Genomic DNA, 144,179 nt, shown 5'->3' with positions numbered 1-144,179 from the left:
GTACTACAAGCGCCGAACAGAGATTTGTTTCAGGGTTGGAGGCTTTGCCCGTGTGTAGATAAGTATGAATAGCATGCATTCCTGCACAATAAAAGAGAAAGGGTGTATCTGACCAGGTGCCCATTCCTCTACTTTCTCTGCGTAACAGCAGCAGAAGCGCCAGCTGCGGGATGAAAGGCATGCCCCCACCCCCTGTACCCCGCTCGCCGGAACTTGCCCAGACTTGCCGACGGGGAATGAAGAGGTCCATTCGTTTCACCTGCACTTCGTGAACCGGTTCACGGTGGCGCTGCACTCCACTCCGGCATTCGTTTCACGAGTTCAACATGGCGGCGTCGGCACCGCGGTATTCGTTTCGAAAAAGTGCAGCCATCGTGCAAGACCAGTTCACGAATTCCCTGCACTTACTCGTGAGGTAGTGCCGAGTCCGTGCAGCACAAGATGGCTGTAACCGCAGCAGACGACGCAGCCGACTGCATTCGTGGCTATTTTAACGGCGCCCAACGAATACTTCAGTGAATGTTTTCCGGTAGTTTGAAATGCCAGGCAGCGTAAGCGGCGGCCACTTTTACGAATCACAACCTCCACAATTCGCGAGACAGCCGACCGTAGCAGAGGGCTTGCACGACATCTGCACTCTCGTATTCGTTTCGGCATCTCGTTGCTGCTGCACTTTCTGAAACGTTCCCTGCACGACGACGGCACTCTGACGCCACCACCATGAACCAGTTCAGATAGTGCAGGGTGAATCGAATGGACTTAAGAATGGGGTGGGGGGTGGGGGAAGGCTACGTTAGTAGCCACTGCTCCCAGGCGTATTTTTGTTGAAAACGTGTAGCTGATGATACACTTCCAAATTCTGACTGCAACGATCCGACTGATTCATCTCTCGTGCTTCCCTCAGTGTTACCCCCATCCTCCGGGCAAATGGAAAACCGACAACTTCTCTGTAACTGTTCGGGGTATCGCTTCACCGCACGCGAGCAACTCTATGGAAATTAGTTAATTAATAAACGCTTCAATATATCCGGCGGATAAAACTTCAATATATATATATATATATATATATATATATATATATATATATATATATATATATTGAAGTTTTATCCGCTCAAGGTGGTAGAAATTAATCCGGAATGCCCTAATAGACCGTGCCTCCACAACGTGCTTTTGGCAAAGAATATCCCAGCATTATTATTATTATTATTATTATTATTATTATTATTATTATTATTATTATTATTATTATTATTATTATTATTATTATTATTATTATTATTGTTGTTGTTGTTGTTATTAGTGCTTAAGGTGCTCAATGCTTATCAGTGCTCAATATTATATCTCCTACTGAAACATGATTGAAATATTTATTGCAATACAAACTGTTTGGCGTTTGAGATTTCTCAAAGACAAAAGATGAATGTTGAGTTCTGTAAGAAATTGAATTAGATTTAGGTGCATGTTAAAGAATCCCAAGTGGTCGAAATTTTCGGAGCCTTGCACTACGGCGTGCCTCATAATCGTATCGCAAGGGCATAGGCAGAAATTGTTTTCTTTTTTTTTGGGGGGGGGGGGGGGGGGGGGGGGGGGGGGGGAGTGGCACCTCCTTGATCTGAAGTGGGGGCCGGGCAGGCAGATGTGGTCGAATGTCATTTTTGGCTCTGTATGCCATGACAAAAAAAAATTTCGAGGGGTGGGGAGGGAGGGGGCTTGGGGCACGGGCCCGATGTGCCGCCCCCTGGCTACGCCACTGTCGTATCATGGTTTTGGGACGTAAAATCCTCACAATTGTTACGATTAGCATTAGGATATAGAAATTTTAGTGGTGATGAACGCTTAATACAAATTTCTTAGCTGTAATGTGCTTTGGCATTAGGATACGCAATGGAAAATCTGCTTACTTCTGTTATCAGAAATCCTGGTGCATATTGTCATTTGAGTGTCTGATGCACACGTGATGCTAAAGGACATCAGGCTTTGCAGGTCTAATGTCAATCTAATGACACATTAGGTGTGCATTAGTTGCACATTAGACTCTCAAAGTTCATTTTCATAAGGGTTATACTACTATATATACGGCGATGTGCGTAGGAAGGAAGGGAACGCTAAAGAAAGAAACGTAATCCCTGTGTCGGCTATACGCTCATTACGGCGTGCTAAATCGCGCTTTCGCCGGCCGTGTGCGTATACTGCAGTACACACGCACACTGTTTTACGGTAGTTCTCATAGGCACACACAGGAAATACGGCTGTTATGCGGTGAGCGTATGCACTCTTTCGCCTTTCCTGTCGTAAGATGCGCGAAGGTCTTGCGGAGCTGTTAAACAACGTTGAAAAAGTGGCCGCTAGGGGGTCACGCATCTTTTCCGACTTCCCCACTGCCCCCCTTCAATTACCCCACCCTTCCGCACTATACTACGATCCCGTTTTAGTTCAGTGGTGGCGAAAAATTTCCGTGGGAAGCGCTGGTTATAGTATACGAAGTTTCGGCGGGAAATGATTATGTTTTACATTTATTATTACTACGGAATTAAGCGCGAAACGAACACAGCAGTCGCCACGTCTTGCACGGTGATGAAGTCACGGAGATTTACTATTTTTGTTTCAGCGAGGAAAACACAAAAAAATGTAAGATGTAAGAGCTCTAATATTAATGCGCGCAATGCACGTAGAATATCGTAGTGGGCACGCTTCTCCTCTTTTTAGCACATCCATGGCATATCCACACGTGTACGCATTTAAAGAAAACGTAGCAAAAAGTTAGTAACTGCAGCACTTACTGCCCCCATGTCAACTCTACGTTACACGGTTTGTGTGTCAGTATAAAAAAAATAATGCTAGAAACATTTTCGAGACAATATTGGTTAAAATATCTCCAGTGATGCAAAGTAGCACATCATATAAAACTACAATCATGACAAATATACGTTAGGATCCTACCCTCGGCAAAGAACACGAGGCTTCAGCTGGACTCAGTGGGGGCAACCTCCAAGGTGAGTAATTTCTCACGCTATAAACTGTATTCACGCAGTAAAACGACAAAAAGTACCCGAAATTCCTCGACGTAACTGATGTGCGTGACAACGAGCGCCGTTCCTTTAATCAAACAAACCCCTCCATGTTCTTTTTTTTTTTAATGTTGCACAATGCTCAGTTTCTGTAAATAAAAGGTACGCGCGTCATCAACACGCCCACAGATGAACCAGCTGGGCGGCGTGTTCGTGAACGGCCGTCCGCTGCCCAACGCGGTGCGTCTTCGCATCGTCGAACTGGCTCAGCTCGGGGTGCGGCCGTGCGACATATCGCGCCAGCTGCGCGTCTCGCACGGATGCGTCTCCAAGATCCTGGCGAGGTTCCACGAGACCGGATCCATCCTGCCCGGCGCCATCGGAGGAAGCAAGCCGAGAGTCACCACGCCAAAGGTATAAACGTAGCGGTGCCAGAGAACACGGCACTACACTCGGTTACAATCCTAGAATAAACGTAAGCTCTGCCCACAGCCCTCGCTGTTCCGCCCAGAGATCATAGGCGTGCGCACAGGAGGGGGGGGGGGACGCCCCCCCCCCCCTAATCACCTAAGAGGGGGGCGCAAAATCTGCCCCGTACATTGACCCTTCTGGTCACCTAAGAAGAGGGGGGGGGGGCGCAAAATCTACCCCATACATTGACTTAGTAGGACGGGGGGTCGCTGCGATGAACATTCCCCCCCCCCCCCTGACGGGGAACCCTGCGCACGCCTATGCCAGAGATAATTTGTATAGATGCCCCATCCAATCGCATTCTCTTATTTCCGTGGCGTCAAGCGTTTTTCGCGAGTTCAGGTATAGGTGATTCTCCCATGGAGACGCATGTCCGTGTCACTGGTTTCAAGGGATAGACTAACTAAGGATAGATACTATATAGTTCAATAAAACTTTCTGCTGGGTGAGTTGGTTCATACTTGAAAGGAAAATTGGTTGCGCACAGACTACACAACAATGCAAAAGACACGGACTATATAGCGCTACATTTTAACCAAGTTTGTATACGTAAACATTCACTGGCGTGGTAACAACGGTAATCACATTGTCCCGCTCTGCAGATTATATAACAGGCCGCGCAGGAACCTCATTTTACTATCCATTAAGGAAATTGTCGATTGACTTTTATAATGAACCAACTAGCCCAAAAATACGTCCTTACCTGTCTATAGGTTCTGTAAAGCTCGAGTACCGGGTTGTACCGAAAAAGTGGAAGGTGGCAAGTGATCGCTAATGACATGTCCTTCGCATCCAATGTGGCGATAAATAGTCACTAAAGAAGCTCTCCTTGTGAGAAAAAGCCCGGTGTAGTCTTAAGCTATGAAATTCCGCTGAAATGCGGAATGATTTATAACGGACAGGCAGGCCGCGGTGTATCAGTTATAGCAATATCAACAACATGATGTCAGATTACATCTATCGGCGCATTACCGGTCTTTTCAGCGTGAACCATTGCTTAGAGCACAAGAATTCTGGGTAAGAGTGTTTACACGCTTGCGCGCGAGATGTTGGATGTGTTTCCTAAAAGAAAGAAAGAAAGAAAGAAAGGAAGAAAGAAAGAAAGAAAGAAAGAAAGAAAGAAAGAAAGAAAGAAAGAAAGAAAGAAAGAAAGAAAGAAAGAAAGAAAGAAAGAAAGAAAGAAACAAAGAAAGAAAGAAAGAAAGTGTAGTGCCACTTCCGTTCTGCTTCCCAAGCAGTGAAAAACTGTTTTTATAAAGGTTGCTCTAATTTACTTTAGCGTGCTTTATGAGATGACTGTTGTTCTTGGACTTTGATACGTAGCTTTCTTGCGTCTTTTTATATGTGCGCTGTGTGATCAAAATACATTATTGCCGCGAGTTAACGTCTTCCTCACCGTCCATGTCCAATGTTGTGCGCTTCTCATGAGTAACGAATCTCAAGGCTATGTTTTTGTAGACTGCAAGAGCCGGATTCAGTATCGAAAGCCGGGAATACGTCATGTTCCGCAGCAGTGCCGCTTATATATCGGTTGTTTATCACGCCTTAGTTTTGGATTCGCGAAGGGTTACACTTTGATACTTTGATGTGAAACCGTTCACTGCTGCTCTAGAAACGTCTCCGAGGAAACGCTGTCCACAACCATGGGCGTCGGCAGGATTTTGTCTTGGTGGATGCAAACCCATGTTGGGGGAGGGGGGCGGGGAGGAGCAAGGGCCCCTTTTGCACCCGCCTGCCGACGCCCATGTCCACAACCGGGCTCCCACACCTTCGAAGGTGGCGGCACGACGATTAACGCTCTGGTTAGAAATGTCGTTAGTTACGATGGCGGTGAATTCCCCTTCAAGCAGCCGCGATAGGCGCTCTGAGTCACTTACAAAGTATTAGAAGAGCGCCTCTCAAATGCATATTTATTCACCATTGGAATGGCTGATAGCCCGTTATGCGACCTCTGCTGCTGCAGTGAAGCAATCGCGCACCTTCTCCGTGAGTGCACCCGCTGTAACTGCAAAAAAGCAGCCCTGAATACCAGTCGCACTAGGCCAGCTAGACAACCGCCTCCTCACAGAAAAACAAAATCCTGGGGCACATGGTGTCGTTGCGGTTTCTTCGAGAAACCGGACTTCTGCTCACAGACAACATTGTTGCGTCGATACATGGACGGTGCTGTAGTCATGACTTCGTAGTGTCGTCACAGACCCTCCATCTTCTCTTTCATTCTTTTACACTACCCCCTTTCCCCTTCCCACGGACAGGGTAGCAAACCGGAGACTAATTATCCTCCCCGTCTTTCCCTTATCTCTCTCTCTCTCTCTATCAGAAGAGCGCGACACGGCATTTCCACTTTCAGACTCCTCGGGCTACCTTCAATGCATGCGATCGCTTTTGAACACCCTGAACCGCAGACGGCCTTCTAACGGCGCCTTCTAATCGTTTCTATGTATGTCGTTTTAATATTGTTTGTCGTTAACGGTTTGTCCCTTATCGGTCTACGAGGTTTTTGCCACTTTCCTTTCTCCAATGCGCGCCAGTCTGCTACACGCTCGGTCGAGCAGAGACGAGAATGCGAGCGCACCGCAGCGGCCGGCTCGAAGAGCAAGAAAGGACGAGACAAGGCTCTCCTGTTTCCCGTCAGTTCCGCGTACAATAATGAGCTTCTTCTGCCTGCCGCCGCCGCTGCTGTTGCTTATACAGCGGAAAGCTTTAACGTACTCCCGTGGCCCGCTTCACTGCGGCAGCCGCAAACGAGTGTCAACGAGCAAGGCGGCGCGCGCGATCTGTTCCCGCTGCAGTTTCCGCGAACGCCCCCTAGCTAGACGTCGGCGAGTCGGTGCATCTCCTTGCAACCCGATATGGAACGGCGCCTTCGAGGGCTCGCCTAGAACTCGGGCGAGGAGGACTTCAGATGAGAGAGGACGAACAGCACTAAAGAGAAAAGAAGCGAGGCGAGAAAAGGAGTTCCACATAAGATGGCCGTACGAGACGAAGAACCGAGGTGGGCGAAGAGGAAATAAAACAAAAAAGAAGAACCGGCGTTCGCGGAAAGGCGTCGGCGGCGGCAGTGCAAACAAACGGTGCCGCATCAACGGTCCACCGCTTTCGCAGGATTATTTCTTTCGTTCCCGAGAAAAGAGGCCGCACGGACGCAGGTGGTGTGGGATCCAGAGTGTTCGACTTTCACCCCCTTTCCCACCGAGGAAAATAAAGATATAAGAAAAACGACGTGCGGAGATAGATTCACATCGCTCTATAGTTATGCGCCTACAACGCATGCATAGGCACTGCGGGCTGCGGGTCGTAACGCTCGTTTTCTTGGCCGCTATCATCGGTGCGAGCAACAGAGGGCGCAGTTATTCTCGCCTAAGCAGATGGAACCGGAGAAAACGAGCTTTGGTCTGAGTAACGCGCAGGTCTTCCTCGCACTGAGGGAAAGTTAGGCGGAAAAAAGCAACCGGTACATTTTATATATATATATATATATATATATATATATATATATATATATATATATATATATATATATATATATATTCATGTTACCCTACATGCCCCAGAGGAGCATTGAGTAGGGGGGGGGGTTACAGAAAAATCACTATACATAAAGCATAAAAAGAAATTATAACGAAGAAGAAAACAAAAAAAATTGTACAATGGAAGGGAGAAGAACAAACATTATAAGCAAATGCAGCAAAATACAAAATGGAAAAAAAATGAAGCATATTTATACAAAATCAAGGGAACATATAAACTTGCAGCTGCTCACGAAATTTGGCCGGATCTTTCAAAGAAACAATTTCATCCGGAAGGCTATTCCAAAGTGCGATGGCGCGTGGCAATGCAGAATTATTGAATGACTGTGTATTGCCGAAGATGCGTCTGAAACTGAGGTGATTATGAAGTCGACTAGATGTACGCGAAGGAATGTCAAGCGATAGACGACTGGCCCACGAGTTGTAGTAGTACTTATGGAGGAGGCATAGACGGGTGACAGGGGAGCGGCGGGAATCCAAGTTAGTAAGGGCAATATCGCGTTTGATTTGGGTGATGCTGGCGATTATACATTGAAGTGGTGAAGCGGGCTGCACGATTTTGGATGGATTCCACTTTATCTATTAGGTATTGTTGATGCGGAGACCAGATCGACGAAGCGTATTCTAGCTGAGGGCGTACAAACGTTTGGTAGGCCTGTTGCCGAATGGTAGATGGGGAATGATGCAGATTCCGGCGCAAGAATCCCAGAGTTCTGTTTGCTTTCGCGCATATCTTGTCGATGTGAGTACACCAGGCAAGATTAGTACAAAGATGAACACCAAGGTATTTGTAAGTAGATGAACGGGGAATTTCAGCTGAACAGATAGAGTAAGAAAAGTTAAAAACCGATTTCCTACGGGTGAAAGAAAGTACGCAGCACTTAGATGTGTTAAGCGTCATTTGCCAACGGTCACACCACTGATTTATTAAGTCAAGGTCCTTTTGTAAATGTACGTGGTCTTCTTCAGAGTTAATAGTTATGTACACTACGCAGTCATCCGCGAAAAGACGAATTGAGAAAGAAATGTTACAAGGCAAATCATTAATATAAATCAGAAAAATAAGAGGGTCTAACACACTGCCCTGGGGCACACCTGATGAAACAAATGAAGTAGACGAGCTGAAGTTATTGACAAATGTAAACTGCTGTCGATTGGATAAAAAATTTCGAAGCCAAGATAATGTTGATGAGTCGAGCTTAAGTGCAGACAGCTTAGCTATTAGACGACAATGAGCAACTCTGTCAAATGCTTTCGCATAGTCTAAAAAGATGCAGTCAACAATTTGATTACTATTCATGCCGTTATGTAAATCAGACGTAAATTCTAATAGCTGAGTATCACAAGATAACGCTTTCCGAAAGCCATGCTGATTTTGAAAGAAGTTATTTGACTCAAGATGGCTGTATATATGGGAGGTGATGATGTGTTCAAGCAGCTTGCAACAGATGCATGCTAGCGAAATGGGGCGGTAGTTACCGGGTGAGTGTTTGTTACCATCCTTGAATATCGGAATAACCTTTGCTATCTTCCAGTCAGTGGGAAGTTGACCAGTAGATAAAGACTGCTGAAAAATGTGGCATAAAATTTGACTGGACGAAGCGGATGTGTTTTTAGGTACCTTGGAATTAATATTGTCAACACCACACGATGTAGACAGCTTTAGACCGTGTATAAGTTTAGATATGCCTTCAACAGTAACACTGATAGGAGACATGAAGCAGTACTCACGATCGGGAACACTGGGAACCGAAGAAGAGTCTTCATTAGTAAAAACCGAGCAAAAAAACGAATTGAAGATTGAAGCACACTCAGATGCAGAGACAGGAACATTATCGGCGTTATGTAATGTAACGATGTCACTGCTACGGTCAGGCGAAATGGCACGCCAGAACTTTTTAGGGTTAGTGAATAAAAGTGAAGACAGGTCAGCGGAAAAGTATTTCTTTTTCGCTTCGCTAATCGCAAGGCAGTGAGATTTTAAGCAGTCTTTATACATAGACCATGACTTAGAAGATGATAACCTTTTAGCGGAAGCATATAACCTTTTCTTTTTATTTCTGAGCGATCTAAGCGATTTATTAAACCATGGGTTGGATTTGTCGTTAGAGATTGTTATTAGTGGAACATATTTATCTATGAGGAGCGCCATAATATTTCTAAAGGAATTCCAGTTATCCTGGACAGACCGGGAAGAAATGTATTGTGTAGGAAGACATCAAGTTCAGCATTCATTTGATCGTAATTTGCCTTGCTATAATCCCTGATTACCTTGCGCTGAACACCCGGAAATTTTAGTGGAATATTAATTGAAAACTGTAGAAGGTTGTGATCGCTAAAACCGTCTAACTGCACAATTGGACCTATGGTATGTGGCTCTGTTGTCAGAGCAAGATCTAAAATATTAGTATCGCGAGTGGGCTCTGAGACAAGCTGGGTGAAATTAAAGTCAAAACATAGTTCGATGAATTCACTTGACGTACTGCTCGAAGAAGACATGCGAGACCAATTAATATCAGGAAAATTAAAATCACCAAATAAGTAGATTTTTCTAGTGGGAAACAGGTCAAGAGCCCTGGAAACACTTTTTTGAAGCTCAGACACGAAAAGGCGGTCAGTGGAAGGTGGGCGATAGCATACGCACGTCAATAATTTTCGAGGTAAGGTAGGACAGGCGACCCAGACTATATCAAGGGGAGTGTCACTATCAACAAAGAAGGAAGGTATAGCTCGTTTGATGGCTAACAGCACGCCGCCACCCTTTTTATGTGGCCGGCCATGGCGATAAATGGAGTACTGATTTGAAGCATGATATAGGTCAGTGTCGCATACGTCAGCGAGAAGCGAAGTCTCGGTTAGCAATAGAATATCTGATTTAATGTCCTCGAGATATGAATCAAGCAAGACACGTTTCGGTAACAAGCTGCGAATATTATTAGTAAATGATACTGAAAGTGAAGGAGAACATGAAGTAGACGGCTGCTGTACATTAATATATATATATATATATATATATATATATATATATATATATATATATATATATATATATAGTGAAGCTTTCACGCACCATTTAACCGCACACTTTGGACAACTAGACGCTTTATTACAGTTATCGTATGTAACGTGTAATCTAAGGCAACGTGTATTCACGCAATGTTTATATTTAGGTCACTGCACTGTTTACAAGCTACGGAGAAAACAAAAACACAAGCTCACGTGGACGAAGGACGCAGAGATATCGCAAGAACGCGGGCGATATTTGGTCTTAGTCGGAGAGTGAGTGATTAGGAAGAAATTACATTTTAGGCTTTCGTAGTGTCGTTGCGTTAGATTTATTTATTCTAAGACACTGAACAAGAATGCGAAGTTACCCGGTGGCCCAAGAATGTACTTCAAACACGAGAAATTCCATAAATAGTAATAAAAAGGTTGAATATCCTCCTCCGTTATTTGCATTTTAAAGGGACACTAAAGAGAAACAATGAATTGGTTTAGATTGATAAAGTGTGCTCGGAGAACTCTTGTGTAGTTTATTTCACCACCATAGGTTTATTATTAGAGGAGAAAACCAAGTTCAAAGTTTCATTTTTAAATTTCGCGCCGAAGTTTGTAATTCGTGACGTAAAAGATTTCAAAGAGCATTTAACGTATTTTAGCACCACTGGCTCGACGAAATTTCCACAAACTCGTTATGTCAAGTCTCTGGCCCCCTCAGAGGACCATGTACTTCGATTTAACCGATTAGGAACTACGTAGGGCCAAGCAGGCGCCGTCAAAGATATGTGACGTCATGGAAAATGGTGCGGGAATTCCAAGGTGGCGTCGCCACCTGTATTTTATTTTTGCGCGTTTTCTCGCTTATTAAGCGTCTTCTCGCAGCAAGCGTGGTGTTTTTTGGTATTGTGGAAGACTGCTTTACTAATGCGAGAAAAATCGTTTTGCTCTTTAGTGTCCCTTTAACAGCTAGCACAGTTTCCGCCTTTAAAGCGGGCTTCTCCGTGCGATGTGTACTACTGCGGAGAAGCAAGCTTCGACAAACAATTTTTATGGGAGCGCGCCTCAAAAACAAGGACGACTCAGTAACATAATAAAGAAAAGACGTAAGCGCTGAACTTCATTCATTCATTCATTCATTCATTGCACGTCGTGCAGGTGGTGGCGTGCATCCGCGAGCTGAAGCGTCGTGACCCCGGCATCTTCGCGTGGGAGATTCGAGACCGGCTGCTGTCCGAGGGCGTGTGCGACAAGGGCAACGTGCCCTCGGTGAGCAGCATCAGCCGCATACTGCGCAACAAGGTCACACACGGCGTAGCCACAGCCGCAGCCACAGCCACAGCCAGGTACGGAGCTGGAGAGACGAGCTGGTGCACCGCTATCTTCTCGCCACGCAGGCAAGGGTCAAGGCTGAATATACGTACAACAGCTGATCATACTGTTTAATTTGCCAAGATAACGTAACGCATATGACTATAGTTCTAACGCGAGAAATTGCATACAAGTACAACCATGGTTGTATTTCAATATAACGTACGACTGTTCAATAGATCAACCAATCAACCAACCAATCAATTAATCAATAGATTAATCAATCAATCATCGTCATATGTCTCGCTTTCGTTCCCTTTTTTGAAAAACACCAACCGTCTGCTGTCCTGTCAGCAATGAAATGTGCAGCACTTGTCCTGTGTTGATGGTGGACCGTTACCAACATGCTCAATTTTCAATCCTAATAAAGAATGTTTAGCGCGCGCACGCCGCTCGGGACTAGGAAGTACTGGGCATGCGGCGAAAAAATGTTTAAGGGAAAGAAGATGAGGAAGAATTAAAGCACGCGAGACCGTTGATGGCTCAAGGACAAGATATGCTCCATATGGCGCAAAATTATTTTTAAGAAAACACCGTATACGTACAGAATAGACGCTCGCCTTTGTCTCCCTTTCTCGTGTCAGTTGTGCGTTGTCGCACCAGCTTACTTCGATACCCAGTAATGCGAAACCAACTATTCCAGCGATTGATTTTGCTAGCGTATACTATCGAACCAGAACAGTACGTCACAAGCACAGAAAGGGCGTGAAACCTGTGTTTTCATGCACAAACCGTTACAATTAAGTAGATCAACAGATAACCGTAATTCCCTGCCTCATAATCCAATGTTGCTTGACTCAGTGGAGGTTTCCGCAATTGTTCGTGTGTTCTTTTGTTTTATGTGTTCACATCAGGGCTGATTTTGTGTCTGCGAAACTTATTCACAGTTAGCAATCGTGGTTGTTTTTATCTGGCTTAGCATTCCTTCTTGTCTCCCTTATGATGCGCAGCATTCAGGCGGCCCAGCTGAGCCGTTGGGCTCCCCCTCACCACCCGCCACCGCCTCCTCTGCTGGGCGCCTACCCGCACCCTCACAGCTACTACCTGCACGGCTACTACCTGCAAGGTGCAGCAGCCGCGGCCGCAGCCCAGCCTCTCTGACAGCTGGCCATCTCCGATCATCTCATCACCGGCGCGGCTTCTTGAAAGTTCGTCCCGAATCGCACGGCTGAAACACGCGAGGTGCTTTGTGCAATGACTCTCACAATCATCCGGGAGGATGCGACTCGGCTCCAAGAGTGCTTCAACGTTGCGCCGATTGCAAAGCCCGACATCTGGTCCAGCGAGTCTCTCGAACGACAGCGCAGAGCCTCGTGGTTTGCGGGAAGCACACCCCTCAGCAAGACGGTCAAAACAGATTACATATATGCGAAGTCCTCGCCTGTGACCAATCCCGTGGTTCAGCGCGGAGCACGGACTCTGACACCACGTGACTGTGGACGTACATACGAAGACAAGCGTAAATTTTCATCTGGCACTTATAGGTGACCCGAGGTGTGGTCCGCAAACTTTGCATGGTGAAGTCTGAGCGCGGCACAGATAAGGACTGCGAACGCGATCTCTTCTGCTTATGTCAGCGCCGAACGAGTTTTGCATATATATATTTTCTCTAACTTCGTGGATAATTACGGAGTATACACCAAGCTAACAGAGTTTATCGATTCTTTTCTGCCCGCATAGAATGCGACGACAACACCGCCGCCCCTTCATGACGTCACTCTTAATTCTGTCAGTTGGTATACTCATATAATTTAGTGAACAAGACAGTGCAGATGCCGCCTTGTCGGTCTAATTCGGAGTATACACCTGGCATTTCAGGTTCTACCATGCCGTCTAATCCCGAAAATTGGCGCTCTGAGTCAATAAGAGACAACGTAGTTGCCCTATATAAGCCAATGAGAGAGAGATCTACAGCTGCCCCATGAGCCAATCAATGTGAAAATTTTGACAGTGTTTAGATGGGCATCCGCAAACTCCCTTTCCGAAGTGCCTAACCACAGGCGGGAAAGCCGCGCATTAATCCACATCAAAATTAAAGATGACCTTATACTATTCTATGGACGGATATGAGCATAGATTTATGCGCGGGGTGTTATGACGTTACCTGTGCTCTACGCACGTGCTACATAGTCCCATGCGCGTTTTGCAGACAAGGCTGTGGAACCAGTGAATGGTGCATCGCAAGACACAAGAGCCTCCGCTGTGCGACGGGGACCCAAGGCGCGAAGCGACGACTGCAAATCAACGACGTTACAACGAACGCCCTGCCAGTGTTGTGCGTGTGATCGTGCTTGCGCGCTTGTTGTGGAACTGCTTGCGCAACTGCATGACGACTGGACATCTCCGAACGACACGGTGAACAATGCACAATCAAGCGCCTTATTATATACGTATTCTGTAATGTATACATAGTTCGCCATCTGCTTATGCTGGCACTCGGCCGACATTCAATAGCATCATCGTGGCAGTGTACTTTACTGTAGCCAGCAAAGTGAAGTGCTGCGCTTTAGCTCGATCTGCTTACCTTCAGAAGCACAGTGGAAGCTGCGAGCCGAGGGTACATCAAAATGGCGTACGATGACGTCACGTGTAAACCCCCTCATGGCGACATGACCGCCTGCTGAAACTCCATTGCAGTACGCACACCTGCCGTAAGCCTGAACCTGAGTAATCGCGACTAATACCGCAGTGTCTTCACATTAAAGGGACACTAAAGCAAAGAGCGATTTTTTTCGTATTAGTGAAGTACTTTCTCACGATACCAAAATCACCACGCTTGCCGCAAGAAGACGCTTGGTAAGCGAGAAAACGCGCAAAAAGAATATGCGGGTGGTGACGCCACATAGAAGTTACCGCACCCTCCGACTGCAGATGTCATGACTGCATCTTCTAGGGCCTACTCATTTCTTAATTGGTAAAAATGAAGTACATAGACCAAGTTTCAGCAAATTTTGTAGAGCCAATTTGGCAAAAGCGCGAAAAAGCTCTTTGGAACCCCGTTACGTCACGCAAACGGTCAAAACGGACCGTTTTGGCGCGAAATTTAAAAATTAATATTTGATCCTAATTTTCTCTTACATTACTGAAAGTACGATGGTGAAATTAGCGACAATAGAGCTCTCATAGAATAAACTATCAGTCTAGATTGATTCATTGTTTCATTTTAGTGTCCCTTTAACAAACGCGGGATGCAAAGAGCAAACATAGAATGTCTTGAAAGGAAGACTAATTAGGTTAAAATCATTCAAGGCACCCACACTAGCTGGAGCCGAATTAGCAGTACATTTCGTTCGTGAGAAATGTTTATCATTTTTGTGTGTGCGTGTGTGATTGGTCTGCCGTCTAAGAGGTTCGCTGCCGCTGTTGGCTGGTTTTTGTTCTGACCAACTGGACTATATCGTTAGAAATTTTCGTGAATATGGGCCTGTATATCATTAGCCGCATCTGGACAGAAAGCACCTCGATAACTCGAATCTTGGCTGTCTTAACGAACACCTTGAATATAAAGAATACTCGGTTGTTATTCGATACTAAGAATACTCGCAATAGTTTGTTATATGAGCTGTAACAACGCGTCAAATGCAATAATGGCATATATCACTTGAAATTTGAGATTTCGCGCTTACCGCTGCTCTGCTTTTGCTCTTGGCAGGAATGTCGCATTTTATGGTCCTTGACACTTGACACTGCTACTTATCTTGTTTCTAAAGGAGATAAAAAAAAGACCCGACTATGGTTTCGTTTGCGCGGAAGCTAGTTGCTGCCAAGATGTTGATACCGTAGACATTTTGTTTCGCCGCTTGCCGCAAGTTGCCGAAAGAAGCAGCCATTCCGAGAGGGGTTACCGCGTGTTCTAAACAAACACGCAACACGCGGCAAATAAACCAGCACATAAAGCCGGTTACAACCTAATACTACAAGCTCCATCCCCAGACCTGCGACGCGCCTGCCATTCATCTGGGAAAAAGAGTCGTGCTAGGTGGCTTCCGTTCTAACCATAAGCACTTTATCACTGCTACTGTAAATAATACTCATATTATGAATTAAAAGTTCATCGTCCCTTGTTAAAATGTTGTGTTAGGCTTAGCAGCGCAGTCGGAATCTTCGCTGAAATTCACCAGGAAGTTCACGTTTTCGACCGAAAACTAGCGAAACGAACATGGGGAAGTCACCGTCACCAAATACGCTAGAGGTGCATGCTTGATGTAACGTAAATATAGTCAGTTGCCATTGGATGAAGTTATTTATGCAAATTCTCTCTGGGTGGGAAAGCGACGGCTGTGGGCGGAGCACGCATTCATTCTTACGTTGTAACCTGCAGGTAACAACCCAAGAATTAATGTTCTAGCAATGTATAGATAGCTCGCACGTGACGTCATGCACACAGCTTCCTAAAGTACTGATACTCCGACATGATGGCTTTTATGACGTAAACACAGCATAATCACGTTGCAGTTAACGCGATTCAATGTGACGTTATCGACCTTTGTGCGTGAATAATGAAAAAGCATGCATGCGATCTTTGCGTCCCGCCATGCGGTGCTCCAACATGGCAATTTCAGTGACGTCAGCCAAAGCCTAGTTCAGCGCGGGCCATCTTTCTGCAGAAGGCGAAACAAAAAGTTTATGCTAACGGCGACTTGGCAGCAGCTAGCTTCTCCATTAACGAAAGCAGATATTGATTTATTTTCTTTAGAAACCAAACAAGTAACAGTGCGCAATATTGCATTAAACAATCAGGACCATAAAGTGCGAAATTCCTGCGAAATTTGTGCAATAACCTCCCTTTTTTTAGAGACTCCGAGCGAAATATGCACGTCCGTGCATATGTCTTATCCGAGGGCTTCACCCATGTGTTTACGCGCTACATGACGCTGGAAAACGTGCCATAAGAACGTTCAATATCGTCCATAGTTCGTCCGTATGCTGTAAGACGACTCCCGCTAGGATCTCTTCATCTGTTTGATCTGTATCTCGGGTTTACTTTACAATCTGACGACTGGGGCCCACCTGATTCGCAATTCTGATCAAAGATCTTGATGACGCCATTGATGGTCACGGCTAACGCAGCTTTACCTTAAGGATACAATGCGTTACGAATGAAGTGGCTGAAGTGACGTTTCTGTCGCAATAAAAGACGTGTGCTTTACTGCGAAAAAAGTTTGTAATAACTTTTTACGCAATACAACGCTTTGCTGAGAAGCCCTCCCATGTTCTTTCAATAAGACACTGCAAAGCAACACCGAACCACACGATTATTGTATATTCGACCAAAAAACGTTCGCTACATTTAATTTTCAGTCCTTATGCCGAATATCTGCCGTCATGTACTTTTACTTATTGCGTTCTCTCACGGCTTGGAGGCACCACAAAGAGGTGTGGCGTAAAGGTGACGTCACAAATTCATTTTTTCTGTTGCATTTTTTTTTGCGTGGAATATTTAAAGTTTACGCAGAATATTTAAAGTAGGAAAATACATTCTCTCGAAAAATATTTCGGTTTGTCGAGTGTTTTGAGTGACGAAAGCGCTGATTTCGAATGTATCATGATCAGTCACTTTGTTTCGCACACATGAACACATTGATCATTATGCAGGTGATAATGACCCCTAGGGGCGTAGCCAGAATTTTTTTTTTTCAGGGGGAGGGGAGTCAAACGATATTTTATGCATGTTCGTGCGTGCGTGCGTGAGCGTGTATGCATACAAAGGCAAAATTTAAAATTTTCGGGGGGAGGGGGGTTGAACTCCCCCCTCCCCTGGCTATGCCAATTACCTCCGCGATCATTATAATAGTGCGCAACCACTAAAGAGGCCAAAAATCGGGAAGCAGGAGGAGTAGATACAGAAGAAACGAAAATTACAAAAGGAAAGGCGAAAAAAAAAAAAAACAAGAACACTAAGCAAGCGAGCAGCCGGACTAGGTGAAACAAAATCATGAAACCGGAATTAGTGAAGTAGAAATCAAGGACGACGTTAATAAAGAATTTCGATAACCAATTACAGTGTTCGTTTGTTTGCTGATTCCTCACTGAAATAGCGCGATCCGCGCCAGGAGAAATCTGGCGGCACGCGGCTCAAGAAAATATAATCATGCCAGTAATAAGCTGAAACTGAGTTAGCCATTGAAAGCAGTGAAATGAACATTTAACTGGCAAAACGCGGAATAAGTAAGAATGAACTATTAAAGTAACGAAATATGATACAATTCAGTCCCTATGTGCCAGGCTTCGCTTTGATGTCTGAAGTGGACATAAGGATGATGATGATGATGATAATGATAATCAGTGGTAGAGGTGATAGGATTAGAAAACTTCGTGGCGAATAAGAGAATAAGTGCCGACCAAGGTGAAAAAAAAAAAAAAAAAAAACTTCAAGGGAACTGAAGTTTCGGTCCCCAAACAATCTCGACTAGATTTAATCAAACTCTCGACTTTATTTAGAATTCCGTTGCCTAAGCCAGCCCGAACAGATGGTGCGAACCCACCGACTCGCCAGCGCAAATTCAAGGACAAACCTACGCCAGAACGTAGGCCTTCCAGAAAGGACAGCCCTTCGAGAAGCGCTAGTTTAAGCCCAAATGCAGTTAAAACAAAATCTTGCTCGTGAATCCACATGGGAAGCTCGGTGGTTTTCCCGGAAGAGATCCCTTAGTGTTTTGCTTATTTTCTTTTTTGCCACTTCTTTTAACGACAAGCGGCATGTAGCGGCGCTCTTCTGGCCTCCTTCCGAACGTTCTCGTTCTCAGCTTCCTACGGAGCCAGGAACGTAAAACAATACCGCCTGTGTCCTTCACTTTACCGCCATTTTGTTTCTTTATTTCTGCTCGCTTTAGTCCGTTACTGTACTCGCAAGACGTGCGCACACGGAGGACAGACACCGTCTGCCGCCACGGCGGAACATGGAACGAAAAAGTGATGCAAAAACCAAAAAAGCGTGGAAGACGAGAGGAGTAACGTTTCTAGGGACGGACATCTTCATCCATTTTGTTTCGTGTTCATTTTCCTCGCTCTCCCGCGCGCTGTCGTGCTCGTCGTCTGCTTCGTCGTGAACTCGCAGCAGACGACGGCAACGGTGCCGCCTTCTAGCATCCCTTGCGGTTACTACCCCCAAAATCGCTCCCCCCACCCCCTCGCTGCGCCCACCACGCTTCTTCGCCCCCCCCCCTCCCCCCACCTCCCCCGCGGTCATGACTGATCGCCGATCGGGAATCCGAGACTCGCGCACGCGACGGCTGCCTTTGAGACACGCGAGAGGCCGCCCCTGCTGTTTGTTTTTCGCGGTTTTTCGGTTGTTGGCGCCGAGGTGGTGTAGTGTCAGCTCGAATGAAGGAAGGAAGGAACCGACTTTCTAACTTTCCAAAGGGCTCCGGCCGCGGGCGCAGCACAGAGGGGGAGAAACGGGGGAAAGGGGGTGGGGTCAACCTGTAGCAACGGCGGGACGGCGGCGACGAAGAGCGCTGAACCACACCGGAATCGCCCCACCGCCATTCGCGCGCTTCCAAGCACGACGAGACTCGCGCCATCTGTTGCCTTATCGGGCTTCTGAGAAAAAGGCCATCCCCCTTTCTTCCCTACTCCCCCCCCCCCCCACCACCTTTCCCCTCAACACCCCCGCGTGAGCGGACACCCTAGCAGGCCCTAGTAAACGTCGGGTGCGGAAGGAGACACGCTCGCAAGCCGATTAACAGGACCCCGACGCGATGCGCCGAAATAGAACGCGTTTCAGAGCTCTCCTGTATGTATGTGATGAGGTTGGCAAATTTTACCACGTCACGAGGAGCGTCAATGCGTTCCAAAACAAGAGTCCCAGGCGTGAAGGGCAATCCCGCGTCACAATATAGGCGCTACAAAACACACGGACCATTTGTACTGCGTCCGAAGCGTGCTAGACTGTTGAGCTCCGGTACAACCCGTGAGCAAGGGTTCCTAACATATTATAATCCTCTCTTCCTACTACGCAAGGCTCGAAGTCCGCTAGTGGACGGAGGATATGCGTTGCAGCTAAGTAGGCTAACAGAAATGAGCCAGAGTATTGAGGTGAAAACATGGAGATACATTAACAGTTTCTTCTGCCCCTTGCAAACTTTCTTTGCTGCGTGCACATGTTGCTCGTGACAGCAATAGATTCTATTCAGCATGAAAACGGGTACACAACCTGCGCCACACGTGCAGTGTATCTAATTCCACTAACTTGTGAAAAAGTTTACAATGGCCAAGCTGGCCGATGTTTAAATAATAGGCTGCGCAAGCACCACAACTCCTTGAACACTTCGGACGGGGCTAATCTCTCCTGCCATTGTTGAAACTGTGGATGAGTTCCACTATTTTCTGTCAGGATCCTTGGTAGAGGCGGGGGCGAAGTGGAACGCGAAATTCTCAAAGCATATAATATCAACATGCAGGGTGACTATTGTGTCAGCCCTACATCCATTTCTTTGATGCAGAAGGAACTTGGGTTCCCATCACTTTGGCGTTAGCTCCTCGGTTTTCAAGTAGCCCTTTGTTATTTTGTTGTTTGAACAGCACATGCACCCCTGGTTTTCCTCGAAGATGGTATTAAGCACAGTTGATAGTCCACTTCTTGTGTGTGCCACTTCTCTCTTTTGTCCTTCGTCCTTTCAACTGGTTTTAACAATCAATCATTGAGGACATTCCTGCAATATCAACACATTTTAGCTAATCAGCAGTGCTCTGGCCTATTTCAGGCTCGTAATACAGGCCTTGGTTTCAGCTGCCAAAGATAAAGCAAGTAATCACCTCAGTTTGAATCTACACCCATTAAATATCGCAACAGCAGGTAACACAAACCTGATAGTAAGTGGATACGATGCACATCCCAGAAACATACACACATGGCAATAAAGGAAATTAAATTCTGGGGTTTCGCATGCCAAAATCATGATATGATTACAAGGTACACTAAAGTGGTTGGCATAGGCGTATCTACCGGGGGGGCAAGGGGGGTGTTAGCCCCCCCCCCCCCCCCCCCCCCCCCCCCGCTAGATAGGCCCAGTGTATGCCATGGCAGTGCAGAAGTGTTAAGTGTTTTAGTTGTGCCGAACTGGAAGAGCTAAATAAAAAAGGTTTCCGCTTTAGTCTCCAATCAACCTGTTTCGCTTTCAGCGATCGCAGCGGCTTGCAAAAATGCGACAAATAAGGCAGTGGAGTCCAGCACATTGGGAAGCCCAGCTTTCAAGCTTGCCCCGCGACTTAAGTTCTACCGGACCAGGAAAATCATCAAGGTCCACGGTTTCCTGGACTAAGGAGATTGAATTGATAGCCGGGCCAGTTGGTCTTGATTCATCTTGAATTGACTTGTACAGTGTAAAATACAACTCGTATGGCAAAGAAGCACACATGACAGTACTGTTTATTTCTCTCTCTCCACCTCTCTCAGCAAAGCTGCGTTCACAGTATATTGTATACGAGCGAAAACAGCTCAACATTGCTATACTACAACGTAAAATATTTATTATACTCATATGAATTCATCTCGCCAGCTGCTATAATTAGCCTCCGGCTGTGTGAGCGATGGGCAGCCGTCCTGAATTGTATTCAGAATGAGACACTTTCCGGCCGAAAAAGTTTCGGTACAGTTCAGCATAGTAATGTGATGTTTAATGTGCAGACGTCATTCTAACGCCGCGAGATTTCACAGATTTGTGATGTCCCATAACAAGCAGGCAATCTTATGGCACACTGAAAAATTTTTGACGAATGGCAAAGAACCAATGTTAAAAAATATGCTGCATTGAATATAACGCGTTCTGTTATTTTTTACTCAGTCGAGCATAAGTGGTCACTACGCGACTGATCACTCTCGCGTCATTTGTTGCATTGCGCTATGAGCAGGTGTTGTGTGCACGAGCCAGAAAATTTCAACCAATCATAAACAGCTAACGACCAATGCAGAAGGAAACAATGCTGGGGAGTTAAACGTTATAATTGCCCACATTTTTTTCATAGATTCGCGCTTACACTGTTGGCATAGGCGCATTTACTTCGAGGAACCGGATGGCCCTCTAAGCAACGTCGCAAATGCAAATACGTCGAGTATAAAGAATGTAGTACACCTCCAATACCACAAATTCTTACATATTAAGGAAAACTTGTGGTTGACAAGTAACAACAATGGTTATATAAGAGTAATATAATAATAGTAATAATATTAAGAATACTAATAACAACACACTAGAAAAACTATTCGGACTAAGAGCAAACAAGGCAAAATATAATAATACGCAAACCTGAATATGTGCAAGAAGTTGCAGTATTAAGTATTGAAAAGAAAAGGTGCACTCATTAGCTACATTAAAATGCAATTATTTATTAGTCAGCAGCTTTTAGACATTAACGCAATTTCATTGAATCATACGAATCTATACTACTGGGAAGCCCACCATGGACATAATTGCATTCATGCATAAAGTTGTGTGGTTAATGTATAAAAAGTAATGCTTGTAATACAATTACAAGCATAACACGCATAGCATATGTGTGGTCGTCCCAGTGTATGCCCTGTAAAACTGACTGTACTACTTCTACAATGTTATTAAACATAGCTAAGCAAATTCTCATTGTATATAAAAAAGCGCATCAAACTGAGTGCGAATGAAGAAGTTCTCACTCTCTCTCTCTCTGTATGTGTGTGAATATATATATATATATACACACACACGGGGCCAATCGAGTGGAGGATACTTGCCCCCCCCCCCCCCCACCAGTCGCGAACAAGTTGATACGCCACTGGCGGATGGCTCTGGTTTCGACCACCCAGGTTTCCTTAACATGCATATAAAGCTGAGTACACTGCTTTTTTTGCATTTCACGCCTATCAAAATGCAGCTGCTGAAACCGAGTATTGCAACAACTTTCTGGAACTCAGCAACTAGACACTATAGCCATGGAGCTCAGATGGCAAATTAACACACTACAGTTTCATTGTTGCATTTGAAAGTATTGCTGTCACGACAACTAATGGTCTTTGATGTCCTATGCCATTTTCGGCATGGAGTAATGACAGCACTTCAAGTTTCAGTATCAAGAACACCACTTTTAATATGTTTGTGCGATGAGGTCACGCTGATTTCATACAACAAATGTCGTGCAGGCTGCTTGGTATCCACTGTATCAGAAACAATGAATGCTAAAAGGTTCTTCTGTTGGGCTAGCTGAACACACGGTAAGCCCAAAGCTGTGTCCTGTGTGTTTAACGTTCTGTTTTTTGCGTTGTATTGCCACAATGAATGAATGATATGCAGTCTAAAATTTAATTGCAGCTGCTTTTCAATCAAGAGCTGACAACGGAATGGTCCTATCAAGTCGTTCTAGATGAGAATGGCAATGTTCATTACTGTCCCTCAGCATCGTAAACCTGAATGACGTCCATGACGAGGTCGGCAAGCTTCTCTCGAGACAGGTTTTCGCAAAACGTCTCGTACCAGCTGAGCACACTGTCCTCTCCGTGCGGCACTCGCACGTCGTAGGCGAGCAGAGCCACCTGGAGAACGGCCACTGCCAGCTCCTGTGGAGGATGCCGCAGGCAGGTTGGCTGCAGGTACATGTCGCACAGCAGTGACCATGCCACTTGTGCCAACGGAATGTGGCACGGCGGACCGCTGCGTGTTCCTCCGCCTCCACCGCAGGTCAGCGGACCCACCCAGTCGCTCAGCGACCGAAGGTAGTGAAGAAGGTACTGCAAACACACTTCATTTTGTAGGTACGAAAGAAGGGGAATTTTTCCGAGGAGCTCATTAACATGTTAGACCCAACCAAAAAAATCTAATAGAAAATTAGGCCAGGGAAAGCATAGAGGCCATTAATTGTTGTCTAACTGTAGAGTGCTAATTGTGACGTAAACTCAACTGAATATCTGACACATAAATCAATGGTTGTGGGTTCAGATCCCACCGATGGAAAGGGCGGTTTTTCGTCCACTCCAATTCATTTTAATTTATGTCACAATTAGTACATTGCAGTTAAAGACAACAATTAACGTCCTCTATGCTTTCCCTGGCCTTATTTTCTGTTCGATTAATTTCATTTTGTAGAGGGCTATACGTGCGTGTCTCGATGGGCAGAGCAATTTACGCTAACAAGCTACAATCGAGTCTAACGAAGGAAAACTGTTATGTTGTCAAATTGTTGTGATGCTAAGGAAAATTGGGGGACCCTTTGTTGAAGAATTCTTCTATTGTGCAAGAGCGCGAGCGGACACAGAGAAGAAAAAGAAGATCATCGGCAGCGTTCGCCATGAACACTATGTCAGTGCTATAGTCTGCTTTGATGTAAATATATTCATTACCTCTCTCTCAACTGGCGTGGTTTATTCTACAAGTGGTGCCGAAACCCGGGACAATGTCGCCATCGAGTTTTGTCAAAGCTGCGTTGAATTTCTGACACTCTATTGCCAACAAACTGTTGCCGTTGGGATGGCGCTCCTCGGATCCAATGCAGCACGATGGTGGAATCGGTCCAGAAGGTCACGTCTATATTATGTTCAAATGTCTTGAGGGTCCTAATAAGGAATGTCGCCAACCTAGTAGCAAGCACCGCTCCCAGAAGTTCGAGTCTGGGCAGCGTTACTTTCTGCAGCGGTGCTACTCTTGATTTAGCCATTAGGAGGGCCGTAGAGATGGTCTTGTTTTGTCCATCGTATCTCAAAAACGCACAGGCTCCATAAGCTTTCTGACTGGCATCACAAAACAGATGTAGTTGCGCAGTTCCATCTCCTGGCAAAGCATCCACTCAACGATTGATGGCCGTCTCTTGAATTTGATGCAATTCTGAGCACCATTTACTCCACTGTATACCAAGATCTTCTGGTAGCTCATCATCCCAATCAACCTTTCTCTTCCACAGCTCTTGAAAGAGTATCTTCGCCTGTATAATGAAAGGTGCTATCAATCCCATTGGTTCAAATATTCTTGCCACCGTCTGCAGAACAGATCTCTTACACGGTTTTCGTTCAGTCTGCAAGAATCCAAGCGCCGACTTTGAAGCAACCGTCATAACGTCTGTCGACGGGTTCCATATAAGTCTGAGCACTTTCACGGAGCCCGAAGAAATGTCGGTTTCCTCAGTCGCAGCAAACAATTCACGTAGAGCCTTCGAGTTTGATGCCCATTTTCTTAGACGCATACCTGCTGATTCTATCATAACGTTGGCTTTCCGGTAGATTTGCTTAGCTTCTTCCTCTGTTGGAGCTCCCACGGGAAGGTCATCTACATAAAAAGATTCAGCTAACATCTGGCCTGTAGGCTGTAATTTGCCCTGGATGGACGTCAGGTGTTGTCGCAAAGTGGCATTTAGTAGAAATGGGCTCGCTGCGGTTCCAAAGGGAACTCTGGTCATCCTTCACTCTTCAATTTCAGGTTCCGGATTTGCTGTAGTTGGAACGTCTTTGAACCAGAGAAACCGCAGGACGTCTCGGCCTTCCTTTCTAATACCGATCTGTAGAAAGGCCTTCTCTATATCGGCCGTTAAAGCGATTTTATACATCCTAAATCGTACGATAAGAGCCACTAAGTCAGTCAGCAGATTGGGACCTTTTTCTAAGCATTCGTTTAGGGAAGGGTAGTCAGGTCCATGGGCTGACGCGTCAAAGACCACACGTACTCTTGTAGTCGTAGACTCGCTTCGTATGACGGCATGATGCGGCATGTAATAAATCCTAGATGGTACCTTGTCACTTTCTTCAATTATATGAAGATGGGACCCGTTCAGCGTGTCCCATCTTCATATAATTGCTTATGGTCGACTCATATTCTACTGCGAAATCACGGTTACGCTTCATTTTCTTTCCAAGTGACAACAATCTCTTTAAAGCTTCCGCTCGATTGCTGTCAAGTTTCTCGCCATCTTCTTTCCATGGAAGGGCAACCTCATAGCGGCCGTCGACAAATGAGAGCTTTCTCTGAAACTCTTCCAGTACCGAAGCATTGACTTTGGCTACGCTGTCATCATCTGGTAATATTCCAATGCTCTCAAGTTCCCAGAACTTTCGTAGAACCTTGTCGGTAGTTTCGCTTGAGGTGTTCACACGTAGTGCGCTCACTTGTGTGGCTAAGTTGACCGATGTACTGAAGAAGAGTGGCCCTTGAAACATCCATCCGAATGTAGAACCAAGAGAGACCAAGTCGCTGTTACCGGAACAACGTCGAATCTCTCCTGTCATGAATTTCCACAAGTGATCCGCTCCAAGCAGGAAGCTTATTCCAGGTACAGCGATCATTCCAGGTGAGAATAGCTTGTCAGCAATGGAGCACCCGCTGTCTTCAATCTCTTTTATGAACTCATGGTTCACTGGCACCTGCAGTACGTCGTTGCAAATGAAGGGAATTTCAATAGCTTGAATGACGTTCTCCGTGTTGTCGTACTGACTACGCAGTCGAAGTTCTACGATGCGGTGCAGCCTTGAAAGGGATCCTGTCTGTCCAAAGATGTTGATAGTAAGACTAATTTTTCCAAGCTCTTTCAAACCGAGCGTCTTGGAAACGTCTTCTCGTATAAAGGTGCGTTGGCTACCACTGTCTGCTATGCCACGGATGTAGGCGCACTTCGTGTGCCCTATAACCCACAGTCGAAAGGTTTGCAGCAAAACGTCTGCGCCGAGACTTGCGTATGAGCTTGTATGAAGGCTGTTCATTGCGACTGCACTTGTGTTACTTGGAACGCGGCAAAAGCGATAGAAGGCCTTCAGGCGACGGAAGAGTGTTATGATGATGCCATCAACATCCTCAAAAGTCGCTTCGGGGACAAGCGTCTCATAATTCAGGAGCACCTGCGACGTTTACGAGAGCTGCCGAACGTCACGCGCTCCAATGATGTCCAGGGCTTAAGGACTTTGTACGATTTCGTCCAATGCCACATACGCGGATTGAAAGGCCTCAACATTAGTTCGGCTACTTACGCCACGATGATCACCGACATATTGCTCAGGGCTTTATCGACAGACATCGTTGTTGGATACCACCGGGATCAAGCCAGCGGTGCGTCATCTTCCAACGAGACACCTGGTAGCAGCCGTGACATTTGCGCAGACGATGACTTGCAAGGTTTGCTCAAGTACCTTCGAATAGAAGTAGAAAGCCGCGAACGAAGCCAAAGCAATGAAAGTATGGAAAAGAGATACTCCCGACCTGGAGTGAAAAGTGCTTCGTCTTCTCAGCCACCGACAACAGCAGCTCTATGCGCGTCCTCGAAGACAGACAAGGCGTGTGTATTCTGTGGTTCAGCCAACCATATTACTGAAGAGTGTACCTGCAATATGAGCAGAGAAGGAAAACTAAAGAAGCTGACTTCAGAAAACCGCTGCTTTCGATGTACCATGGTGGGTCACCGAGCCAAAACCTGCCGACGAAAAGTAAAATGCGGCAAATGCCAAGGAAGACATGTGTCTTCAATGTGTGATCCGACATGGAAGCCAAAGAAGGCCGAAATTCCAAGTAACACAAGTGCAGTCGCAATGAACAGCCTTCATACAAGCTCATACGCAAGTCTCGGCGCAGACGTTTTGCTGCAAACCTTTCGACTGTGGGTTATAGGGCACACGAAGTGCGCCTACATCCGTGGCATAGCAGACACCCTTAAGCTTCGCCTTTAAGAGTTGAACGCAATAGCAAAATCCGGCCCCTAGTGCTCACTTCAACCACTAAGTGCATACTTGTGTGTTGTTACACACACACACACACACACAATACGCACACAGACACACACACGCGTGCGCGACGTTGTCAGGCCAGGAAAGCGTAGGTCAAACGCCAACAACGCCATGAAGATGCCTTGCTGAGAGCCAGGGAAGCTGAACTGAAGCATCACCATGATATGGATCCCGAACTACGAGCGCGGGAAGCCGATCACAGGCGTCAACGCGCAGAACTTCGAGCTCAAGAAGCGGAGGCCAAGTGTCAGCATCACCAAGACAACCCTGACATGAAAGCGACTACTTGACGTGAATGTCCCGCCAGCACTCATAGATGAGAAAGACTGTGCAGTGTGGCTACTTCCCTGTGCTAGAACAGCGGAACCATGTAAGCTCTTCTGTATTCGAGACATGTTTTTCACAATGTCACAGATGGCAGCACATTATCTAATGTTTGCTGTTTGCTTGATATGTTTTGCGCTAGATGGCCATAGTTGTCCATTTTTGGAGCTTTGTAAGTTTGTGTGTGTAGCAGCTGTTTATCATATACAAAGGGCAGCTACTTGCGTACGTACCTGAGTTTTATCAGATACAACGGGTGCTACTTCTGAATGGCGATTTGCTGGTGCAAAATGCACACACTGATGCTGATACTGAGCTTTCAGGGGTGCAATCTTGTACACATTCTGAGACAGAACGGAACGCAACATCATGAGAGAACGAAAGGGAGCAAACAGGCAATAAGCTAAGGGCAAGCGCCCTAGAAGAATGCGTCATGCTTTGATCGTCTGCCGAGGGAATTCAGAAAGGTTTTTAACGCCCCCCATGACGAAATATAGAATTATTATAACCGAATATCACCATTTGGGGGCATTGTTTTTCAAAGCCTGAAGTGGAACAATAGCTTGGTTTGGGCGAGTTGGTCCATCATTAGAGGAAACTTGAAAAGTACGAACGACAAAGACTAAACACACACATAAAGTGCCAGTACTGTTGTATATGTTTCGTCTTCGTCGTTTGCGCTTTTCAAGTTTCCTCTACAGAAAGGGAAGAGTGCAATGAATTTAACAATTTATTTGTGTTAATGTCTTGAATGGCGGCCAGGTGGTGTCGCAGTTTCACAAGAAGTTCAGCGAAGGCACTGGTTGCCATTTTCACAAACTATCGGCACAGGAGTAGATTGAGCCAGACACAAAGCAGGCTAATTGGATTCTTCGACCTGAGCGCTTACGTTTCAATCCAATCCAAGTCGTCCAGAGACCGTTCTATACCTGTTATATCAGAAAACACGATGTCTCATCCGTTCTGTGCGTAGCAGATGGCAAAATGACTGACAGCACTGCCCTTTCTGGTTGCTGTTCTCACGTTTGACCGTCAGACAAGCCTTGGCCAATTAAGTACAGCGCGTCAGAACGTTCTATCACAGCACGTGTACAAGATTGCGTCCCAGGTCTGTGGAAGAATATGATGGACTCACCCGGTGTGGATGGTCGACAGAGACTTGGAACTGCAGGACCCGTAGCATGAGCAGCTCACACTGGACAATGGCATCGCGCAGACACCAGTACTCTTCGGCCAGTGGCAGGGGGTCAGACTTTGGATAGGCACTCCTGCAAAAATTAGACAAACAAACAACTTGCACGAAGAAGCCACAAAGCCACTTGTAAGCGGCTGCTGGACGAAAACGCAATATCCAGTTGCTGCTGCCCTGTACCGGCTGGATTAAATTCATGCCTGTAAGCTTTCCAATGTTGTCCCTTTGTTTACTCTCCTGCCATCTTCGAGTGGTGATCACTGACAATTTTGACAAGGCACCATTGGCTAAAGTGCACCATGGCTATGTGCTAATGAGACCATCAAAGAATTAAAATGCCAATATAAAGTATAGACGTTATTGCGAACAGCGCTGCAATGGCCACCTTGGCCAATACTCATTGGCTGAAAGGTTGGTGTGAAAGTAGTGTTTTTTGCACCGGATAAACAACACCGGTTTTGTAAAGGAGTCAATTCGCTCCACCCGTGCATCACTGTCTGTTCTACCAAGCACAAAATGAAGTTTGTGCCTTGCATTGTGAGTGTTGCTTATTCGATTCCACTATCCTGTGGGAATAGGTATATAGGCCAAACTGGTCGCTGCCTTAATGAAAGGCTGGAAGAACATTATTACAGCGTGCACAAAGCAATTCAGAGACCTATAGGAATTCACTGCTGCAATTGCGGATCTACACCCCTTTTAATAATGCCATGTGAGTGTTGACCCTAGGACATAGTAGTGCCTAATATAGACGAGGAGCAACGAGATTTCCTACATGATGCGAAAGTGCCCACACATGTGCTATCGCCGTCTGCTACAGTGTTTCAGCGCCCCATCTTTGTACCTGTCTGCACAGGAAATGCTATTTCTTAATAATATAATTGTTGGGGCTTAATGTCCCAAAGCCACAATATCATTACGAATGACACCATAGTGGAGGGCTCCGGAAATTTCGACCATCTGGGGTTCTTTAACGTGCACCTAATTCTAAGTACACGGGCCTCAAGTATTTTTGCCTCTATCGAGAATGCGGCCACCACGGCCGGGATTCGATCCCGCGACGTTCGAGTCAGCAGTCGAGCACCATAACCACTACACCACCATGGCGGGTGCTATTTCAAAATCAGTCAAATCGTGCATGAAAGCTTGATGCCTGTTCCATGACTAATGATGGTGCAGATTTCTATCGCACAAATTTTGGATGATATTGCTTGATATTTTGGTCTGACTATACATGGCATGTAATCTGCTAATAAAATTAGTTGGAAGTCGGCACTGTCCCTGCTTATGGCCGGCTCGGCTGATTTTTTTCCCCCCTTTTCTTTGTTACACTATACCAGTTTATGTACCTTCCTTTAACATCAGCAACCACGGATTTTCCTTGGTCAATATTGACGTCTATAGCAGAGACCAACTGAGTGTAGTCTTGTCGTACATGTTGTAGCCAGGGGCTACTGCGCCAGGTGTGTACTGAAGGAACTAGTCTTCGTAAAGCTATGTACCTTGATACTGGTGAACAATAACACAGACGATTAGAAACACAGCACCATTGGAACGCCAAGCTTGAACTAAGTTTGATTGCACACAAAAACTCTTTTCATACTCCAGGAGGAGCCACAAGTGGCAAGGCGTAACGATAGGCAATCAGCCGGGCAGTACATTATCAATAGCAGCTAAACCATCTGTGCACAGTCAGTTGGCTCCTACTGGAGTACAAAAAGATCTTTTCTGTGCAATGAAATTTGGTTAAAGACTGGCGTTGTTGGTCTCTTTCTACTCGTCCATGTCCTTGTTCGCCAGTATCACGGTACATACCTATAACCAAAACCAACTAGTACATCTGTCTACGCTTGGCATAGGCGTGCGCAGGGTTCCCCATCAGGGGGGGGGGGGGGGGGCGAAGGTTCATCGCAGCGCCTCCCCCACCCTACTAAGTTAACGTATGGGGCCGATTTTGCCCCCCCCCCTTAGGTGATTAGGGAGGGCGCCCCCCCCCCCCCCCCCCCTGTGCGCACGCCTATGACGCTTGGCCGTAGTGAAGCAATATTGCACGGTGTTACCTTAGCAGAGCAGTTTCCAAGTTTTGCACATTATATGACCCGCCCGATTCCTAAACTGCCTCTCAGGGCGTATCCGTGTGACCGATAGTAGCGATGCACGTCAATTCCTCCTCCCCAATCAATCAATCAATCAATCAATCAATCAATCAATCAATCAATCAATCAATCACAATCGGTTCAAGCACGTACTTGTGGAAGACGTTCACCACGTCCCGTATTTTGAGGTAGTCCTCTTCAACTTTGCCGGCCAAGTACATCGCCGTCGCAGCCACCAGCTAGGAGAGAAAAGAACCGGCAAGACACAGTGAACTGCTGTTCCAATGCTTCACCGGCTCGAAGGAAGCAGCACTTACGTAGAAGTCATAATCGTCCTGCGAACACTCCTGGAAGAAGCGGTGAAAGTACGTGGCCGCTGTGGCGACAGTCTGCGGTTTAGCCTCCAGCTTGGTGCCTGAGAACGTAGCACGCGGGAAGCAACCGTGAAACGACGCTTTGCCAAATGTGCGAAAGAGAACCGCTTACCTGCTTCAAATATGAGTCTCACAGAGCCGACGTACGACGGTGTCTTTTGAGCAGCCATCGTATGGAGGCGGCCTTGCGCTTGATTTTGAACTTTGCGGACAAGGCCAGCGACGCTAGACGAGTAGCGTGTCGACGTGTGTTAACAGCTACTCTTGCTAAACGCAATTTAAAGCAAAACTTATCGCGCAACTACACGCCGGCGCGCCGGTAACGCGGATGGTCTGTTGTCTATGCGTGGTCGCGTCTAAAATATGGTGGCCATGACGTGTTTCCGGGCGTTTGCAAAGCGCAAATATATTGCCTTTGAGATTCGTGAACAAGAAAAAACGAGAGTTACGGAATTTGAAATGTAAATATCTTAATATGAATAAAAATATTTTAATATGTCCTATCAAAACAAAAATTATTGTATTTATTGAGTAGAAATTAAAAACAAAATATGCATGCAGTGATGCGCAACTTTGGTTATAACAGTGCGGCCAATACACTTGATGGTAAAAGCACGACCTACTGTACTCCTGACCTGCCCAGCGAGCAGAACGCCAGCACGCGCATGTTGGCGCTTCTTTCTGCCGCTAGGGGCCTTTTCGTCGCGGCTTTGGCGCTGCTAGTTACCCCAACCACGCAGCACCTCCGCGGTCGTCCGCTCGCGCTGAGTCGAGATGCTTGCGTGGCCATGCACTCTGTAAAACGAAGGAAAAAAACGAGAAAACGGGCGCTTATTGAGTAAAATCAGCAATAACAGTACACTGTAGTTCGTAGTGACGCGAGTGCGTGAGAAAAGTATCAAGGCAGTTTTTTTCTGAAACGTGAGGCTACTCATAATTGGTTGTTTATCATGGACATGCAAAAACGTCGTTACATCAATATAAAATTATACGTACGTGCTGTACAACTAACGTGATGAACTCGTATATTTGATTTTGCTCAGTAACGTTTCTAGGATGTGTCTACCGACAGGTAGGGTCATTGTTCATTTCCGTAATTGCACAACAATTAAAATGTGATTACCGATGGTCCAAATGTTCACGAGTGTTGGGGCAGTTGATTATTTTGTAAAGAGACTGTGAAATGTTGGCTGAAGTGCCGTGTAATCATTCTTACCATTAGAGGCGTTTCAGTAATTAAAAATACGACCAAACGTATAAGTTCTACGAAGAAGCAACCTGAAACAAATCACTCGTACAGCGCGCATTGTTGTGCACCCACGCATCCGCCAAAGCTCAGGTGGGGTTACTCGAGCGCCCCCTTAGCGGCGAAGTCTGGAACGAGAGCTGGCGCAGGCAGCTTCGTAGTACGCCGCTAGCTGGGCAGGTCAGGAGTACAGTAGGTCGTGGGTAAAAGTTGGCTGAAAATATTTTCACGTCCGCGTTTGTTGTCAAAATGGCTACCCCCATGCAAGGTTTGCCTGCCGGGGGCTCCGTCCCTCCAGGCGGACCTCCCAATCCATCTATGCCGCCTCAACATCCAAATCAACCTCAGGCAGGTCATTCCTCGCAAGGGCAAACGTCCACAACCGAGGTCAAGTTCGACAACGTGGCCAAAGTGAAGGCTCTTGTGTGGTCCCTGAAAGACGCACTTTCGGTAAGCCATCCTCGGTTGTCACGTATGTTTACATGGCTCATGTTACTGTCACTGATCGTTACGGTGTTATAGGTGTTCTGCCATACAGAAAGGCAGTCACAGTACAACTAATAGACCATATTGCAATAAATATGGTAAGTAATATAACTTGAGTGTTTTCCGAGCAGTCTCATTAAAACAGCGAAGCCAAGTTGTCTTTACATCGTAAGCACCAGTTTTCACAGGCACCAGTGTACCAGTTAAATGCCATTACTTGTGTCTGTGCTGGAAGCTTTCGTGCAGTGCTTGTTGGTTTTGCAGCTCGTCCATAAGAAGCAGCATCATTTGTCCAAAAATGATACTTCTCTGCGTTACAAGCTACTTGTCGTCGTATAAATTTCCATGAGTTATTTTTTTGTTCTTCTCATATATGGTGGTCTAGCTATTGTATGATATGCCTCACCGTTTGCCAACATTCTACTGACCTCCGTTTATATATTGTTAAAGCCCCCCCCCCCCCCCCAACAGTTGTTGCTTCGAGACCCCTGATTGATTTATTTAGCTCGACTCTGTATTTTATTTTATCAAAATAAACAAAGATTGATTGATTTGTCGAGCCGCTATCGTGGCTTTCATTCCCACATCCTTCATTTGGAATGGAAATAATCTATCGATTGATTAATGTTCCTCTGTTGCATTATTGCAGAACCTGGTGAGGGTGGCAGCTACGAACATATATCATACAGCTGCAGTGGACAATGGAGTGTGAGTATGTGCCTCCAGTTCGTTTATGGTACATTGGCAGCTTGTTTTTCTTTTTCAGTACAATGCAGACCGTGTATATCTTGTGTAGCACTAGTGGTAGGCAAGATATGCCATACAGTTAGAATGGTTCATTCTAAAAGACAGGGCAAGCAAACACAGACACAAGAAAGAAGTTGGCATTTGTGGTGTCTTGACTTCTCTTTTGTGTCCGTATTTGCACAGCCCGTCTTTTAGAATGAATACTTACCAATTAGCTCAGCTCTCTGTTATTCTTAGTTTGAATGGTGTTGCATACAGAAAGAGAGGAAAACAATTCAATGCTGAGTATATTGTTAACAAGAGTGTCAAAGATGCAATATTCAGCTTACATGCAAAAACATGCAAACCCAATATAAAGTGGAAGTAGAACTGACATTCTATAATAAATTTCTTAATGTGAGTTAAGTTTTAAGTTTCTGAGTGCACATAGTGTGTGTCTGCTTAATCTTTTTTGTGTATTATTGCCCGGCAGGCGAGCGAACACATCAGACGAGTCGACGCCTCCGCGACTGGACAAGGCTCTCGAAGATTTCTTCTCGATTTGCAACCAGATCGAGCTGAATCTTGTACGTATTCTCAGTCATGCTCAAGCATTTAATGACACCTGTCGTGTGACTTTTGAAGTGAAATACGGTGAAATAATTTCTTTTGCCATAGAGAAGGATCCGCCGATCGTTCGGATTGAGAATATTGTACCATGCATTTCCTCCATTCATTGATACAGCTCAAACATTTGCAGCAACATCGGTAACATTACAGCAGCATGCTACCCGATGCTGTACTTACACTTTCACAAATACTCGATAATTTGCGGTGTGTTTAAGATAAATGTGTTGCGAGTATTTCGTTATTTTCTATTGTATAAGTTGTATAACTTATGTTGTATTAATACTGATGCTGGCAAACTACTACTCCTGCTACTCCAGCAAGGTAAAGGCCTTTGTCAGGAGGATTACACCCTCCTTTTGCCTTGACTTGCAGGCAAACCTTGTATTTGTCCTGCCCAAATAAATAAATTACCCAAGCATCTTGTGACCCGCCATGATTGTCTAGTGGTTATGGTGATCGATCGCAGACTCGAAGGTTGTGGGATCGAATCCCAGCTGTGGTGGCCACGTTTCGGTGGAAGCGAAGTGCTAGAGGTCCATGTACTTAGATTTACGTGCAAGAGCACCAGGTAGTCGAAATTCCAGAGCCTTCCACCACGGTGTCGCTCATAATTATATTATGGTTTTGGGACATGAAACCGTAACAATTATTATTTTTATTGCCGCTTAAAATTAGTAATTTGACACGTTTGGAAGCAATTTATAATTTGCAGTGTATTTAAAGTGTGTTATATGAGTATATTGATATTTTCTGTTCTATTAGATGGATAACTTATGTTGGTTTTAGTTGATACTGGCAAACTGCTACTTCTGCTGCTCCAGTGAAGTAAAGGCCTTCGTCAGCAGCATAGGTCGCCAAACTCATTCATGAGTCAACTCATTCAGTTTCGAATCGAGCGCTGAGTCTGGGCGAGTAATATTTTGGCAAGTTTGAGTCCAAGCGAGCCCGCTTGAGGAAAATTTTGGTGAGTCCGACTCCAAGTGAGCTCTAAGAGGAAAATATATTTCTTAAGCGAGTCTGAGAGAGCTTGACATTTTTTTGCTCACTTATGGCCAGGAGGATCACGCCCTTGTTTTGTCTTGCAGGAAAACCTTGTATTTGTTTTGCCCAAATAAATAAATTACCCAATTCATCATCAGCCTGTCTACGTCCACTGCAGGGCAAAGGCCTCTCCCATGTTCCGCCAATCAACCCGGTCCTGTGCTTTCTGCTGCCACGTTATCCCTACAAACTTCTTAATCTCATCTACCCACCTAATTTTCTGTCTCCCCCTGACGCATTTGCCATCTCTTGGAATCCAATCAGTTACGCTTAATGACCACCAGTTATCCTGCCGACGTGCTACGTGCTCGGCACATACCCATTTCTTCTTCTGGATTTCAACTATGGATCAGATCTGGAGATGGAGCAGATCTGGAGACAGGAGTGTAATCGTTCGTTTCGTCCGACGTGAGAAAAGAAACGCTATCTTAACCAAAGCAAGGAAGCAAAGGCCATCTGCCAAAGATATGGGTTTCCAGTCAAATCAGCCCATATACGTGAATGAGAACTTGACCAAACATTCAAGGCAGCTGCTCGGTTCAGCAATTGCTAAGAAGCGAGAGACAAACTGGAAGTTTGTGTGGACAAACGGTGGCAAGATCTTTGCGCGCAAAACGGAGACGTCTGAGATTCTCAGAATTGTTGAGCCTGCGGATGTAGCAAAAATGACAATGTAGCCTATCTAATCAGGTCTTATTTTGTACTGACTAGACTTCATAATGGATCCTGACAGTAGCGAGTACTACGACATGAGCGGGTTCAACAAACTGGTTAATCAAAGCTCACATACTTTCAATGTCCTCCATTTAAACGCTCGAAGTATCAGGAACAAAAAAGAAAATCTTGACGTGTTTCTCGATTCTTTGGCAATAAAGTTTGACCTTCTAACATTTTCAGAAACTTGGTTAACACCAAATAATGTACCGCCAAGATTTGTGGGTTATACTTACAGTGGCTTGGTACGTTCTTCCGGTCATGGCGGTGGCATCGCATTATACGTCATAGAACAACTCAAGCATGAAATAATTGATGAGCTTTCGCACATTTCACCGTTCATTGAATGCCTTGTCGTCAAGGTTATGAATGTAATTGTTGTCGTGGTTTATCGGCCACCAACGGGTAAACAGCAAGAATTCTGTGACTATTTCGATACTCTCTTACAAAAGCTAAACTCAATGTGCATGCCCTTTTTAATTATCGGTGACATCAACATTAACATGTTAAGTGATTCTCCCAGCTCTAAACAACTCCAGTCAATTTTAAATTCGTACGCATGCGCGAACACGATAACAAAGCCTAGCCGCATATCGGAAAAGTCTTCGACGCTACTTGATGTCAGTATCACAAATCTTTCAAACAGGAAATGTATTTCAGGGTTGCTGTCATACGATGTAAGTGATCACCTGCCTATTTTTTCTCTCTTATCAGTATCCTCAAAACAAAATAAAAAGCAGGTCACGGAACAGTACCGCAGAATAAACAATATTGCATTAGACCGTTTCCGAGCTGAAGTTGCCTCGACGAATTGGGACATAGTATACGCAGAAAGGGATACAAATCGGGCTTTTAATCTTTTTCTTAAAAAGCTGAAAAACATATATGACCGCGCCTTTCCTATAACGAAAATGCCCTCCAAAAAGAAGATACGCAAGCCATGGATTAACAACGCATTATATGACAGAATACAAGAAAAAAACAAGAAGTACCACGCTTTTGTTAAATCTCGCGATTTATCACTTCTTGAAGAGTATAAAAAGTACCGAAACAAGCTAAATGCTGACATCAAGCGAGCCAGGATATCTTATTACCAATATACATTTGAAAGAATTTATGATAATCCCAGAAAAATCTGGAATGAAGTAAATAATTTAACCGAGCGTAATAAAAAAGGTGGTGGTGTTATCCCTGCTTTTGCAGACAATAAGACAGATGTCGAAGCACTATCAGCCATGAATGAATATTTTGTTAACGCTGGCGAATACATAGATACATCTTGTTGTGCAACAGATCCGCCTGTAGCAGATAGAAAGCATCTACCACACTCACTCTTTCTTACCCCTGTCACTCCTTGTGAAGTTGAAAGATTAATTAGTAAAATACGAGACAATGTTGCTGCAGGTGTTGACTAAATAAGAGCCAGCCCTATAAAGTATGTAGCATCACTAATTTCTCACCCTCTTTCATATATCATGAACACAATGTTAGAAACCGGCATTTTTCCTTCAGATCTAAAGGTAGCCCGCGTTTGCCCTATCCACAAAGGAGGGGCTAAGAATGTACTATCGAACTACCGTCCGATATCTGTTTTACCGGTACTGTCTAAAATTTTTGAAGGAGTCATACACACCAGACTTGAGCGTTTTTTCTCAAAGCACCAGATAATCAATCAATCACAGTATGGGTTCCAAAAATGTAGGTCTACGGAATTGGCGTTATTACATACCAAAGATGAGATACTAAAGAACATGGAAGACAGATCGTACACCATAGGTCTTTTCATTGATTTGAAGAAGGCTTTTGATACAGTAAAACATGACATTCTAATATCCAAGTTGCATGATTATGGTGTAAGGGGCGTGGCAGCTAAACTAATTAAAAGTTATCTCTCCGAAAGAAAACAGTACGTAAAGATAGGTAACATTGTTTCTCCAGTGAAAACTGTAAAAAATGGTGTTCCGCAGGGTTCAATCCTAGGACCATTACTATTTATAACTTATATTAATGATCTGTGTGACATTCCACGTTCCCCAAAATTAATTATCTACGCAGATGATACTAACGTATTTTTTACAGGTAGATCACTCATGCACCTTGAAGCTGAGGCAAATAACTATTTAGTCCAATTGGAAACTTGGCTTCATCAAAATAAGCTCATGCTTAATATACGTAAGAGTAAGTACATCATATTCCAGCCCATCAATAAGCCTTACAAGGACGGCATCAACATCTTGTTCAAAAACCAGAGGCTGGAGCAGGTTAAATCAGAAAAGTTTCTCGGAGTGTGGTTCCAAGAAAATTTGTCCTGGAATACCCACGTCGATAGTCTCGCAGCCGAACTAAGCAAGACTGTTGGGTGCATATTCAAACTAAACCCACTTATACCGCTTTGGCTTAGAAAAAAGATATACTACGCTCTTTTTTACTCGCGTTTGAATTATAGCATCCTGGTATGGGGCACTACAAGTGAGAATAACTTAAATAAATTAGAAGTCTTACAGAAAAAAGTGCTCCGTCTATTTGAAGATTATTATGGCAACCCAAGGGAGATGTCTAGCAGTCCACTATTTATAAAACACGGCATACTCAAAGCAAGGCAGATCTACGAATACAAATTATTACTTTACATATATAAAAACAAGCTTCACAATATGACAGTACACGAGATCACAAACAAATACTCACTACGTAGGCAACGAATTCACGTTCCTGCTACCAGGACTGTGTATGGTAGAGCCCTAATTACATATCGAGCACCACTGTTGCTAAATCGCTCTGGTGAGCAATTAAACTTCAACATGTCATTAAAGGGACACTAAAGGCAAATATTAAGTCGACGTTGATTGTTGAAATAGCGGTCCAGAAACCTCGTAGCGCTGCTTTTGTGCCAAGGAAGTGCTTATTTTGAAATAAAATCACGTTTTTAGTGGTCCGCATCGCGTTAGCGCGCTTCAAATCTCCCGCCTGAAAATACGACTCTCATACGTCACAGCTGCCGTGCCCAACGTTGCCCGCTTTTACTGCGCGGCCGCCGACACTAGTAGCAGCCGAGCGGAAGTAGCGGGACCCACAGTAGCAACAACGGCGCTGCGGCAAAGACTTGCTCGGATGGGCGCATTCAAAGCCGTCACCAAGTTGCGGTTGGTCTCGTAATCCTCAGTACGAAAGTGCAGCGAGCACACACGCAGAGGTTTTGACTGTTTAGCACACTGGCGCAATGGCATGACACTAAGCCACTTCAAGCGTAAGGGTTCATTCCGCGGCACCCAGTGAAAAGACACACCGGTTTCCTTGCTGCAGCACTGGCGTTGTGCACCATTCGGGCTTCCGGCAATATCACACGCATGCGGCATTTTGTCGAACTTTCTGTCAGAGCGACTTTCACGAGCGCGCAAAACACGCACGGCAGTACGCGATCCCGAAACTACCACTGAGACGGGCAAGGCACAGTTCGGCGAAAACGGAACCTTTGAACCACGTGCGCCGTTCCCCATGGCAACGCCACGGAGGTTTTGTTTTCCATGAATCAAGCGGAAACGAACAAACAGCATTTTATTACGTCTTTTGATGCTCGGAATGTTCTTTTTTTACTGCTGCTAGTTTGATTACTAGTGTTTTATTGTAGGCCGACTTCCCTACGTCATCGGGATCACTTCGAAAATGTCCCACTCGTGGCGCTCATCATGTGGTACATTTAGCTTAATTTCTCGGTAAGTAGGGCACTGCTGTTGATAATATTGCCGTTTTAGAAGTTGTCATACATTGGGCTTTCACTGTGACATAAATTGTTATTTGCCTTTAGTGTCCCTTTAACTCAGTTCAAACGTCACATCAAGGATCTACTTGTGAATGAATTTCTGTAAATATTATGTCTCCTATGAATGACAGGCCAGATTCCTCCAACCTGTTTCTCACTTTTATGTACCATATGCATGTGTATGTAGATGTATATATTGTGAGACAACGTTCAGGCCGCAAGACTCTTCTTTATTGCCCTCGAGCCTGAGCCCCACTACTCAGACCCAAGTGGTGATGATGAGTATATACAGGTGAGAAGATGGCAAGTATGAAGAATGCTCACACTAACTCACACACTCACACAAGTGGTGGATTGTGCTGTCCGGTCCCTCAGTCCTCTGGCTCTACTGGTGCCCCTACGACTTCCGCTACAACACACCCCTGGAGCTCCGTTCAGGTCGCCGTTTGCACCAACAGACCTCAGCAATGTCGCAAGACGAGCGCTCCAACCCTGGCGCATCTACGACGCCTGCCCCAACGGGAATTCCTTCTTGTTTGGTCACCACACCCCAGAAGGATCCACCGGTGTTCGCTGGCCTTCGTGGGGACGATGTTGAAGACTGGCTGGAGCAGTATGAGCGCGTGAGTGCACTCAACCACTGGGACGACTCTGCCAAACTCACTCGCGTCGCCTTCTACCTTACGGGTGTAGCCAAGACTTGGTTTTTTAACCACGAGCTGGACTTCGTGGATTGGACCTCATTTAAACACCAGTTGCGGCAGATTTTCGCGAACCCTTCAATCCGCTCAGACATCGCCAAAAAGAAGTTAGCCGAGCGTGTTCAGCAAACCGGCGAGTCCTACGCTTCTTACATAGAAGATGTCCTCGCCCTTTGTCGCCGCGTGAACAACTCAATGACGGAGAATGACAGGGTCCGCCACCTGCTCAAAGGCATTGGGGCTGCGGCATTCAATGCCCTTGCGGTGCAGAACCCCACTACAGTCTCAGAAGTCGTCGCCACGTGTCAGCGCCTTGATGAACTCCATCTACTACGTCTGCAGCCTGACACAACTCATCTGAGCGCAACCAATGACAGCGAGCTACGCGCGTTGATTCGTTCCATCATACGTGAGGAGCTTCAAGCACAAGCTATGTCTTGCCCACTTGAGCTCCGTACGACGTCTTCTGGCAGCAGCCTCCGCAACATCGTCAGGGAAGAACTTGTTGCCATGACGTGTGCGGAAGTTCCCAGGCATGACCCTCTACCTACGCCAACTTACGCCCAGGTTGCAGCTTTCGCACCTCCTCAACAGACACAACCCCACGCGACCACAATGCACGGTTCGGTGAATGTTCTGTCACCACGAACGTCGCTTCCGCCTGCCAACGCCTGGCGCCCTCCTCGGCCAGTTTGCTATTATTGTGGAGTCCGTGGCCATATTTCCAGGTTTTGCCGACGCCGTCAACAGGACGAAAGACGGGGCTACGACTCCTATGAAAGAGACGAGTTTCGTGCGTCGGTACCGCAACATGGTCGCTCCTACCAAAGTTATGAACGTCGCTCACCATCTCCGCAGAGCCTCGACGGTGCCGGTGCTTCTCGTTTCCCCCGTCGCCGCTCTCCGTCACCGATGCGCCGCTCGTCTTCTCCCCTTCGACCAGCTAATTCGTCCCCGGTCCATCGCCCGGAAAACTAAATAGTGCAGCTTCGGGAGGGAAAGCTGCATCATTCGGGCTATGTGAAACTCCTCCGCAGCGGCCTTCAAATGTACTGTTGGTATGTGTTGAAGGTGTATGGACTCAGGCATTGGTAGACACGGGTGCAGCGCTTTCCGTCATTAGTATTGAACTGTGTTCACGCTTGCGAAAAGTAAAAACGCCGTATACTGGACCTCCCCTTCGGTGTGCCAATGAAGTTCTTGTTCAGCCCGTTGGTGTGTGCACAGCGCGAGTTTTCATCGATGGCATACTTCATCACATTCAGTTTCTCGTGCTGTCGTCATGTACCCACGAACTTATCTTAGGATGGGACTTTCTTTCTTCAGCGTCGGCCGTAATATCTTGTCATCAGCGAGTAGTTCATATGACGGACACGGAATTTTCATCTGATGACGATGCTCGAAAACTGCGTTTGGTCACGGCGGCCGATTGCTCCATTTCACCTGGCAATGAGAATGTTGTGACATTGACGTCTGATACCATCCTTAATGGTGACGTGTTTCTCGCTCCATGCGATCGCTGGATATCTGGTGGCATTGTAATTGCGCCTAGCTTGGTCAGGTTTCATGACAGCCGAGCGTTGGTCACAGCACGCAACACTACATCTCGGCCATTTCTTCTGTCCCAAGGTACCGTTGTGGCCTGCTTTGCTGACACTGAACCTCTTGCCCTGACGCCTCTTCACGCAGATCCACCACTCTCGCCTGCTGCTAATGATGATCATGCGACGACCACACCGTTAACTGCCACCATCAATCCTGATCTCCCTGCGGCGCAGAAGCAAGCTCTCTCCGCACTGCTTCGAAAACACAGTGCTTCCTTCGACGTCCACTCCAAGTTTCTGGGGCGTACTTCCGTCGCAGTGCACCGCATCGAAACCGAGGGCAATTCGATCGTACGCCGCCGACCATACCGCGTGTCTTCCGTAGAGCGCAAGATCATCGAGGACAACGTCACTGACATGCTGAAACGCGACATCATTCGGCCATCGTCCAGTTCTTGGTCGTCGCCTGTTGTCCTGGTCCGGAAGAAGGACGGCTCGGTACGATTTTGTGTCGATTATCGGGCACTTAATAAGATCACGCGCAAAGACGTATATCCGATGCCGCGAATTGATGATGCCCTCGACTCCCTCCAGGGCGCTGAATATTTCTCAAGTCTCGATCTCCGGTCAGGGTACTGGCAAATACCTATGCACGAAGCGGACAAGGACAAGACGGCCTTTGCAACGCCCGATGGCCTCTATGAGTTTAATGTAATGCCCTTCGGTTTATGCAACGCTCCGGCAACATTTGAGCGTATGATAGACACAGTTCTTCGTGGTCTTAAGTGGAAAACCTGCTTATGTTATCTGGATGACATTGTCATTTTTTCTTCCACTTTCCGTCAGCATCTTGAGCGGCTGGACGAAGTTTTGACGTGCATTTCTAACGCTGGGCTCCAACTTAATACTAAAAAATGTCATTTCGCCAGAAAGAACATCATAGTGTTGGGCCACCTTGTAAGTAAAGATGGCGTGCGACCGGATCCTGACAAAGTGACTGCGGTGACACGTTTTCCTCGCCCCGAAAATCACAAGCAATTACGCAGTTTTCTGGGCCTAGCGTCTTATTTTCGCCGCTTTATCCGCGACTTCGCGTCCATCGCGTCGCCACTACACAAGCTACTGACGTCGGGCACAGCCTTCACTTGGACGAACGATTGCGACACCGCTTTTGACACGCTCAAGGCGGCGCTGACATCTGACCCCGTCCTCTGTCACTTCGATGAGCATGCCCCTACTTGTCTCCACACCGACGCTAGCGGCCTTGGCATCGGTGCCGTCCTCCTACAGCGTGATGAAGCAGGTCGAGAGCGAGTTGTCGCCTACGCCAGCCGCGCACTCACGACTGCTGAACAAAACTACTCGATCACGGAACAGGAATGCTTGGCTGTAATTTGGGCCGTACAAAAATTCCGCCCATATCTTTACGGACGCCATTTTACCGTAATTACAGACCACCACGCTTTATGCTGGTTGTCATCGCTAAAGAATTTGTCCGGTCGCCTCGGCCGCTGGGTGCTCCGGCTTCAAGAGTACACATTTGACGTTCTGTATAAATCTGGGAAAAAACACCAAGATGCCGACGCCCTCTCTCGTTGCCCCCTCCCATTACCATCTTCTCTGAGCATGCCTCTTCATTGCTCGTCCCATGATGATGAGGCTACGCATCCGCTTACGTTGTCGGCACTAGCGGCTGCTGGCACTCTGTCTTCCAATCGCTACGCTCAGTTGGCCTCCTGTCAACAGCAAGATCCATACTGCCTTCGCATTGTTCAACGCCTCTGCGGAAAGTCTCCACCACCTAATGCCAGGTTGCGCCGACAACTCAGGCAATTCAAGCTTGAAAACGACGTGCTGCACCGATACGTTTACAATGATGATGGACACCGTTGGGTTCCCGTTCTTCCACGTTCGCTTCGTGCGCAGGTCCTTGAGGCCTTTCACGACGACCCATCTGCTGGCCACTTGGGATTCTGCAAAACATACAGCCGCCTTAGGAGCCGCTTCTTCTGGCCTGGCCTCTCCACTTCTGTTGCCAAGTACGTCTCTTCTTGCACCCTATGTCAACGGCGCAAGCGGCCGACTTTCGCTCCTGCTGGCTTGCTACAACCAATCCCATGTCCCGAGGAACCTTTTGCCATTGTTAGAATGGATCTAGTCGGACCTCTTCCTGTAACGTCTGCAGGATATCGCTGGATCGTGACAGCGGTTGACCATCTCACACGGTACGCAGAGACCGCTCCTCTGCGCTCTAGTTCTGCCTCTGACGTGGCCACCTTCTTTCTCGAAGCCATCGTCTTGCGTCATGGTGCGCCCCGCGTCCTACTAAGCGATCGCGGCAAGAGTTTTCTATCCACAGTTATACAAGAGATGCTTAAAACTTGTGGCACCGTTCACAAGACAACATCAGCATACCACCCTCAAACCAATGGCATCACAGAGCGATTCCACCGCACGCTAATTGATATGATATCTATGTATATCAGCCCAGCTCACGACAACTGGGACACGATATTGCCATTTGTGACGTTTGCTCACAATACCGCCGTCCAACGCACTACTGGGTATTCACCGTTCTACCTCGTTTATGGCCGTTCGGCGACATTCACCATTGACGCTGCATTCTTATGCACTCCAAGTGACAGTTCTACAACCCTAACCGAGCAGTTCGTTTCGCGGCTTCAAAAATGTCGGCAACTTGCTCAGCTCAGCACAGAAGCCAGTCAACACGATCGCAAACAGCGGTACGACAGCTCCCATCGTGACGTCTCTTTCCGTCCTGGCGACGAAGTGCTCCTTTGGACGCCTACTCGTGTTCCCGGGTTGTGTGAAAAGTTCCAGTCGCGATTCATTGGACCCTACATAATTAATGAACAAACATCCCCTGTAAACTATCGTGTCACCCCAGTTGAGGCTTCTTCCGACCGTCGCTGCCGTGGTTCAGAGATAGTCCACGTTTCCCGTCTGAAGCCCTTCGTTCGACGTCTCTACCCAGTCTAAGTCGCGGCCAGGCTGGCCGCTTCGGCGCACGGGGAAATTAGTGTGAGCATTCTTCATACTTGCCATCTTCTCACCTGTATATACTCATCATCACCACTTGGGTCTGAGTAGTGGGGCTCAGGCTCGAGGGCAATAAAGAAGAGTCTTGCGGCCTGAACGTTGTCTCACAATATATGTATGTATATATAGTGTGTGTATGTATGTAGACGGTGTGCATATGCATAAATGCGTGTATGTATATAGCATTGCCTTTATGTGCCTTTTGTATTTTCTTTTTTATATAAGATGAAAACAGCCACGATGTCTGAATTTCATATGCCTATGTAGCTTATGTTGCAAATTTTCATGCAAATGTGTTCTAGTTATTTTTTGCTGCTCCATACATGTTGACAATTGCTATATCATGTCGCACTGGTTGCTGGACGTTTAAATGTTGTACATTTCACGTAGCGAAGCCACGTCAGGCTGAATGGCCTTTAGCTTCACTTCGTTTTTCTGTATGTTTTCCAGAAATAAATTTGTTCATTCATTCATATCCTTAACCCCCGTTTGTTCCCTGACCCACCCTGCTCTTTTCCTGTCTCTTAAAGGGGTCATGAACCACTTTTCCAAGTAATGATCTAATGGCCTCAGTATCGGAGTGTACTGCCTCCCGAATCGATTGCCGCAAAAATTTCTCGAATCCGTCAAGAATCAGCGGAGTTACGGGGGTTTGGCGCACGCTCCCAGCGCTTTCTCTCTTTTCTCGTGCCGGCGAGCGCACTGGAAACTAGACAGGGAGGGATGGCATGGGGGAAAGAAGTTACGCCAGCGCGCGTCATGAAACGCGATCGCTCTCCCGCTGTGATTCGCTTGCGCGAGTGCGGCTACGGTGTACTGAGGAGTGCGGCGCCGGCAAGGGGCGGCACCCCGCGGCAAGAAGCGCATCTGATCCGAACGCCGCTCTCGATTTACGTCGGCTATCGGCCAATAAGCATGCTATGGGTCTTGCGACGTACAGCGGACCGACGCCCCGCCCACCGATGAGAGTGAGAACCGGCCTCTGTTTGAAAAGAGGGTGCCTGGGGAAACGGCAACTTCGCGCTCTGCTTGTGGCCATTACGCGGCGCGCACGACTGTAATATTTGGCAGAGCAGTTCATAGCCGTGTCAGCTTTCCGCAGGATGTGTTTTTGCAATCAGCCCAAGGGGTGCTTCATGACCCCTTTAAGGTTACACCTAGCATTTTTCTTTCCATCGCTCGCTGTGTCGTCCTCAGTTTAAGTTGAACCCTCTTTGTATGTCTCCAGGTTTCTGCTCCGTAGGTAAGTACCGGTAAGATGCAGCTGTTATATACCTTCCTCTTGAGGGATAGTGGTGCACCGAGTGTTGTGGTTTCAACTTATGCATGACCTCCCGTTCTGTGCTCCAGCGGACCATCCAGGAGTGTGCACTGCAGCTGCGAGACAGTCACCAGTACCTGCCCGTGCCCGTCGTGGCAACCAAGCCAGACCCGAGCAATCCACAGGACGGCACGCTCTCCTACAGTCAGTACATCAACACCATTCGTGCACAGGTCAGCTTTGCCAAGGCTGTTCAGGACGTTCTCAACGAAGGTGCCCGAAGAATCAACCAACCAGAATAGCCTGCCTTCGGGTGATTGCACATTCGCAGCATATACGTGTACTAGTTGTTTTTTGGTAGTACTAACTCTGTCCATAATAAACATTTCTCATTGTCATACATCAGATTTCGTTTATGCGCTTCATTGTTTTAGCTCATTTGCTGTTGCAATACAGTAGACTCTTGGCTAACGGAAATCTATGAAACGGAATTTCTGTTTAAATGGAACAACTCCCTCTAATACGATTGGTTTCGTACTTGAATTCTGCACCTTTGTTTATCTCTCAGTAAACGGAATTCTTGTTTAACGAAACATATTTTCCTGGTCCCTTCAGGCTCCACTTAACAAGAGTCTACTGTATTATTTGCCTTGTGTACTTATTACCATGACGAGAAACAAATATACCACTTGAGTTTTAGCTTTAGCAAGCAGAATAAAGAGTGCAAAATGACTCGGTTATTTTTTTTGGTTTCAACCATATAAAGAAATCAGACAGTGCAAGCCTGGAAAAGCGTTGGGAAAGTTACCTCTACTGTCAGAAATGTAGAAATAAAAATGTGCAGAACCAGCGTACACATTGGAGTTTATGTAAAAGAAAACGCTTTAGTGATGGATTTATTGAATCTGATATGCCAATGGTGCAATAGTGCTTGATTTTGTGCTATGCAGCATGCAATCTCGTGCACTGTTTGTTTGCGTTCAGTGAAGTCCACAAGTTTAATTTAATGCGTGTTAGAGTTGACATCTCTTGAAGTGCACTGGCTACGAAATTTTCATGAAATGTTGGGAAAAGAAAATTTCCTTTATTTTCTGTATTCACATGGTATGTAAAAGATGGGGCGATGAAGGGATATGATGAAACATTCAGAAGGCAAAATGGGTGTTGTACTTCGGTCATCTGAATGTGAGATTCTGCGAGCAGGAAATGTGTGAAGGGTCTCCTCTCTTGGCTGCACTAACGAAGGTTATCTGCAGATATTCGGACAATGCAAGGTGTGCCCTTTGTTAGATTTCGCCAAGTAGCAAGGCCGGTGATGTTGGTGAAGGTTTGTAAAAAAACTTAACAATGAGCACAGGCAAAAAGAAAATGCACGTAACAATCCGTGTTGCTTCTCCTAAAAGCCGAACATTTCTTGGGAGGCATATGTGATGTAGAGGAAGCCGTCTTCGTCATGGAACTCTGCATAAACGTCGGACAGGGTCTTGGACAGGTTGGCCATGCTTCTGTTGTTGACAAGCAGGTAGAATGATTGGCAGGCACTGATCTGCAGCCTGTTTCTAGGGGGATAAGGCATGATTATTTTCTTAGTGATGCTCACTTGCATTGGAAATACTACTAACAAGATATAAAATTTAAAAACGGGAAAGTTGCAGTAGCTTGTGCCCCAGCTAGCCTGGTTTATTACATTACTGAATGCAGTACATGGATGTATTGCCTTTGTTCCCTTGTTGCTGCGTGTTTTTATCTGGAGCTTGCCCCTGGTTTTATGTTTTATACGCTTTGAGTGAACGCTGTGGAGGGTGAGAAGTTTTTTTTCACCCTCCAGAAACTGACAGGAGTCCCAAATCACATTGTTATCAACAGACTTTTGTGTGCACTGGCCCAGTTAATGAATGAAAGCCTTGGGAAACAGTATTTACTGCTTGCAGTCATTTAACAATGCTCCAAACACATGGCGTGCGGGTGTTCTTTCGTTTAACTCTGGGTTGGAGTGCTGCTTCCGTAGTCAAGTTCCAACCCTCAGTCCAGCTCTCAACGGCACGTTGTCAAACTATCTGAGCCTCCATTGTGATGCACATACAGAAACCTGGGAGTTACTGTGCAACTGAGCATAGCTGTACTGCAACTGGCCATTTGTGCAGTGGCTACATTATAGATCTTACCTCACAATGGACACGAACTGGGACATGGTAAGTTCCTGAGGAACCAGGAACTTTGTCTTGTCTAGGAGTGGGAGGTTCTTTTCTTTGGCATAGCGTTCCACAATCACCTGCATGAAATGCCACTTTGCTTTTCAAGCCATCTGAAAAGGTTTTCTGGATGGATTTTGCAACTGCACTGGCCACAGCTATGCACTAAACAGTATCGCCTATTGATTTTCACTAAAATCTTGTGCTTTGTTTCTTGATGTTAGCCTACGAAGAGGCAAAGCTGGTTTATGTTCTTGCCACCAGCAGTTGCAGTCACACGTTATTGTAATGTCACATGGAACACAAAAAAGCCTTTCTGATAACCAATGCATATTCGTCAACATGCAGATATTGTTGGGAGTCATCTTAGATTTACTTCATACTCAATACTAAACATACTAAATGCACAGAGAAAGGCTTTATGTGGATCGTGTAGCGCTTGTCACCATTCATGTGAGTTCTCTCATTGGGTTACCTTTTATTATTTGCGGAGAAGGCAGTAAGTTATTTGGACATGCCACGTTCAAAAAATATCTAGAAAAAGATGGTAGTGTGTGACTTACCGGTATCTTCGATGGGAACCGTTGTCTGATGTCAGCAACCTCCTGTTTTCTTGAGCCTGTTCAACAAAAAATAAATGGAAATATGATTACCAGAAGTTAAACAATACTTTCAGAATGTCACATTGTCATGTGAAAACTACGGCTTTGTACAAGTTTTTGCGCCGAATATCAAGGAACGTTCGAGCATGGTGTCATCCTCAGATTGGTGTCATGCTCAATATTGATGCCATCTCCAAAATTTGTTCTAAGCAGATATGCCTAGTGAACTCACTAGGCATATGTGCATGACAACTATTCTTTTGTAAACGTTCCAGAACCTTTCATCAATGCTGTCGGCTTCTGCAGAGCTGATTGCAATATAATATACAATATGTACAGCAATATATGTAATTGCATAGCAATACACTTTGCATAGTCTTACTGAGTAACATATCATTTAATAACTTTACAGCATATGTTGTATTTTCTGAGATGAAATAAGCCATTGCCTAAGTTCTGCAACTTGCAGCAGTTCTGAGAAGTACTCAGTGTGCTTTGAAATGCTGCAGTGCTGCTACACCTAACAGATTCGTATGCATTGTTCCTCAGAGATGAGTCAAACACGGAGATGCCACACATCCACCTTGCCTGCAGAAGAGCTCGTAGATAAGAGCAAGGACATGTTTGTGAGTGGTGTGATATTGTGTGGCTGATATCGTCTTGCTGGCAGAAACAATCTAGCTGACAAGAGATGGCACTTGTTTTGCATGATTTGGCTGCTCAAGAGCATGTCTGCAAGGTTGTTTTTTTTTAACCCTCACTTTGTGCTTGCATTGCATGTAATAAAGGTACCTTGAATTACCCTCTTTTGCGATGGTTTCCGAGGAATCAAGGAATACAATCCTGAATATTCTAATGCAAAGCATATCTATGGAAATCACTATACTAAGTCTAATGCAAAGCATATCTATGGAAATCACTATACTAAGTCTTGCCACTTTTTCTCTGGGCCTCCTAGAATATTGTAACCTATGCTTTTTGCTGTTCATGATTTCTGTAAAGTAAGTATACAATCTTAAACTTGACCATGTCCATTATAGGCAAAAGAAATTATTGTACAGGGTGTTTTTTTTTTTTTAGGTAATACAGATTCTTTTATAAAGAGCTATGACAGTCAGGGTCCTGTCGTTTTCGCACACGAGCTTTATGCGAGGCGATGGGGATGGTATTGTTAAAGGGCCACTACAGTAAAACGATCAGTCAGTTTAGACCGATAAAGCACACATTGAAAACTGCTATAGTTAAATTCACCATCCCAGGCTTATCATTACAAGTCAAAATGACGGTCACCGTTATAATCTTAAATTTCGCGCCAAAATCTCCGCACGTGTATGTCGGACCGTCTCGGACGTCACGGATTTCTTTTTTTTTTTTTTTCGTCATATTGGCTCAGCGAAATTTTCTAATGATAATAATAATAATAATTGTTGGGGTTTAACGTCCAAAACCACGATATAATTATGAGGGACGCCTTTGTGGAGGGCTCCGGAAATTTCGACCACCTGGGGTTCTTTCTTTAACGTGCACCTAAATCTAAGTACACGGGCCTCTAGCATCAGCGAAATTTCCCGAAATATGGTATGTTTAGTGACTTGCCCCCTCAAATAATGTTAGACACCTTCAAAATCTATGACGTCACGGCAATTGGTGCCGGAACCTCAGGGTGGCGTCGCCACCCGCATTTCATCCCCCAAGATTTCGGGACATGACATGTCGCGCCATCTCTCGGCGGCGGCCGGGCACCCCGCCGTAAGTGAATGGGAAGCACACGAAAAACAAATCATATCTCAAGAACGAGACAAGGTATCGAAAGCGACTCACGGTTTTAGATACTAGGGAACCACTAGAACATTTTAGGCGTAATTCTAATAACCTGCCACAAAGCACCTTCCTTCGAAGGTATTACCACACAGCCTATGAGAGCTGCCTCAATTTATACCCACTTTGGCCTCTTTAAACTTCGATTGCGAAGCGTACAAAAGAGGTTTCAGAAACAACTGCCGGTTTTAGATTGACCGACAAATGCTCTTTCGAGTGATATGCTACTTTATTGCGTAGCTAAAGCCATGTAGCTTCCTCAGTCGCTTTTGTCGGGCTTATAGACACTTTTCATACTTGTATAGCTGGCTTTCCTGCCATGCTGTGAGCACGGCAGGAAAGCCAGGTAACTCACTGTAAACAGCGTGTTGCGCTGTTTACAGTGTTTGGAGTGTTTACAGCCGAATTCACTAACGACTTATCTCGTAGAAAGGCTTTCTACGAGAAAAGTCGTTCTCTTTAGTGAGAAAAACGACGAAGTGAGAGGAAAAAAACTTTCTCGTATTAGTAAATTACTTCCACAGTACCAAAGTCACCACGTTTGCCGCGTGAAGACGCTTGGTAACTGCGAGCAAAAATAACGCGCAGAAAAAAAATACGAGTGGCGGCGCCACATTGAAGTTCCTGCACCAATCGCCGTGACGTCATTGATTTTGACGGCGTCTACTTGGACCTAAGTAGTTTCTAATCGGTAAAAATGGAGTACATTGTCCTCTGAGTGGCGGTAGACTCAACGTACCAAGCTTCAGGAAATTTCGCTGAGCCAGTGTCACCAAAATACGAAAAAAACATTGTAATCCGTAACGTCACGTAAGGGGATTTTAGCGCGAGATTTGAAAAATGAAACATTGACCTTGATTTTCTCGTTTATTAATAAACCTATAATGGTCAAATTATCGACAGTAGAATTCCCAGAGTATAATTTATGCGCTGATACGCTGGCTGACAAGGGAGTCTGGAGCGAACATGCATGCGCAGCAAACATTTTAGGAGGCATTGTTTCCTCGGGGTTGTTATCGCCGTTCGAGCTGCAGGCAAACAGCACGCGCACAGTGCATACCACAGGAAGGACATAGCTCATTCCGCAAAGATAATGGCAAAGAAAAACCTTCGATACTTCTTGCGCACTGCACAGACAACACAGCCCTGCAGGCAGGGGCGGCGCCAGTGGGGGGGTATGGGGGGGCTGGAGCCCCCCAAAATTTCCGCCTGCCCCCCCCCCCCCCCTTTGCCCCCTCCCCCAAGCGCAAGCATAGTAAAAACACAATGCATATGTTCTCAGCCTCCCTGCCCCCCTGAAGGAACTCACTTGTCGCGGATGCCCCCCAGTAAAAAAATCCTGGCGCCGCCCCTGCCTGCAGGACTTAGTCGCTACCTGTCGCATTTCCGTCGCACTTATGTACGACGCAAGAGCTCGAATGGTGCGGCAGTGCTACCTTTTCAAGGACGGCTCCTTGGGTGCCGCCATAATCCCCTCTGCGATGTGTTAAATACGCGCGAATCCCCCAAAAATGCACTGCAGAAGCTGTGGCGTGCGGCAGCTTTTGTACTTCTGTGCCAAAGTACAGAAAGGAGCGGCGCCACTGCTCTTATCGCGACTGCGAATATCCACGGCGCGTCTCCTTTCGCCGCAACACTGTCAACCCCGCTTCCGCGCACGCGCAGAGCTCTCGGATTGCACCTGTGGTGCGTCACAATGTAACTATTGCTGACTAGCAGTGCTCCGGGCCGAATGAGGAGCACATGCGCACACGTATCCTTGCCGCCGCCGCTGCCGAATCCGGCGACAAACCGCCTTCTCCGGCAGCATAGATCGGCCGCGCGAACGTCGCTCCCAAACCTGAACTTGGGTTCCCTATAGGCAGCTTCAGCTTTTGTCCTTATGAACGTATTAGCCTACTTCTATCTGGAGTCATGGTAATCCGTGCCGGCGCGGAGAGACCGAAAAAGCAATGACAGTACGCAGGGACATCCCTATCAGTTTGTGCGATCGAGACCATGCTGAGGCGAATAGCTAACGCCCGCAGTTGTTACTTCCTGGTCACCGGTGGCAGGGGCGTAGCCAGAAATTTTTTTCGGGGGGGGGGGGGGGGGGTTCAACCATACTTTATGTATGTTCGTGCGTGCGTTTGTATGTGTGCGTGTCTATATACGCAAGCAAAACTGAAAAATTTCGGGGGGGGTTTGAACCCCCCCAACCCCCCCTTGGCTACGCCCCTGACCGGTGGCATACGGACTGTTGCAGCGATGCACGCAATTGATAGTCTCCTGCATGTTGGCTACACTGCCGTAGCTCGGGAGCGTGCATATGCGGTCAATCACGCGCCCGTTGCGGAAATAATAAAACAAACAACTTCATCATACCGTCACCTACTTGACATTTCTATCTCATCTGTTGCTGCCCCAAGTCTGCTGAAGCATGCCTCCTCCTCCCCAACCTTCAGCGTCCGCAGGACAGACCCAATGTCCATGCCCACTGTGCGATCGCTAAAATCCGCCAAAATATCCGCCCAGTATAATTAAATTGAATATATGCATCGCCCACTGCTCGCCAGCCGTGCATTCCCGTTTATTCTATTTTGTTTTTCGTTGAACTTGGCAGACAACTATTCTCTATCTTCGATTATTCCATAGTCCTGATAATCATGTTCCCACACGAGGGCCCACTTCTCGTTTCTAAATCAGACCTGTAGTTCCATGTGTTCCTTTCAAGTCGAATTCAGGAATACATAAGATCGCGTTTTCTTTTCCGGTGAGCCGTTGTTTTGCACGTTTTGTTTTATTTCCTGCCGGTTTCGGTCAGCCCGCTGACAATAAGCGGCCGATGAGATGCGTGCCTGTGAATTTAGAATACTAAACAAAAGTTGATAGTTTTGCACAAAGCCCTGCACCCTAATCTACCCTTTATGATTACGCATGCGCTTATTGCCTTCATTTGCTATAAAGTGTAATTCGTGTGGTTAAACTTAGTTGGAGTCAGCGCCAGTCATGTCATGCACTTCTCTGCCCTGTCCTTGTCAAAAGTAGCGCTGGAATATTTTAAATCAGAATGAGATGCAAACTTGCATGCTGCAGGGAAGCCAACCCAAACTCACGCCTCGGGAAATATTAAGATCCTCCGCTTGAAGAACACTTCTGAAGCCCGCGTTCTCTTACATATATCTACCATTCCAGTGCCACATAAGAGCCTACATTCATTTTTCTTTCCTCCATGCCTACATTATACTTTCGGACATTATATAATCATCATCATCATCATCAGCCTGACTACGCCCACTGCAGGGCAATGGCTTCTCCCATGTTCCGCCCATCAACCCGCTCCTGTGTTTGCCACGTTACACCCGCAAACTTCTTAATCACTAACCTAACTTTCTGTCTCCCCCTCGCACGTTTGACTTCTCTTGGAATCCAGTGAGTTACTGCTAATGACCAGCGGTTATCTTCCGTATACGCGCTACATGCCCTGCCCATTTCTTCTTGATTTCGACTAAGATGTCCTTAACACCCGTTTGTTCCCTGCCATGCCCCATTCTGCTCTCTTCTTGTCCCTTAAATTTACATCTATCATTTTCCTTTCCATTGCTCGCTGCGTCGTCCTCAGTTTAAGTTGAACCTCCAGGTTTCTGCTCCATAGGTAAGTACGCGTTATTATATACGTTAATAATGACAATTGTTGGGGTTTTTACGTCCCAAAACCACGATATCATTATGAGGGACGCCATAGTGGAGGGCTCCGCAAATTTCGACCATTTGGGATTCTTTAACGTGCGCCTGAACATACCCTCCTATATGGTATATAGGAGGCTATGGCCTAAATCTAAACACTGTCGGCGTCATATGAAACGCGAACAGCGTCAAGCATTACCAATGGTGTAGTGCGCGCTGTCTAGTCATCGCCAGGGACATGCGCAGTGCTGCCAAATCGGAGTGCTGCGCGCCTGTTAATGCAAGGGGCCCGTTGCATTTCATTATCTGTGTACTTCCCATATTTACTACCGGAAAGCCAGGTACCAAAGGCAGGCCATTGTGAGAAGCACATAATCGCTGCATGTTCATTTTTTCATCACTCAACTGCGCGCACATGTGGCATTGCTAATGCTTGCCGCTGTTAGCGTTTCATTTGTCGCCGATAGTACACGGGCCTCTTGCATTTTGCCTTCATCGAAATGCGGCCGGGATTCGATCACTGACAGTGGATTCGATCCCACGACCTTCGTGTCAGTAGTCGAGCACCGTAACATTGTGTATATATATGAATATAGACGAATCGATATTACGTCGGTTTGGCATGCCACGACAGTTATATGTGCTACTCGCGAAAGTACGCAGCTGGTAATTCATCTTTAAAATAAACTTCAGGCGTCTAGACACGAACAGAAATGTAGGAAAAAGAAATTCATGAACCTCCCTTTACTAAGATCAGCTCAGACTTTTTCGACCTCTTGGCTGTTCCTAATGATTCGAATGCCGCCGGTTCTTTGACGCTCGTCTAGAAGCACAATTATATACTCTGGCAGAGAAAAGAATGAAACTACTAATGGAGAAGCTGTAGGCCCCCCCCCCCCCCCAAAAAAAAAAAGAAAGAAAGAAAGGATATATAACGAGCTAAAGTCAGATGTTGAAGTGCAATAGTACTTATTGAACAGGTTGGTTTAAGACCGACAGCGGCATAGCCAGTTTTCCGGGGGGTTGGGGGGTGTTCAACAATCCTTTTTGTATGTTCGTGCGTGTGTTTGTATGTGGGCGTGTACACACGCACGTGTAAAACAAACATTTCAGGGGGGGGGGGGTTGAACAACCCATCTCCCCTGGCTACGCCATTGAAGACCGACGTTATGAAACACTGCACACGATGCGACAAGATAACAGACGACACACTTCAAAAAGCTTGTCATTATATATACATAGTTCCGGTGCCATCTGCTTCACGGTCGTCTGCGCGTGTCGAAATATCCTGCACGCGCGTACCGGATGTATAGTATAGGTCAATCACATTACCCAGGCTTCTTTGATCCTTGAAGCTCCGCGAAGCTTCCACAGTCGACATGTGGCCGTGATTTGCACCAACGGGGTGGGAATGGGACACACGTCAATCACTCGCGTTGTCTCCTCTTGGCCGCACGACACGAGAAGGCAGGACGACAGGACGAAGGCGCACGTGCATATTACACGACACGTGTGGAATATGTTTGCCACGGAAAGACCACGGCACCGTATCGTCGGCTCGTGTCAGGTAGTTACGTTGGCGCGTATTTGTTCCAAGTTTGTCGCTAGGTGTGGTGACGACACAAGGCCCACCACGGCGCATCCACTCTTGGCTCGAGTCTCGATTGGCTGGAATCGATGTTGGAGGCCGAGGTGCGGCTGTCTGCTGCAGTTTTTGGTATCTAATCGGCGCTGCCGATTCGGCTCTAATCGCAGCCGCGTGACGCTTGCGCGGCGAGCTGTTTTAGCCGCGCTGCGTTCATTCTTTCTCGTAGATTGTTGCTCGGCGCTGCGTGGAATGATATTGTTGGAAGCTTTCTCGGCTGAAGTCGGCAAGGTTGTAGCAATGGCCGGTGTCTTACTGTCGGCCACAAATAACGGTGTACAGTGGCGGGACTTATCAACACTTTCGGTCTGTTCTCTTAATTTATAAGCGTTATTAGACTGCACTGATAAAGCCGCACTCATCAGAGCCGCATTTCAGCGGCAGTTGCTCATTGCAAGCGTTCAGATTACACCCAGGTGACGGTCATCCATACGCGCCCGCCCGAGGGGGCGGGGGGGGGCGAAGTCTGCCCCTAATTTTACTGCCTTTTGAATTCGACGAACCGGGGGGGGGAGGGGGTCACTGCGATGAAACTTTGCACCCGCACCCAACCACCCCTAATGGGGAACCCTGCGAGTGGCCGGTGTCTTCTCGTTGTGGGGCGTGCACCAATAACGGTGTAGAACGCGGGACGATTATCAGCACTTTTGAAGTTTGAAGTTTATTGTTATTAGCAATGTAGCGATATATAAAATGAAGGAGACGTTTTACAGACTAGGGTCCCATAGTCCGAAGACTGTAGGGGGACCCACGATGAAGGAAACATGTAAAACAAAATGCAAAGGCAAATGGCAAGGCCGGCTCTCTAAATTTATAAGTTTCGTTACACCGCGCTGATAAAGCCACAGTCATAAGAGGTGCATTTCAGCGGCAGTTGGTCATTGCATGCGTTCTGATTACTTCCAGGTCGATTATGAGATTGCAGTATAGCATATATGTCTCAAGGTGAACGCATATTTGGCATCGCAGTACATAGGGGAGCTTATATTTATAGCAAATCTCACGGCAGCCGGGTCATTTCGTTTATTTATTTTCTCACAATGAATGGTTGGCGTAATCGCTTGTCCCGTCTAGCGTGCCTTATCAATGCGACAGATTCCGACGCGTCTGTCCGATAAGGATGCACTCGAAAGTACGGTGTGTTTCCCCGGCGACTATTTGACGATTGAACATACGGCTGATTCGAGATAAAACGATACTTTTTACAGACCTAGCTTTATTGCAACGGCGCATAGGCGTATAGTCAGAAGAGCAGGGAGGTGCAGCCCCCTCGAATTTTTATTCCGTATGCTATAGGCGTGCGCACGGGGAGGAGGGGGGTGGGCACAAAGTCACATTGACTTAGTAAGGAGGGGGGCGCTGTGATGAACCTTCGCATAAAGTCCCTGGATATTTTTGGGAAGTACCGTCTTTCTTTTAACCGAGCCGCCACGCCGAGCACCCTCCTCTCCCGCCTCCCACCTCCACGCTTCACGGGCCGTCGCCCGGAAAACGCGCGCGAACCTCTTTCTTTTTTTCTTATGTTTTCATTTTTCGCCGAACCCGACTTCGCGGTCACCAAAGTTGCGCGCGTTATCAGCGTGACATGGCATTCTTGATAGGAAAGTGGCGCGAGCCGTGTTAGTGGGCCGGCGCCCTCACGGTGGCCGTTTGGGAGATGATATCGGTAAGGTTTGGACACTTGGGAGAGGAGGGTTGGACACTTTGGAGAGTATATGGAGGAGAGTGTCGCTACTTTCTGTATATTAAGGGACTTTACCTTTGCACCCCCTGATGATCAACCCTGCGCAAGCCTATGCCCGTGTGTACACGAACATGCATACACACGCACACATACACACATATCGGAGAATCGGACACCTCGCCTACACACTCCTACAATTTGGGCCATCGTAATTAATCGCTGTAATCGCCACTAGGAAAATTACCAGTATCTCACAGGTGCCCGTAATTGCAAAATTGATCAGCGCTAAAAGCATATTTAGTGCGTGTGTGTGGTGTGTGTGTGTGTGTGTGTGTGTGTGTGTGTGTGTGTGTGTGTGTGTGTGTGTGTGTGTGTGTGTGTGTGTGTGTGTGTGTGAACAAAGGGAGTAACAGGGAAGTTAGCAGGAAGAGAAACTTGCGGTTCTTGGTAGCAAACACACAAATAATGATCATTGTATAGGTATATCATATCCATCACCCGACATCTGGAGTAGCAAGCCAGGTGATAAACCATATACGAACTCTGTACGCGCAGTGAGGTGCACCGCTGTTATTCTAGCTTTCGAGTTCCACACTGCGGGGAAAATGCAGCGTGGAAAAGTATGAACTGGAACAGCTGCGCATTTTGTTGTGAGTCGATAGCGAATGGCTGGCCATCTGTCGAGTTAGAGACGCAGCGTTGGTTATCTCTCGCGATCCGCTTCGCGTGTATTTTGCGTTATCTGTGACAGGTGGCGTTGCTTCTCGGAAAAGAACCACGAGCTTGGAGGCATTTGCCAACCACTCACTCCAAACGGGTCGTTACTATCGTAGGCGTGCGCAGGGTATCACATTAGGAGGGGGGGGGATATTGTTTCATCCCAGACCCCCCCCCCTCCCCTTCGTTGGTCGAGTCCAAAGGACAACATGTTTCACAATGGATGAAAAAAAAAGGAAAGGAAGCGATGACTTGCTTCTCACAATGGCCTGCCTTTGGTCCCTGGTTTTCCTGATGTAAAGATGGGAAGTAAGCAGATCTTGGAATGCGATATCAGGGGCCTTCGGCCGCCATTATCGTCAGAAACCTGCGTCGCCATAACCCAGCTCTTTAAAGGGACACTAAAGAGCAAAGCGATTTTTCTCGCATTAGTAAAGTAGTCTTCCATGATACCAAAAACACCACGCTTGCTGCGAGAAGACGCTTAATAAGCGAGAAGACGTGCAAAAATAAAATACAGGTGGTGACGCCACCTTGGAATTCCCGCACCATTTGCCGTGACGTCACATATTTTTGACGGCGCCTGCTTGGGCCTACGTAGTTCCTAATCGGTTAAATCGAAATGCATTGTCCTCTAAGGGGGCCAGAGACTTTACATAACGAGATTGTGGAAACTTCGTCGAGCCAGTGGCGCCAAAATACGTTAAATGCTCTTGGAAATCTTTTACGTCACGACTTACAAAGTTCGGCGCGAAATTTAAAAATGAAACAGGTTTTCTCCTCTAATAATAAACCTATGGTGGTGAAATAAACTACACAAGAGTTCTCCGAGCACACTTTATCAATCTAAACCAATTCATTGTTTCTCTTTAGTGTCCCTTTAAGCAATGACGGGACAGGTCTAACTGAGAAAACGTATGTGGCAAACTTTTCAGCCCCCCTCCCTCACCTTAGGCGACTATGAGAGGGCGCCCCCCCCCCCCCTGTCCCCCCTCGGGCTCACGCATATGATTACTATCATTCGGATCTATCCATGCAGAGCAAAAATCAGCTTGTTGCAATGGACTACCTCGTCTCGGGAATGTGTCACCTCGTTCATTCGAGCCCGGCACTACCGCGCCCTGGTCTCGGGTTCGAATCCCCTATCACGACGAATTTTACTTCTGTGGAAAGCTTTCTGAAAAAAAAAAATTGCGCATGGTTGTCATCGTAGCTTTGGGTTGCAAAGAGGCGGATGACGATAATTTCACTTACAGGAAAGAAATATCGCTTGTGGTCGTCGCAGTTACGTCGTGGCAGAGGAGAGAGTGTCTACGTCGGCAGCACGGTGTAAGAATATACTCAGGTGATGACACTCTTCCCCCAACGCATAGGAAACCGCAATCCACGCGCGTCCAGATAATGTTCGGGTTTTTATCAGATGACTTACAGTTTCATCGGCGCCGTCTTGGAGGGCGCTACGAAAAGCGGGGCCGTCGTCTCCATAGCAACGCGCATGCTGCTGATAACGTGCATTTTTTGTGTCAGCACCTGAATATTCTTACACCGTGGTCGGCAGTGAAGCCCACTTCTTGGGAGCGTGGTGACATTTAAATTTATGCTGTCCTATCTAATAATTTAATAGAATGGAGAATTGTTGTGTAGGGCTGACAATCCACCTCTTTCATTTTCCTGTGCTGCCCTCTGCCGTTTTGGTAGGGGGGCGGAACTTGGAGGGCTGGTACGGGGCAACCGCGTTTGCCAGAACGAAAGCCTCCGAGATCGAAATGCGTGCGGAGACCCAACCACGGAGTATCGCGATTTTCCCACTAGGGGAAGTCGCGACCGTGGAATAAGCGGATAGGGCTACTTTGTACGGATTCATTATGAAAGGGCCTCTAAACCACTCCGCGTTCAAAGACGAGAGAGTGGTTTCCTTCTCGCCTTCACTACCCTTCCTATAGGCAATACTCTTCCTCGTCACTTATCTTTTTTTTTTATGAAACACGTGGAAGATATGAGCACTAAGCGTTGAGCCTATCAGGCTACACGCTGTTATCTGCGCAGTCGAAAACGCACAAAACGAAGTGAAATCAGTTGATCATGCTTGACAAGGCAAAACGGGCCTGCGACTGCATGGCTGGTAGGAAACAATGCACAATTGATATCCCTCGTACATGGACCAATCGAGAACTTATTTCCTCATGACGTCACGGGAATCAAGAATTATGCCAAAAAGACAAGAAACGCCAGGATAAAATAACACGCTCGTTCTTTGTATATTCACAGGTTGTTCGTGGCTCTTCAAGAAAGACGGTAGGTTCGTGTGTGTTCTTCTGTCCTGTCGTTTCATGATAATGAAAATTGCTGTGGTAAAATGCTGCCTATAGACAGCGCTCTACAACATTATTTAGTCTACAGCCGAGATTTTCGATGGGGCCCGGCGAGCGTATTTGGCTTTGATGGCCTCCGCCACAGTCTGATAGATTCGTTGTTAAAGGGGCACTAAAGATAAAAACGATTTTTCTCGTATTTGTAAATTACTCTTTCACGATACCGAAATCACCACGCTTGCTGCGAGAAGACGCTTGGCAAGCGAGAAAACGCGCGAAAAGAAAATGCGGGTGGTGACGCCACCTTGAAGCTCCTGCACCAGTTGCCGTGACTTCATATATTTTGACGGCGTCTACTAGGGCATATGTGGTTTCATAATCGGTAAAAATGAAGTACATTGTCTTCTGAGGAAACCAAGGACTTAACATACCAACTTCCAGGAAGTTTCGTCCAGCCAATGTGTCCAAAATACGAACACTTTGAAATCCGTGACGTCACCATCGAAGATTTCGGCGGGAATTTTAAAAGTAACGGGTTTCACATTGCTTTTCTCGTATACTAATAAACCTGTGGTGGTGAGATGGACGACACCAGAGTTCTCAGAGTATAATTTATTTGTCTAAACTAATTTATTGTTTCTCTTTAGTGTCTTTTGAAATTGAAGTTCTCGGTGGCCACGGGATAGCTTACAATTTAGTGATTTGTGAGCTGCATTGTGCGTCCCAGCATGCATCACGGAACGGGGACACGGCCGGGCACTGACCGCCAAGGTTAGGCCTACTTTACATCCGCAGCCGAGCTTATCGCGTTGGGCCGCGCTCCGTTTCGTACCCGATGCGCATTGGAGCAGGCTGTGCGGAGGAAGAAAAGGCGCGTGCGATGCCGCACCGCTCACAAGCGTATCAGTTACAAATAGGTCGGTCGTAGAGGCACTAGAGATATGAGTACCGGATACAGAATGGCATATTGTAAGGAACTCTTTATTTGTCTATGCAAGCACTCCTCAGGGCTCGCCAACGCCTGCCATGGAAGTAACAATCCCTACGTGCATTGGTTTCAGCTATAGAGTGTACTAGAAGCACACTCTAGTTTCAGCCAATCTCCCTTTCTCATTGTCTCTCGGAGTAGCCATACTGCGAGGCCTAGAGCGACGCACGTGAGCCCGATAGTCTCTCTATGAGATGAAACACAAGATAGGCGCAGAATGCTGGGCTATGGAACTGTAACGCATAAGACTCGTTCGGTTTGACTGTTCCCTCTGAACTCAAGAGGTGCGGCACTTCTCGATTTGTTGAATCGGTTCGTCATGGCGCTATTTGTACAAAGGCCACCTTGTTAACGAAGTTCAAGCTTCGTTTCAGAATCAGTGCACAGAATTTCCTGCACTCAACAGTACAGGGCTCGTGCAGGACATGGAGGTATTAATGTTAAAAAGACAGGCTGGCAAACACGGACAAAAATATAATTCATGACACCACAAACACGTTTGTGGTGTCCTGACTCCTCTCTTGTGTCCGTGTTTGCACGCCCTGTCTTTTTAACATGAATACCCACCAACTAACTCAGCTCTCTGTTGCTCTAAGTGCATGGAGGGCCTGCTGCACGGGCTTTTTACGATAAAAAACGGACGCTGAACAGCAGCTGTAAGTGCAATTCAAAGCGCACGGTCAATCGAATGGACCTCTAGGTAGCTCACGTCAAATTTTATCATTATCATCATCGTCATAATTATCATCACCGCCAGCCATAGAGTTTCTCACAATAATGGGGTCTCCCTTTCCGGAGGTGCATTGAGGTACGGGGGCGGAGTCACTTTTCTTTTTGTTGTTGTTCGTTTCCTGACGTCACTTCCGTTTTTTTTTTTGCGTGGAGCGGCTGTATGTTTTCTGAAATCATTATTTTTTTATTTTTTTTTATTTTTTTTTTTTTTTTGCGCGGGTAGGAAGGACAACACTGCAGAGCATGGACCCGACTAACCCGACAGCGCCGACAGGCTGACACGATGTTCTCTGCTGACACGGGCACATTTGATCGCTGCATCAAGGTCGGCTGCATGGTTTAATCGTTTAATCGCGATTTGGCTAACCTCAAAGCCAACTCGATCCGTGTCGGCCCTGATTGCGATCAAGTAGATCAGGTGTCCGTACGACACCGGTATATGACACGGTGTGAAAGCAAGCTTGACGGCTCGCAGAAGTTCGAGCCATCGTGGTGACCGCTGTTATGACGGTGGATACGCAGGTCGTTGAAGGCGCACGTAATATTTCCAAGGTTATTGTCGTGATCGACTTGAACATAAGCCTCCTGTGTTCCCGAAGAATCTGACCTGGAAACTGGACTCGCTTGAGCGCTGGCCAGACGTCGGCTGAGTTCAGTAACGAACTCTGGAATTAAAACTGCTGAACGAGTTGGCTGGGTGAGTGGAGCATTAGTTAATGCGCGCTAAATATGTTAATACTTTAATGAGGACGCGTCCAATGTCGACCGCATCCTGGATTATTACGTTGGCCGTCGTTCCAGTACCAAACAGCTACTTGGTGGCCCGTGGGCTGGCCGTATGTCGTATCCAATCTTTACTCGCGCGTCGCAGGCGCACGAATAATAAATCGAGCAATGTTGCAGGAACAAAAGCAACAAACCGTGTATCATTGTATCACCAAAGAGAAAGGTATCACTGCCACCGTCATCACAGCCGACACCACGATGGCTCGAAATTCTGCGTGCCGTCGAGCTTGCCTTCACACCGTACCATAATAACGTGTCGCACGGACACTTCTGATCGCGATCGACAGCCAACGTGATGTCGTATGTATACGTACAACGCTTAATCCAGGATGCGATCGACAGTTCGTTATTGAACTCAGCTGACGTCTGGCCAGCGCTCAAGCGAGTCCAGTTTCCAGGTCAGATTCTTCGGGAACACAGGAGGCTTATGTTCAAGTCGATCACGACAATAACCTTGGAAATATTACGTGCGCCTTCAACGACCTGCGTATCCACCGTCATAACAGCGGTCACCACGATGGCTCGAACTTCTGCGAGCCGTCAAGCTTGCTTTCATACCGTGTCATATACCGGTGTCGTACGAACACTTTTGATCGCGATCAGGGCCGACACGGATCGAGTTTGGCTCTGAGGTTAGCCAAATCGCGATTAAAGGTCTCTGCACAGTGTTGTTCCTACCCGCGCAAAAAGAAAAAAACGACTTTTGAAAACATGCAGGCGCTCCTGGCCGCTCTACGCGAAAAAAAAAAAAAAAAGAAACGGAAGTGACGTCAGGAAACGAACAACAACAAAAAGAAAAGTGACTGCGCCCCCGTACCTCAGTGCACCTCCGAAAAGGGAGACCCCAATAATGCCGCCAGCCCTCGGGACCCGCATGATAAGCGTGATAGCATGCGTGGTGCAATTTGCATGCCTGATGTTATTTGTGCACGTGTGTTACCCTCACGTGGGAAGGGAGGGGGGTTGGTTTTTGCATGTGTATATGGTATACACACATATATACAAAGGCACACACGTCCATACATAAAGAGTGGTTGAATCCCCCCCCCCCTCCCCTTCCGAAAAACATTTCTAGCTGTGCCCATTCTCAACACGACGGACTATTCTGGATAATCTGCGACATGTAAAAGTTCTTCCCTGTACAGAATTTGACTTTGAAGCAGTTTATAAATAATCTGTAGGCTTACTATCAAACAGAAATATGTACATATTTCGGCAGTTAGATGCAACGAGCGCGAACTTGCGCCGTACCATGTATGTAGTAGCAATGAGCGGAGATTGGGTAAGTGTGGCGCACTATTATCATCGCCACCGGAAGTTTGTCTAGCCGGAATCCTTGTTTACGTTTCCCTTGTTTTCCTATCTGACTGTACGAATTTCTTATCGCGCACTTCACTCATTCACACGCGTCTCGCAACAAGACTATTACGCAACCCAACAGGGACCGCCTAAGCAGACGACACAACCCCGTACGCGTGTCGTCTGCTTTCCCTCCACATCCGTTTGCGACGAACGCAAACGTATGCGGATCTCGAAGTCCACTGTTTGCAAAACGCCCCGTGACCAGTCGCCGTGGGTTCGTTGTCCATTCGGAACCTCCGTGCCCTCGCAGACCACCGGACTTTGGCCCCAATATTTCCGGTTCATTGTTGAGACCCCTCGTAACGCTAGCTCGTGTTTGGTCGCGAACTTATCGGTTATCGCGAGGCGCTGCTGCTCAGCAGCTTCCATGTTTCCATTCACTCTGGAGAAGCCCGTTTTTTTCTTTATTTCCTTCTTCTTTGTTTTATTTTTCTCTCGTCCGCTTTTTCCTGGCCAGTGCGCTGTCAGCGTTCTCACGTTACCGGAGGTATTGCAGGAACTGCTTCCAGCTGGTCTGGTCTAGTTCGTTGGCGTTCTCGAACTGGCGCTTCTTTGTCTATGGCCCGTCGTCCACTGCTGTGTCGTATTTTTCACAGTGAGTTACAAACCAGTCCGATCACAAACATTGCTTTCGAACAGAGAGCCATTTGCGTGCCTTACCGGAGCAACACGTAAGAAAAGTACGCGTGTTAAGGACATCTTAGGCGAAACCAGTCGATTTCGGCCTCTTATTTATGTAGCGAGAAGCCCAAATAACTGCTGGTCATTAAGGGTAACAGACCGAATTCCAAGGGAATGCAAGCGCGCGAGGGGGGAGGCAGAAAGTTAGGTGAGAGTCAGAATGTTTGCGGGGATAACGTGGCCTCAGCAAGCACAGGACTGTAGTGGGCATACTCAGGATGATGATGATGATGATGATGTGCCTTAGGCGATTGGGAGTGGGTGCGCTATATACGACCGCTCGTTCCTGATTGTCGTCCCACTTCTTGCGCAGCTCTGTACTGTAATCTCCTCGGCGTTCTCCCGTACACTGCTACAGTCGGGCGATAGTGCTTTTATCACTAAAAAAAAAAAAAAACTGTGTTCAGCAGTTAACCGCTGCGGTTGACCAGAAAGATTGTCAACGGAACAAGATTTTCGAGATGTACTTCTGTATTCCCCGTGCGCATATCTGTAGCGAAAGCAAGTGTCACAAATTGCTGACCGCCCCCGAGAGCTATATGCCATTCGCGTAGCTCTTGACGGCAATCGTGACGTGGATTTCAGAAGGTGGGGTAATAATAACCGTTTGGGTATTACGTTCCAAAAACCACGATATGATTATGAGGGAGGCCGTAGTGGAGGGCTGCGGAAATATAGACCACCTGTGGTTCTTTAACGTGCACCTAAATCTAAGCACACGGGCTTCTAGAATATCGCCTCCATCGAAATACGGCCGCCGCGGCAGGGATTCGATCCTGCGACCTTCGGGTCAGCAGTCAGGCACCATAACAGGCAGCGTGCGTGTCGAGGGGTGTGTGAAAGTGGCTGGATACTGACATCAATGATTTTCCTTATATTCGCATTCAGGTCTTTTTTATCTAGGCCCCTTTAGTCTTTTGAGAAATGGTATTTGGCAGGTTCACTATGACTAGTGCACCGAACACGTGGGCAAACGTGCGCCCACAAAATGGCGAACGAAAGTATGCGACGTGAGGCGGAACTGCAGTTATTAAGGCGACAGCCTTAGATGTCTCATCAAACGCAAAAGCTGGCGATGCCTCATGAAACGCGAAAGTCGGAGACAAGTAATCCAAAGAAATCATCATCACGCGATGACGTCACCATATGACCTCATCGTGACGTCACAATCACCAAAATTTGCGACGTCATTATGACGTCACCCTGTCGTCACTGTGACGTAACGTCACATCATGACGTCACCGCATGACATCGTATCTTGGTCAAAAGTGGGCCGATCACGGAGGCAGTGCAAAAGCAGGTTAAGTGCCTCCGATCCTGGAGGCAGTGCAAAGCCACGTCAGGTGCAGAAAGCTTTCGAGGGGGGGGGGGACAAGATCAGCACATCGACTCAGAAGAAAAAGAAGATGGCTTTCGCCTTCGCGTCGTGTTTAAGGGACCCTGTGAGTTTTACGTAGCAGGCGGAGTCGCCACTTGTATTTATTTATTTATTTATTTATTTATTTATTTATTTATTTATTTATTTATTTATTTATTTTACGTTGTCTATACCTTTCGAAATCCGCGCTGACGGGAACATGCCCAGGCTAGCGCACTGTTGAAAGTAAGTGTGTGTGTGTGATGCATTTTCAACTCCAGGCACCGGTTCTAATCGATCAGTGCGGTAGTACTTACTTACCCTGTGGTGTAGCTATAAAGGAAACTGTGCTGATCACCGACGAACTTGTGAATTAACGTATACTCTTGTTCAGCCTACGCTAGAAATGTTTACTGAACTCGTGTAAGAAGCTGTTTGACACAGGCATATATCGTCTTCCTTGTTTTCCCCCTTTCTCTCGTTGTTGTAGTAGTCTTCTTGGAATTATTAGTTGCGCAAAACTGTTGTAATTTTTTTCTTTGGCTTAGATTTTTTTTCTGTTGAGCGTATACTGTGTAGTTAGCATCACTTTTCGTGCACTTCGTTTATGTATTCACTTTCCACCCCTATAATAATCCCTGGGAGGGACTGACAATATTTCAAAATAAAAATACAGAAACTCAAAGGCTCCCCTATGCAATCGCCTAAGACGACTCGAAGGCGAAATCCATCTTCTTTTTTTTTCTCAGCCGATGTATCGATCCTCTCGCGTCCCTCACCGACAGCTGTCTGCACCTAACGTGTTTTTGCATTGCCTCCAGGATCGGAGGCATTGCAAGCTTTCAGCATCTCACCTGGTTTTGCACTGCCTCCGTGATCGGTCCACCTTTGACCAAGAGACGATGTCATCAGATGACGTCATTTTGACCTCATATGGTGACATGATCACGTGGTTGATTTTTTTGCATCACTCGTATTGGAACCGCCGACGGACACTTTTCGCGGTTGAAAAGGTATTTAAAGCTTTCGCCTTAAAAATAAATAAATGCACGCTCACCCGGCTGTGGCGTCTTGGCTGGTGCCTCTCCGAAGGGCCTGCGAGATAGGCTGTGGTATCCGGAGTCGTCGAGTTCGTTCGGTGACAGGAAGCTAGAGTACACCCACGGGCTCCAGCCTGATCGAGTTTTTTTTTTTTTTCCGCATCACAGGGAGGGAACAGGAAATAGCGTCAGAAAAACAGCCATGCTAAACTGGGGGCACGGAATTTGTCAAATCATTGACTATTCTCTTGCCTATGTCTTTTAGCATCGTGTAATGATGTCGAATAAATTGAATAAACAACAACAACAACAACAACAACAACAACAACAACAACAACAACAACAACAACAACAACAACAACAACAACAACAACAACAACAACAACAACAACAACAACAACAACGCGTGTATTTTTTCTGGGCTCTTCGGTTTGTTTTGTTGTATATTATCTAACGTACTATCAATTTACGTTCCCGTATAAGTTACTGTAACTTTTTTTTCTTGCTTTCATTTTGTTTTCAAATAGCTGTTTATGATAACAATTGTTGGGGTTTAACGTCCCAAAACCACGATATGATTATGAGGGACGCCGCAGTGGAGGGCTTCGGAAATTTCGACCACCTTGGGTACATCAACGTGCACCTAAATGTAAGTACACGGGCCTCTAGCATTTCTTCTCCACCATGATGCAGCCGCCGCGGCTGGGATTCGATCCCGCTACCTTCGGCTCAGCAGTCGCCACTAGACCACCACTAGACCACCGTGGCGGGCAAAACAATTAAGCGAGTGCGCCAGTTTAAATACACTTCGAACTATAGGGCACTCGGCGCTGAAGGCTTTCGCGCACACACTTGAACAATGCGTACTGCGCTTACCAGTGTAAAACTTGGCGTTCCGTTCTCGGCTGACGCTTGAGGGAGCCGTCTTGAATGACCAGCACTGGATGTGTGCCAGGAGCGCCTCTGCGACGGCCGCCTCGAGGCATCGATAGTGGTCGGCCATCGTACACTCGGACTTTCGCTCGCTTATCGTTGACTGCGTGCGCACGCCACCGCCAAGCGCTCCGCCGGTCGTCGACTTGGACCCGGCCTCTTCCGGCCTGGGCGGGTGCGGCAGTGGGGCCTTTAGAGGACTGTGCGAGACCGCAGTGATACCTGCGTACCGGGTATTCACAGTGAACCCCGCCTTACTTCTCCCCCCCTCCTCCATATTGGCGTAGCCGGAGGTGGGGGTGGGGGTAGCAAGGAAAGCCGAGCTATAGTTGGTATGAACGCATTGAAGAGCGCAACACACACACACACACACACACACACACACACGCACGCGCACACACACACACACACACACACACACACACACACACACACACACACACACACACACACACACACACACACACACACACACACACACACACACACACACACACACACGCACGCACGCACGCACGCACAGGCAAGAGGGACGATTGCTGGTTTCAGGTTTATAAGCGGGGAAAGTGAGGAGGAGGAGGAGGAATGAACTTTATTAAGAACCAGCAATTTAAGTGCCTTGGCCTCCCGGGGCGCCTGCTTGGGCCTACGTAGTTCCTAATCGGTTAAATCGAAATGCATTGTCCTCTAAGGGGGCCAGAGACTTTACATAACGAGATTGTGGAAACTTCGTCGAGCCAGTGGCGCCAAAATACGTTAAATGCTCTTGGAAATCTTTTACGTCACGACTTACAAAGTTCGGCGCGAAATTTAAAAATGAAACAGGTTTTCTCCTCTAATAATAAACCTATGGTGGTGAAATAAACTACACAAGAGTTCTCCGAGCACACTTTATCAATCTAAACCAATTCATTGTTTCTCTTTAGTGTCCCTTTAAGCAATGACGGGACAGGTCTAACTGAGAAAACGTATGTGGCAAACTTTTCAGCCCCCCTCCCTCACCTTAGGCGACTATGAGAGGGCGCCCCCCCCCCCCCTGTCCCCCCTCGGGCTCACGCATATGATTACTATCATTCGGATCTATCCATGCAGAGCAAAAATCAGCTTGTTGCAATGGACTACCTCGTCTCGGGAATGTGTCACCTCGTTCATTCGAGCCCGGCACTACCGCGCCCTGGTCTCGGGTTCGAATCCCCTATCACGACGAATTTTACTTCTGTGGAAAGCTTTCTGAAAAAAAAAAAAATTGCGCATGGTTGTCATCGTAGCTTTGGGTTGCAAAGAGGCGGATGACGATAATTTCACTTACAGGAAAGAAATATCGCTTGTGGTCGTCGCAGTTACGTCGTGGCAGAGGAGAGAGTGTCTACGTCGGCAGCACGGTGTAAGAATATACTCAGGTGATGACACTCTTCCCCCAACGCATAGGAAACCGCAATCCACGCGCGTCCAGATAATGTTCGGGTTTTTATCAGATGACTTACAGTTTCATCGGCGCCGTCTTGGAGGGCGCTACGAAAAGCGGGGCCGTCGTCTCCATAGCAACGCGCATGCTGCTGATAACGTGCATTTTTTGTGTCAGCACCTGAATATTCTTACACCGTGGTCGGCAGTGAAGCCCACTTCTTGGGAGCGTGGTGACATTTAAATTTATGCTGTCCTATCTAATAATTTAATAGAATGGAGAATTGTTGTGTAGGGCTGACAATCCACCTCTTTCATTTTCCTGTGCTGCCCTCTGCCGTTTTGGTAGGGGGGCGGAACTTGGAGGGCTGGTACGGGGCAACCGCGTTTGCCAGAACGAAAGCCTCCGAGATCGAAATGCGTGCGGAGACCCAACCACGGAGTATCGCGATTTTCCCACTAGGGGAAGTCGCGACCGTGGAATAAGCGGATAGGGCTACTTTGTACGGATTCATTATGAAAGGGCCTCTAAACCACTCCGCGTTCAAAGACGAGAGAGTGGTTTCCTTCTCGCCTTCACTACCCTTCCTATAGGCAATACTCTTCCTCGTCACTTATCTTTTTTTTTTATGAAACACGTGGAAGATATGAGCACTAAGCGTTGAGCCTATCAGGCTACACGCTGTTATCTGCGCAGTCGAAAACGCACAAAACGAAGTGAAATCAGTTGATCATGCTTGACAAGGCAAAACGGGCCTGCGACTGCATGGCTGGTAGGAAACAATGCACAATTGATATCCCTCGTACATGGACCAATCGAGAACTTATTTCCTCATGACGTCACGGGAATCCCGGGGAAAGTGAATTGTAAATTATTATTTTTTTTTTTTTTTTGCTGCTGGACGGAGTCATTGCGCATGAGTGGCGGTGGGAGTTCTTTAGTATATGCACCAACCAGCCGAAGTTAACACTTCATTACAGTTTGCATGTGTGCATGTACAAGCACACGTACGAACATACATTATAAATGGAGATGCCCCCCTCCTCACCCCGTTAATATTCTTGGCTGCCCCCCTGACCTCCATGTAGATGGTTATTCTCAGCATACTACCATATTACACATCAGAAGAGGGCGCGATGTTGCTCTGCATGAGGCGTTTCGTATTGTGGCGGAAGGTAGTGCGAAAGGCGGCGATATTGATTGATTGATTGATTGATTGATTGATTGATTGATTGATTGATTGATTGATTGATTGATTGATTGATTGATTGATTGATTGATTGATTGATTGCAAGACGTGTGACGGGAGGCCAAGGGAAAAGCCATTCAAGGATGGCTAGAGGGAGTCTCTCTTCCCCCGTATTGGTAAATAGAGCCACAAAGGCGCATGCGTTTTGTTCACATTGTCGTTCACTTTGACAAACCATCATCATAAATACAACATTGTCACATAAAACTTCATTTAATAAATAAAACGATTTCGTTTCAGGGGCTCTAACTCCGTAACCTCTGTAGCGAATTTCTTCGGAGCCGACTCAGTGAAGTTCGCCAGGTATCCTGGATTTTCCGGGGTGTTGAGATTTAGTCGGTTACCCGGCGCTGGAGGGTGAAGTGTGGATTTTAACTAATGGGCCACAGTTCTAGAGTATCTCGGTTGGTTTATGGGGGTTTCAGCCGCCGCTGTGGTACAGTATATAGTTACGGTGCTCGACTACTAACCCGAAAGTCGCGAATATGAAACTGAATAAAGAGATGCAACGAGTAGTTTCTGTTCGCGTGTTTATTTATACATTCTATGCAGGTATTTTTTTTAAAGGCCACATACGCTTCCGCTTTCAAGTCGTCTTAAGTGCATAAGGGACCCGGTAAACTTTTTAAACGATCTAGGGTATACGTCCCAATTTGTGACATTACTAGAATTGAGTCCGTTCTGAAGAAGGCCTTTCGTTTCATATACAGCCGCTACGATAGAAATTTTTCGCCGTCATCTCATTTGGCTCCTCTTTCCCACCGTCGTCACACTGACTCTTTGAAACTCTTGCACTCACTGTTTTACTCACCACATCACTCATCCTCTAATATGTATCTATCGCGTGCGAAGTGACAAGGAACAGTAATGAGCTAAACTTATTGGTCTTTTTCGCTCGCACTAACATTTTTTTTTTCAAGAACGCTCGTTTCCCTAGGACTATTGAATCTTGGGATGCTCTGCCCGGTTTGACCCGGCGTCGTTTGATAAACAGAGAATTTGCGATTGCCATTTAGTGTGTCCTTTAACCTTTTTCTTATTTCTTTTTGTGTTTTCCTTATGTTTTGTACGTGTGATATACTGTATTCCCCGACTCCTGCTATAGCCCTACGAAGGGCTGCAGTGTGTGCGAATAAAAAGGAATAAAATAAAAAAGAACGCCACGCAAAGTCGAGGGATTACCTGTAACCTCGTAGGCCACCTGTACGGGTGTCTGTTGCTCCTCGATGCGGTCTTCTTCCTTCGTTATAGCGTAAGCATATCTCGACAGCGTCTGAAAGCTGTGCTGGCGCGTGTGTGTCTTTTGAAGGGGGCCCTCGATAAACAATGCTCGCTCCTCGACAGGCCCTCACACTCTCGCGCACGGTCGTTGCGCCCCGCGGTTTTATTATTAACTGCGTTTCGTCTCGAGTGTGTGCTCTGGGACAGGAAACCGGGCCGCAACGCTCTCGCTCTCCACGTGTAATCGCGCCGTCTGCACGCGCTCGTCGATCTAGCTCGTTCTCAGTTGATCGTCGCCGGTAAACTTCCTGCACAGATAGATACACGCGCCTGCCGTCCCTGCGACGGTTTCGTGCTCGGCCATGTTGACTCTTTTTCTAGAAGCTAAAATAATAATGATAATAACTACAGAGAAAGAAAAAAAAATCGCAGAGTTCCCTATGCATATTCGACTAAGACTACGCGAAGGCGAGCCACCTTCTTCTTTTGATTCTCGGTCGATGTATTGAGCCTACCACGCTTCTTTCAGAAATCTTTCTGCACCTCACCTGGTTTTGCACTGCCTCCGTGATCGGCCCACCTAAGATGACGTCATCATGTGACATCTCCTTACGTGACGTCAGATAAAGACGCCGCATTATGTGACGTCAAGATGACGTAACAAATTTTGGCGATCTGTGACATCGTGATGATGGTTTTTTGCACCCCTCGTGTTGAGGCCGCCGAGGGTCAATTTTCGCGTTTGATGAGGCATCTAAGGCTTTCGCCCTGACAAAAATAAGAGGAGGACGTTCGTTAAGGTTGGCTTTCCTGCCACGAGAGGCCTGCTGTGGAGAAGCCCACTTCAGGAAGATCCTTGATTTTACGGGTGTTAATTCACATGCTTGAAGTATACAGTGAACTCTCACTCGAGTGAACGTCAAGGGACCCAAGGAAATCGTTCCCTGAACTGAAAGTTCACTAAACTGAATATTCACTAACGCACAGAACAGCATTGGGCACAGAAGATATGAAGTCAAAAGAGTGAAATGAAATCTATTTTGAAAATAATTTTGTAATTTTAATTTGGACTGGAGCCCTTAGAGCGCAATAAGAGAAAAAGCTGTCCAGACAGTCTAGGTCTCTGTGCACTACCTCTGGCAAAGCTTGTTCCTGTCACACGAACTCTCGCAACTTTCTAATATATCCTACAGCATCGGCTTGAGATACAGGATTTGAACCAGCCTCAGCCATTACAACTTCTTCGTCGCACACACCTTCTTTTGGTTCCGGACGAACCCTGGAAACAGTTTCCAAATATGATAGTTCTGCGCAGGTACTGGAGCGCACAGGGCTCGTTTTCGTCTCCCGCACGGCCGCTTTGCCTCGGAGACGCTGCATGCACGAGTGATGTTGCACCACCGCCGATGGATTGGCGATTTGGGGGCAGCACGCACCGGCTACGCCAGTGCTGCAGAGCGTGAAACTTCATTAAATTGATCTAAAAATGAGCTTGGGTCCATGACATAATGCAGCGCTAAAAACACACACACCACAAAGTAAGGAACACAAACCGACGGGACAGGCGGTTTGTGTTCCTTACTTTGTGGTGTGTGTGTTTTTAGCGCTGCATTATGTCATTCAGCAAGCACCAACTCGCCCAACAACACGTTCTTCTGGAGCTTGGGTCCGCAGATCAAATTCGTTCGACTGAAATATTCACTATTGGGAAATTAGTTTAACTGAAAGATTTTTGCATAGAATGCATAGGAAAACCGCCGGGGATTTTCTAAAAGTTCGTTGTCCTGAAATATTCGTTAAACCGACGTTCGTACAAGTGAGAGCTCAGTGTATACTGTGAAACTTCATTTGAACAAACTTCAATGGACCTCAGGAAGGAGTTTGTCAAAGTGAAATCTCGCTGAACTGAAACAGCTATGCCAGGCCCGTAGCCAGGAATCTTTTTCTGGAAGGGGCCCACTTGCTGAAAGCCTTGACTATTTGAGGAAAACGCCTATTTTGATTATTTATTTTCGGTAAAACATCATGTATCATAAAAATTTCGGGGGGGGGGGCGCCCCGCCCCCCTTCCTGGCGACGGGCCTGAGCTATGGTGTAGCTTGTTATCACTATCTGAAAGAAACATCAGGTGTAAATTAAATTTCAACCCATTTAGTTGTGATGCTTCTCATTTGCATGGGAATTTATGCTTATTGAGGATCTTGCGAGGAATGCAGTAATATTTTGCAGCACTTGTGATCTTAAGATTGCAGTGGTCACGAGTTAGGTTACTGTGTCCAAGCTCTCATGAGCCTTCTCCTGCACATCACCCTGCTGAGCTTAAAAGGATTTCAATTTGTCCAAGAACATCAGTGCTTCTACGCAAAACATCCATTTTTTCGCCCAGAGATAAGCGCTTCCGTTTGGCACTCACGATAATCAGCACGCGGTGGTAGGGCTAAGGCTGCACCTGCCGCCACGGCGATGACTCCGGCTGCCTTCGAAAATATGTAGGCAGCCAGTTGAGTTCACGGCCAATGCAATGGGAGCAGGTCTGTAGCCAGGAAGGGGGGGGGGGCTAGGGGCCTGCCCCCCTCCTCCGAAATTTTGGTGAAGTATGTGTTTTTACCAAAAATAAATAATGAAAAGGGGTGTTTTTCTCAAATAGTCAAGGTTTTCAGCAAGTGCCCCCCCCCCCCCCCCCCCTTGAAAAAAATTCCTGGCTACGGGCCTGAATGGGAGCCACTTGTCGTCACGTGGTAGTGAAGCGCCGTTTTCAACGTAAAACCGTGGCCTCCGCGATTAGCTCCGGTGGCGCGCCGTTGGCGGAGCGGATCGCGAAGGCCACGGTAAAGTGCGGTTCTACTTCTTAAAGTGAGCAACATGACCTGGGAGGCTTTGGATAGTGTGGCCGAATATGTTCGTCGAACTGAAATGCGCTATGCTAACGCATTTCAGTTTCGTTGAATCCAATGCTAATTCATTTCACTTTAAAAGTGAAGTGAATTAGCATTGGATTCAACGGTGCTTTCTTGGGGGATTTAAAAAAAGCTAAACTGAATAGCTCGTTTAACTGACGTTTTCAGGTTGTATTTTACTGTATATGTACGTTCGCTGTATCAGATCCTTATTAAAACATTGCTAATCTTAAACTATACATAGTATCGCAGGATGTTTACCGACGTAAGCCAAGGCACATCAGAGCGACACCTCCCAAGAAGTGTCGAAGGAGGTGTGTACACCATCTTTTCGGTGGCATACGTATAATTGTAATAAGATGCCGATGCTTTTTCACTGAGTTTTCGCTCGCTGCCAGTCTGCCAGCTGTAGGGCACCATAGGCCGCTAAAAACCCGAGAGCCATAAAGTAAGCGGTGGACTGGGTGTACACGGCTTCCGAGATCTTGGTCGTCGACGTGTGTTTACCTGAAAACTGGATGTTTGTTTAGAAAAAGTGCTGACGACATAGTGTGCTTCTCTAGTTCATTTCTTCATAGGACAAAGTCAACTGCAAGGCCTATACATCTTATACGCAAGCGGTTCATATATATATATATATATATATATATATATATATATATATATATATATACCTCATCTACCTCTCCGAATGCTTTGGTCGCCGTCTCCCTTCTTTTCACAGTTGCGCAGTAAAAACGAAAGCGGTACCTGAACACCCTCAGTGTGAGAACGTGCTTCACCGAAAGCATAATTTCTTTAACTGAGAATATGGCTCCGTTCCTGGCGTTTCTCGTTTGGTAGGCTGCTTTGTCAGTCTTACCAGTTATGGGCCAATTCAGTGTTGCATTACATTCAGGATTGGACCATTGTAGTCGGCGCGCTGGTCCTGCATCCAGTGTCATAGCACAGTATTAAGGCGAAAGCCTTAGGTTTAGATGCCTCATCAAACACAAAAATTGACCGTCGGCTTCAACGCGAGGGATGAAAAAAAAAATCATCACGTGATGGCGTCACCGTATGACCTCATCATGAGTGACATCATCATAACGTCACTGTGATGTCACATGCCGTGACGTCACATGGTGACGGCATCACATGACACCGTCGCTTGGTCAAAGGTGGGCCGATCACGGAGGCAGTGAAAAAGCAGATGAGGTGCAGAAAGCTTGCAATGCCTCCGATCCTGGAGGCAAGGCAAAACCACGTTAGGTGCGGACAGCTTTCGGAAGGGTTTTGGGGAGGATCAACACATCGACTGAGAAGAAAAATAAAACGGCTTTCGCCTTCCAGTCGTCTTAGGCGAATGCATGAGGGACTCTGCGAGTTTGTCCGAACCCGAAGAAAGCACGATATACTTAAGAAAAAATATGCTATCACATGACATCGACAGCCATTGGAGACGGGTTTCGTTCGAATATTTTATTTTCAACGAATCATTTTCACCTGCTTCTGACTTTCTACCCGATCGACGCGCGTGGAGTGCTTTCTTTCATTCACGGTGATAACAGTGCATATGTCGAGATAACACGTCCCATTGTTTCGCAGCTCACACAGACATTTCAGGGGGCATTCCAGCTGTTGCTGAAATCGTTGACACACTGTTGTAGACACACAAGAGAGTATGACACTCGGCCGTGCGAAGTCTCTGAGCACACAAGAGTGGCAGTAGTAAGCCGCGTTTTCTTTTTCTTTGTGCGCGGTTTCCTTCTTCCACTGTGAATAAGGTATTGTTCTACTACTACAGTTTTTGATTGGAGCTATAAACGTAAAGACAAAAAACAAAAAAAAATTCAAAGTGGGATAAGAAATAAGCCGATGCGAAAACATGCCGAGTGTCGCCACAAAAGGAAATCAACCTTGCCACGTAGACAACTTGTGATTGCATGTGTCCATTGCAAACGTCTATATGCAATAAATGGCTGGGGACGCAGGTCATTGTGCTGTGGTCGACAAAGCACAATGACCTGCGTGGGACAAGCATGGGAAGGTGGGGGTTTTGTGGTGACGTATACGCTGTGACCCAAGAGACATACGCCGAACCATGAGAGTGAAATAACTAGAATAAGGATGGGATGGGCTCATTCGGCAAGCATTATCAAATCATGAATGGCAGTTTACCACTACCACTCAACAGGAAGATGTATAACAATTGCAACTTACCGGTACTTACCTACGGAGCAGAAACCTGGAGACTTACAAAGAGGGTTCAACTTAAACTGAGGACGACGCAGCGAGCGATGGAAAGGAAAATGATAGGTGTAACCTTAAGAGACAGGAAGAGAGCAGCGTGGGTGAGGGAACAAACGGGGTTTAAGGACATCTTGTCGAAATCAAGAAGCAGAAATGGGCATGGGCAGAGCGCGTAGGCAAGATAACCGCTGGTCATTAAGAGTAACTGACTGGATTCCAAGAGAAGGCAAACGCGTGAGGGGGGAGACAGAAAATTAGGTGCGCAGATGAGAGTAAGAAGTTTGCGGGTATAACGTGGCAGCAGCAAGCACAGGACCGGGTTCATTGGCGGAGCATGGGAGAGGCATTTGCCCTGCAGTGGGCGCAGCCAAGCTGATGATGATGATGATGGTAATGGTGATACGCTATGGCTGGCGAGTTGTGACCACAAGGAAGCCAGGAAAGAAAAATAGAGTCACATTAGTGGTCAACCAAACATGCTGAAAACATATCTGATGCCTTTGGTGATCTAGTTGTCAATCAAACATTGACATGTCTCTGTCTCGTGGCCGACTAATACTGTGCTACAAGGCAAGCCTATTTTCTTGGCACTTTGCCAAATATACTTTCGCTCGTATGCATAAAAAATGGCGCGATAAAGAAAACATTCACGAAAGCGACTTTCCCAGAAACAGCCCGAAAGAGGGTGCATGGTTAATGTCCACTTTGTCTTCTGCCGTATCTCTTTTTTTTTTATTAGCAGCGGCCCATACTATCGTCGAGAGCGTTCTGGTCATAGGCACGCACAGGCTCGCGAGGCGCGCACGTGGTCTACAAGTTCGCCCAATGTTGAAAAAACGTGATTTGGCCACGCCTTAACCATGCCGAGTGTCTTCAACACATCTGTTAGATGCAGAAGTCTTAGTGATCTTCGAAGGCGGTCCGGTCACAGTGATCCTCAGGCACACACACACACATTGTCAAGCTTCAGGTGACAAGCGCTCTGCTCAGAATGTATGGTGCGGAAACGTCTTGAGCAGAGACGCGTCTTTACAGGATTGCGGCTCCGGAGTCCTGTTGCCTCTTCTGTAGGAGCGGCAATTTATCTTCCGCAATCAGGTTACCCAGGCTTCCGAGGTGCAGGTTTCGGCGGACGTACCTGCGTGAGGTGGCGAGTTTAAACGGACATTGAACAGAATTGTTAAACTACATAGTCTAGTAAACTGCACTACGGTGATATAATTATTAAGGCGAAAGCCTTAGATGTCTCATCAAACGCGAAAACTGCCCGTCGGCGTCCTGCGGCGTCGAGGACAACACGAGTGATGTAAAAAATTATTATCACGTGATGACGTCACAGATTGCCAAAACTTGTGACGTCGTCACTGTGACGTCACGTGACGTATCGTCACATGATGACGTCATCGCATGACATCGTGGCTTGGTCAAAGGTGGGCCGATCACGGAGGCAGTGCAAAACCGGGTGAAGTGCCTCCGATCCTGGAGGCAATGCAAAACCACGTTAGGGGCAGAATGCTTTCGGAGCATGGCGGGGAAGGATCAATACATCGACTGAGAAGAAAAGATGGCGTTCGCCTTTGGGTCGTCTTAGGTGAATTGATAAGGAACCATGTGAGTTTCTAGAGTTGTTACAGATTTGGATGTTTGGACACAGTTAAAATTGGGCACGATTAGGAGCTTTTGACAGCGTTAATTTTGAAGGACAGTTAAAGGGACACTAAAGTGAAACAATTAATCGGCTTAGATTGATAAATTGTACTCTGCGAGCTCTAACGTCGTTAATTTCACCATCGTATGTCTATTAATAGAGGAGAAAATCAAGGTCAAAGTTCCATCTTTAAATTTCGCGCTGTAATCTCCTCGCATGACGTCACGGATTTCAAGTGTATTTTTCGTATTTTCACGTCATTGGGTCAACGAAATTTCCTGAAGACTATGGCCTCCTCAGAGGACAATTTACTTCATTTTTATTGATTAGAAACTACGCAGGACGTAGTAGACGCAATCAAAATGTATGACGTCATGGCGACTAGAGCGGGAACTTCAAAGTGGTGTCGCCACCGGCATTTTCTTTTTGCGCGTTTTCTCGCTTACCAAGCGTCTTCTCGTGGAAAGCTTGGTGATTTTGGAATTGTGAAAGAATAATTTACTACTATAAGAAAAATTGCTTTTCTTTACAGTGTACTTGTAAGACTACGGCATTATTAGTTCCTTTGGTTATAGGCCTACGACCGAATTCAAATTACAAAATGAAACTCGTGTGAAAAAAAATGAGGAAAAATTAGAAAGAAAGCGCGACATATCGTCTTTATTTGGCATTGTTCGGATAATCTATGCATCCGGTTTTTTTTTTTTTGCATAACCGATAAGGACCACTTCGCCGATGCGGTAAATGTGCACATTGCCTGGGAACGAGAGTGTCCCCTCGAAACGAGGCACTGCATGGACAACACAGACTTACAGAAGAGTTGCACATCGTCCGTTGGCCGGAAGACTGTGTATGCACAATGGCGACGTTTAGAAAGCGCAAACACAAGACGTCCTGTAAACATCCTACAGAGCACCAGGAGTGACCGTAGCGCAATGAAGTAAAAGAAAAGGAGGGACTTCGGATAAAAATAGGTACGTAAACAGGCCGAAGTGGCTCCGAAACTTGAGCGGCTGTTTAGATAGGCGTCACTATATGCCTTTGGCGAGTTCAAGTGCTTCTATGATGCGCAACCATAGGCGTGCGTGGGATCCCCATTGGGGGTGGGGGGGGGGGGCGAAGTCTCACTGCAGCGCACTCCCCCCCCCCCCCCACCCCCCTAGTGCGAAAGAGGCCAAGCTTTGCACTGGATGCAATGACTTCAGGAGTACTGTTTCTTGGGCTATAGTTGGAATAGCATATTGTATTTTTGGACGTGAAGTTTTAGACGTGCACGTGAAGTGTTCGAAGCTTTCGCGATGAAGTGTAAAGACGCAGCATGTGTTAGCGCGCCCTCGATTAATCTAACAGACAAGTAGTGTTGCTAACTCCGTAACTAATCTTTTAACTAAACAATAATGTGCCGCTGGGTGCATGCGCCGCTAGAAGCTTTGATATTTTCCCCGAGTTTTCCTTTCCAGTCGTATATTTGCGCGTTTTTACAATAAACCAAGCAGTTGGAAGTCGGCGCTAGTCGTGTGTGCGTCTTGTCCGTGTCTACTTCGCGCTGTTCTTAAACTATAGAAGCACGAGAGAGAGATAATAGACGCACAGGCTATAATCAAAGAAGGGGCCAGGTGTGTCAGCTCCCCGTCGGTTGTTTTGTCGCAAAAGGAATTGCTGTTCCTTAACTCGATGGTGCGATAGCGTACTCCATGTGGTTCAAGTTTGCACGTTAAAATGTAGGTAGGATGCTGAAATAAACTTCAGTTGCTAGAGCGCTTTCCTTTGTAGTTTATGTGCCCCTCACTGTGTCCTTGTTTTTCAAGCGCGTCCAAAAATACAGGATGCAATAATGAAAATGAAGCGATGGCGTGCTTCCCACAAGGGCCTGCCTTTGGTCCCCGGCTTTCCGGGGGTAAAAAAAAAAGGGAAATAAGCAGCCCTTGGAATGCACCATCAGTGGCTCTCGGCCGCCATTATCGTCAAAGAGCTGCTTGGCCATAACCTTGGCTTTCAACAATGATGGAACAGGTGCGATTTAGTAAAGGTACGGACAGACTTGGCGGGGCGCACGCCTATGTGGTGCAACAACTTGTACCACTCTTCATTCGACTCGCGTGTATCCATCGTCGCTTGCTGTCGTGAGTCAGCATCACTTTGCCCTCTAGAGCTTGAACCTCGGCTACACTTTTTTTTGCTTTTTTAATGTAAAACGGTAACGCAGGGGGCATCATAAACACGGCGGGAAGGGGGGGGGGATCTTGAGGCCTCTTTTTTTTTTTTTTTTTTTTTTCAAGCCTTCACTTTCCGTTATCCTTATGTGAAACAGATCCAATATGCGCGGTGGCCGAGTGGTTATAGCGTCCGCCTCCGATGCAAGACTCCGGGTTCGATTGCCAGTGCCGCTAAGCACCCGCCGGTTTTTCTGATGCGGAGAGAAGGTACCCCGGCCTGGCGTTCGTGGTTGTGGGTGCTCATTTCTCGAGAAGGTGGCCTTTCCTTTTTTTCTATATTCTTTCACTCCCAGTTCCCCAACAACGCTGTGCCGTGCTCTCTTGCGGGTTGCAGAAATATGTGTCTTTCTTATCCTGAAAACCGCTACTAGGTCCAATATTCACGCCGTTCGGCGCACTAACCCATTGGATTGCCTCCTTACATAAACGCCTGCCGTGTGTTAGCTGCGACTTCTTTATGGCCAGCAGTATACTCCAATCCTAGAATACAGGTTCCCAGAAGGATCGAGTTTTCTCGGATCGTCGTTCCACGTATTTCTTCAAGTTTATCTAAATCGAAGTCAGTAGTACGACCACGCTTTCTTGTCTGCTCAACCGTTGTGTTAATCGTACTATGCTCTATTGTCTGGCCGTTTCTAAACTTAGCGCATCGTTAGTAAGGGATCGATGAGCCGTGAACTTGCACGCTACAGAGAAGCCAATCAAAACTCATGTCTCCGTAAATGTTTTAGGCCGCTCCGCTTGAAGAACGCTTCCGAAGCCTTTGCGCTGGCGTCGCGAACCGCTGTTCTGATCAGGTGGTGGGTTCTACCCTACATAGTTGAGGCGTGTACTCACACTAGCAGTAGGCAGAGGAGTGTGCCGACGATTATGGAGAGCAGGTATATGAACTCGGTGACCATGGCTTTGGTGGCCACGAACACTTCCCAGTAGGACACGCTGGCCACCAGGGGCGCCACGATGCTGAGCACGGCCACGTTGGCGAAAAGGCAGCCTGCACGCATGCGCGAGGAAACAGCCTATCATTTGAAGTTGATAGCTACTATAAAACAGTTTCCAGTGAAACTTATTCAAGAAAACCAATGCTGTAGGCCTTATAGAAAGTCACCAAAACGTTGGGTAACGAACGCGTCATCTGAGCCGTCCTCAAAACGTAGTTACATGACTCACCGAATTCTTCTGGATGGACCAGTTTCGAGAGCAAAGAAAGCACGGCTATGGGGATAACGGGGGACAGCGCGCCGACCATGACAGCTGGAAAAAGAAAGTGTAGTGGTGATTTAGCGGTGAATGTAAGAGAAATGATATAGCATTGCTCTTAATTACCCTTAGTTGCCTTCAAATATTTTGGTAGCCAACAGAATCACTAGCCAAGCTAACAGCGATGGTAATGTGCTAGTAAATACATTAGGACTGCCTGCACTCTAGGCATACCCCTACCTATCAATCTGTCTGTCACTGTTTGTCACTGTCAGTCTGTCTGTCTGTCACTGTCTGTTTGTCACTGCATCTATCTATCTATCTATCTATCTATCTATCTATCTATCTATCTATCTATCTATCTATCTATCTATCTATCTATCTATCTATCTATCTATCTATCTATCTATCTATCTATCTATCTATCTATCTATCTATCTATCTATCTATCTATCTATCTATCTATCTATCTATCTATCTATCTATCTATCTATCTATCTATCTATCTATCTATCTATCTATCTATCTATCTATCTATCTATCTATCTATCTATCTATCTATCTATCTATCTATCTATCTATCTATCTATCTATCTATCTATCTATCTATCTATCTATCTATGGTATGGAGGAAGGAATAAGAAAGGAGGGAGCATGACGTCACGCAGCCAGCCTTGCCAAGCCAACCCGTTTTGAAGCCAGCAGTGTCGGCCCAACACGTGACCTTTGCGTCATGATCACGCAAGAAATGAGGTTTGCCGAGACTTCGGGTTATGGCGCCCGGTAGCTTTTAATCGAAGCGCGCTTGTTCGGCGCAGACCTCTATGGCGCAGACCAGCCGGCGGTTCAAAAACAGAACTCCATCGGTAGTACTAAAACCTACCGCGCGCTCTGACGTTTTGATCACGTGTTGGGCCGACACGGTGGGCTTCAATCGCGTGACGTCATGCTCCCTCCTTTCTTTTTCCTTCCTCCATGTATCTGTCTGTCTGTCTGTCTGTCAACATGCCCAGTGGTAAGGGTGGTGAAATCAGGAGATATCTCTTGAAGACACTTGACATTGTAGATACTAGACGAATGATGGTGCAAACTGACCGAGGCCATGCCATCCACCGGAGAGGGCGACCGCCTTGATTGCCGACGAGCCCATGAAGGAGACTGCTCCGGCGATGGCGAGCGACGTGTCCTTGAAGAGCATGCGGCGTGCCATGCACACGGCGAGCATCGTGATCAAGGCCTCGCACAGGAACTGCAGGCCCAGCATGATCGACGCCTGGTGGGTCCAGCTGAACCGCCGGAACAGGTATTCGGCCCACACCTCCTGCTCGCCTGCGCCATCATCAATATACCCACGTTCGTATATATACCTGCAGAGGTCGGCAAACTCACGCACGAGTCGACTCACTCAGACTGAGATGGAACGGCGAGTCTGAGTCTGGGTGAGTAATATTTTGGTGAGAGTGAGTCCGAGTGAGTCCAGGTGAGGAAAATTTTAGTTAGCCTGAGTCCGTGTGAATCCGGTTGAGGAAAATTTTAGTTAGACTGAGTCCGAGTGAGCCCTAAGCACACATATATTTCTTGAGTGACTCTGAGTGAGCCACACTTATTTTCGCCGACCTATGATCGCGGCTAAACGAAGGGTTGGCTACCAAAGTCAGAAAGCGGAGAAGTGACGTCTCAAGGAGGTTTTTCCGAGCCCGGATGCATGCAGACAGGCATTTATTAAGGCGAAAGCCTTAGACGCCTCATCAAACGGGAAGATTGACCGTCGGCATCGCCGTCAACACGAGTGACGCAAGAAAATCATCAAGCGATGACGTCATCATGATGACGTACACATCATGATGTCAGATACCACCAAAATTTGTGACGCAATTCGTGACGTCACTATGACATTACATATGAACATATGACTATGACGTCACATGATGACGTCATCGCACGACATCATCGCTTGGTCAAAGGTGGGCCGATTCGGGAGGCAGTGCAAAACCAGGTGAGGTGCAGAAGGGTTGCAATGCCTACGATCCTGACGGCAGTGCCAAACCACGTTTTGCACCAGAAACCACGTTTCTGGTGCAAAGCAAGAAAGCTTTAGGAAGGGGGGAGAGAATTAGGACATGGACTGAAAAGAAACAAAACATCGATTTCGTCTTCGAGTCGTCTTAGGTGGATGCATAAGGAACCCTCTGAGTTTTTATTTATTTATTTATTTATTTATTTATTTATTTATTTATTTACAATGCCTACGGAAGTGCCTCCTTCCTTTTCGGAGAGGCCCCAGAGCGCAGGAGAAGTTTGGATGAAGTGGCTGAAGACCTCTTCGCTTCATCAACTGTTAAGGTGGGTGACAGTGTTTTCTTTTAATGAATTTTCTCCTCTTCATGAATTTCCGCGGCAGTCTGTCATATTCGGCGTCCTGTGCGTCAAGCTGTCGATTAATTCATCCTCATTTGTGAGTTGCTAACTTCCTGGATAGAGACGGCGACCACCACGACAAGGCGTTCATCCAATGTTCGATTCCCGAAGCAAGATAAATTTTTCCTCTATTTGCTAAGCAACCCTTGTCATAGTATTCTTCGCGACTTTGTACTGCTACTTTGAGGTGAAATATTTCCCTTTCAGTAAGTAAGTGTGCGGCGCAATTTATGAGGCTGCAGTGTAGCACAGACGTCAAAGAAAAACAAAAGCTGGCACGAAGGGGCAGGAAATGGGAAATAAAATAAATTACTTTAAACGATTTCGCAGTTTTTCAAGTACTTAGCACTCTAGGGGCCCGGCTTGTCGTCCACCATCTCACGTCGCGTGGTCACGCAGTGTTCAATAAAGGCCTAAAGCGAGGTTAACAATGCTCAAAACCCCCGCAAGATAAACTAGCAAGGTTCAAAATACTATAAACCACCGAAATAACCAAGAATTAATCGCAATAATTGACCTAAAATCGCGAAAAACGCTTCTGAAACATGCAGCTGATACCCGCGCCGTGCAAGAGCGGGTGCCTCCACCTCGGCAAGCGCGCGATCGCCGAGGTGGTGGGAAGCGCCAAGGAAATCGCTGGGTATCCCGTGCTACGCGCTTCCTCACGTTTCGCGTAGTGGAGATGCATGAAGCGCAGGATTTAGAACTTCACCAAGACGTACACAAAAACGACACTTTAACAGCGAAACTGTCTATGCCAGCCATTGGTTGTAATCCGCGAACAGAAAGCTATCATTATCATGAACCGTCACGCTCTGTTTCTTTTATCGTCGTATAAAAATTGAACGCACAGTACGTACGACAACGTTCGGCAGCATGTTACACCCTCTGTAAAACTCGAAAGCGAAAGCCTGCGGCACACGTAATAATACATCGGGAACGGCATAGTGTCATTAGTGACGTAGGTCACGCGGCTTTTAGATGCGAAGCAGCTTTTGCTCGGGGCTGTGTCCCTCGTCGGTGGTGGCGTCCGCGCTCCACTGCGCATGCGCCTACTCTCTCCCACTCTCCTCCTTTACGCAGGTGTTCGGTCGCCTTCTCTACACTCCTCCCGCGCTGCAGCCGCACATACCTTTCTTTTTCTTCTTTTACCATCTCTTTTCACTCTCACTGTGTCCCTTCAATCCCCAGTCCCCCGTGAGTGTATCGGTTGAGGTGTCCTCACTTGAGAGACAGTTATCGTGCACTCTACACCCAATTTTCATTTTCATTTCCTTCTTCCTTTCAAGAATCACCCCCCCCCCCCCCCAGTCTCTCCTCCCACGTGATGCAGCCGCGCCGCAGCCAAATACAGCCTGTAACCCACTCTCTCCTCTCCCTCCCCCATTTCATGTGCATATAAGCGCGTGCGCTCGGTCTGCTTCCGTCATTCTCGCTTCCCTCCCGTTCAGATGAGTTGTAACGTCAACGTCAGCACCACTCATTCACTCTGCGCTAACGGAAAGCAACGCACAAACACAACGTAATGATAACAGAAACACTAAATACAAACCTCACAAACTAACGGAAACGCCGAGTGAACGTAACGGAAACTTGGTGTGCGCCCCCAATGCTGCTTCGCATCCCCTCATGGTTCCCTTGAGTGGGAGATGGTGTAATTTTTTTGTACCACTTCAATCACCTGGCGCGTTGCGCTCAAGAGACTGCGCAAAGAATCGTTTCAGGATTTCGCCTTAAAAGCTTGAAATTGGAGCTATACGACCAGCTTCGTCATGGAAATGCCAACTCACCGCAATACACGAAACGTGCCAGCAGGAACACGGCGTACAGTACGAGCACGAAGCGCCTGGCATCGTTTGCCCTCCTTCGCGTCGCCAGAGTGGCGACGTTCTTGACCTGACGCATGCTCACGAAGTTCCACAGGGGACTGCCATTGTAGCCGGAAATGACGCGCAGCGACTCGCGCACCACCATGGCGACGCCCAGAAGGCACACCATGTCGAGCACCAGCTGAGCGCCCACCACGGACACCGCGACGCGGACGAAGGTGTCCGAGGCCACTAGGGGCTTCCACAGCCTCTCGACGAACACCGACACCGAGCGGCCCACGTAGAGCGCGAACGTGAGCGACCCGATGCGCAGCGTGCGACTTCTGTAGTCCGAATTGTCGCTGACGTGACACAGGGCGCCGGCCGAGAACAGGTTGATGCTTCCAAGAAGACCTGCAGGGCGGGTGAGACAAAGAGAAAAATGGGGTATCAGTCAAATGAGTGAATTAAATTTTCGCCTGAATCTCAAGATTTAATTTCGTTCACCTCGGGGAGTGGTAAAGGTACAAAAAACTCCACGAAGTGAACGATGATTGAGGAGCTGGCTCGGAGATAATCGGTTAAACCGTGAATGATCCGTACAATTCCTCTACTGTCATATAAAGGCGTCACACGTTGTTATAGTAGCGATTGTGGTCAGGTTGTTGTCGAACCACAAGCGGTCGCAGACCATGCAGCTGTGGCCGAAGCAAAGGAGGATACATAGATTTGCAAGTTCTATGTATCCTCCTTGGGCCGAACGTGTGGTCGAGGAAATCGCGCTTGAAGCGCGCGTCGGCGCCACCAACTTCAGGTAGCGACCGCTTTCGACGCTTGGCCGCTGCATCCCGCGCCCGTACCTCTTCGAGGTTCTCTTGCCGCCGCTTCCGCGCTGCTTCGGCTTCGCGGGCTTTTATCTCGGGGTACGAACGACAATGACATCTCTCTGTGGCCTCGCGAGCTCTCATAGCAAGGTCTTGGCGGCGAGCCCGCGATGCTGCCTTGCGAGCCCTCCGCTCCGCCGCCTTGTCTTCTTCGTTTATGTTATTAGTATCGAAGTGCACTGACTGACCACTGTCGAAAGAGAGAGGAAGCGCGCAGTTGTGGCCCACTAGCGGTCTCCCATCAAACTAGAGCACGCGCCGGAGTGGAGCGAGCGCCGCATGCTACAGTTGGCTATGCTATATGTATTTTTGCCTGCGCTAATATCATCATCAAGGCACTCGAAGAAGAAGAGAAAGAAGACTGCTCTTTCGCGCGAGCTGCGCCTGTAGCGGTCGCCTCTGGAACTAAGGTTACGGTTACGGCGCGGGACTTCGCCCCAGCTTAAGAACCTGGCGAGCCAGCTCCTAAAAGAAAAAAAAAGAGAAAAAGAAAAAAAATTGCGCAGCTTGCGCTAAGTCGCGCAAGGCTGGGTCACAGCAGAGCTGGCGGGCACGTCTCAGCTTCTCTTGTTAACCATCTGCGCAGAACGCTTGGACGGTCATTAAGCGCGTACCGGATCATGATGGCGATAATTTTCTATCTGCGACACACGGCAAACCTCGAGCATAACAGCTCTGCTGTAAAATTAACGCAGCCTCACACTAGTGGTGTCAAGCCTGAAGGAAGTGCGGAGCTGGGTGGCCTGCCTTGTTTCTCTTTGTTTTTTAACACGAAAGTGTTTTATGCCGGGGTCCACCACGGCTCCACTGACGTATTTCCATCACGGGTATCACGTTGTAAAATATAAAGACTAACAGTGGGCAAAGAAAAAAACCAGAAGAAAAAGTTCCGTCACCGGGAATCGAACTTACGACCTCTCGCTCGGCAGCACGCAGCGCGAAACGCGATTCGGCCACGGACGGCACGTTCTTCGCAATGCTAACGGCGAGCCATTTATATACACAATTTGCCGGTGGCTGTATTCAGAGATCGGTGTTACAGCGTGTTTTCGTTACCACTAGCGAGATGGCGCGAAGGGCTCGAAGAGCGTAGAAGAGCGAAGAGCGCGCTCGTCGCCGTGGCGACGAGCACCCGCCTCTACAGGGCGGGGTCGCTCGTGCGTGCGCTTATCGTGATCGCGGTTGTTTGTACGTCTCGCGTTGAGAACACGAAGGTCACTTGGCTCACTGCAGCGGCCGCTTTTGAGAAAGGAGTGTGGTGCTCACGCAGAAATGAGTCACAAATGTGACAGTTCGCTCTCATCCTGTGTATGTTCGTTCCGTGCGACCTTTCTGCTTGAGCAGCGCGTTGCAAGTTTCGAGCTGCTTGCCGTTCTTCGCGTGACATTACAATTTGTTGCTGTGGCATTCATTCCTTCGCCCTTGAGGCGAAAGAAAGCGCAACTAACGCTCAACTACGTCTGTGAAGGCACGTTTCGCTTTCGCGTTATACCGATTCCTATGACAGAGCAATCAGCCATGTTTTTTTTTTCTTTCTTTTTCTTTTTTTCTCCTTCTCTCCATTTTTTCTTTTCTGTCTCTGTTTATTGCTATTTATTTATGGCTCTTTTTCGCGCTTTCTATCTTTCTGTTTTTTAAATGCGAAGCATTTCTTAGCGAACTTCTGCGACTTTGAGCGTATCTATCTAGCCGCCTACAACTTTGGGCTCTCCTGGCCGTTTCGTTAGTCGGATGTATGCCAAAATTGGTGTGTCATAACATGACCTTATTACGAATATAAATGACAGGTCATAACATGAAAATCATGACATGCATGTCTTGAACAGCATGATTTACATTCCGCGGCCTTGGGGCTCTTGCGGCCGTTCCGTTAATTTCATATTTACCAAAATTGGTATGGTGTGGCAAGAATTCATGGCGAACATAATGACAGGTCCTAATGTGAAAATCATGACACGCATGTCATGTGTAGCTCGATTTACATGACATGGTCTCGGTGCGCTCACGGCCGTTTAAATGAATGGATACATACGAAAACTGGTATGACGAGACATTTCTGTATGACGAACATAAATGACACGTGGTAACATGAAAATCATGTTGAAAACGCATGTCATGTACGACATGGTTTACATGCCACGCTCATGGCGCCCTCGCGGCCGTTTCGCTAAATTGATATACACCAAATTTTGTATTAGGCGATGTGACTGTATCAAGAACATGAACAGGTGGTAACATGAAAACCATGACATGTATGTCATGTAAGTCACGATTTACATGCCGCGCTCATGGTGCATTCGCGGCCGCTTCGCTAGATTGATATAGAACAAATTTGGTATTGCACGACGCGACTGTATGACAAACGTAAATAGGAGGTGGTAGCATGAAAATAATGACATGCATGAGATGATCGACGTGATTTACATGTCTTGCTCATGGCGCACTCATGGCCGTTTCGCTAGATTGATATGCACCAAAATTGGTATTGCGCGACGCAACTGTATGACGAACGTAAATTACATGTGGTAACATGAGAATCATCGCATGCAAGGGATGTACGACATGATTTACATGCCACGCTCATGGTGCATTCGCGGCCGTTTCGCTAACTTGACATACACCAAAATTGGTATTGAGCGATGTGACTTAATGACCAACATAAGTGGCATGTAGTGACATGAAAATCATGATATGCATGTCGTGTATGGCATGATTTCAATGCCATACTCATGGCGCACTGGCGGCCATTTCGCTCGTTTGGTATACACCAAAATTGGTATTGCGCGATGTGACTGTATGACGAACATAAATGACAGGTCTTAACATGCGAATCATGTTATGCATGTCATGTACGGTATGGATTACATGACATTGTCATGGTGCGCTTCCGGCCGTTTTGTTAACTGGATATGTACCAAAATTGGTATGGCATGACACGAGTGCGTGATGAACATAAATGACAGGTCATGCATTGTATATACCAGAATATACGTTTCATTGGCATAGAATATGCCAATGAAACCAATGCCAGATTGTGCATGCAAGCGTGCATGGCAAACATGCGATATATGGTGAACTAGATGCTATGGCATGAATGATTTCATTTGGGTCAAAGACAAACAAGGCGATGTATGCAGCTGTTTGCTGGCTGCTTCGCATTACATCGATTCCCACAGTGCGTGGGATCTGCCGGATTTTTCTTCCCTTTATTTCTCTGTTACCCTTTCTTTCTATGCTATGCTTTACTCTCCCCCTCGTCCTTTCCATCCTCCTCACCCTCGCTTCCTTTTCCCACCGCCTTGATGTACTGTACTATACAAGCCTATGTTATGCTCTGCTAGCTTGCCTGGATAGCCGAGTGGTTACGATGCTCGCCTTCGGATCTTGGTTACGCGGGTTCAAATTCTATCTCATCAAGAAATTCTTATTGGCAAGTATTTCTCATGCTTTCTCTTTCTGTCTCTCTGTACTTGTTCTCTCACCCATCAGATTTATTCCACGCCACACCGGACAAATCAGTGCATGTGTTTGGGAGCGAAGCAAAAGATGAAGAAGAGGATGAAGAGAGCGCGTGCCGGTTCATAATGATAATTTCCGTTCACCCGTCACGGACCAATGCCCTTCCTTCCCCCCTCTAGTGAGGTCATTGTCTTTCTACGTTTTGCAAGTCCTTCTAAGCTCTCACTGACGCTTACGTCGGGCGGCTTATTCCTCGGGAATTACGAGCAGGCTTGGCCATTCTGCAAGAGCGAACTCCCGAAGAACCGACACCCTCCTTTACACTCCAGCGAGCCCCTCACTGACCTACATTTCGCAAACAGCTGGGTTCCGATGAGCTTTCCGCCGAACCTCACCCTCGCCCCTTTTGGCGCGCCTCTCATTGGTTTGCTCTTTCCGCCGAGCCTCACACTTGGCCCTCTCGGCAAGACAACACCTCTTCCTTTCCGCGAGGCCTCTCCCGGCACGGTGTAGCCCTCCCCCTTCCTACCAATCCTCACTCTCGCCACACCGCAAAGCTTTACTCCGGCGCCGGCGAAGGGTCGACTGAGAACAGCTTCGCTGCTGAAATGGGGGATTCTATCCTGAATGAATGAATGAATGAATGAATGAATGAATGAATGAATGAATGAATGAATCGAAATAATTTGCATTTCGCTAGCTATAGAGATTCCGTCGCTCGCCTACGCAGATACGTTCACGATGGTAAACTCAACGGACGGACTTACGATGTCTTCACATTGAGTATTTGGGTCTTTTCTTTCCTACAGACATGTGCTGTACATCACATGCATGGCCAAGGAGATGGGAAAGAAAACCTACCCTTTCGCGGCTTCACAAACCTCCTGTCTTCCAAAAGTAAATCAGGCATTGTTGTACAAACACATAATCGACTCTACCAGGGCGTACATTCAGCTAATGAAATAATATACTGATATCTAAGAATGAAACTACTTTTCTTACTGAAGGAAAGCGTCGCAAATATTTTATTTGGGTTTCGCAAGAAAGATTTTCAGAGGTAATGTAACTTAAACTTCGATTATTTGGAGTTCTTAGCTTCATCTCAATATTTCTAAGTTGCCTAGGCAGTACACTCTTCCCATTTATTTATTTATTTATTTATTTATTTATTTATTTATTTATTTATTTATTTATTTATTTATTTATTTATTTATTTATTTATTTATTTATTTATTAGTACCTTACAGGGCCCTCGTGGGGCATTGTGTAAGGGGGCAGTGAAGGAAATGCATAATAGAGCTAAATATAGAATGATACCTTAACAAGGTAAAACATCGATTAATGCAGAAGAGGCAACTGAACTCGTGAACGTACAATATACAAAAAAAAAAACATGACTGGTCCCTCCGTCGTAGGAATAGGTATAACAGGAAAGTGAAACATGTCTTCACAGAAGTAGTGCTTATTGTGTAGTGATAAATGAGAGCTTGTGCAATGTATATTGGTTTTTGGCAGCTATAGCACCGTTTGACGTGGATGCACCCATGTTGACGCCTAATGGCATGTCTCCATCGCGACGACTAACGCCCATGATAATGATTAAGCCGTTGTGGTAACTGAAGTTAACATATATTTTGACCCAGCGAATCGTGAATCCCGCGTAAAAATGGCATCAACAAGCTCATAATCAACACTGGTACTCGATAAGCAATTCTTCAAAACGTCGTCACTTAAGGAGAGAAATGGCACGGTGTGCGCTTTCTAGTAATGGGTAACCGACGCCTGGCTTTGCTCATGCATATACACTACCACACTGCGCTTCAGCAGCACGGGAGGCAGAGGTTCGTAGCTTGAGCCGCAAACGCGCGCGTCCCGCTGGCCTTTGTCTCGCTCCACAAAGCGCGACATTTGCCCGTCGAAATCGCGTCCTTTCTGCAACGCGCATTGCAGCAGTTTTGTTAGTCAGTGCTCTCACAATCGAAGTAGTTGGCGGCGGAGAAATCCCGTTGGTGCATGTGGAAGCTGCACTACTACGATGAGCCGGCACACGCTACACGAAGCGAAAGGCAAAGAACGTAACTGCGTCCAGGGTGCCTCGGCGAGCCAGCGCGGCCAGTGTCCCTCGCTGGTATCGAGATGCTTTAACCATGACCTCCGAGATCGCGCGCAATCTCGGAGTAAGCACTATGTTATAGTAAGTGTCGATCGTGACGCATTACTTCTTTTCACCTTTCAAAGACGGCGGCACCTCCCCGCTCCGCCCCGCCTACCTACACCGCCAAAGAGAGCACCGTGCGAGAAAATGAGTGAAAGATATGAAGCGCGTTCGTGAAGTGCCGCAAGGTCGTGGGTCCAGTGGCGGATCTTAGTTTTTTTCTTTCTCACCCGTTGGCGTCCATTTTGTCAACGTCATATCCGTGACGGAAGTACGTCATTGAAGTCTTGGTGAACCCCGGCATAAAACACCTTTGTGTTAAAATATTTTAGAAATATATTATTTATACTCACTTAATATATTTACCCATACGGTGTAAGTCAATTGGTCGAATGAATGAATGAATGGTATTTTCGATTAGTATAGAGGAGTCGCTCACCCGACACGATGGTCACGCCGTAGATGACGTCACGTCCGGGCAGGCCGTTGAGCACGAAAACCAGCGCCGAGACGTCCTTGATCAATGCACCCGCCATGGCGGCGATGAAGTGCAACCTTCGGCCGTGGGCGTCGCTCCAGCCGCCCACCATCAAGCAGACCACCAGGGAGCAGATCAGTTCGACGAGCGGAAGGGTGAACACCAAGTCCTTCACGTGCACCGCGCCCTCAGTCCCGGTCGTGTTAACGTTCATCGACGAATCGATGCATTCGTTTAGTAGCTCTGCGGAGGCGTTCGTCGAGGTCCACGTCGTCGAGTTGGCGGCATCGTTGACGACGCCCGGCAAGTCGTAGCCGCCCCGGTGGACGCACTCAGAGATTGTCAGCAGCATCTCGTACACGCTCGTCATGGTGGACTGCGCGAAGATGTAGACGAAGGCGAACGCCTCCATGAAGAAGTCGGATGCCCGGAATTCGTGGCCGCTGCTCGAAGACATGCCGAAATCCATGTTGGCGCCGCCGAGGGGTCTTCCTCGCGTAAGACCTAGGAGGAAATATCGGCGAAGGCTGCAGGCCACGTCACGGCCCTGACAGCTTCCTGTTGACGTGAACACAGTGGTGATATCCTTTTGTCCTGGAACAGATAGAGATGGGCGTTTTGTTTAAACCACGGTGTAACTTACATCGTGGTTTAGACAAATGTTTAAGTTCGCCGGTCCTTCCCCTACTCGTATCTCTCACAAACTAAATCTTTTAACGAAATCTTTTAACACTATAGACTAGAACTGACATGTTCAAACACAGTTCTTTTTTGTTTTGTTTTTCCTCAACGATTGCAATTCTTTACCGGGAGGTGTTCGTGAATTGCCGTATCGCTACTTATTGTCTGCGCTTAATGTGTGATGTATTATCCCCCATTCCTGCAATAGCCCCCACGGGGCTGTAGTATGTAAAAATTAATAAATAAAAATGAATAAATAAATGGCACACAAGCAGGTTGTTTCGTTCGACCGCGAGGAAAAAAACATGCGGTACAATAACTATAGTTGTCATTTGATAACGAAGCCATATCAATCGACGGCGCAAGCACAGGGCATATGGAATTATTTTTAGATGCGAAAGCATCTTATGCTCGGGGCAGCGTCCATTCTGCGGCGTCCGCACCCATGCTGCGCATGCGCCAACTCTGCCCCTCTCTTCGGATGAGCGCGAGGAGAGGGGGGTGCGCTGCCTCTCCTCGCAGGAGGTGGCGTGAGCGCTTCCTCTGCTTCCTTTCTCCTCTCCCGTTTCTCTCTTTCCGCCACAGCGCTCGAATATAATGCGGCGCGCGCTCGCTCCCGTTGCACTCTCCGTCGCAACGGCGCCATGGACGCTCGCGAAGCTGAACGTAAACGGCAACGCCGGCAAGCGAATCTCGAAGCTGCGAGGCTGCGAAGGCTCGCGTTCGCTGTGCTTCAACCCCCCCCCCCCCCCCGAAAAAAATTGCTAGCTATACCAGTGATCATAATACTATTTACAGAAAGTGACTGGAAGACGCCCCGGAACACATTGTCTTCAAGTACTGGCGAAATACATGTCTCAGTAATGAACGAAGGAAGGGCAATTTTAAGGGCTCGTTTTTTTTTTCTTGACACAACATTAATTAGAATTAACCGACAAAAAACCCAAGGAAAGTATAGGGGATGTTATTTTGTGGTAATTATGATGTAAATGGGAAGAAAGTAAAGTGGACGAAAAGATTACTTGCCGCTGTCAGGAATTGAACCTGCAACCGATAGTACAACATCGGACACGTTATTTGAAGGACGCAGGTTCGATCCCCGACAGCGGCAAGTTATCTTTTCGTTCACTTTACTTTCTTCCCATTCACATTATAATTACCACAACACCCCCTATACTTTTCTTGGCTTTCTTGTCTGTTAGTACTAATTAATGTCTCAGTAATGTGCTTATAAACTTTGAGGAAATCGTCCTTTCTTGTTATACGCATGAAGCCAGTCAGGCTTTGTACACTTACGTGCATGCGTACTAAACTTTGCTAATTGTTGCATTCATTGCGCAATATTTCGCTGCAGGCGATCAGCCTACGAAGACTCTTCAAAACCATTTTTTAAGCCAGAAGGACGACGTCCAGTCCGATCCGTGTACTACACGCGCCGAGAATCCAACATGCCGCGGTGGTCTAGGGCAACGTTGGTCTAGAAGTTGTGGATCTCGACTGCTGACCCGAAGGTCGCGGGATCGAATCCCGGCGGCGGTCGCATTTTCGATGGAGGCGAAAATGCTTGATGCCCATGTGCTTCGATTTAGGTGCGCGTTAAAGAACCCCAGGTGGTCGAAACTTCCAGAGCCTTCCACTACGGCGTCCCTCATAGTCATATCGTGGTTTTAAGACGCAAAACCGCAACAATTATTATTATTATTATCATCATCATGACGAAAATCCATTGACCGTAGACGGGAACCCGAACACTCCGTTTTGTTCCCGTATCGCGCGCACTTGCTCGTTCTCATTCACGGTCATCCCGCTGTACGACCATGAACGATAAGGTTTCTTCTGCCGCACAATAAAGACCAGCGTGTAATATGTGGCGTAGGCTTGTCGTTGGGTGAATGACCCTCGCGTGCACGAGCCGTATCTCTCAAGTCCGCCGATAGTGTCCAAAGCAATGAGGTCGAAAGGTTGTTCCGCGGGAAGCGACTCGAGCGACCTGAATCCCTTGCTTTTACTTGCCTTGTACATCTGGCGTGTGTCACAATCAGTGGCGCGAATTTTATTTCCGGTAGGGAGGGATTTGGTGGCGCGCGGGGGGGGGGGGGCGTCTATTTCCTCATATCTGTGTTCGTGTGATTGTTTGTATGTGTTTGGTTTGTGTATATATATACATGCGAAGCGTAAATATATCTTGTGTGTGTGTGTGGAGGGGGGGCGAGTGCAGGTGAACGCTCCAACCAGCTTCGCCCCACGATCGCGATGACGTATATACGTCGAGAGTCATTCCAATGATATTTGAACCGCAATGCTCGCAGCTTCGGCTCGTTATAATAATTCTTAGAGCCCTCCTGCAGTACTTGAAAGGAACATCATTGAGCGACCGCCTGTGAAACCCTGCACTGTGTTGTGAAATGTGACTTTCCTTCTCTCTGTCTTTTCTCCCTTATCCCCCTCCCCACGTGTAGGGTAGCAGCTGGACGTACAGTCTAGTTAACCTCCCTGCCTTTCCTATATTCTTTCTCTCTCTCTTAGACTATTTGGGACGTTCTCAAACAATAATCATGAGCTTTCTAATAATTACTGGGGTTTTACGTGCCAAAACCCCGATATGATTGTGAGGGACGTCGTAGTGGAGGGCTCTGGACATTTCGACCAACTCGGGTTCTTTAGCGTGCACCTAAATCTAAGAATAAGAATGGGGTGGAGCGCATTTGGCAGGCATTCTCAAATCATGAATGGTAGTTTACTACTACACGCAAGAGAAAAGTATATAGCAGCATGCTCTTACCGGTACTTACGTACGGAACAGAAACCTGGAGGCTTGCGATGAGGGTTCAACTTAAATTGAGGACGACGCAGCGAGCAGCGGAAAGGAAAATGATAAATGTAACCTTAAGGCACAAGAACATAGCGCAGTGGGTCAGGAAACAAACGGGTGTTAAGAACATCTCAGCAGAAATCAACAAGAAATTGGCATGTGCAGGGCATGTAGCGCGTAGGCAAGATAACCGCTCGTCATTAAAGGAGTACTAACATGATTTTGAGACATCGTAAAAGGGATGTTTTTCGTTTCCTCGGGGGTAGTGTCTCCAGACACCGGAGTCAGACAACACTTATAAAATGTTTTACTTTGATTTTAAAGTTTTCGACGCTGAGCATCAGCAAGCCAGCCTCAACACAATGGTCATTATCGCGACGAGTCAACACAGTTCAACTAAGTTTTGCGAACTCTGCGTCCTGCGCATACAGCCTAAATCGCGGTAATCACTGTCGGGGTGATTAACTCATCGCTGTTTACGTGCACCACGAGCAGATGACGGACCTTCCGCTAGTACGTTGGAAGTTATACTGTCTCCCCGTGACGTCACACTGCCATGACACGTCACTGAGAAGCCACCCCCTCGATATCGAACCCGAAAGTGTTTTTTTTTTTTTTAAGGTAGTGCTATTAAACGTATATTCGATGCATTCCCAGTGCTTTTACATGGAGCGACAATCCGAAAATATTTAAAATTCGTTTCAGTACTCCTTTAAGAGTAACTGCCGGATTCCTAGAGAAGGTAAGCGCTCGAGGGGGAGGCAGAAAGTTAGGTGGGCAGGGGAGATTAAGAAGTTTGCGGGGATAACGTGGCCGCAGCAAGCACAGGACCGGGTTGATTGGCGAAACATGGGGAGGCCTCTGCCTTGCAGTGGGCGCAGTCAGGATGATGATGATGATGATGATGATGATGATAATGATGATGCCTAAGTACACGGGCCTCTAGCATCCTGTCCCCATCCCGCGATGTTTGGGTCAGCAGTTGAGCCCCCTGACCACTTGATCGCCTTGGAGTGTTGAGCTTTCTCGCGTTTCTCTCATTTCTGAAAAGGATAAACTACCCTGCTTGCCCGGGCTCACAAGTTGCTTCAGCAGAGTGGCATAGCTAGCATAACTTGTGAGAGCTAAATAGTGAGCTGGGATTGTTAAAGATAACTTCGGGCAAGATAGATGACGATTTTGTTTGGGTACAAGATATGCCCCATAGGGCGGGCAAGTTTGGGGAACATAACTCAACTATTCCCCTAAAAATGTTTCACGTCTCCTGAGACTTATCTAGTCGCCAAGCGTTAATAGTCTTGTCGCGATGATTTCCACAGCTGTCAAGAGCGCTGATATGCGCGCCATACCATTTGTGACCTGAAAATATTGGGCGCCTAGCATAAGAGAAAGGCAAGCAGGATAGCCGACGCGGTTCTTTGGGCAACAAGATAAGACATATGGTCGCTATGGTGTGTACTACACATAAGGTTACAAGGAACGAATGCGCTGAAGGCAATCATAGAGATTATGGCTTGCTTCCTGCTTTTTACGGGCCTGCTCAATAGAGTGTGATGTGATAATGACACGTGCAGCGTCAGAGCTTTGTGTGCCGATTTCATTTTAGCCGGTTTTTTTTTCTTTTTAAATCTGTTGTCCCCTGTGCAGGCTAGTACTAAGGTTTCTTGCTGGTTAGCTTCTCTGCTATCTATCTATCTATCTATCTATCTATCTATCTATCTATCTATCTATCTATCTATCTATCTATCTATCTATCTATCTATCTATCTATCTATCTATCTATCTATCTATCTATCTATCTATCTATCTATCTATCTATCTATCTATCTATCTATCTATCTATCTATCTATCTATCTATCTATCTATCTATCTATCTATCTATCTATCTATCTATCTATCTATCTATCTATCTATCTATCTATCTATCTATCTATCTATCTATCTGTCTGTCTGTCTGTCTGTCTGTCTGTCTGTCTGTCTGTCTGTCTGTCTGTCTGTCTGTCTGTCTGTCTGTCTGTCTGTCTGTCTGCATTGCATAGTGTGGTGTAGTGTAGTGTAACGTAGTGCCAGAGTTCCCTCTATTAACTTTTGCAGGGTATGTGATGCAGTCATGCAAAAATTATGAACCTATAGTTCTCGAGTGCTTCAGGATGTACACTGAAACCTTTCCTCGTCTTCCCGCTTTCTCTTTCTTATCGTTATCTACCCCCAGATAACTGAGTCGATGGCGAGTGCGCTAACACTCGAGATATGAGCTTGATATGTTCCACTTTTTGTCATTCTAGAGAAAGAGACAAAGTAGACACTTCTCATCGCCCCATATATGCGTGCATGTACTGTTCGGCAGTCGCCTGATACTAAGTGAGGACTCCTGCTTCTCTTATTTCTGCGGATAAGGTGATTTCCTGGTCTGATAAGAAGTTGCTGCATTGTGACGCGGTGCAGCAAATGAAAATCGGCCGATGTCTGCGTCAAGGTTCTCACGCGCGAGGCATCGCGGAAGGCGTACTGTGGCGATTACGATGGCTCTGGCGCCAACGTCAGCAATGATAGCAGTGCGTCCTGTGAAGCAGTTCATGCCATGGTGCGCCGATAAAAGCGAAACTCGGGATATACAACGGCGTCCGCGAGGGAGGCAATGATTATACGAAGATGGCGTAGTGCGCAACCCTTCTTCACAAATGCGCATTGCCCCACCAAAACCTACGTGCCGGACATACGAGCTCCGATAAGAAGAGGCGGATAGGAAAGAACGCAAGGGCACCATCTCTCACCTTCTTGACTTTATCACGTTGACGCTTGAAACAAAAGCGACTGACGTAATTGCTCACCGTTTCAGTTGCTCTCAGTACCGTGTAGCGACGTAACGGGCTTATTGCGAAACTTCCGTAAGGCAGACCCTGACGCCAGACATCCCGCCGACAAAAAGCATAGATTACGCGACGACAAGCGTTGGTATCGTCCCTGTGTAGTGCACGTTTGCTCGACGGGGTATTACTGCAAATGAATAATGCAACTGTTCCACAAAAGTTCCACCCCTTGCTAAAGAGGAGCAAAAGCAAGATGCCCTAAAGGAACACCCAGTCTCTACTCTGACCTCGAGCCCATCCGCTTGAGCTGAGAAAATGCGTTTCGTGTTTACTGTTTGCCTCGTTGTCTGCTCTGTTATCAACACTACTGACAGATATTGCACGTGACATCACGGAACCGGCTTCACACCGTACTAGTACCCAAACATGGCGGCCGCGGCGACGTCGGTATCACACTATATCGTCACGGTTACATCGCTTTGCCCTTGACGGTGGCAGTGTTTCAGTGAATTATCATTGTTATCGACTTGCCTCTCGGCTCGAGACGCACCCATCGTGCTGTCATGTCTCTTGCTTACGCAACTTCCACGTGTGAGTACCATAACATGGTCACTACGATGACCTCAACGCGGACTCTCAATATTCTGGACTTCTCGAAGGAAAAAGCTGATTACACGGGACAGACACCTCTAAATTTCTGTGGGAAAGGACGTCTGCTTTTCTCAGTCTTGTCCGCGGCAGCTCAGGCTGACCGCGCTGGTTGTGAAGAAGTATGACGTCAAATCACGTGATGCGCTACCTGTGCACTATATAACTGCCACGTCGTACGTCGTGTGTATTCAAGCATCTGCACATCACGCAGGCCGCCCCGTAGAAATGCTTGGGAACTGGGGATCTAGTGTTTGACTTTAGCGAAAGCTTCCCGAATCTCGATTCGTCTCAGTCGGTACAAGTGTCTGCTCGCAACACAGGCCTGTGTAGACAGTGGCCTCCCATCTCAAGTGCGATTGGGCTTGCGCAACAAGCATATTAAACAACTTGCGGCTAGGAACGTACGCGAATTTTTCTTTCAGCGACTGTTCTTTCTGTCGTTGTTGGCAAGCTTCCGACGAAAAGAAAATATTCGCTATCGTTTAGTAACCTACAGAGAGGACACAATCAAATGGCGAGGAACACGCTATGGCGGAGCTTAAGTTCAACGTAAACTTCAGTCTGAAGCGTGAAAATTTTGACAGTCATTAAGAATAATCGCGTGACGCATTTTCCCAGGCTGTACATATCTGCTAGAAAGAGAACTTCAGCGTATCACGTGCTGTTTCAATAGGAAAACCAACCTAGTTCAGTAACGTTGGGGAAAACTGCAGTTTACCTAGGACACCGAGCTAAGCTAGATGTAGAACTGTTACGAGCTATTCGCGTTGCGTTGGTGGTGGCGATGACGTTGGAACATGTTGGAACAGTTTAATGCCTTGCATGAAATCCAGAATGCAACAGAGTCTCAATGTGTGCTGACCGATTCATCATTGTTAAGATGCAGGTCGTTCTGGTGTGCTGCTTTCAGATATTTCACCATCAATGAACGAGCCTCCCCAGAAAAAAAAAACCTATCGTTTAGAATATAATTGAGCAACAAGGAGGTTACACGTAGTGTCTTCAAGCATCCGGGATGAGTCGACTCACTGTCCGCGGATGCCCTTGAGGCACGAAGTAGAAGACGTCCCTGCTCTGACCACAATTCCATTTTCACAAAATCATTCTAATCGATATCTTGTGATTCTAATCTACCCATTGTACTCTTGCTGGTCTGTGCGTGACCTGACTGCTTTCCTTTATGGCACACACTGCTGGGTTTTCAAATTACATTTCCTCGATTAAATTAAATATACTGGTAACGATGTCCTTTAAAGAGAACGTTTGCCGAGAACTGGATAGGCCACATCCTATACTGCTGCAGACCCGTATCACCATCTTCATGTACTTATCAAAAGACTTGGCGCGCTACCGCAGGTAAATATGTGAAGGAATGTAGAAATAGATGGACTGACGGTAAATTTTTTTTTTCAGGAACACACAGACATGGCTAACGCCCGGTGACAGATAAAAATGTAATAAATTACTAATAATTAAAATCGGACTGAACGTATTAATCCATAACTTCAGGCGTCGGTAGAGTTTTTTTGGATCGAGGCCTGTATTTATACGAATGAATGTTATATAGAATGAAGTACCTAAATATACGTATAACGAGAACTCCAGAGAGAGGGCAATTCCATGAATAATAAGAATGCAACAGGGGCTAGTTGGTTCGTCTTCACCTTGTGATGCGCTGCCAGGTATGACACGGACCGAAAAAACTTCTCGAAATAAAGTAGTTGCTAGTTTGCGCATCACCCTGTGTTGTCTCTTGTTTTTTTTTTTTTTTATGCTTCTATGGGGTCTTGAATACAACTGAGGTGTTCCTCAAATGTGGACGACCCTGTACATTTCAAAAGCCGTAACACTCACCTTATTCTTGAGCGACGACGGCGATGTTGGTCGTTACAAGCCGCCGCTGCGCTGACGTCTCCTTCGAACGGCCATTGCTCGGAGAGCTATGCTTGGGTCACATTTGCGTTCCAGTCGTCTTCGCGGCCTCCGCTCCGCTCGCACAAATATTTGGGCGGTTGTCAGCCCCCGTGGCGACTTTTGCTCAGCTCTGGCGGTCGCGTCGCCGGTTGGAAAAGATCGGCACCGCGCCCGTCTGCGCGCCGTCGGACCTTTCCGCGAGCCAGCGCTATCGGTTCCTCTTTGAGGGAATCTATCGCCCACTATCGACACTATCGTACGGCGCGCTTGAACAACTGAAGGGTCGACTTTAGTTGGCGGCAGTGGCGTCGTCAGTACGGCTCTGTACGGGCTGGTCGGTCACGCATACCCGCAGAGAAAGTATTGTCATTCGTGCGCATTCTTCACATTGTTAGCATGCTCTCTTAACCTATCGCTGACGCATCTCCCGGTTTGGCCAACGTACACTTTCCCGCAGCTTAAAGAAATTTCGTATACTACCCCTTCTGCATGTTCAACAAAAGGCCGGGGCTGGGATTTGTGCCACAGACTCGCTGCTTCCATACATTCGGGTCGATCATCCTGCAGAGCTTCGAAAGCCTCCAAGGGGCGGAGAATACGACTTTCCCATCGTACCTCTGGGCTACCTTCTTCAAATTGTGGGACAGCATGTGAACGTAAGGAATCACAGCCACTATTTGCCTGCGCAAGCCTCGACATCTACAGCTTTGCCAAGGTTGCTTCATTTATACATACTTACAGCCCCTTCAACCAAAAGGAAATCTCGTTAAAGCCTTGCTTCAATATTTTTCTGCAGTATTCTATTAAGATGTAACAGATGAACTCATTTTAAAGCGAAAGCCTTAGACGCTCAATCAAACGTGAAAAGTGACCGTCGGCGTCAACACGAATGATGAAAAATACCATCATCACGCGGTGACATAACCCTATGACATCCCAGGTAGCCAAAATTTGCGAAGTCGTCATGACGTCACATTACGTCACCTAACGTGACGTCACATGATGACGTCATCGGTTGGTCAAAGGGGGGCCGCTGCCGGAGGCAGTGCAAAACCACGTTGCTTTCAAGAGGGAGGGGCTATCAATGCAATCGACTCAGAAGAAAAAGAGGAAGAAGAAGATGGCTTTCGCCTTGAAGTCATCTTACGCAAATGCATAAGCGGGCGTCGCTAGGGGGCTGCAAAAGAGGAACACCCCCTTTCCCCGCCTGCCGCGATGCAACGCAGGTTTGCACACCCCAAGACAAAAGACGCCCATGTAAGGGACCGTATGACTTTTTCGGTTATCAATTCCGGTTCATCTTGGCATAAAGTTCTGTTGTCAACAGTGACCAGATTGGTTGCCCGAGGAACTCGTGTGGTGGCATGCACTGTTTGCGTACGTGTCACGAGTTAACCGATAAGGGCATTCTTTGGGCGACACTTATCGGCCTTGTTTGCGGGCACCGTCTTCGACAATTACGCGCTTGTATCGTAGAAAAGTAAGCTTCCCAGACTGGTGCAGAGAGTTATGCATGCCGACTTTGGTTTTTTCCCTTTGAGACGCTTTGTACACAACTGTGTACACCACTTGCTTTTGCTAGTTGTGTCGACTAGGGGCTAAGAAAGAGCAAGATACATTGGCCTTTGAACCTTCTGGCCTTTGAACCTCCTCATGAATTGAACCTCCTGCGTAATAAATGTTTAATCATTTAACTTCATTTTGCAGTGTAATGTCGCACATGATTCACTTTGCAGAAGGCACTACCACGGTCGACGAGTCGTTCGACGTGCCGATTCCCGCGAGCCACGCCAAACGTATAATTTTTCTTTACTCAGAATTAACATTACCGAAAACGAACTTGCACTGTACCTCTAGCCTGAGATTTGATTCTGTCTACGCAAAAACAGAGCATGAATGACTTCAGAATAAATAATAATAATGAGAACTAACAGACAGTAACTAACATACAGTTCTCATTAATATTGTGTCTAACTAAGAAAAACGAGCCCTTAAAATGTAACCTTTCGTTCATTCAAAATAAATATATGTTTAATTACAATTTACTTAGGATTAATTACTATAACACAAATAAATCAACCTATTATGTTATTATCTTTGTTAAATAGAATACCAAGTGACTTGAAATAATATAGTGGCAATTTGACGCATTTACATTCAGTCCTTGTCGTCTTAAAGTGTTATCGCAAAATCCGCGCACCCTATACTGCCGCACACCTCCCACGGTGTTGAGAAAGCAGATGAAAAAATTGCAGCAGCTTCGCAGTACAGAAGCACACGTTGTTGGGCTAGTCGGTCCATGTTCTTTCAGAAGCCACGGATGTGGCTATTTCGCGCAAAGAAAACACAAGGGGAGGAAACACCACCCTCCCCTTGTGTTTTCTTTGCGCGAAATAGCCACATCCGTGGCTTCTGAAAGCTTCGCAATAGTGGTGCGAAGCCTGAAAGAAGCGCGCAGCAGCTGCTGCTGATGATGATGGTGGTGGTGGTGGTGGTGGTGCTGATGATTGTGCTCGCGGAATGATTGACACCTTCCCAAGAGTCGGGGATCGGTACAGAGTCGGGCGGATCATATAGTCTGAACTTTTTAAGTGCTAATGGAGGTTACAAAGTCAGTTAGAATGAAGAGTTATTTTTAATGAATACCAGTTTTAGCCTAGACCATGTTGCATAACCTCGCAAATGACCAAAAATCGTTATGTCATTATGACACAATTTAAAAGTTATTAGCGGTTGATGTGTCGAATAAGACGATTTGATTCGCATATGAATTCCTCGATAGTACTGCATATATTCCCTTCCGAGTGCCCTCTTTATCTTTCTTCTTCTCTTTCTTGTATCGCTTATTAAAGCAATAACGTTAAAGAGCTCGTTTCGCAGAAATTCCGGCGTCGGCGTCGTTGGTTGTGAGCGGAATATCGTCATCTTGTCCGTGACCGAAAAATCGGTCACGAGAGAGAAAGATGCAAATAAAATTAATAATAAAAAAAAACTTCGGCTCGAGTGAGAATCGAACCTACGCCGTCTGCATGGCAAGCAGGAGTTCTACTACAGAGCCACGCTCTTTTTCTTTTTTTACATGGTATTTATTAGAACAGAGAACAGAGCCACGCTCTTTCTTGAAACTGCTTTGGAAAAAAACCCTATATCAATGTCATGTAGTGGAAGGATGTAATATTGCGTGGCAGAAGTGTAGAATCGCGATAGGCGTCAAAACATGTAAATTGTGCAACGAGGTGGTGTTTTAAAGGCGCTACAAAGCGCTCAGACATATTTCGTCATCATCATCAGCAAACGCATCAACAAAGTGAACAGCTGCCTAGGTTCGCGTGTTGCCTTACGGACGCGTAGTGGGCCCTGCGCTGATTCTCAAAAGGAATAATTATGGCGTAGTGGGCACTTAACAACTGTACTTGCAGTAGGCATTCTAGGATAGTTTGAAACGGCCAGTGTTACGCGCACAGTCGTTCGTTTCCTTACGGCACGGTTGAGGCATGCACCGAGAACCGAAGCTAGGCTAGCAATTGAGAAGGCTATGCACCCGGGGCCGATTACGCTATCGCGTTCTCCTCTTGGAGGCGAAGTTCAAGCGTCCTCCAAGTTTTTTGTATCTGTTTCTTTCTATTTCTTTCTTTCTCTCTCTATCTACATACCCCGCAATTCCGGACATCGCTTTCAGTTCGCGGTTTTTGGCACCACGTGGCGTACGGACCTTAAAGATTCATAATTCCCGCTATGACTCCGACAGCGTAGCGGAAAAGATAGACGACAATATCGGCTTTCACCACCGCGCGCGAACCGGCAATCGCCGACTGATAACCGCAACGCATGCGACGAGCGGGCGGATGCACAACTGTGAATCAGCGCTAGTTTTGTTGCAAAGTGGCTCGGTCCTTCTTCAAGACGACGGAATCTGGAAAGGGCGTCCTGCCCTTCCTGTCATTTTTCTTTCAATATTTTCCGAGTTTCTTGAATATTTTTCGTCCGATCGTACTGCCGTTGGCCTCCCCAGGTTCTTTTTAAAGTTGGCGAGCGCGCCTTTTGTCGCTGCCATGTTTTGAATCATAGAAGCTAATTTTGAGAAATAATACCATCTTAAATTATGATGATGGTCGTGCGTTTCGGACTATGCATACTCAGGCTTGACTTCCCTCATTTTCGTTGGCGTCAGTTTACAAACCCATTATATTGCACAACTGGGTGAAAGCGCCAAGCAGTGTGTTACAGTCGCTAACAGACTTCGCTTTTTCGTGTTCAATAAGCGACAGAACTAAGGCAAAAATTTATTTGAATACTTATTATTATTCAGTAGCCTTCGTTGAAGCATTTTAATTAGGCGCCACAGTTTCAACCGTGTTGCTTTAATTTCTCGAACTCATAATAAAGTACGTCCTAACTAACTTAGGTTCCTAAGCACAGTACACAATTTACAGCCCGCCCTCGCCTTTCTTCTCAGTATTTCTGAAAATGAAATGAAATCGAATAAACTGACAAATCCCACCTCAATGCCTGAATGGATATCTGCTAGTCTGCAGATTTGTGCGAAGTCATGGATTGAAACCAAGCTATTGCGGCCTGTTTAGAGCAGGAAAAAAACGAAAACAAAAACGTGTTTCTTTACGTGACAACGTACGTTAACAGGCCCTTCACGAAATCCAATGAAAACTTTTGTTACATTCTGAAAGTTTTCTGTTGCTTATGTAAACAAGGCAACTGCAAGAGTCTCGAAACGCATGTCTTCTCTGTGGTGAATGCTTATTTACCGTGGAAAAAGTGCGTGTTCTTTGCAAGACATTGTTTCGATTGCACCTAAAGTTGTAGATGCCATCTAGCTAAGATTTTAAGAATGATTTTTTTGTAAATTAGTTAATTATAGAAAGAGTTGCAAGATATTTAACTGTCCTGTTACCGCATTTTCAGAAGATCAGCACCACTGACAACTCAGGCAATCTGTGTCTTTGCCACGGCAAGAGTCCGCAAGCGAAGTTAGTTTTTTTTTCTCGCTTTCTTGTGGACACTGTAGCCTCAGTACGTTGTAATATTCACGTGAAGGGTCCCGCATGTTTTTATCGCTATTTTACATTGCGGCACCATTCTAGTAGCGTCACTGAGCGTTTCAGATTAGAGGGTTAATTGAAGTTGCGTGTCATAGTCAGAGACTCGATCACTGCGCTGCAGTCCGTGGCTCACATTCGCAGAAAGCCCGGCTCCCTCAGAAAGGCATGACCTTCTGCGTCAAATTTTGGCCGCCCTTCTGCGAAGCAGCCGCTCATGTTTTGTAGACACGATCACTACAGAATGATGTGTACTGCCCATTTATTTGTAGTGCGCACTGATTATAGTGAGAAAATCCGAAGTGCAGGGGAGGAATAAGGGCATAAGGCAGGCTGGCCGATGTCTTCGTAGGTGAGCCTATCTTGGTCAAAGGCGTCAATGACCAACCCTCTCAAACATATGGCGCCTTTGACGAATATACCACCCATCGAAACATCAGCTAACCGGTATGAGGCCCCTATTTTGGCGAAAGCCTTAGATGCCTCATCAAACGCGAAAAGTGACCGTCGGCGTCTTCGAGATTTGGCAATATCTCTCGATACTTCGCGAGACCGGCGTTGGCGTTGAAGGATGCAAAAAAAGTAACAAAAGTGGGTTCAGAGTCACTTGATACTCAAGTGAATGTGTGTGTGTGTGTGTGTGTGTGTGTGTGTGTGTGTGTGTGTGTGTGTGTGTGTGTGTGTGTGTGTGTGTGTGTGTGTGTGTGTGTGCGCGCAGTCGGCGTACCAAAAGTCACATGACCTCAGTGTAACATGACGTCAGCATGACGTCACAGATCGCCAGAATTTGACACATCGTAGTGGCGACATCGAAGGGCATCGTCACTTGATTAAAGGCGGGCCGATCACGGAGGCTCTGCAAAACCATGTCAGGAGCAGAAAGCTTGTAATGCTTCCAATCCGGGAGGCAGTGCAAAAGCACGTTGAACTCGGAAAGCTTTTGAACGTTACGGTGGAGGGGAGGATGAGCGCGTCGACCGAGAAGAAAAAGAACATGAAAATGGCTTTCGCCTTCTAGTCGTCTTAGGCAATTGCATAAGGGACCCTCTAAGTTTTTCCTGTTCAGACAACCTCCATAGCACACCTATTCGGTGCCTTTGACTACGCTGTCCCTCGTCTTCACAAATTCAGTCATGCGATACTACCAATAAGCACTTCACAAAATTCAGAGGGCAGTACTAACATTTATTAGTCCAAAGACGCCGACATGGGTCACGGGGGGGGGGGGGCAAAAAGATATGACCCGTTGAACACAACCACACATTTATGCTTCGTCGTTAACGCGGGAGTGTCACGCACTAAGCTTCGCCGAAATTAAGCTTCGGAATGTTCTATTGCAAGCATAAGTTAGTACGTACGTAATCTGGAAAAGTTCACATACGCATGCTATGCGTATGTAAACTTTTCCAGATTACGGACGCTATTGCTTCGCGATGACGTATTGCAGTCATCACGGCGGATGTTTATCCCGCCCCTCCAATCTTGCTTCTGCTCCCTAGGCTGTCTTCTGGCGCTGCTGTTGCACGTGAAATGTTTCAATGCAGTGCATTTTACTTCGTGGGATACGAGTCAAGCAATTCATTCTCATGGTATCTGCGTTTCTTTTTCTTCCTCGCGCCATAGGTTGGGAAATCCACAGCTTGATTAGAGGCTTAATACTTGTGTAGCTCATTGTTCGTACACCGGTGCACCGAGCAGACAATGTTGAACAAGCTTCAATGGAAAGCTTCTGAGCTTTCATTTTTGCCAATACAACTATGTGTAAACGATCACATTAGCAGTTTGAGTTGACAATTAAAAACCACCGTTTTAACTGATTTGACGTATTTCATCAGGGCGTATAGCTTAGAACGCTAGGTTACGTTAAATCCAGTTAACTTTTATATTCAACAGCTAGGGCACACTGTTCACTCAGCTGCAATTAAGCCCTCTTTCGGTCAGTCCCAGAAACGCCTCTGTGAGTATCATAAACATGATTATCATCATCTTCAACCTATTCCGTCACCACTTCGAAACTGAGGTTTTCTCCAACGATCTCCCATTCCCTCTATCCTGCGACAGTTGATTGCACTTTATTCCTGCGACATTCTTAATGTCATCACCTCGACCTAACACTCTGCTGTCATTGACTTCGTTTCTGTTCTCTTGGTATCCATTACGCCGCACTAACGGCACATCAATTATCGGTCCTCCGTATTAGTGACCTGCCCGAGTACACTTTTTTCTGATGATGTTAACTAGGACGTCGGCAACGCCTGTTTGTTCCCTTATTTCCTCTACGTATCATTCGGTGTCTTAAAGGGGCCCTGCAAAACTTTTCGAGCATGCTCAAAAAGCGCTGCCGATCGGTAGTCGAGGCTCCCGAGAACACGCGAGCCAAATATTATAGCGATGCGCACGGCCTGGAATTTACAATAAATTCTCAAAGTCAGCTGAAAATCGCTCCCTCTTCTCTCGACAAATGATGTATTAGTCCGCAAAATATGACGCGATTGTCGGCAGTTCCACCATTGGCTGATGTTATAATTACGATAACACCGTCATTATTACTTTCGTTGTTAATGTTGAGTTCAATAAGTAGATAATATGTATGTTTATATTCTGTTATCGCGTTAAAAACACCAAACAAACATTAATATTAGCACTTCCGGTCTCACCGACAGCTCGTCTGCTCGTAGTTGCGTGGTTCCGTTCTATTCGCCATGCGCAGTGCCGAAAAGGTGAATATTTCTGTGCTTTTGACCATCGCCGGTTGCCGTTGAGAGTGGCAGCCGTTCGAGTGTTGCCTCGTCAGCTGAGAACTGCATCGTCGGCACGTTCTCACGACCGACCGAGGCACGGGCGCAGCGTGTCTCCGATAACAATGCTGGCGTCCGGTAACGGCGGCGCTTCGGGGTCGTCTGCCAGTGCCGTCTTACGAGGCGGTGTATCGGAGTATGTGCCGAAATCGATCTCAGCTGTCATTCGTTCCAAACGAGCGCGCAGGTTTGCTTCCATGGTTGGCAGAGCGATGAAAACACTACGGCGTTCGAGGTGCACACCCAACATTACCAAACCGACGCGCAGTTTTCAAGCACGCGCGATATCGGCTCCGCTCGACGAGAACGACGCAAGCCGACCGGAAGTGGTGGCACAGACCACGTGGTTGCTCCCAGACGTCAGAGAGAAAAAAATGAAGAAAAAAACTCCGCCGGCGCTCTTGGGCGGAGCCTCGCTCCTCTGCGCTGCCTCCCTCGACTTGCTGCCTATCTTTCCGCGCGCTCGCGGCGTTGAGTTGAGGGAGAAAGCTGCGGAACGTGATCTCTGTAATTTGGTAACACCACTTAGACTTGACGGATTCGAAAAATTTTTACGGCATATGACTCGTGAAGAGTCACACGTCAATAATGAGACTATTCCAATATAACTAAGAAAGGTGTTGCAGGGCCCCTTTAACCCTTTAATGCCTGAACTATGAAAGCGTCCAAGAAAAAAATTGTTTTTTCACTTTCCAGCTTTAAATAGCAACCTTTATTTGTATCCGCAGTTTTATTATCCAAAATGCAACTTTTAATGCTTACTTTTAGGTATGTCGCAAATTCGCGACAACCGGCACTTAAGCCAATATGTAGCTCAATACAGGGATATGTTCAAGGCAACGCAACTATGGCATCGCCGCATCGATAAAGCGGATCTGTTCAGGGCGACGTAACTCTGGGTCATCATTGTTGAATAATGGAAGTTTGACTTTATTGTCTCCCAATGATCACGTGACATCGTATCGGCCACCGTGTGGGCCCTAGACTCCGCCGCCCAGTATAGCCGACTCCTTGGGAGTCGACAGCATGACATGAATGTGACTGCACCGAGAAATTGATCTACCTCGTGACGAGACAAAGCGAGTTCTTTTTTTATGACTTTTCTGCGTTGCAAACAGATATCCCTGCTCAACGATGTGATCAATGAAGGTGTCATAAAAAATTCCTTGAAATATTCAATATGAGCTCGGACAGTGTCACATTGAGAAAGAGCGGTTTTCCAGTGTGGCATTTTTTTTTTGTTCTTGACAATGTTTTTTGTACCGCACTGCATGTTTTAGAGAGGCACGTGGTTTGTCTACCGCATCTTCGTCTTCATCCTCACTGCTCGATAGATAGACACTCGCGCTCGTGCATGAAGATCGCGATCGATATCGTGGTCTTCGCTGTCACTGAGAAAGGTGTCGTCACTTTTATCTTCAGGTAGCAAGCGCGTGCGAAGCCCTTTTTTTCCGTAAATGGGCCGACGTCCATCATGAACTTGTCATACCCGCAGTCACTCAAATGCCGGATGTCGCGACATACCAAAGAAGGAAGGATCGCGCAAGAAATAACGTATACTTCAAAACAACGTAACATGTCGTGTGCAACGTCTGCGATGTGTGCTTATCGAAAACATTTTATAGGAGATGGAACATACGTCTCTCAGGCAGAAAAAAACGAAGAAGTCAGAACTGTTGCACGTGCTCCACGCTCTCCGCCAACTGATGCACAACACTGGGTTCCAGCTTGGAATACTTTACATGAGACGGCGCTAGAAGTCTCAGGCCAAGAGCTACGTTCGCCGCAAATACATGACAGCCGGCGTTTAAGGCAGCACGCGTTTCGTGTGTTACTTGGGAAGCGTTTTTCAGCGAAAGCTGTTATGAGATCATTTCACCGGCCGTTTTTGGCGCCGTAGTTGTCCGCCGCAGCCGCCGCCGCCGCCGCTGCCGCTGCCGCCGCCGCCGCCGGTGTCCGTAACCACTATCGCTCGAAATAAGAAAAAAAGAAAAAACGAAATAAGAAAAAAATTTCAGGTTGGAACGAGGTTCGAACCTGGGCCCGCTGCGTGGGAGCCCAGTATTCAACCTCTGAGCCATGCCGGTGCTTGAAAGTGCTTTGCAAAAAAGTCCTATACAGGCTTCATGTCGGGAAGGAACCTCATTAGCATATGCAATATAGCGTGGTAGAAGAGTAAAATAAGCACCAAGCGTCGCACAACGCGAATTCTGTAACCAGGCGTCACACAATGCGAATTGCGCAACGAGTAGGTTGTTGAATGCTTCCAACCCATTACAAAGGGCTCTGCCATAATTCTTCATCGTCATCAGGCACAGCATCAACAAAGTGCGCATAATGCCTTACATGCGTTTAGCAGGTACCAACGCTATCCGTAGAATGACGAAAAATGGCACAGTGCCTGCTGCCCTACTTCTCAAAAATTACAATGATTTATAGCGTGGTGGGTTCCTCGCAAGTGCACTTGTATTGGTTGCCAAGGAAGCCCATAGGCGCATGATCCATTTCCTCGGGGTCTCAGTAAAGTTCTTCGCCCCCCCCCCCGTCTCTCTCCCACGTCAATGTATGTTATACAGCATGACGGGAGAGGGAAATAGCGACCGGGCGTCACCCAATGCAAATTACATAACTGGTGGGCCGTTTAAAGATTCCAACCCATTACAAAGGGCCGAGCCATATTTCTTCATCGTCATCAGTCGTCGCGTCAACAAAGTGCACATAATGCCTTACAGACGTGTAGCTGGTGCCTCGCTTCTCCGCAGAATGACGAATAATGGCTTAGTAGGTGCTTCCCAACTTCACAAAAATTGTGATTTATGGCGTAGTGGGTACCTTTCTAGTGTACATCTATTGTAGCCCCCAAGAGAGCTTCGGGCTCTAGAAACGCCGCTTTTCCAGCTTTCGCTGTGACTGTGCTGCGGTTTCAGCGCAGGCCTGGCGTTTTTTCGGTATGTCACGAGTTCGCGACAACCGGCAGTAAAGGGTTAATGCGGGTCATTTTTTTCTTCCGTCATACATTGCGTGGTACTTCACTTTTTTCTCGAGTTTCCTTGTTATCCTCCAAGTTTTCAGCCCCGTACGTTACTACCAATAATACGAAATTGCACAGGTCGGCAAACTCACTCATGAGTCGACTCACTCAAACTCATTCGGACTCAGATCGGGCCATGAGTCTGACTCTGAGCGAGTCCAGGTAAGTAATGTTTTGGTGTGTTTGAGTCGGAGTGAGTCCGACTGAGGAAAATTTTAGTGAGCCTGAGTCCAGGTTCGTTCACTTGAGAAACATACTGGCGAGTCTGAGTACGAGTGAGCTCTAAGCACAAAATATATTTCTTGACTGAGTCTGAGTGTGCTAGACCGTCTATTGCCGACCTTATCTACTCATCTTCAACATTACTATCAGTCTTATATCGGCTTACCATTATACCCATGTCTATTCACACATATGTCAACGCACGAGCGTTGATGCGCCACCTCAGTATTTATTGATCAGAGGTTTGAGGCGTCTGTGTGTGTGTGGGGGGGGGGGGGGGGGGGGGGGGAAGGTCTACCTCCCCGTGCAATCTCTTTCACGGGAAGTTCTTGATAATATATGTCGTGAGAGTCGCGTATTTCATAAAAGTGTCCTTGCATGATTTAAGCCACTTATAATACGTGTTTGATGGCGCAAGATCAAAAGTCGCATCGTAGAGCACCGATTACGTGAGATATTGGCGTTAAAGAGCATCCGCACCATGACCGAAAAAGCTAATCTAACGCTAACAGACTCATGAATCGACTCACTCAGATTCACTCAGACACAGGTCAAGCCGTGAGTCTGAGTGAGTCCGGCTGAGTAATATGTTGCTGAGTTTGAGTCCGAGTTAGTCCGGTTGAGAAAACATTTAGTGAGTCTGAGTGAGTCCGACTGACGAAAATTGGTGAGTCTGAGTCCGAGTGAGCCTTCGGAGTAAAATGTATTTCTTCAGTGAGTCTGAGTGAGCTCCAATTTTTTTGCCGACCTATGCGCAATTGTTGTATACATCCCGCTTTACGAATAGCGGTGAATTGCCTGTCATGACTTAGGAATGTCTATCTCAAGCACTACTCCAGCCCATCATCGGCGAATTTTCATCGGCGAATTTTCGTTTCATGAGTAGGTTACCCTTTTAGTTATTGGTGTCGATGTATATGCTCTCGCGCAGGTTCTGAACACTGCTTGCTAATTTTGAGATCTTCTAAGGAGTCAAAACAGCCGAGCACGCAACACGGTTAAATTTGCAGATACATGAAAAAATATTTTGATTATCACTGCTCCTCCACTTGTGTTTCTTTGGGGTAACGTGATTCGACACATCGTTTTTTTTTCTTTGCGGGCTCACTACAGGCAGTAGTATATAATTCCTCGAAAAAATACTTACAGAGTCCCAGTTTCCACTTTGAAGGCAATCTATACATTTATGGCGTTTTTTATATATATACATATACTATTATATATATATATATATATAGATATATATATATATATATATATATTATATATATATGTGAACACTGCTCCCTTCCCGTCGGCGTCACAGACTCAAACGCTCGATCACGGAATTTTGAACCGCCACCTACGCAGGAACCATGACATGATGCTTAACCAATTCGCTTACTTTACACGAATTTCAATGTCACTCCGGCTGAGTCATGCTCGCAACAGATAGGTCACTTTTATTCTGATTACTGCTTAGTAATTCTCTTATTTGCAGCATTTCTTAGCAAACCTTTGGCACTTTGACCGTTTCTATCTATCTATCTATCTATCTATCTATCTATCTATCTATCTATCTATCTATCTATCTATCTATCTATCTATCTATCTATCTATATCTATCTACTATCTATCTATCTATCTATCTATCTATCTATCTATCTATCTATCTATCTATCTATCTATCTATCTATCTATCTATCTATCTATCTATCTATCTATCTATCTATCCGCCTACGTCTGGGTGCACTCATGACCGCCTCCTTAACTTGGTGTAGACCAAAATTGGCATGGGAAGACAAGAGGATTTGACGAATATGACTGTCGGGTCATGACATGAATAATATGAAAATCCTGTCGCGTACGTCGTCAAACCCTTTCCTCCAGACACGCGTGGCACACACCCGCTTACCACGGCCCACGGTGTACGGGTATGCGCCACAGGTCATTGCCACTTTATATCTACCCAGGAACGTCGAGAACACACATTGGTGATCTAAATGTCAGAGCACTAAGAAAAACCGACATCGGCAGCGTTGACCTCCGAATGGAAAGAATCAAATCTAGGGTCTCAGCAGGAATCGAACCCAAGGATTATGCGTAGCAGTCAGGTATTCTACCACAGAGCGACGCCAGGTCTAGAAACTGCTTTGGAAAAACACCTAATGCAGGCGTAATTTCGGTGCAACATCAATTGTGGTTGTGGTTCTGGGTATATAATTGTATAACAATGCAATAAACATGTACTCCTACGATAGAGGCGTCATGTCAGGTTAACGTCTCTGGTTCCGGTGTTGGCTTCGCTTTTATAGCAGTCTAATAAACATAACATTTGTATTCCCATGGTTCAGTAAGCTATAATGAAGCATTGCTCGACCCCGGAAGAATACATTAACGAAAGTTACGTATGATATTCCCATTATTGCACCGTAAAGTGCATTTAGTTTCGATAATACTGGCGTATGTACTCTAACGTGAGGGCTGACGTTACGTCGCAGCATAAGTTACACTTAAACGCCAGCGTTGTCGACGTGCCTGGTAAGCCCAATATGTGCACACAGCTACTACACTTACAAAATCACCTTGATCAACCTCCTAACGCTTGGCTCAAAGCCATAAAATGCAGCGTAGAAGTACTCGCTGACTGCTTCGCATGAAACCGATTCCCAGAAAGCATGGGATCTGCCGAATTTTTATTTGGAGCAACAATCCGAAAATGTTTAAAATTCATGTCAGTACTTCTTTAACGAGTAGGCCGACTACGTCACGGGACTCTGGAGTGCTCTTCGAAATCGAAACTGCCTCAGGTCCTAACATACGAGCATATAAATAAACATTCGTCTCGCGCTGGGGCAAATGAGTTTCGTCGCCGTTATTAACGAGACTGTCGCCACTGATTGGGAGAAAAAAAAAAGAGGTTCAGAAATTTGCTGTCGCCCCTCTAAGACATGCACGTAGTTGTACTACGTTCACGGAAAAGCGCGCGCGTTGTTCTTCACTCCCGCGTACAGGAAGCATCGGCAAGCCTAAAGAAATCGTGACACTTGCTGGACAAATAAAAACGAAAATTTAAATAAAAGATAAATTACGACTGGATTCTGATAGCGTTCATGTCAGACCAGACTTTGCGTGCAGCATCCAAATAAAAAAGCGTCACAAATGTTCCATTCTTGAAGCACTTTGCGCATGCGTGTGAGAACGACATTGGTATAAAAGGCAAAGCCGCACGGTCGACAAGTAACAGCGGTTTAACTCTGTGTTGGCAACGATTCGTGCGGCTTCTTCCCGCGGTGGGCACTTCGCGTCTTCCTGCAGATGTTCTTGGGCGACCGATTCACCGATCGAGCATCTGCGTATCGGCATGGCTTGGTGTCTGCGTACCAGGAGCCAGGCCTCATGGTTCTACCAACAGCGCTCTAAGTGAAGGTGAGTTATGCGTTGTAATATTTTCGTTGAAGCATTCGTGTTTATGTGGCAACGAAATTTCATTTGTTCAGAGAATACTGAAATTTGACATTAGCACAAAAAGCCTTCAAGAGTAATAACAATTCGTCGGGTTTTACGTGCCAGTACCACACTATGAATATGAGGAACGCGCTTCGGTACAGTAACGGAAAACGGGCCAACAAAAAAAGCAGCAGATAGTTACTCTCGCAGAGAAAGAAATCTGATGATGAGAGCAGTGCTTTAATGATACACAGTAGTCCTGTTATTCTTTCACTTATTCGCTCGTGCGAAGAATTCGGGACGCTTCTTTCAGCTCGATCGGCTTCCGTCGACACCTAGCATGTTGCCGTCCTATACATCACAAAGCCTACCGAGTAAGGTAACTTGAGCGCGATACCATGACATTTGCGCCAACGAATACAAGAAATGTTTTCAAAGCCTACCGAGTAAGGTAACTTGAGTGCGATACCGTGATGTGTTCACTTCAGTTTTGGTCGAAGGTAGTCGCGTGTTTGCACTCTTCCTGTTTTCGCGGATTCTGCGAGTTCCACAGCTTCGAAATCAGCGCCGTGACCTTTGTCCTGGCGTGGTTTCCTTTATATGGTGCTACATATATGTTACCTGTGCCTATAAATGTAGCCGCACCGTTGAAAACATTGCAACAGCGGCGGCTGCATTTTCGATGGAGGCGAAAATGTTTGAGGCCCGTGTACTTAGATTTAGGTGCACGTTAAAGAACCCCAGGTGGTCAAAATTTCCGGAGCCCTCCACTACGGCGTCTCTCATAATCATAGCGTGGTTTTGGGACGTTAAACCCCAGATATTATTATTAAACATTGCAACAATCTAACCGCAGGTTCAGTGCCGTCGACCAGTCGTCTTAGTCACGCTAGTTTGTTCTGGCAGAGCATAAGCATTTTGCGCCGAATCAACTAACCCTTTAGTGTAATAAAAATTCTATATTCTGTGGAATACACTGGAAATAGATTGAAGTGCATGTAGTGCTCTACAAATCGGGTACAAAAGGTACGTTAGTGCCCCTCTGGTGCATTTCGTCATGGTACTGAACACTTCACGAAGTTGAAATCATCTCTCGAATGCAAAGAAAAAAGACTAGATGGTCACCCAGAACTAAACTTCGTAGATGCGTGCCCGATTGTATTCTTGCCGATAAGTTAACGGCGGTTTCTTGGCCCGCGCTCGGTACAACTTGCACCGTCACGCGCGCCAACTGGCTGACGCGGACCAAGAAACCACCGCTAACCTATCGGCCTACCGCTGCAACGAAGCCGGCGTGTCGCGGCCGCAGCTGATTTCGTTCGCTCAAACCACGGCTGAGAGCAGCATGTTCGCTACGCGCATGCGCTAGTCACGTGGTTCTTTTGTATTTCGCGGGCTTTCTTTGCAGCTTGGAAAAAATGGTATACGTGAGACTTTCTTTATAGCAAATAATGCAATTGGGCTTTCTGAAGACGCTCTCGAACTTTGAGTCTGAGATCTTGCCTAAAGTCAATGTGTAGCGATTTAGTAAAATCATTCTAATTAACAAATTAATTAATTACCAAAGAAAAATTTGTCTGTAGTGCGCAAGATGACCGTCAGCAATTTGCAACTGATTTCACTCGCCTGCCTCTAATATTGCATTTTTGAACCCTTGGCTAAAGATAGCTGGGACACCCGGTATATTGGGACAGAGCGGCGGAGGTATAACCAAGTATGTAGTGATCCTAATTACACTTTAACTGCAGATAGGGGTAGCTATAGCACACAGTCTCACGTAGCGGAGCGCATGCATATTCCAAGGTACTTAGATTCATATGATCAAGATAATGAAGATGGATATTGCATATTCGTGGATGGGAGAGGATGGCCTGCAGTGGAAGAATAGTCATTAGTGTACAGGAGCAATGACCATTTCCTCCACCAGGTTGCGATCTGTGTCGGGAGCATTGACGAAGTCGACTATACATACGAGGTGCGTCCGAGAAGTATCGAATTTTAGGTCATGAGAAATAAATTTTAGTAGAAGGTACAAAACCCTCATTCCCTTCAATATATCTCCTCTGTAATGGACACACTTCTCCTAGCGCTCCCGTCCTTGTTGGACACACTTCTGGCATGCACCTTTAGGAATGATCAATCGGGTCGTCGCATTCCAAATCTCTTGGCTCGAATCTGATTCGTTTCGGCGGCATTTTCAGCTTGAGAAACGCCAAGTCACACGGAGCCTGTTAGGGAATTGGGGAGCTTGAGGAATCGCATAAATGTTTTCTTGACTCAGTTTCTTCTGCTCCATTGCAAGCAGTTTTGGTACCAACTTTGCGGACACTCTCCTCATGCCCAAATCCTTGCGTATACTGATCCAATGCATAACTCCATCTGTCTCGTTAGGAAGTTCTGTGGTGTGGCGGTCCTCCTTGACCAAACTCCGCGCTTGCAGTTACATTCTGATTTCGGCTTGTTGAGGCTCTGTCTGAACCCGGTTCCCTGTCCACTGATGTGTGGCCACTTGTGAAGTGGTTGTACCACTCCTGTGTCCGAGAGGTGCTCATGTCATCGTCACCGATAGCCTGATGAATCTTGCAGATGGTTTCCGCTCGACTGTCAATTCAATATCTCTGCTCTTGTTGTTCAGTCTTTTTACAACTTGCTGGTATCCGGATAACGCTCCTTAACCGTCCTCAGTCGTAGGCCGCTTGCCAGGAACTGACGCTTTCCGCGCGCGGAACAAAATTCACGCATGCGCATAGATGTCTCCTCCATATCTCCAACGAAAGAAGCCTCCCGCACTTTGGTTTACGCGAGAAAGAAGGTTCGATACTCTTTGCAAAGAGGTTTACATTTACTCAGTTTAACAGATGAGGTGCAGTGCTGTCACAGATATGCAAGAATTTCAGTCAACAAACTGTATAACTCCGCAAGTCTCGTGGTCTGCGCGAGTCTGCGCGTGAGGCGTCGCGACCTGCTGCAAATGAAATGCGAGAAACCGAAGACAACCAAACGCTAAGTGATGCGTAACGATACATTGATATTCGTATAAGTGAGTTTATTTCTAATGCTCAAAACACGTTCACGCATTACTCAGCCTAGGAAAGAATAAATCTCATTCCGAGTGGTAAAAACGTCACATTATTTGTTGTCATGAACGCGCTTACTGCAAGAGGTCTCGCTAGCCCCACATTGTTGCACCTGTTGTTTGAAACGGACTCCAGTATATATGATAATGCAACTCATTTTATCAACGTTAGCTGTGATAATCCCGACGTTTCGTTTAAATTGTGGAATTAGGGGCTGGTGTTAAGATTTTATCGAGGGGGGGGGGGGGCACCAAGATGACTGTTGCTGGGTAAACAAAATTACTTTTCGGTGATCGTACAGGCGCGTACCCTTATGAAGGAGTAGCTAACAGTCGGCGATCTGTTCTTTCATTTTTTGTCTCCAGTCCTGAAACCTGTCTTCGTGCGAGACATGTGTGGCGCTCTTTCTTTTTTTTCTAAAATAGCAAGGTCCATCGAGAAAGAACGCCAGGCCTGCACGGAAAGCGCAGCACAGTCACAGCGAAAGCTGGAAGAGCGGCATTTCTAGAGCCCGTTGTAAACTCTCTTGGGGCTACTAATACAAGTACACTAGCAACGTACCCAATACGCTATAAATCACAAATTTGTGAAGTTGGGGAGCACCTACAACGCCATTATTCATCATTGTGCGCAGAAGCGAGGTTCCAGCTACACATCTGTAAGGCATTATGTGCACTTTGTTCACGTGACGACTTATGACGATTAAGAATTGTGGCTCAGCTCTTGCAATGGGTTGGAAGCTTTAAACGGCTCACCAGTTACGTAATTCGCATTATGTGACGCCCGGTCGCTATTTCACTCTCCCATCATGCAATATAACATACGTTGACGTGAGAAAGAGAGACAGAGAGAGGGGGGAAGAATTTTATTGAGACCCTGAGGAAACGGATGATGGGCTTCCTTGGCAACCAATGCAAGTGCACTTGCAAGGAACCCACTACGCTATAACTCATCATAATTTCTGTGAAGTAGGAAAACAGCCACTATACCATTTTTCGTCATTCAAAGGAGAGCCGTGGTACCCGCTAAAAACATGTAAGCCATTATGCGCTTTGTTGGTGCTGTGCCTGAGGACGATGAAGAATTATTGCAGAGCCCCTTGTAATGAGTTGGAAGCATCCAAAAGCCCACTCGTTGCGCAATTCGCATTGTGTGACGCCTGGTTACAGAATTCGCGTTGTGTGGTGCGTGGTTGTTATTTCACTCTTCTACCACACTAAATTACATATGTTAATGTGGGTCCTTCTGGACATGAAGCCTGTATAGCGTCTTCTTGCAAGGCATTTCCAAGCACCGGCATGGCTCTGAGGTACAACACTGGGCTCCCACGCAGACGGCCCAGGTTCGAACCCCGTTCCATCCTAAAAATTTTCTTTTTTTTTCTTATTTCGAGCGATAGTGCTTACGGACACCGGCGGCGGCGGCGGACAACTACGGCGCCAAAAACGGCCGTTGAACTGATCTCGTAACAGCTTTGGCTGTAAAACTCACGTTTTTTGCTGCTGCAAATCTGGTTGGGGTTGCTCCAACTTATTTTGCCAGGGCGCTCATGTCACCAAATTACCTTGCATATATAATGCGGCTAAAATCTATATAGCCCACTATCGTCGGTATTCAGGACTAAATTTTGGATTTGGCTCTTATAGATTGGAACATTGCATTTGGGTTGAATTAGCTCGTAAAAAGTTTAAATCGCAACGAATGAACGATACAGCAATGTTTTGCGATAAAATTAACACCATCCTCGTGCTTCCCACAGTGCCGTCCTTCGTTGCATGGCTCTAATGGCGATGACTAGATCAAGCGGTCCTTCCAGGCAAAAGGCGCACCATTCTGGACTGTCGGCAGCGTTTTCTTGTTCTTGACATCTGTTGAAGGCCTTCAAAAATGCTTCAGCGCTTCGTATTCTTGTTATTCTTAGCTCATTTTATGCCACACCCTTTGGGACCACTTCTTCAAAGAATAGATTGGTGCTCAAAATCTTCATTTCAGTTGTGTTCGTTTTCAAATGTACTGTCTTGGAACGAAAGAAGGACGGAAGAACGGCAGAAACTAGGAAAATCGGCCTGTTCCTCTGTGTATTCGAGTATTTCCCTACATCATGTCCTTCAAGTACAGCCGCGGTCACGTCTGTGTAGAGCGCACAAGCAGCCTGTTTTTGCTCTGCGGGGCGACACCTTGCGGCAGTTTCGGGCTCTTACGTGGTGTCAGGAGCGTGCGCGGCCTATATACTCTAAGAAAAAATCGAGTATTTGGGGAGTATTTCTGCCATGTAACAATAATCGTCATCGGGCTTGCTCGCGCTTCCTTTCTTGAAAACCCGGCTCTCGTCACTTTCCGATCGAGAATGCTATGTCACGCTGATAACACGCGCGCCGTTCGTGACCGGGAAGTGCCGTGACCGCGGCGATAACGCTAGGCAAGTACGCGAGATGGATGACGATTATAGTTGTGTGGCGGAAATACTCCCCAAATACTCAGTTTTTTTTTCCTAGTGTAGTAGTCAGGCTGACCACATCAGAACCCGAAACTGCCTCAAAGTGTCGCCCTTCAGAGCAAAAAGTGGCTGCTCGCGCGCTCTACACAGATGTGGCCACGGCTTTACGTACGAATTCGCCAAATAAAAACTAATTGGGAAGCAAAGACACGATAGCAAAGCCACTAGGACACAAATGAAGGATATTGGATGCAGGCTTGTTTTTTTTTTCCTCGCAATTGTGGACGCAGCTTTGGTTCAATGGATCTGGATCAGGTTGATTCAAACAGGTATGATTTGGCTCATTTTTTTTTTATTCGGTTCACGTTATAATCGGGAATTGCCCCATTTTGATTCCAACTGTGTTAGAAGTGGGATACATAGAGCGTTTTACGCTCCCATGAAATTTCGCCTAGTTTAGATTTCTGGATTTGGCTGTTTTAGAGAAAAAAAAACGCCACATATGCTTCACGATTTGGCGGTAAATCTTCGTCGTCACTGGGACGCCTTCCCGGCGCATGATTGAACAAACTCGCTATCTTTATTGCGTGGAAAAGGAGCAGTTCTTGATCCATTCACTGTGTGGTTAAAGGGACATATTTGATGTGGTCTTCAAATTTTTACACCCAGCGCTTCACTCAGTTGTCCGCGGCGTGTCAACTGTTCCATCTCGCTGCGCGCCCTCTTGTTCGCCTGCCGGCGCTGCGCTTCGAAATGATGTACATGTGTCCCATACTTCCGGAAAAAGGAGACAACCGTGCAAGACCGCATGAAGAAAGCTGGTCAGTGGTACACATGTGTGTGATCTATATCGATAACTTCTACTTTTGTTTCTGAATGGCGCGCTTGCACAACTTCTGTTGAAAACTCAGATTGTTGCTTTTTGTCGTATGCTATACTCGTCAGATGTAGCAGTTCGCCCTCGAAATGCGCCCGTTCAGCAATGCAGGAGCGAATAAGTGACGTTACGTCGTATAGATTAACATGCGCACGCTACCCGAGTCATAGACGAAGTCAAGGTCATTTTCAGGTGGTCAGTGGTGCAGCAAATACATGACTGCGTAATATTGTCTCCTTACCAGTAAATTTTGTCCGTGCGGGTGCACGATGTTCTAGATATGTTTTTCCATAAGAACATGCAACGTTTTCCTGCAGGGGCGGCCACAGGCATACACTGATATTTAGACGACAGCACTTCGTTGTGACTGCGTTCAAAACCTGGTGTTCAAACAAACCGTGGTGTCACTTTTCTTGTTGCTGTTTTTAAAAAACCATACCCACCGTACAAGTTCACGTACAAATGCCATTTTCTAAGTAAGAATTTGTGAAATATTGGGTAGGCCTAGTACGTGACGTGCTGCAACACAATTTTAGGCATCTTAATTCACTGATGCTCTCGAGGAATCTTTTGCTTGCATGATATAACTCCTGAGAAAGCATGTGCAAACCACGATACGAATGAAGAACGCCGTAGTCGGGACTCCGGGTTAATGTAGACCCACCGGGATTTACTTAAATTGCAAGTCCGCCGCGGTGGAGCAGTGGTTACGGTGCTCGGCTGCTGACCCGAAGGTCGCGGGTTCGATCCCGGCCGCATCGGTCGCATTTCGATGGAGGCAAAGTAGTAGAAGCCCGTGTACTGTGCGATGTCGGTGCTTGTTAAGGAACGCCAGATGGTCCAAACTTCCGGAGCCCTCCACTACGGCGTCTCTCATAATGATATCGTGTTTTTGGGACGTAAAGCCCCAGATATTATTACTATGAAATTGCATCCAGTTCTGAGAACACGGGTGTTCTTCTCATTTCGGCCTCCATCGAAATCTGGCCGCCATCGCCCGGAAACAAAACCCGCGCCTTCGGGCTTAGCAGCGCGACAGCTTACGCGCTAAGCTACCACGGCGGGTCGTTCAGCTTGCATCTTTGCAATTTTAAAGCTCGCTCACCTCTTCAACCAATTGAACCCATCCCGCTAAAGCAGTACATCCATTAACGCGATGCAGCCGCTTTCTTGTGTTTTTTTTTAATTGCATGAGTGCGATTAGCAATAACCATTTTGTAGCTCACGGCTGCAGCGAAGTTGAGAGCTCTGTGGCCAACGTAGCGGGGTGCCGGATGCGCGCCGCGCGTTGAGCGAAAACTTTGTACGAACTATTGCGCAGACATGGTGGCAGAAGGCAGATTGCTCAAGCAAATCGCCGACAAAAAAAAAGGCGGGGGAAGGGGGGGGGGGCATTTCATGCAGGCACTCACGGCCACGACATCGTCGTGACCGAAAACCGTAAGACCGCATACGCACATATACCCACCGATAGCGAGCACCAGGAGTAATCCACCCTTATTGTGCTGCCGACTGCGATTCCGTTTTGCTGGTAACATTTTTGTGGATCATCTCGCCCACACTTTTCAACAAAACATGCAAAAGTGTTGCTTCAAAAGCGGAGCAGATTGGCCGGTAGCGTTGAGCATCCTTCATGTAGCAAACACACGTGCAGTGCGGCTGACGACTCACTGCTGTCGTCATACGCGATGGGACGGCAGTGAGAGATGTGGTGGGGGCTAATACTGCTTCCTTGTAACTAACTTAGACAAAATTAAATTTCATTGCAGTTAGCCTTCTGATGCACTTAGGATGCATCTTTTTTTTCTTTCTAACGATTATTAAAAAAATAGTCTGCATTAGCGAAATGGGCTCAAAATGTGGTATAGGTAAGTTATCGCGAAGAACGCCGCGCGATGCTAGTCGAACCTATTCAGAAAGCTTGGTAAAATCACATCCACGGCCTGCCTGATCTTTTCCCGCACCTGTCACTTGCACAGGACATTTGTACGTTTTTCACACACAAAAAAAAATCAAGGGAAGTGATTAACGAAAAGACCGGTTGACTAATTCATTGAACATACGATTGGTTTCGACGGACTCTATCCGCTATATGTACTGACTATGCCCTTAGAATCTGCTGATGCTTTATACGCCACATATTGTATATGTACAAAGTGCCTCTGATTATTTATTATTTTCTTATTCTTTTATTCTTCCTAATTTTCTTGTCTTTGTGTATTTCTCCAATACTACTATCATGATGATGGGATAGTCGTCTCTAACGTAGCCTACCTTCCCATATTTTTTTCATATATAAATTTATAAAAAAATAACTACAAAGCTGACCAAAGCCGCATCAAAGTGCTATCGCGTGTAGTGCTGCATAATCGCTCCCATAGTTTCAGAAACAAGTGACGTAGGGAGCAACAAACCCAATCACTTGCTTCGCAGATACAATACGTGTTGCGCGAAACCAAGCGAATAGCTGCACGACCAGCCTCAAAGGCCATGCCATACAGGGTGTTTCAGCTAAAAAGCACCAAGTATTAAAAAATTAAGCATAGGCGCTACGCGTCTCCAATTAGCGCAGTATTGTTTCTAGCCATATAGAGCACGTCAGAACATTTTTTTTCCGATCCGCCAAGCTCGCCAATTAACAAAGATTGCTTAATGAACTTTTTAAATAGTCACTCTAGAGAAAAGTTTTCAATGCAGAAGTTGTAGCGCTTGTTCAGGAACATCGAATTTTTCCATCTATGTTAAGATAACTCCCCTGCTTAATTTTTTCCGGCCTTTCTTTAAAACGCGCAAACTTAAAAAAAAATACCACGTGACTGCCGCCAAACGCGCGGCGCTTTGTGCCCTCAAATGTAAGTTAAGCGAATTATCAAAGGCTGCTTCGCGCACGCAGATCGATGGAACAGGTTATCGGTGACTGCGATGGACGTTAAGCGACAAAATGAGCATACCATTTCACCAACAAAAAAATTCAACGAAAAAGCGGCAGCCACGGAGCAAATGCCACATGAGACCGTAGGCAGCATTTGATGCAGCGTAGGCATTTTTTCTTTTCTTTTCGCACCAATGCAGACACGCATTGGAAGACGAAGAACGAAAACAGCGCTAAACACGGGAAGAGAAGAGGACACAAACACAGCGCCGTGTCCTCTTCTCGTCCCGTGTTTAGCGCTGTTTTCTTTCCTCGTCTACCATGCAGCACCAACCAGCCCAATCAAGCACGTTGTTAAACACACATTGGAAGGGGCGAGGGTGACAGCGCGATGAAGGACCGAGATAAGATTCACTGACACGTGGCGGCCGCTCTTTCGTAGACTTTTAGATGCGAAGCTCTCCACACACCTCCTCTCCACTCCCCCTTCCCCCTCTCCACTCCCCCCCTCTGAAACGCGGGCTCGACCACGGCCGGTCTGGAGGCGCGCGCTCGCTCCTTGAGCGAGCGCGCGCCTCTAGACCGGCCGTGGCTCGACATGCCGAAACGCTGCTTTGCATCGCCTTATGGTCCCCTTTAGCGGGAGATCGTGTGATTTTTTTCTTTAGGCGGTACGCCCCTGTCATCATTTAGCGTCCATCGCAGTCACCGGTAGCCTGCTCCATCGAGCTTCGTGCGCGGAGCAGCCTTGGATAATTCGTTCAACTTGCATTTGAGGGCACTAAAAGCGCCGCGCGTTAGGCTGCAGTTACGTGGTATTTTTTAACACTCGCGCGCTTTAAAGAAAAGCCAGAAAAAAAAATTAAGCAGGGGAGTTAGCATAGATTAAACAAGCGCTACAACTTTTGTATTGAAAATTTTTCTTTAGAGCTACTATTTAAAAAGTTCATTAAACAATCTTTGTTAATTACCGAGCTTGGCGGATTTGAAAATTCCGGATATCGCTTCTAGTTTACCGTTTTTCACACCACGTGGCGTACGGACCTTCAACGTTCAAAATTCGCGCGATGACGCTTGCCGTAATCGCACGAATTGAGAACACAATGCATAAAAAAAAAAGCACGACGACGACTCCGCTACAACTAGCGAGCGCGAGCCTCAGTCGCCGACAGATAACCGCAACGCATGCAACGAGCGGCCGGTTGGGCTGCTCGACCGTGTATCAGCAGTTCTGTTGCAATGAAAGGGTGCACACGTATAAAAGTCGCTTGGCTGCGCTTGGTGACGACGAACTCTCGAAAGAGAGCGCTGCCCTTCCCCTCATCCCCTGCCTCTTCAAAATATTTCGTCCGTTGATGTTGGCTCCAACGGGTTTCTTAAAAGAAAGCAAGAACGTCCTTTAGCGCTGCTGTTTTTGTAAATGTGAAAAAGCTAACTTCCAGAAAATAATGCAAGCTTGGGAGGTGGTGACGACGATCGCGGGTTTCCGAATGTGCAGAGAGTCTTTACGTCCCTAATTTCTGTTGGCGTCAATTTATAAAATCGATATTTCGCACTATTACGTGAAGACGCCTGGCCGTGTTAGAAATTTTTGTTTAAAGCGCAATAAAAAGCAGAAAGAAAGGAAGAATACCTTTGCAAGCAGAATAGTGTTGGATGATCTTCTTAAAAATGGTTTTAATAAAGTCGCTTTAGTTTCAACAGCGTGCTTTTTGTTTCTAAATAACATAGCTAAAGACGTCGGAAAGCACTGACTTCATTATACGCACGACATGCTACACAGGCCGCGTTTTCCTCTGTTAAGTGTTGGTGAAGGAGTAATGAGACAGATTAGATTCCTATAAGGTATGGAGAAACCCGCCTTGTTTGACTGCCTACGCTGGTCTGCAGAAACATTGGAAGTCGCGGCTTGGAACCCCGCTCTTGCGGCCAGCTTTATTCGGTACAGAATAGCGCGTTCTATATTTACGGGTTAAAGTTCGCTAAAATACCCCTCGTCAGGATCCGTTTAATATATTAATTACGAGCTGCAAGATTTCATTTATGTGAGCAAGGACACCTGGAAGGTTCTCGAAAAGCCGTTCTATTTTTATTCGCTGGGTCGTGTGTTTGTTTACCGTAAGACAACGTATAGCAGCTCACCAGGCGATGTTTGGGGCAAGCTTAGCAACCTTTCACAAATGTTTTTTTTTTTTTTTTTGACAATAAGTTCGATGTGCACTAGTGTACGAGTTGGAAGGCATTGAACTGGCCTGTTACCGTGCCGCCAAAAGATAAACATTGCTGTCAACGCAGGCCTTGTCCGCCGCGGTGGAGGAGTGATTATGGTGCTCGGCCGCTGACCCGAAAGTCGCGGGCTCGATCCCGGCCGTGGCCGTCGCATTTCGATGGATGCGGAATGCTAGAGGCCCGTATACTGTGCGATATCAGTGCACGTTAAAGAACACCAGATGATCGAAATTTCCGGAGCCCTCCACTACGGCGTCTCTCATAATCATATCGGGGTTTTGGGACGTAAAACCCTAGATAGTATTATTAATGCTGCCCTTACCTTTGCCAAGGCGATGGCCTGCAAGCGGAGTTCTTGCCCTGCCTTCACTTGCTATCGTAGGCAATGTACCCTGTTTTGCTTACGTGACGAGCCCCACCTTCTTTCTGTTTTTCTTCGCGGCGCCTTTGGAGTGACCACATTGAGCGTCTCGCAGTGCGAGGTTAACTGAAGTCACGTGCTGTAATCAATGACGCTGAAAGCAGTGTGCTGCAGTGCGCGACTCGCGTCTCGCAGGAAGTGTGGCCCCGTCTGAAATGCGTGGACTACTTTTTATTATTTTCATGCTTGGCAGACACGATGTTCACCTACTAATCTACAGACCTAATTTGTCAGAAATCTTAGATGATGAAATTCTTCGGTTTCCTCGGCTACCATATCACTCATTGCCATCGTCTCAATTATACAGTAATGTCAATAAACACATCGCACCGTCAGAGGGTGCTAAGTAACTATCATTCATTAATGTATGGCTCGTAATTTTAAAAATCCGGCGTTCGGCGGCGCGAATACCATTGGTACCAAAACTCGAGTGGGCCGATACCGCAGTCTGTGCAACAACGGGTGAGGTGGAAAATGCTTCAGGGTGAGGGTGGGACGAACAATGCAATTGACAAATAACGTTAGATTAGTTTAATTAATGAATGTCTCTCCAGAGCATAGGCTACTGTGGTCTCCTTAACGTGAGCTAAAGGGGTTAAATTTTATTCCAACGCCGTCGAGATAATGTATATACTCGCCGTGCGAGCGATTGGCAGATAGTGTGGCGCTGCTAAGCACGAGGTCGCGGGTTCGATTCCCTGTCATGGCGGCCGTATTCCAGCGGGGACGAAATGCAAGAACATCCGCTCACTTAGATATAGGTGCACGTTCAAGAACCCCGGGTGTTTAAACTAGAGCACTGCACGGGCCCGGGCCGGGCCGTCCGAAGCGTTTTCCGGCGGGCCCGGGCTGGGCTCGGGCTTGAAAGTGCGGGCCCGGGCCGGGCCCGGGCTTGAGGCTGCGGGCCGGGCCGGACTCGGACCAGCTCATTGAAAGGCGTAAGTCGGGCCTTCGAGCACACGCGAACGTTATGCATTGCATGGTCTAAGGTATACTGTGCCAAGCTGAAGAGACACGTACAAAGAGCTGGCTCTTAGTAAAGCTTAGCAATAAAAATAGAAAAACAGTTGACGTGCTATTTTTTTTCACCAGTATATAGATTGGCACTGTATATTTTCACTACCGTTTCGTCTGCTGGACCAGACTATGTCAAAGTAATCATTGTGGGTTTCCTTATAAACACGCCAGATCACGTGTATATATATATATATATATATATATATATATATATAAACAGCACTAACAATGGGCCAGATCACGGTTGTTCCCATGGGAGGCATAAAGATTTCGGTCTTTTATTTGAGGTTGACACATACGGTACATTTCATTTATATTTCTTGGTATTACGTGCCAAAACCACGATATGATTACGAGGCACGCCGTAGTGCCACCGGATCAATTTCGACCACCTCGAGTTCTCTAGCGTGCACCTAAAGATATGTATATACTTGAATGAGTTGAGCGCATACGAGGACACGGACAGAAGGAAGAGACGTACACACACTGGCGCTACTAACAACAACGGTTTATTTCATTCTCCTGCAGATTCATATACCAGTTTTGCGCACGACAGTCACGTGAACACTCTTTCATAAAAAAACAATTTGATAACAACCAGGGAATTCACCTCACGAGAAGATAAACAGGGTGCACAGGCAATGACAAGCAAATTTAATGATTCATGCGCAGAAAGTGTAATTCTTTAGCACTCAGGGACATTGAGGGATTGCTAACACAAGCGTCTCCAAGATAATCGATTTGTTCGGCTTCAATGATCAGCCTAGTAATTTCGGACCGGTTCCTGCTGACAACGGTTCCCTGAAAGTTCGGTTTGCACGCACAACCATGGCAGTGTTGCGCCAGGAAGCCGTCAGGTGGGAAGTTGCCCACTTTATTACAGTGCTCTCCAAGCCGGACATTTAGACAGCGGCCAGTCTGCCCAATGTAAGCACGGCCACAAGACAGATGAATGCGGTATACAACGTTAGTCACACACTGCACAAAAGGTTTTCTGTGGTTAATGGAGCATTCAGACTGAGATGTCTTATCTGGATTAGTTTTCTTGCACAACTTACTGAGTTTAAACGGGGCGGAAAGGACAACACGGGTGTTAACTCTGGCGGCTATTTTTTTGAGATTGTGCGATACTTGATGGATATACGGAACCACTGCCACGTTTCTATTTTCAGGCGAGGGGCGATCATTGGTGCTGGCATTACAGTGCATACCTTTACATTCTTTAACTGCAACTATGAGGTAGGTCGGGTACCCTGCTGTTTGTAAACGTGAAGCTTGCTTCCTAAAGCTCTCGTCAAGCATGTGCACACAGGACTTACTGAGGGCATTTTTGAGACACATTTTTACGATGCCCCTTTTAACGAGCTTAGAGTGACTCGAGTTAAACGCCAATAACGACTTATTTGCCCTGGGCTCGTAACACCAGCAAATTAGATCATCTGCAAGGGTGAGCGATACGTCAAGAAATCTGATGACACCATCTGCAGGCTGCTCAACAGTCACAACCAAGGGACAAAAACAGTTACGTATCAATGATACAAGGTCATTACACTGATCATTGAAATGATTAGTCGTACATTTAAAAAACACAATAAAATCGTCAACGAACCTAAAAACTGTTACACTGCTACCCCTTGCGTCAAGCTGCGTGGACATCTGTCGGTCAATTCTAGCTAAAAACATATCGCTTAAAATAGGTGCTAGGCAGGAGCCGATACATACTCCTGCTTTCTGTAGGAAGGAAACTTCCTTCCTTTGGATGAAAGTGGAAGTTAGATAAAATTGGAGCAGCTCCGAGAAAGCAGCCACCGAAACACCGGCTTCGCCGGAAAACTTAACGGAGCCAAATTCGTCAATAGATTCTTCAATGCAAAGCAAAAGCTTGTCATGGGGCAGAGAATAGTAGAGGTCTTTTCTTCCCTGGTTGTTATCAAATTGTTGTTTTTTTATGAAAGAGTGTTCACGTGACTGTCGTGCGCAAAACTGGTATATGAATCGGCAGGAGAATGAAATAAACCATTGTTGTTAGTAGCGCCAGTGTGTGTACGTCTCTTCCTTCTGTCCGTGTCCTCGTATGCGCTCAACTAATTCAAGTATGACCAACCAACAAGCCCGCATCGCCACCCTCGTCGATATGTATATAGACGGGTGTTCTTGCATTTCGCCCCCATCAAATTGCGGCCGCCGTGGCCGCGGGAATCGCACCCGTGTCCTGGGACTTAACAGCGAAACAGCTTAACCGCTGAGTTACCACCGCGGGCAAAGCAACATTTCGATGCATGTACACACCGGATTTTCCATCCGATCGCCCGCTACAAAGCGCACGGCATCATTAATAATAATCAACAACTAATATCCTCTAGCGGGCCCGGGTCGGGCCTGGTCATGAACAAGCGCGCCCTGGATAAGTTTAGTAATGAACGCCCGGGCCGGGCCCGGGCTTGGAACGACGGGCCCGGGCCGGGCTCGGGCTGGGTACGGTCAAGTACGCCCGGGCCCGGGCCGGGCCCAGGCTTAGAACCACGGGCCGGGGCCGGGCTCGGGCTGCATAAAGCGGGCCCGGGCCGGGCCCGGGCCGTAAAATCCGGCCCGTGCAGTGCTCTAGTTTAAACCCATTACAGAATTCCCCACTGCGACTTGCTCCATAATGACAATGTGGTTATAAATAATACGTGAAAAACAACCCCCTACACACGCTTAATAATTAACGCGAGAGTGTCACTACCTTTTGAATAGGCTATAGCGACTAAAGTGTTCATGACACCAAATGCTCAAACGGAAAGGTGTGTATGGCAATACAGTACGTAACATTTACATTCACATTACAAGTATTCGTACACTAAACATTAATTCGGCGTTCGGCTCATATTGATGACAACAGAACGTCTTGACGGCATCGGCACGCGATAACGCACATGCCGTTTAAGTTCTACGTCCGATATACATACATACGCTCGGCAATACCTACACTGACTGCGTTATTCCTTTCACATTTCATGCGTAGAGATACATGCAGATGCGTTTGGATATGTGCAGTGTTTTACGATGTAAGAATATTCAAGCGGCGACGTGTTTTTTTTTTTTTTTCGGCGCCAACGAGCAGCGGGCGACCGAACGGCTGGCTCGATCGATGTACACACTTTTCCCATAGTGCCTCGCGCTCCCGCGGGGCGTTCTGGAATTGCTTGAAAGGGTTTATTAGCAAGAATCTCCCAATGCATTCACCCTCTCTCTTTAGGATATCATCTGACGCTTTGCAACATATCCTTCAAATAATTTTTATTATATATCTCTACTTAAATATTATTTCCCTATAACTATCAGCGCAATTAATTACTCATTTAAATTGCGAAAGGGTGTCTTGAAGGGCCAGTTGGTGCCTGTTACTGCGTTGAAAACAGCGCGAAAACGGGACGAAGGGTAAGGAACAAACAACACAAGGCGCTGTTCCTTTGTTTTCTTAGCTTACGTGCCGTTTTCGCGCTGTTTTCAACGCAGTAACATATAGCAACTGGCCCTTCAACACAGCCTTCTGCGATTTGTTTCTCTTACATCAGGCTTTTTCGCACCCAGTGCTTTGCATAATTCATCAATGTGCCAGCGCTTGGTCGTTTTTTCCTTAGCCTTTGTCCAGTTTTCGCGCTGTTTTCAACGCTGTACTCCTTTAAATCGTGATCTCTCGTAAATGTTTCTTATGACACATGTGCGTGATAAATGGCATCTACATTAAAGGTATAATTATCATTGATTGCGAATTAATTATATTTATCGCTGCTTATAATTAACGATATTCTATCATTTCCCGGCATCGTGCTATAACTGCATAGATTGAGGTACTAGCTATCTATCTGTCTTGATTATTTCCTACACTGACAGCTTGCACCCCTACATTTAAAAAAACGCCAGGCCTGCGCTGAAACCGCAGCACAGACACAGCGAAAGCTGGAAGAGCGGCGTTTCTAGAGCCCGTTCTAAGCTCTCTTGGGGCTACAATACAAGTACACTAGAAAGGTACCCACTACGCCATAAATAACAATTTTTGTGAAGTTGGGAAGCACCTACTAAGACATTATTCGTCATTCTGCGGAGAAGCGACGCGCTAGCTACACGTCTGTAAGGCATTATGTGCACTTTGTTGACGCGACGACTGATGACGATGAAGAATTATGACCCAGCCCTTTGTAGTGGGTTGGAAGCTTTAAACGGCCCACCAGTTATGTAATTTGCATTGGATGACGCCCGGTCGCTATTTCCCTCTCCCGTCATGCTGTCTAACATACGTTGACGTGGGAGAGAGACGGGGGGGGGGGGCGAAGAACTTACTGAGACCCCGAGGAAATGGATCATGCGCTTATGGGCTTCCTTGGCAACCAATACAAGTGCACTTGCGAGCAACCCACTACGCTATAAATCATTGTAATTTTACTGGGACCCTGAGGAAATGGATCATGCGCTTATGGGCTTCCTTGCCAACCATTACAAGTGCACTTGCGAGGAACCCACTACGCTATAAATCATTGTAATTTTTGAGAAGTAGGGCAGCAGGCACTGTGCCATTTTCGTCATTCTAGGGGGAGCCGTGGTACCTGCTAAACGCATGTAAGGCATTATGCGCACTTTGTTGATGCTGTGCCTGATGACGATGAAGAATTATGGCAGAGCCCTTTGTAATGGGTTGGAAGCATTCAACAACCTATTCGTTGCGCAATTCGCATTGTGTGACGCCTTGTAACAGAATTCTCGTTGTGCGACGCTTGGCACTTATTTTACTCTTCTACCACGCTATATTGCATATGCTAATGTGGTTCCTTCCCGACATGAAGCCTGTATAGAACGTTTTTACAAAGCAGTTTCAAGCACCGGGATGGCTCAGAGGTTGAATACTGGGCTCCCACGCAGAGGGCCCAGGTTCGAACCTCGTTCCATCCTGGAATTTTTTTCTTATTTAGTTTTTTTCTAATTTCGAGCGATACTGGTTACGGGCGGCGGCGGCGGCGGACAACTACGGCGCCAAAAACGGCCGGTGAAATGATCTCATAACAGCTTTCGCTGTAATATGTTGAATTCGTTGTCTCCGTTCATAAGTAATGCACTGCATGCGAAGGTGTGAATGTAGATCAACATCAGTCATTCTTACTGTGAATTCTGCTTGGTTAACCTAATTTTAAAAATTCGCGCAGCTTGCACTGAGTCGCGCAAAGCATGGCTAGAGGGAAGCTGGTCGACACTTGGCTGGTCCTGGCTTGATTAGCCAAGTGTCGACACGTGCATTCACACGCCGATGCACGAAGTGTTCACGGGATCACATTCTAAATCACGAGTGTAGACTATAGTTGTTGATCGGGTGCGATTGGGTATCGCTTGGCAATCAGAATAATTAGCTTAATAACATTGTAACGGAAAAACAGCGCGAGAAGACAGGGACGGGAGGGGGCACACACAGCGCTCGTGTAGGTGCCCCTTCCGTTCCTGTATCCACGCGCTTTATTTTTCGTTACAATGCTACGAAACCAACTAGCCCACTGACATGCAATAGCTTAATAGGTCTAAGTGGCACATTGGAGACTTGGTCTCGGTTAGCTTGCATCCCAAGTCAGACAAGCCTTAATTATAACTGAATTGGCTAAATTATAACTTAATTAGATTAATTAGCCTAACTCGAACACTCGAGGCTCGGCCTCGACTAGCTTGCATTCGAAGTCAATCTAAGCCTAATGCGCTAATTATCATAATTAAAGCTAATTAGACGCAGTACTATTTAGTCTTAATTAGGCTTTGCTCGGCACATCTTGCCGAGCGCGGCATGGCTACCCACACCAGAATCTCAACTCGGCTTAAAGGGACACTGAAGCAGTTTTGAATTCGCGACCTCTTAGAACATGCCTGCGAAGGTTTTTTCCCGATTTTCGACTAAGCGAGCAAACTTTGGCCGAGGGAACGCCCCCCCCCCCCCCCCCCCTGCGCGCGCGGATCGCAGGGGAGGAGGACGGCAGAGAGAAATGTGGAGAGGTGACGTCATCGACAGGAACGAGCAGGGCCGTTGCGCCCGTTTGCTTCGGTTTGTTCCTTGTTCCTGCTGCGACCTGCTGCCTAGCGAAGCATCAGTTGTGCCAAATCGCAGGGATTTCTTGCCGCTGCACCGTTCTCTTGTTTCGATTAGAGATTTTTGCTGTCCGGCATTCACTAGTTGTGTTTGTCGGGGGTTGAAGCAGACTCGCGATGCCGCAGTACTGCGCGGCATATGGCTGCTGCAACACTTTCGGTCGCGATGAGGTCGATTTTCATAAGTTTCCCCGGGATCAGAAGATGGCTGCAAAATGGGTCACTGGAGTTAAAAGAAAAGACTTCAAACCTACGAGAGCAAGTGTGCTGTGCTCTAAGCACTTCCATGACAGCGACTACGTACGAAGCCCGTCTCTGATGCAGTCGCTGGGATTGACGATCAAGTCTATGTGAGTGAACAGCGACGCGGTTCCTTCTGTGTTCCCGCACCTGAGGGGGCCCTCGCCCAGGACGTAAGGTGCTTCCGTGTTAAACGCTTTGATATGTCTTACGATGACGTCTCGAAATCGGGTACTCTACACGACAGTCGCATACTTATGACGCAGCAAATATACCGTTTGCATTTCAAAACACCACCATTGCAGTACTGGCCAGAATTCCGAAAAAGCGATGACATTGTAAATAGAACTGCAATATATGAGCCAAACTATCCATGCGCAAGATCAGGGGCGTAGGCAGAAATTTTTTTCAGGGGGGGGGGGGGGCACAACTCCTTGATTTGAAGTGGGAGGCCGGTCAGGAAGATGTGGTCGAGTGTCATTTTGTGCTCTATATGCTGTGGCAAAAAAATATTCGGAGGTGGGGGGGGGGGGCGGCACGGGCTCGGTGTGCACCCCCCCACCCTGGCTGCAGCGCAGTTGCAGCCAGAGTGGGGGGTGCAGCAAGATTGCAGCGCAGTTCGGAGCACATGTCACCACTGCGGCAAAGAGCGGCTCTCGTGTGCTTTTTTCTCTCGCGATAGCACACTGATTCATCACATGCTTCTTGCCAGCTGCGAAGTGTGATACTGATGGCGTCAACAACGCTGCCCTTTGAGCAGTGAAATTCATGAACAGCTGATGTTGTCGCACGATGTGCGCGCGCAGCGTGGACCCTGCCAATACGCGGCTAAAAGCTAGTGCCAATGCTGCTGTTCCTTATCGGATTTGATATACACGGCTGAACGTATCATTTCTATCAGTTTGCTGCAGTGAAATTAAGCACTAACGTGCATCTTGCACGTACCAGTCCATGTTTCCGGCGTGTGTGAAGGTTACCGGTTGGGACACGCTTTCTTTTGCCGCATCATCGGCGCTGGCAGCATCTTCGCTCTTACAGTGGCGACCGGCTCGAACATGTACGGATATAGAGTGAACTCGTTACGACTGCCAGATTTCGCCATAAAAGCAACTACACGCAGATTTCAACAAAAAAAGAAAAGAAAAACACGGCATCGTCTGCTGGAATGCACTGTCAGCTGTCTTCACAATACCGTCGATGATGTCACGGAGCTCCGACCAATCACAGGCGGCGGCGAGACTCGCAATGCCGCCCGAGGCGCCTGTTGCTCGTTTTCGGCAAAATAAATTGCGTTCTATGCAAATTTTCGACTTGATTTTCGAGTTTGCCGCACGAAATTACTTAACATGACACGACAACCTCGTTTTTTTTTTGCAAAAGTGCTTAAGTGTCCCTTTATGATGTCTAATTAGCCTTTGACTTAATTATGCCTGGCTAATTAGGTTTTGCCCTGCTCAACTAGGCTTAATTAGGGTTGGCTACAATTCACTTGGCTTAGCTAGGCACAGCTATGCTTAGCGCGCCGGCATGATGATGACTGTTTGTCGACATCGCTAGTCTGACAAAGGGTGGGCATTACAGCTCTGCTATAAGAATAAATATTTTAATTGTGCTGCAGAGCCCCTAATTGCCAATTAGCAAAACATTCTAAATGTATTCAGCCTCTCCCTCTATGCTTTCGCTTGATGCATTACAATGATATCGTCCTGTTAACTCTTTGATCATCTACCCACACTTGATAATTGCCTACAACGATCACTAAATATGTTTCTCTTGCAAAAAATTTTATTTGACACCTTTAATCACTCGGTTCCATAGATTTGCCCCAAAAATCATCCCTGACTACTAATCATCGATCACTACCACTAAAGATAATTGCCTGTTACTATGTATCTCTGATCGCAATTTCATACATTGAATACCATATATATTTCATGTACGTATGCTTCTATACTGAAAGCCTTCTATTATGAGCTTGCCCCGCCACGGTGGTCTAGTGGTTATGGCGCTCGACTGCTGACCCGAAGGTCGCGGGATCGAATCCCGGCCGCGGCGGCTGCATTTTCGATGGAGGCGAAAATGTTTGAGGCCCGTGTGCTTAGATTTAGGTGCACGTTAAAGAACCCCAGGTGGTCGAAATTTCCGGAGCCCTCCACTACGGCGTCTCTCATAATCAAATCGTGGTTTTGGGACGTTAAACCCCAGATATTATTATTATGAGCTTAAAATTGGCCATTTCAATATTACAAGTGATGACTTATATCGTCAGGGTGCAAATGTGCATAATGTTGCTGAGTAATCATCAGTCATTGAGACTTCTTGCGGGTCATTGCCAAATTGTTAATTATCCCTAATAATTAAGCTAAAAGACCCCCAATTACGAATTAGCAACGTAAGATTCTTATATCTATATAAGCTAAAAGACCCCTAATCTTTCATCCTCTTCGTCTCCACTCCATGTGATCATCCGATTAGTTGATTCTTAATTACCCCTTTCCTATTTAACACCAAGTGTAAGTATTAATAATTCCAGAGTACGATTACCATATCTTTTATACCTTTGATTGGAAATTAGCTATAACAGTAACTACTGCTAGTTACATGCGATAGCCATCTAGTATCAACGGTGTACATTGCAGTACTATATGTAAATATATATATATTATACATGTCCTTCTATACAGACCGCTTTCACCAATAAGTTTTAAAGAAATTGTTAAATTCATTACTACCTTTGATTACATATACTCAATAGAGGAAGATTCGCATGCGTATCAATGTCTCTTGGTAATTCTTACTTGCTTTGAATTACGAGGAGCTATTCTCGTTTTTGATCTGCTCTAATTAACCTACGATTTCTCATTGCTATGTATCAACTGAAGACCTCCACAGTATTCGTATCCTCTATATCTTGAGCAGCTTCAAGAAAAACAAACTTGTATAAAAACACTGACATTTTCACGTGTTTTGGGGCCACCGAAAACACTATGAAGCGCATGCACCCCTATAAGGTGGTTTCGCTGCAGTGCACCTTTTCATAAACCTTCCCGTCAAACCTCATAAACTTCGCCAAAATCAGCCAAACTTCACAGGTTCGAAGATTGAATAATCGAGATTGCGTCACTTCAGTGTTTTAAGCAGATGAGGGCGCATTGTTTTTATATAAATCTTTAAATTCTCTCCCATGGAGTTTCACATAGCACATTAAAGCGGTTCTCGAACCCAGGAAGTTTATGGGAATAAAAGAAAACTTCTCGCACTGTGACATGGACTTCCAGATTATATGGACGAAGTGATTTAAGCGTATATTGAGAGAGAGAGAAATGTTTTAATGAAAAGCTGGATATGTTTGCCTGGCTATTCGCCTGACATGCTACAGGCGTTGCACTACCGTAAATGTTTAAAAGTCGTTTCCCATTCAGTGACGCTGCCACTCAGCCGCCAACTCAACAGATGGCGCTAGTTTTCGATGTCCCAAATTCCTGGACATGGCTCAGAACAATACTGCGCTAATTGGAGACGCGTAGCACCTAAGCTTAATATTTTTAATACTTGGTGCTTTTTTCTGAAATACCCTGAATACACATGAAACGGCACTCTGCGGTTAACATGTTCCGAAATACAACAAAGTACTACAGTGCATTTTACATCAAACATTTCGACACATACATGTACGTATTAAACACGTAAGCAGTATACGCACACGGCACTTCGTATGTTATTACAATTAATGTACAAATGTTGGTGTAATCATGCATGAGATCTTTTGCCTGCTGACATCACGTAGGGCGTGATCTTTTTACGAGCTGGCAGATGGACAGTAATCACTCGTATACTACCTGCAGGCATCAAGTATGCCAGAACGAGACCCCCGCTACGAATGAACGAAAGAAGGTAGGGGTGTGCGAATACTCGAAAATTTCGAATAGCATTCTATTCGATTCCGTACTCGAATCGAATAGCAGACATTCGAACTACCGCTTGTTTTAACAGCGAAGCTGTTTAGCAAATCGTTCCCTGTCCGACTATCGTCACCATGAACGGGTATTTGCCGCAGAAATTGGGCAAATCCCACTACTCACCACTGGTCCACTAAAAATGAAAGAAGGCAACAGTTAGCCCAACAAAAAATGGCTGCGAAGCGACGCCGGCGAGCCGAAGATCCTGAGTACGTACAACGAGAGAATACTAGGTAACGAGAAAGGCAGCGGCGGCTGCGAGAAGACCGCGAAGCGATGGAAGGCCTACACCAACGATGACGAGCCCGAAGATATGTGAAAGAGGCGAACGCTTGGTTTCGGCGCGAGTTTCTGTCTCTGGAGTTCGGACATCTATGTCGTCCGTAACCGTCTGTGGTTTAACTCGAAACTCTCTGCGCTGAGAATCAGCGTAGAAATAACCTAGCATCACCTAACTGAAGCCTAGCAACGACCTTGAAACAACATGCATAACCTAGCTAAGGCCCAGCAACAACCTGAAGCAACCAGATTAGTCTATTGCGAGCCGTCAGCGTCTCGGAGAAAACGACGAAGTTGCGCCTCAGCGGCTCCGCACGTTCGAGCCTAGCGCGAGGGAAGAGGAGGCCCGCAAGAAGACAGCATCTGTGGTTGCCCATCGGAGAGCAAGCATCAATAAAATATGTGGAAAAACGAACGCCTCACGTCTTCGCACAAGTCTTCAGAAATGTCCAGTATCGCGGTTTCAAGCTTTGCGCGGCTTAGTGCAAGCTTCGCGATTTTTTTCGAATAGTTTTCGAATAATCAGCGCCGATGGGAGAACCCGAACACAATGAAACTCTGGAACAGCCGAAGGTCATTTTTCGTCTTTAATCACTGAATTACCAATATGCACGCAGCCCAACATTTTACGAGACTACCTGTGCTAAATTGATTACTGGATGAAGGCGTTTTTCTTTTTAAAGCTCCACTCCTACTCAATTTTTACTATGCTGCATCGCATTAATCGGTTCCTGTCTTCATCTGGTAATAACTGACGGTGGGGACTACGGCTGCGTTCCGCTTCACTGTAGACAAAAGACGCGTAAATTGTTTGCGTAAATTGTTCTTGCAGATGCAGCTTTCAACACTGATGCTTTCGGTGCAGAGGCTCATGTTGTAATGTCAGATTTATCAATTTTATGACAGATTTAGCTGTATGCGTCGTGTTCGGTTAAAAATTTATTAGTTTTTGTCTCAATTTTATTTAGAAGCAATCGACTAAGTAACGCCATGATAACGGTGGTCACTGCTGTATTAAACCTACAGTTGCGAAATATTTCGAAGGCTCTGGTCGCTGCTGTATACGAGCTTACCTCAGTATTCATAAACGAGGTATTTGGGTCTGTTAAAAGTACCCGTAATGTTCTTTGGTGAAAGTTTTTGAATACTTGTTTAAATTAAAATGTTGTGGAGTGTACGATTGTTTTGAAAATGGTTGTCTTACAATTCGAAAACTATTCCAAGAGTATTCGATTCGGTGTCATCACTATTCGATTCGTATTCGATTTGGTTTAAAAATTCACTATTCGCACACCTCTAAAAGAAGCGGAATTTTTAAGGGCTCGTTTTTCTTTGTTAGACACAACGTGGCATCAAGTCTGCCATAACGAAAATCCCGCTACGAATGAACGAAAGAAAGGGAATTTTTAAGGGCTCGTATGTCTTGTTAAACACAACGTTGTGTCTAACAAAGAAAAACGAACCCTGCAAAATTCCTCCTTCTTTCATTCGTAGCAAAATTGTAGCTATTGTTTTACAAACTAAAGTTAGACCCTCTAAGAGAGAGAGAGAGAAAAACTTTATTAGCAAGTGTGTTTGGACCCCCCGGGTCCCTGGACCACTGCGCGGTCCTACGCCACGTCTACACGGTCATGCCTCTCACTGCGATGACATCGGCAGTTGAGTCTTCGGCTATGCGTGTAGTATTTGTCTTGTTAGCGTTTAGTCCGGCTAGTGCTTGTCGCTATTCAGTGTTATAATATAGGCCATGCTTGTAGTTCCGTCATGGCCTACAAGTTCACATTAGACTAACTTGAGTAGTATTGTGTCCTACAAAAAGGTCAATGTAGTGAAATAGGTTTGGCACTTTACATATTGCACAAAAGACGTGCTTTCGTAATAGTGCGAGCCTGTAAGCTGGCAAAAAGTGTATCTTTAAAGAAACATGCTGATAGATTTAGGACGATTGCGATAAATATGACGCATTTTCAGAGTTCAGAATAATCGTATGGTTTGCGTGGTCATTTCGTCAGTCAACAAGAACTTTATTGACAGGTCCTGAGGAGTTTAAGCCGCCGGCGCATCCACGAGGGACACCCTAGCAGCCGCTACCGTAGGCGACGCCCGAGTCGGGGCGGGAACGTGGCGTTCCACCAGTTCTTGGGCCCTCTGGACTGCCTTGAGTTGATGATAGAGCTCGGAGCTCCTGAGTGCCTCTTCCCAATCGGACTAACTGGTGAGAGGTCCCCAAGGTAACGCTAGACATTGCCAGAGCATGTGCGAGAGTGAACAATAAAATTTCTGTGCAATCTGAGCGTTGTGGAGTGATGTCTCAGTTGTAATGGCCGAGTCGGCAACGTGATGGGTACGATCTCGTTTGTAGCATGCGAAAGGCTACCGCTTGCGCGCGTTCAAGGTAATGGCTTCTGTTGTTACGGTAGTGAGAGGTGATTTCGTGGAAGGTGAGTAAGGGGTTAGAAACTGTGTGGGCCCAGCTTTTCGGTGGCTGTTTGATGGTCGCGGTGGGTGAGGTCTCGCGCTCGGTCATGAGTGGACGTCTTTGCTCATGTGGACAGGGAACCAAGAGAGGTAGTGCCAGCCCATGTGCTTGCGTGTTTGTAAAATGTGGGTTTGTCGCGCGCTTCGTAAGCCCGGATGGCGGCTCTGGAGTCTGTGAAGACGCTGGTGTGCGAGGGATCGATCATCGCTAAAGCTATGGCGCCCTGCTCGGCTATGGCGCTCGTTGCTAGTCTAAACGAGGCGGCTGGGCGTAGGGCTCCGTCGCCATCTACTACCGCGAGTGCAAAGGTGGAGGAGTTACCGTATTGCGCCGCATCGACGAGTACGGTACAGTCGCGATTCGCGGCGGTGCGGTCGAGGATCGCGCGAGCCCGGGCCAGGCGTCTGCCCTTGTTGGGCTGTTGGTGGACGTTTCGTGGGAATGGGGTTACCATTTAGGTATCTGAGACATCTCTCGGGAGGGTTACTGAGCTTAAAGGTAGGGGTGTGGGGGACATGCCGGCATCGTTTAAAAGTCGACGGTCTGCCTTGGAGGAGGAGAGGCGGACCACTTGGGCCGTAGTCTCGGCCTCGATGACTTCGTCGATGTCGTTTTGCATGCATAGTTGGTCGAGACGGGTGTTTTGGGGTAGGCTGAGGACTTGTCTAATGCTTTTGCACATGAGTTTCGTCTTTTCCACCTTTGTCCACTTGTGGGCAGAGGCGACGTAATTGATGTGGAACGTGCCACGTGTTTCCAAAGTACATTTCCACTGTCTTGAATAATTGTACCCGCTTTACTTGTGT

The 144,179-nt window shown here is 46.6% G+C and overlaps 5 protein-coding genes across 7 annotated transcripts in view; 2 read left to right on the top strand and 3 right to left on the bottom strand.

The window, feature by feature from the left end:
* LOC119374729 (paired box protein Pax-1) overlaps nucleotides 1-12,639 on the top strand; it is a 40,636-nt gene extending 27,997 nt beyond the window's left edge. For 2 of the 3 annotated variants that reach the window (XM_037644919.2, XM_037644918.2), the window contains exons 3-5: nucleotides 3,201-3,425; nucleotides 11,168-11,406; nucleotides 12,331-12,639. In XM_037644919.2, the coding sequence (XP_037500847.1) occupies nucleotides 3,201-3,425; nucleotides 11,168-11,406; nucleotides 12,331-12,481 (615 nt within the window). In that variant the 3' untranslated portion in view covers nucleotides 12,482-12,639. The remainder of the gene's footprint in view (nucleotides 1-3,200; nucleotides 3,426-11,167; nucleotides 11,407-12,330) is intronic. The other variant, XM_037644920.2, reaches the window with a different exon arrangement.
* A 10,066-nt stretch (nucleotides 12,640-22,705) lies between these two features.
* On the bottom strand, nucleotides 22,706-31,392 carry LOC119374765 (cyclin-Q). Its single transcript, XM_037644947.2, has 5 exons — nucleotides 31,140-31,392; nucleotides 30,971-31,068; nucleotides 30,807-30,892; nucleotides 28,501-28,633; nucleotides 22,706-23,075 (listed from the first exon to the last, which is right to left on the bottom strand). Exons 1-5 carry the CDS (start codon nucleotides 31,195-31,197, stop codon nucleotides 22,731-22,733), a joined length of 720 nt encoding a protein of 239 aa, XP_037500875.1. The 5' UTR covers nucleotides 31,198-31,392; the 3' UTR covers nucleotides 22,706-22,730.
* A 1,091-nt stretch (nucleotides 31,393-32,483) lies between these two features.
* LOC119374486 (mediator of RNA polymerase II transcription subunit 29) lies at nucleotides 32,484-46,565 on the top strand. Its single transcript, XM_037644593.2, has 4 exons — nucleotides 32,484-32,723; nucleotides 33,409-33,467; nucleotides 33,979-34,072; nucleotides 46,286-46,565. Exons 1-4 carry the CDS (start codon nucleotides 32,523-32,525, stop codon nucleotides 46,496-46,498), a joined length of 567 nt encoding a protein of 188 aa, XP_037500521.1. The 5' UTR covers nucleotides 32,484-32,522; the 3' UTR covers nucleotides 46,499-46,565.
* A 996-nt stretch (nucleotides 46,566-47,561) lies between these two features.
* On the bottom strand, nucleotides 47,562-68,803 carry LOC119374485 (microtubule-associated proteins 1A/1B light chain 3A). Its single transcript, XM_037644591.2, has 5 exons — nucleotides 68,655-68,803; nucleotides 67,796-67,912; nucleotides 48,952-49,007; nucleotides 48,362-48,468; nucleotides 47,562-47,755 (listed from the first exon to the last, which is right to left on the bottom strand). The coding sequence occupies exons 1-5, from the start codon at nucleotides 68,779-68,781 to the stop codon at nucleotides 47,593-47,595; spliced, it is 570 nt and encodes a 189-aa protein (XP_037500519.1). The 5' UTR covers nucleotides 68,782-68,803; the 3' UTR covers nucleotides 47,562-47,592.
* Nucleotides 68,804-77,912: 9,109 nt separating this feature from the next.
* On the bottom strand, nucleotides 77,913-103,066 carry LOC119373892 (proton-coupled folate transporter). The gene is made up of 7 exons (XM_037643949.2): nucleotides 102,791-103,066; nucleotides 93,943-94,575; nucleotides 86,988-87,419; nucleotides 83,875-84,108; nucleotides 82,750-82,833; nucleotides 82,417-82,573; nucleotides 77,913-78,853 (listed from the first exon to the last, which is right to left on the bottom strand). The coding sequence occupies exons 2-7, from the start codon at nucleotides 94,448-94,450 to the stop codon at nucleotides 78,745-78,747; spliced, it is 1,524 nt and encodes a 507-aa protein (XP_037499877.1). The 5' UTR covers nucleotides 94,451-94,575; nucleotides 102,791-103,066; the 3' UTR covers nucleotides 77,913-78,744.
* Nucleotides 103,067-144,179: the final 41,113 nt, after the last annotated feature.

Source organism: Rhipicephalus sanguineus, chromosome 11, assembly GCF_013339695.2.
Source record: "Rhipicephalus sanguineus isolate Rsan-2018 chromosome 11, BIME_Rsan_1.4, whole genome shotgun sequence".
Taxonomy (NCBI): domain Eukaryota; kingdom Metazoa; phylum Arthropoda; class Arachnida; order Ixodida; family Ixodidae; genus Rhipicephalus; species Rhipicephalus sanguineus.
This window is presented reverse-complemented; position numbering and strand designations above follow the sequence as displayed.

Excerpts from the sequence above, each read along its gene's own strand:
- LOC119374765 (XM_037644947.2), bottom strand. The coding sequence starts at position 31,197 with ATGGCTGCTCAAAAGACACCGTCGTACGTCGGCTCTGTGAGACTCATA. Across the intron at positions 30,893-30,970 it reads AGGACGATTATGACTTCTAC|CTGGTGGCTGCGACGGCGAT; the intron begins GTAAGTGCTGCT and ends TTTCTCTCCTAG. Across the intron at positions 23,076-28,500 it reads CTGTCGACCATCCACACCGG|TACCTTCTTCACTACCTTCG; the intron begins GTGAGTCCATCA and ends GTGTGTTTGCAG.
- LOC119374486 (XM_037644593.2), top strand. The coding sequence starts at position 32,523 with ATGGCTACCCCCATGCAAGGTTTGCCTGCCGGGGGCTCCGTCCCTCCA. Across the intron at positions 32,724-33,408 it reads CCCTGAAAGACGCACTTTCG|AACCTGGTGAGGGTGGCAGC; the intron begins GTAAGCCATCCT and ends GCATTATTGCAG. Across the intron at positions 34,073-46,285 it reads ACCAGATCGAGCTGAATCTT|CGGACCATCCAGGAGTGTGC; the intron begins GTACGTATTCTC and ends TCTGTGCTCCAG.
- LOC119374485 (XM_037644591.2), bottom strand. The coding sequence starts at position 68,781 with ATGGCCGACCACTATCGATGCCTCGAGGCGGCCGTCGCAGAGGCGCTC. Across the intron at positions 67,913-68,654 it reads GAACGCCAAGTTTTACACTG|GCTGGAGCCCGTGGGTGTAC; the intron begins GTAAGCGCAGTA and ends AAACTCGATCAG. Across the intron at positions 47,756-48,361 it reads CAGTTCGTGTCCATTGTGAG|AAACAGGCTGCAGATCAGTG; the intron begins GTAAGATCTATA and ends TTATCCCCCTAG.
- LOC119373892 (XM_037643949.2), bottom strand. The coding sequence starts at position 94,450 with ATGGATTTCGGCATGTCTTCGAGCAGCGGCCACGAATTCCGGGCATCC. Across the intron at positions 87,420-93,942 it reads CGGCGTGACCATCGTGTCGG|GTCTTCTTGGAAGCATCAAC; the intron begins GTGAGCGACTCC and ends CCCGCCCTGCAG. Across the intron at positions 84,109-86,987 it reads GGCACGTTTCGTGTATTGCG|GCGAGCAGGAGGTGTGGGCC; the intron begins GTGAGTTGGCAT and ends ATGATGGCGCAG.